The 121,896-nt window shown below is 44.5% G+C and overlaps 1 protein-coding gene and 1 long non-coding RNA gene across 2 annotated transcripts; one reads left to right on the top strand and one right to left on the bottom strand.

Moving 5' to 3' along the window:
- Positions 1-1,485: 1,485 nt before the first annotated feature.
- Positions 1,486-2,192, bottom strand: LOC311530313. The gene is made up of 2 exons (XR_014713959.1): positions 2,039-2,192; positions 1,486-1,738 (listed from the first exon to the last, which is right to left on the bottom strand). It is a non-coding gene; the product is annotated as an uncharacterized lncRNA (long non-coding RNA).
- A 100-nt stretch (positions 2,193-2,292) lies between these two features.
- MAP2K6 (mitogen-activated protein kinase kinase 6) lies at positions 2,293-92,269 on the top strand. Its single transcript, XM_084648007.1, has 12 exons — positions 2,293-2,574; positions 44,718-44,784; positions 47,996-48,044; positions 53,602-53,715; positions 59,051-59,170; positions 60,279-60,395; positions 61,229-61,280; positions 64,081-64,208; positions 65,696-65,773; positions 70,675-70,814; positions 75,375-75,420; positions 81,862-92,269. The coding sequence occupies exons 1-12, from the start codon at positions 2,559-2,561 to the stop codon at positions 81,937-81,939; spliced, it is 1,005 nt and encodes a 334-aa protein (XP_084504133.1). The 5' UTR covers positions 2,293-2,558; the 3' UTR covers positions 81,940-92,269.
- The last annotated feature ends 29,627 nt before the right edge of the window (positions 92,270-121,896 follow it).

Raw genomic sequence — 121,896 nt, 5'->3', positions numbered from 1 at the left:
CTAGGCTAACTTGAGCTAATGTATGTTTGGGCTGTAAGCGGCTTGGAGGAGACACATAGGCCCTGCTGCAGAGCTCACTGGTTTTATTCCTGATTTGTGCCCAATCCTGCACGCACACACACACACACACACACACACACACACACACAATTTAAGCACACGAACAGTTCCACTGACCTCAAATTAAGCATGAAGGGAAATCTTTGCATGATCAGGGCCCTGGCAGAAGCAAGATCACACTCAAAACAGTCTTCAGAGTAGCAGCATCCGATGAAGTGAGCTGTAGCTCACAAAAGCTCATGCTCAAATAAATTGTTTAGTCTCTAAGGTGCCACAAGTCCTCCTATTCAAAACAGTGTTAAACTTCCATATTCACTTACAGCCCCCTAGATAATAGTTTAACCTAGAATGTATTAGGTTCTTCTTCATTATTATCACATCCTAACTTTTATACTGGTGCAGTTTTAAAAAGTATTCTAATGTAGCTAATGCTATTGTCTCATTATTACAAACTATTCTATAAAAATACACTATGCAGCATATGAGTTATTGAAAACTCTTGTTTTTTGGGGAAAAAACAAAACCAAAGCACACATGATCACTCTGAATAAAATTGCAGCAGAAAAGCAGGCTTACTGCTCTTCAAGAAAATACCATAATATTGTTTTGTTTTTTCAGAGTCACATAAAGACATTAAAAAGAGCACCCAGATGGTTAAAGACTGTCTGAATTCAGAGTCTCTCTCCATAAAATAGTTACAATTTTTCAATTACAAAGTTCTCAGAATGAGTATGTCAGACCTTGACACACCACCTGAAAAAATGAATGGAATAGGACTCTAAATAGAGCCATTCATTCCCATGATATGAAGAGGACTTCACAATAAAATTTGACAGCCTGGATACCACATGTTTTGTATGAAGAGAGAGGTCAAGGAAATATAAGGAAACGAGCACAATTAGTTTTTAATACATCAGTGATGCAATAACAGTGACGGGCATGCCTGAATACAGGCCTGATGAAAGGGAAAACGTGTTTGTACCCTTCCTTTTGCTTCTTTATGATGCATAAAGGGAAGATTTGGATCGTTTTCATTCCTCTTTTCAGAATTATTTTTCTCGGTGGTTGATTTTTTTTTTTAATTTCAGATTTTACAGATTTCAGTAAACATCAAGTCTGATTGCCTCTGTATTTGCTGGAGGAATTATTGGAAAACTGGAGTGGGAGATTTTATAGCCTTAACTGAAAGAGGAATCATTGTTGAATCTTTAACAAAGAGAGGATTTCTCCCAATGATGTGTTAGTTAAATGGGTGGAGGTTTTTTTTAAATGAAGTATTTCTATGGCACTGTCTCCTTGAACTGCCTCCAAATGGCTTTATTGAAAACCTGCAGCATATATGCACCAGTGTCTCCCTTCCTCTTACATATTTAAATATTGGAGTAATCTCTTTTTTCCTTCCACAGGAGAAACAGCATAACTAGATTGTAAATTCATGGTGTTTATTTTTGTGGGTGGCAGCGAATCAATGTGCTGTATGCAAACACTAACAGAGCGAAGGCCAAACTGAAGAAATGAGTCCGGCACTTAGTTTTGAAAGCAGTAAATTCCATGGACATTTTTATTTCCTGGGGGAGTTAATTCCATGATCGGGCTCCAGCTCTTGAGCTCAGCAAGCTGCCCCCTACTGACTGATGGTTTCATTGATCCAGTGGAACATGGCTGTCCTTGGAGGCTGCTGGAGGAAGAAGACATGGTTTGTCATTGTCAGGGCGTTAGGACCAAAGCCATCACTGGACTGTGCTACACTGGAAGCCAGTGAATAAGCATTGGCGAGATGTGTTCTAGTCACCCTGTGTTGCTAAGCAGACAGGCTGCTGGATTTTGTACCAACATGCATAACAAGGAAGGACTATTATTAACTACCATAAACAGAAAAATGCACACAATCGCCAAAGGAATATTGTAACTAAGGAGAGAGTAATCTGCATCTCCCCCAGCTTGATCAAAGCCACACAGACTCAAAGGCTGCTGTTACCGTGACACTCCCTGTAAGCACAAGGACGTGCAGTCGTTTGTGGCGAAGCCGATTTCTGCCGTGTGAACGAGACGATTATTTTTTGCAATGCATCCAGATCGACTGTGCTGTGCAATGCACCGCAGCAACTGTCTCCCCCTTAAGGAAGCGTTCCATGGACTTCTCCGGGAAACTACATTACCCAGTGATCACCGCGGTGCTCGTAGGAAGGACGTCTGCGCACTAAGATACTCAGATCCAAGTTTGGAGCTTTTAGCTGCCAGCCCTGGCCCATCATGTAGGTGCAGCAGAGCCTTCCCTTCCATTGCAATTGGGGAAAAAATACTTTGCAATCTGTTTTGCAAGGTGTGCAATTGCACCGCTCCTCTCTGCAAAGAGATCTGCTGCAGCAAGTCAGAAAAACTCCAGTTGCATGAAGATTGAGCGCTTGCAGTTTGCATCTTTGTTGCAAAACTAGCTACAGAAGAGAGGCAAGGCAAAGTCTTTTGTGCTCCCCTCCCCCATCAAAGCAAAGGGGAAAATGTCTCAGCCGAGAGGTAAGGATCCGACTTCTGTTCCTTGCAAAATATGCAAAAAAGCATGCATGCATTTTCAAGTGCATGAATGCAATTTTCGGGATGCAATTGCATTTTGAAGTTTGAGGCTTTCAATTGCTTTCAGTTGCATTTCCTGTTTAGTATGTGCCTTTTTTGTAGACAGACACACACACACACCGTTCCTGTAAGGCAGGGCTTGCAGTTCAGCTGTGCATTGACGTTATTTGCATTCTTCTGCTGGGATTACCGAGCTCTTTTTGCCTTTTGCACAGTCAGGAGAGATAAAGAATGTTGAAGAGCACATGCATGCACTGCTGTATACATTTGCAAAATAGGCAAAATGCATCCAAACTGCGGATACTTTCAAGTGCAGCATTAAGCCAAACTTTTTTTAAAAAGGTCTCTTCAGGGGATGGAAGGTGAAACTTGAGTGGAGTTACTCGGAATTAAATATATACCTATGTTTCCATGAGAAAGTATTGTTCTGGTGCCAGCATTGAGATCATTTTCCACCGACATTCCCCCCCCCCCTTAATATTTGGTAAGTTTTGGTCAGAGGCAGCGAGGGTGACAGCAGATCGCTGGGAGTCTGCAATGGAAGGCTTTTGTTTTATTTCACCATTAAAACAGGCTGGGGGCGGACTGGGGTACTACTCATTTTTTAGAAGCACTGGGGACTTGGAGAGAACGCATCCGATGAAGGGAGCTGTAGCCCACGAAAGCTTACGCTCAAATAAATGGAGTACTTGTGGCACCTTAGAGACTAACCAGTTTATTTGAGCATCAGCTTCCGATGAAGCAGGAAAGCTTATGCTCAAATAAACTGGTTAGTCTCTAAGGTGCCCCAAGTCCTCTTGTTCTTTTTGCGGATACAGACTAACACAGCTGCTACTCTGAAACCTGCTCTCTCTTTGTAAATCTTGGATTGTGCAGGACTCCTACTGCTTTGTAGCCCAAGGGGAGGGGGGGAAGTTGTGGGCGATTTTTTTTTTTTTAATTGTAAAAATGCTGGCGAACTGCAGTAAACGTCTCAGACAGGTCTCGAATGGCATAAGTAGGAGTCACTGCACATATTTGTCAGCAACGAGATTCCTGGGTACACAAGATGCAGCTTTGAGCTGGCTGGTTTGGCTCTCATATGGGGGCTGCTTAGTCTTGCATTTTGCAGCCATCAGGTAGCTTCTGGGGGTGGATTAGAGACATTGCCAGCCGCGGACACTTGGGAAGGTGATCCGAGGACTTTCGGGCAGTCTGTCCCGCAACTTTAGTGGCAATCAATACACTTTGATTAAGTGCAATGGGAAAGGACAGGGTGAGAGGGTAAGTTTATCCTTTAAATCAAGGGGTTGCGCTCATATTTCCCCCACCCCCAGTTTTCCTTTTGTACCAGATTCAGAGGGGTTATGTAATTTATTCCTAATTTGGATTTGCTGCAATCATCTTTCCCAGCCAAGTGGAGAAGTGTAGAAAAGTTTCCAACAGAAGGAGGCAAAGAAGTTTGACCAGATAAAATAGAACAAGAGGATGCTCACAGGACTTGTCACTAATGAGACCCCCAACATGCTGATCTATAGCTCATGCGGGGATCCTGCCTCATGTGCAGGGGGGAATGGAGGGATGGAAGGCGGATGGGGTGGGGTTCTTCCTGAGATTCCCCCAGCCACAGAGTTGGAAAAACTGATCAAGCAGGACCAGATGCCTAGTAGAAAAAGACTTAAGCAAGTATGCCTAGTAAAGGGAAAGCAGCCCATTTCTGGTTTTAACCTAGCTTTTTGCATTTCCCAGCAATAGCCCTGTCAGTTCCCTTCGGTACCAATAAAATGGAGTGGACAAGTAGCCAACCCACAAAACATTATTTCAGTGAATAGGCTCATTCTTGAATCCCTTCTCCGTCCATCCCACTCCATCATATGAGTGCCTTTAAGTTTACATTACTTTTGAATTGAGTCATCAACAGCCTTCCCCTACCTCAAGAAACTATTGAAATAGTCAGTCTTCAGAATGAAATAAAGGCATAACATGTTAGATCATTTAATATTGGATATGAAGTTTTACCTTTCCAGGCTTGTCAAAATAAAAATTTATTGAATAGCTCTTGCCCTTCAACTCTAGAATCCCCCCTCAAGTAATTTCCAACAACTTGTTCTGAAAAGTTGACTAAGATTATATTTAATTTGGTTTTGGTGCCTTTCTTCACAACGGAGATAATGCAGTGAAAAGAGATTGGTCAGTAAGTTTCTCTTGTACATACATATATCAAGTCTTGTCCTTGGTTTAAATGAAAGATCGGTATTTTTAGATACCGCCTTTTAGATGTACGTAACTGGAAATAAAATATTTCTATTCCATCAAAAATGTGTCGCCAACAGATTATTTGAGAGTAGAGACCATCCTCGGTAAAGTTCCTTCGTTAATTGAGAGGTAAGTCTTATGCAGATTTCTTTTCATTATATGTGCTTATAAACATATTAAGGCTCAGAATTCCAGTGCTAGAATTCAAAAGTTTTGTGGCAGGTAAAATACAAGTTAAGAAGGCAGGTCACGAGAAGGTACAGAATTCTAGTATCTCAAACATTAAGCAAATCACATGATTTCCTTATTTTTGTTAGTCAAGAGACTAAAACTACATTCGTATGTATGGAATTATTTCCTACCCTAAAGAAAATGCAGTAAAAATGAACAGAAAGAACTGGAAGGCTAGAATTATATGCAAGTATCATTTCTGTATCCCAGAAGTTAATTCCACCTTGATGTATGCAAAATAGTATGGAAGATTATCTGTTTGAGGAAATTACAGTACAGAAGAATTAGAATCAGTGCCAGATATGGAATACATGGCTGTCACAACTAATAGGATATCACAGAAAAAAAGTGAGGAAATCCCTTATTACATAGATTCCTTGCTAAACACATGAAAGTCAGAGGCTGCAAGTCTGAATAAATGTGTTATATTTACTTTTTAAATCCATATTAAAAAACAAAAACCACCCTGTAGACACTTTCGGTTGTTTTTTTTTTTTTTATGTTAGAGAAGTTCTGATCACAATCCTATACTGAGATCACCATGTGAGATAGTAAATATACTTAGAGCCCAGTTCCTGCATTTCAGTGATTCAAGTTTAAGGGTTTTTTTTTTTTGTTTGTTTTCAAATCAAGTTAAAACTCGATGCAGATAATGTTATGAGAAGCTAGTCACGTGTGACTCACTGACATATGTACTTATGGACTTTGATCAAAGGAAGTGCACATATTGAACGTTACATTTTATTTATATTTCATTGTTCATTTAATTTTTTTCCTGCTCTAAATAGCAACTGAACAGATGTAACACAAAATAGCAACTCCTGTTTATCATCTTTGTGTATAGCACCCCTATGGGTTTCTGCTGGTATAAAATTAACCTCTTCTAAGCTATGTAAAGATTCAGGTTAGTTATGTAATATCCACGTTTTCTCCACTGTGCTATTTCAGAACTTCTTGCCATTAACATATTGTCCTTACAGGCACTTGGCTAGGAGAGAATTTGCAAAAGCAGCGTAAAGTAATGCTTGGTGTAAATCCAGGAGGCTTGAAACTAGCGAGTTTGTCTAGTTGGGCAAATGCTGCAAATGTTAAGTTGCTTGCAGGAATTCTGCCCTTTCAGTTTGTAGGGTTCCCCCCCCATTTTTCAAAGAGGGTTAATTATGGTTCCCCTTGTATGGAACAGTAAAATATATTTTTTATTATGTGATTGGCCCCGCTAACGGAGCTGTGTTAAGAATAGAGAACACATTGTGCATTAAAAAATTGAGTGAATCTCTCAGACGACAAAGGAAGATATTTCAGTTTTCTCACAACTATCAAAAGGAATTTTCCTAGGGTTGAGAAAACAGAATGTGAAACTGAAGATTAAGGAGTGGAAGATTGCTCCTAGGCTATTAATCACTTATAACACAGAACTGACCAGTATTTTGAACAGCTGACTAAGTGGGAGTGGTTATAGCTTAGGGTTCCCCCTCTCTTTTATTAACTTAAGCAGATGCCATTGGCGACACTATACCCGTGCTTTTGATAAAGCAGCTTCCAACATCACTCTCTGTATTACCTATCGGTAGCCTTGGCAGCATTAGATTTTTAATTGGTAAGTGTCGGTAAAAGTTGATTTCACTGCACACGCAAACCGATGAAAAATATTTCCATTGAGGATAATCAAAACGTACATATAGGCAAAGTAAGAAAAAGCTGCTTGAGGACTTTGTAGAGTTAGATTTAAGGATATTTATTTGGTATGTTTTGACATGCAATGTTGACAATTTCTGCTTTAACTTTTTGAATCTCAACGTCTCAAAATCATTGTTTGGCCATCCCCTGCAGTTTCCCACAACTGGAAAATTTAAATAGATAAAAATAGAAAAAAAAAGGGCTTCAAAACAGGGCTGTCAAGAGATTAAAAAAATTAACTGCAATTAATTGCACTGTTAATAACAGAATACCATTTAAATAATTTTGGATGTTTGGATATATTGATTTCAATTACCACACAGAATACAAAGTGTACAGTGCTTACTGTATATTTCTGATTACAAGTATTTGCGCGGTAAAAAGCAAAAATAGTATTTTTCAGTTCACCTAATACAAGTACTGTTGTGCAGTCTCTTTATCATGAAAGTTGAATTTACAAATGTAGAATTACGTACAAAAGAATAACTGCATTCAAAAATAAAACAATCTAAAACTTTAGAGCCTACAAGTCCAATCAGTCCCGTTTCTTGGTCAGATCACTCAGACAAACAAGTGTGTTTATATTTGCAGGAGATAATGCTGCCTGCTTCTTGTTCTCACTTTCAGGTGACATTGCGAACAGGGGTTCACATGGCACTGTTATAGCTAGCATCGCAAGATATTTACATGCCAGATGATCTAAAGATTCACATGTCTCTTCATGCTTCAACCGCCGTTCCAGAGGACATGCATCCATGCTGATGACAGGTTCTGCTTGATAACAATCCAAAGCAGTGCAGACTGACGCATGTTCATTTTCATCCTCTGAGTCAGATGCCACCAGCAGAAGGTTGATTTTGTTTTATGGTGGTTTGGGTTCAGTAGTTTCTGCATTGGAGCGTTGCTCTTTAAGACTTCTGAAAGCATGCTCCACACCTCATCCCTCTCAAATTTTGGAAGGCACTTCAGATTCTTAAACCTTGAGTGCAGTGCTGTAGCTATCTTTGGAAATCTCACATTGGTACCTTGTTTGCGTTTTGTGAAAGTGTTCTTAAAAACGAACAACATGTGCTCACTTATCATCCGAGATTACTATAACATGAAATATATGGCAGAATGGGGGTAAAACAGAGCTGGAGACATACAGTTTTGCCCCAAGGAGTTTAGTCACAAATTTAATTAACGCTTTATTTTTTTAACGAGCATCAGCATGGAAGCATGTCCTCTGGAATGGTGGCCGAAGCACGAAGGGCCTTATGAATATTTAGCATATCTGGCACATAAATACCTTTCAATGCTGGCTACAAAAGTCCCTTGGGAACACCTGTTCTTACTTTCTGGTGACGTAAATAAGAAGTGGGCAGCATTGTCTCCTGTAAATGTAAACAAACATGTTAGTCTTAGAAATTGGCTGAATAAGAAGTAGGTCAGAGTGGACTTGTAGGCTCTGAAGTTTTGCATAGTTTTGTTTTTGAGTGCAGTGACATAACAAAAAAATCGACATTTGTAAGTTGCACTTTCATGATAAAGAGATTGCACTACAGTACTTGTATTAAGTGAATTGAAAAATACTCTCTTTTGTTCACAAATATTTCCACTGTAAAAATGATAATCAAAAATATAAAGTGAAGAGTGTACACTTTGTAGTCTGTGTTGTAACAGAAATCAGTATATTTGAAAATGTAGAAAAACATCCAAAAATATTTAATAAAATTTCAATTGGGATCCTGTTGTTTAACAGTGCGATTAAAACGGCAATTAATTTTTGAGTTAATCTCATGAATTAACTGCAATTAATAGATGACCCTACTGAAAAACAACCATATATAAAATATTAATATTAACTAGAGTGTGTATTCTGCCAAGCCTACTGATCAGGAAAAGAGTGCATACTCTGGGCTCACCCTCTCACACCAGGTCGTCTCTCCAGATGCTGCTACTGGAAAAAGGTGCTGTGGGCGTTTGTCCCACATGTTTTGGAGCTGAAAGTGGTTCTGTGAACACACTCTGTGCTGGTGAGAAGGAGTGGCTCTGGCAGAAGGGCTCCTGAGGGTGCCCCTTGCACTTCTTATATGTTTGATGGGAAGTTTTGTTGCCAGCTGGCTCTGGTTTTAGGAATGAGAGAGTGAGCAGGGTTTGCAAAATGCCAGTTGGATGCTAAAGCGTATAAGGTATCCCATCCTTCGATCTCTGAGCCACTTGTCACTCACTACGCTGTAATAGCATGGGTGGAATGGCCGACATACTTTCTAGGACACCAGCTTTGCACAGTGCGTTGCAGACCACTTGCTGGTTAGGAGTATTTGAGAAAATGGAAGTGGTAAAATAATTTGAGCTATAAAAGTGATAAAGTAAGGAAAGGGAGAGAGTAGGGTAGAGACTAGTGCTCTTTTTGGGTCTCAAATGACTTTAAACCTCACAGCAACCCTGTGATATAGGGGAGGGATATTTTAAGAAGCACATCACTCACCACTGAAATGCAGCCACCTCTGGGGTGAAACAAGACAACTACTTAGCAGCCTCTTGAAATATCTTCAGTTATTTAGGAGAAGGGAGTGAAGATCATCATATTCAATTAAACCGGCTAGAGGGATTTAGAGAGGTAAATATTAATTCTGCCCAAAGACATTGGAGTTAAAGGGATCCAGTCAACATGAAAATTATACTTCTGTCAATAGTACGTACCAATTTTAGTTACAAGTAATATCTATGACAATTGGGGGGGGAAATTCCCCCCCCCAGTATTTTCTTTAATCAGTCAGTTTCTTCCTTGCTGAAAGATTCTTAATAAAAACTTAAAAAAAAAAAGTTCTTGTAAGTTTCTTATTAGAACCATTTTAAAAAAGGATTTCAAAAACCAACTTCAAAACCATACTAACAGAAATTGTTTTAAAGTAGTTTTTTAAAAGTCAAGTTACAGAGGAACACTTTTAAAAGGTAACATGGGACCTGGAATGATCACGAGAGAGACACAGCTGAGGTCCTGATCATGTATCATTGAAGGCACATTGAGCATCGCTGTGTCTATTATCATATTTAACTTTTGTTGCCCCTGTTTGCTCATCGCTGTCTTGTCCCTCCTTCCAAATGCGTTACCTGACTGCGTCCTGTGGATTTGATGGCGGTCCCAGGTTATGGGAGACACACAAATCACCCACCTTGTCTCTCTACTGTAGATTTAGCATTTCCAGCCCCTTGCTTCACTGGATTGTGGATATACAAGAAGAGAGATGTCAGAGCTTGTTTATTTTAACTCCCATGTGGAATGAATTGTACTAATTCTGTGCTACCATTTTGCGGAGAAATGCACATGTTCCATGCTTTCAGACTTGTGAGGCAGGCTTACAATTTGTACAGCAGCTAGTCAAAGTGACTCTAGCATTCCTATTGTCACCGAGGAGAAAAATAATTCAGACCACCTGGAAGGGAAAGCGTGCCTATTTACTGGCTATTGCAGCCTTCTCTTTTTTCCCCCCACAGGCCTCATCACTGGACACTGGGGTTAATATCACACATTCTTCTGTGTGTCAATTTGTCTGTAAAACATCAGCATTTTAAAGACTAGCCATCTACCCGTACAATACTGAGTAGGTGCATACACATTATGCAATACGATGAGTCAGTCTCTAGGGCAGGGGTAGGCAAACTTTTTGGCCTGAGAGTCACATCGGGGTTCCGAAACTGTATGGAGGGCCGGGTAGGGAAGGCTGTGCCTCCCCAAACAGCCTGGCCCCTGCCCCTGCCACTTCCCACCTCCTGACTGCCCCCCTCAGAACCTCCAACCCATCCAATCCCCCCGCTCCTTGTCCCCTGACCACCCCCTCCCAGGACCTCCTACCCCTAACCGCCCCTACCCCCGGGACCCCACCCCCATCCAACCCCCCCGTTCCCTGTCCCCTATCCATGCCTCTGCCCCCTGACAGCCCCCCCTAGGACTCCCATGCCTATCCAACCGCCCCTGTTCCCCATTCCGACCATCCCCACCCCGAACCTCCAACCCATCCAACCGCTCCATGTCCCCTGACTGCCCCCTGGGACCCCCTACCCCTTATCCAACCTCCCTGCCCCCTTGTCATGCCGCTCAGAGTGGCAGGACTGGCAGCTGTGCCGCTGTGTGGCCCGTCAGGAGCTCACAGCCAGCTGTGGGGGAGGAGGGACAGCAGGGGAGGGGCCGGGGCCTAGCCTCCATGGCCAGGCCCTCAAGGACTGGGCAGGACGGGCCCGCAGGCCGTAGTTTGCCCACCTCTGATCTAGTGTCTGGGAAATAGAGGGACTGTTCCTTTAATTCCTAGGCATGGCCAGAGCTATAATTTAAAAAAAGGGTTTCATTTCTTGTAAAAGTGCTTAGAGGCCTGTCTGGAAATGTTTTGAGATTAGAGTTATTGGCTGCAGTGATACTAGAAGCAAATTTAGGAGCCACGATTTACACAGCTTTAAATATTGTGCTGTACAGTAACAGGGCTTATGTAGGTGATTAAGTCTAAGTTTCATATTTTCTTGGATATTGCATTTAAAGACTTTTCTTCTGGCCTCTCATCCCTTCCAAATCTACCTTAGTTTGGACATAAGCAAGTGGGGAGAGAGGAAAATTTGTGATTAGTCATCCTTATTCAATGAGAAGGTGATTTAAATAAATAGTGTTAGGATTTGGGGGACACAGTTGCTCCTTTTGTAGTTTATTTTTTTTTTAAAAAAAGCCAAAATTAAAAATTATTTTTAAACTGAAAATCCAGAGCACTTGGCTGGAGTTTCATACATTTCATCACACCTGTCCTATCAGCATGTGGCCTAACCGGGCCATCCTACTAAAAACCTCTTCTCTTTGCCAAGCTACTTCAGTTAGCTTAGAGTCATCCAGAGCAGATGCTGGACATCCTTGATCAAAATTCCAGCAAGTTACACTCATGCTTTTGCAGATCGTTCTTGTTCAGTTAATGACCTACTTACTGGAAAAGGAGGCTGCTTACTGTGCCAATTTCATCAGTTTGGACTCTACATACAGGAGGGGATTGAGCTTGCATAAATGTGGTGCAAACAGCCATGCAGCTAGAGTCAGGGGGAAAAGCAGCATTTTGGGCGTCTAGTCAGGTATCATGTACAAATGTACATAATGTTAGAGTTGAAGATCCTTTTTCCATGAGGCCTCAGTGGGAAGAAAGGGCACCATTCATTAGGGCTGCTACCTGGCTTAGAGGGGAAGTGAGGGTAGTTATAAAAAATGAAGTAACAAGTAGAATAAAGGAGAAGTTGATAGTAATGAACATAACTCATTGTATTGTAGAAAATTGATAAGGGAAGCAAAGGGACACACGACGATGTCTATGGCCAGCAAAGTTAAGGACAATAAAAAGGAGTTTAAGTATATTAGGAACAAAGAATCCTAACAAGGCTCGTGGTTCATTACTAAATGGAAATGGTAGAATTATCAATACAGAAATATTTCTGTTCTGTCTTTAAGTACAGATGTAGTCCTATCCTAACACTTTCCATTCAGCTACTATCTCAGGAGGATATTAAACAGCAGCTGCTAAGTTAAACATTTTTAAGTTAGTGAGGCCAGATTACTAGCTTTTTTAAAAAACTCTTGGATGCAAGTTGAGGTGCTCATTGGATTATTAATGTTGATTTTCAATAAGTCTTAGACTATGAAGGAAATTCCAAAAGACTGTAGGAAAAATTATAGATGGGACAACTGAGTTAATTATAGGTCTGACAGTCTGTCATTGATCCTGGGCAAGATAGTGATGTGGCTAACGGGGACTCATATAATAAAGAATTAAAGGAGGGAACATAACTAATGGCAATCAACATGGGTTTGTGGAAAAACAGATCCTGTCAAACTAACTTGATTATTTTTGAGGGGGTGGGGGAAGAGATTACAAGTTTGGTTGATAAAAATAATAGTGTTGATGTAAAATACTTAGACTTCTGTAAGTCATTTGACTTGGTACCACATGATATTTTGATTTAAAAAATTAGAAAGATAAAACTAAGCAGGCACACATTAAATAGATTAAAAACTAGCTTACTGATAGGTCTCAAAATGTAATTGTAAACAGGCAGTCATCACTGACTGGATTGGTTTCTTGTGGGTTCCCACAGGGATCAGTTCTTGCCCTACACTATTTATGTAAGAAGTGGAAGGCAAAAAGCAAACAGCTAATGCTTACAGGTGACAAGTTGGGAGAGTGTTGAAATAACGAAGATAGGTCACTGATTCAGAGCAATCCGGATACAAGCAAACAACGTGTGTTTTGCTATGGCAAAATTGTAATGTTTATCTCATGGCAAATCCTGCAGGATGGGGGACTCTATCCTGGGAAGCAGCAACTCTGAAAAAAACTTGGGGATCATCAAGCCAAACATGTCGCACTGGGAGCTCAAGGGCTGATGCAATCCTTGGGTGCATCAACAGCGGAGTCTCACGTAGCAGTCAAGGTGTTTTACCTCTGTATTTGGCACGGATGTGACAGCTACTGCAATCCTGTGTTCGGTTCTGATGTCCACAGTTCAGGAGGGATGCTGATAAATTGGGGAGGGGGTCAGTGAAGAGCCACAGAAACAAGTAAAGAATTAGAAAACCTGCCTTACAGTGATAGATTCTTGGAGCTCTATTTAATTGAACAAAGAAGGTTAAGGGGCGTCTGTAAGTATCTACCTGTGGAACAAAGATTTAATAGTGGGCTCTTCAGGTATAACACAGGCCAATGGCTGGAAGTTGAAGCTAGACATGTTCAGACTGGAAATAAGGTATAAATTTAAACAATGAGTGTAATTAACCATTGGAACCACTCCTCAAGGGTTATGGTGGGTTCTCCAGCACTGATTTTTAAAAACAAAAATCCAATCTTGATTTAACATCTGCTCTAGGAATTATTTGTGAGGAAGTTCTGTAGCCTGTGTTCTATAGGAGCTCAGACTAGTTGAGCATTCCGATGACGTGAGCTGTAGCTCACGAAAGCTTATGCTCAGATAAACTGGTTAGTCTCTAAGGTGCCACAAGTACTCCTTTTCTTTATACTTTCTACAGTTACTGAAAGTAGGTGCAATTTACGAGGGCAGCGTACATTTAGATTTTATAACTCGTTTTGTAGGAGGCGTCTCAGTATAAAAACTTAACTCCAGCAAAAGAAACACACAAGCAGAATGTTCATTAGTCATGAGTGACCTTAGAACATCACGAAGATCACAATTGGCTTAGCTTCTCTGTGTTAATTACAAACAATATTTACAGGTGGAAGTTACACTTAAGTCAAAGGTGCAGAATCAATTAATTAATTGTGTCTTGGAGAATAAAGTCCCAATCCTGCTAGTAGTTCTTTCCATGCACATGCTCACTCTGTCATATAGTCTCAGGTGGTAGTACATGCAGGAGTTACTGTTTGCCTGATCAGATGCTAAGGCAATTACTTCTTTATCAGACTATAAATTAAATCTGTGATTAGATGCCTCGATCTGAATCGCCCCTCTCTTAACTGCTTCTCTAGAAAACAATATATTTAGAAGATCAAGACCAGTTATTGTAGAAGGGGACTTTGATCCTTTATTGACAAATCTAAAGTTTGATTAAAGTAAATGGATTTAAAAAAAAAAAAGTTACTTTGCGGAAAAGAGCAGTTCCCCAACCAATAAGGGATTTGTGAAAGGGGTAGGTTTTATATAAGAATTGTCCCATCCTTACAAAAAGACTTTTTTTAGCAGGTCAAAACAGTCCAGAAGCGATTATCAAGTCAAATTTCCCTAAATGGTCCACTCATTTGTTTTCTCTCTAGAGTCTCTTGATTATTCGATCACATGTGACTTAACACTAGCAAGTATCTCATAATTCCCAGTGCACAAGGCAGATGACAGCATAATAGAGTTACTAAATGTTCCACAAATTCCAAGAAAATCAGAACCAACAAGTCTCTGTGGCACAAGCACCGAAAGAGAGCTGGCCATACCATCCTATGGATGCTTTCCAGCCCTCCAAACAAGAGAGCGAGTTCACTTTTATTCCCTCGGGGGAGGGGAGACAACAAATCTAAAGCTCACCCAGAGTTCAGGAACTGGACTCAAAATTATTTAGAAAAATCTTAAAACATGAAGATTTGATACATCCCTGAGGGGGGACAGACAGGGAGGGAAGTGGATTAAGAGAGAAGGTCAGTGGTATCCTCATGTATCAGAGGGGTAGCCGTGTTAGTCTGTATCCACAAAAACAATGAGGACTGAAAGCTTATGCCCAAATAAATCTGTTAGCTTTTAAGGTGCCACCGGACTCCTAGTTGTTTTAATGGTATCCTCAGGAAGACAAGTTACTGAAGCAGTTGCTCAACGTCTGTTCAGGCTGAGATCCTTAGTGAAGCTTTTAGCAAAAGGGTGGGTGCAAATTACCTTTTCCCTAAGGGATTGGATCGCCATCTCTGGTGGCCTGCATGTAGGTTCCCCCTAGCCTTATAATACAGCCGTGCATGCCCAAATAAGGATGCTTGGAAATTTTACTAGGCATCTTTTCCTACAAACACACACCTTTCACGTCTCCATTTAATCCTTACCGTGAATTAAAATGCGATCCTCCTTGATGCCTGGTGCCCTGCTGGCTATGGTCAGTGGGCAGCCAGTTCCCATTGTCCAACATAGGACTAGGGCATTGTTTGCATCATTTGCCACCACCTGTAGTCACCAGTCCATTCTCTCATCATATGGAAGCCTTTCTTTAGTCCACTAGCAGATGCCATACTGTCTACTTAGGGCTTCCATTAGTCATGGCTCGGACAAATGGGGGGCAAGTCATAGAATCATAGAATATCAGGGTTGGAAGGGACCCCAGAAGGTCATCTAGTCCAACCCCCTGCTCAAAGCAGGGCCAATTCCCAGTTAAATCATCCCAGCCAGGGCTTTGTCAAGCCTGACCTTAAAAACCTCTAAGGAAGGAGATTCTACCACCTCCCTAGGTAACGCATTCCAGTGTTTCACCAACCTCTTAGTGAAAAAGTTTTTCCTAATATCCAATCTAAACCTCCCCCACTGCAACTTGAGACCATTACTCCTCGTTCTGTCATCTGCTACCATTGAGAACAGTCTAGAGCCATCCTCTTTGGAACCCCCTTTCAGGTAGTTGAAAGCAGCTATCAAATCCCCCCTCATTCTTCTCTTCTGCAGGCTAAACAAGCCCAGCTCCCTCAGCCTCTCCTCATAACTCATGTGTTCCAGTCCCCTAATCATTTTTGTTGCCCTTCGCTGGACTCTCTCCAATTTATCCACATCCTTCTTGAAGTGTGGGGCCCAAAACTGGACACAGTACTCCAGATGAGGCCTCACCAGTGTCGAATAGAGGGGAACGATCACATCCCTCGATCTGAGTAACTCAAGCCTTTTTATTTACCACGTGTATTGAAACAGGGTAGCAGTGCAGTGCCCCACAAATACATTTATGTGGAAGCAGCTATAGGATTAATAGAGGCCTAAAGGCCACCCTGACAGAAATTGGCTCCTATGCAGTCCACAGAGGTTGGTCAGCTGTATTCAAAATAGCTGCCATAGGGTGGCGGTTGACCGTTCTAATATTTAGCGGGCTAATTGCTGATAGGACCAATTGTGAACATGCAACATGTCCTGTACAAAAGAAGCAGTCTGGAATTCACAGCCAAAGAGGATCAGCCTTTAGGTAAATCTAGAATAGCAGCCAAATGAGTTTCCAGGCACCTGACAGTCAGGGCGTGGGCTCGGTTCCTTGTATGCCTTTGACACAGCCCTAGCTACCTTGAGAGGAGGCACGTTAAGTAGAGAAATCGAGCCTTAGAAGGTTAAACCCAGTGGAAGAGCCATCCCAGATCTAGGGGTTAGTGAGATGTCGGAACCAGGCAATGAGAATCTCTGGAAAAGCTACCTGAAAAAACAAACAAACCATCAACAAAGTCTATGGCGGGTGATGTGTCCCCTTTCAGATCAGTTTTCTGTGTTTTTTTGAGACTGTAAGCTGTGGGGCAGGGACTCTTGTGTTTGAACACCACCTAGCATAGTGGGGTCCTGTTCCATGCCTGGGGGCTCTTACATAATAAATAATGATAATGCTGCTGCTAACTGGAGGGGAGTAAAGGACCGGCTTTCTCTTCTGAGCGAGGCACAGCGCTTTCATTTGAATGCGACCTTGGTGTTTCTTTTTATTAGCGGACAGCTGTGGGATCTCCCATATTCTTTGTACTGACAGAATATCAATGAGAAATAAGTAGAGTTTGAGGTTTGGAAGGGCCGAGTTTGATTTTGTAACCTGGTGCTGTTACAGGCTTCTTCCTTTTTAAAAGGGGAGGGGTTTCGTGTAATCCCTCTCCTTTGAAACTGGCGGGGAGAGAGAATGTGTGTGTGTAGGTTTCAGAGTAACAGCCGTGTTAGTCTGTATCTGCAAAAAGAAAAGGAGGACTTGTGGCACCTTAGAGACTACCCAATTTATTTGAGCATAAGCTTTCGTGAGCTACAGCTCTATTGGTTAGTCTCTAAGGTGCCACAAGTACTCCTTTTCTCTTTGTGTGTGTGTAGTGATGTTACAAACCCTTCTGAGTAAAGATTAAAAACCCCCAATACACCATATAAGAAAACAAACATGTTTTAAATTGCAGTGTTCTGCAGAAAGCTGGAATAACTTCCAGTTCTGGAAACTTTAATGGCTATCTCCTGTGGGTGTATCATAAAATAATTTATATTCTGACAGGAGCTGTCACAATTACACCTTCATTAGGTAAGGATCGCCACTGGCCACAGCTGTACCTTAGAACATAGATTTAAAGCGCAGTTCTCCTCCAAGGAGTGTCTGTTGGTGGGGTTTTTGCTCTTTTTGTTTTTAAGTAAAGTCTCCTGTTTCCACAACCCTGTCCTTGTTCATATGCAAACTCATAAATCACTGACTATGGGGACACATTTTTATTGCTCTTTGGTCCTGTTAGCCCTGCAGCAGGAAAGAGCTAACAGAAGCTTGGATTCTGGTCCTTCTTCTGCAGCACCAAGATCGCTTCCTAAAATCCAGTCAGTGGCACCTGTGCAATCCCACTGCCTCTGGTGGGGTTACACAGGGGGCACAGAGGCATAATTTGAAAGTGATGGGATTCCACAGGTCTAGAGCGAGGACAGGATCTGGTCTGTATGAAACTTTGCTACTGGTGGGCTGCTCAGGTAGGAAAGAGCCTCGTCTGATTTACACAATCCAGGCTGAGTTTTTAGGGCTGGCAGCTGGGAAGAGGGCACCCCCAGTTTGATAGTAAAATTGGGCACTCTTGGTGTTGGAGAGAGAAGTTTAGACACCCCACAGGGTAGAGTCACTTTTCTGAATAGCTGATCTGTGCACTGGAATTAGAATTCCAAACAAACCTTAATGCGTTAATGTTTTCAAAGCCCAGAAGACTGACCCTCACAGCATACCCGCAGCAGGGGGGTCATTTGTTGTGCGGCAAGGGGGATAGCTGCCCCCTGCAAACCTTGGCTTGCCCCCCAGATTCTTCACAGGTCTATGCACTCCACTCCCCCTGCACTACTGTGCAGGGTAATATACAGTATTCTTTGTACTGACAACTTCCCCCCGCCACAGATTTTCCTCAGTTATCTAAAATGCATAAGGTTGATAGAGTAACATATTGCAAAGAAATTAAATGCAAACCCGTGGTTCGGAACATTTTCCTCACTGGGAATCCCGTCCCATTTATCAGTAGGAGACTGTCCTAGTGTTTGTAATCTCCTAATACCTAATCTGTTAGCTTCCAAACCCCTGATGTAGACAGTAAGATTTGGGATAAATTACTACCTGATAAATCTCAACACACGAGTCTCCAACTTACTTAGACAGCTATAAAGAAAGCTAAGATGAGCAGTTATATACACTGGAAGTGCAGAAATAGAGCTAATCCAAGTGTTACAGAATTGTCCTTTGAAATATTTCTTCCCAGAAGGAGTAAGGAGAATCCGTGCAGACTGACCACCTTGCTATTCTGAAAGACCATATATTAGACATCAGTAACATGCCCAAAACATACATACACACACAATTTCTACTGAAGACTTGAGTTGTTGTCCAGAGTCTAGGTTGATAAATGGACTAGAGAACAGAATTTCAGGCATCAGACATGGAACAAAGTGACCTCACACTATTACAATTTACAAAATAACATTTCAGCTGAATGAAGACACAGAAAGACACACTACCAAGGTCTGTAGGATTAAACCTACTAGGGTTATAGGTACATACCACTAGATCATCAGATCCCACTGTCTTGTTTTTGTGTCATGTAAGAGACTAAAAACATAGCTGGGATCTTTTAGCCTTGTTCTGAATCTGCAGCCCTTTGCATGGCAATGGGGCACACACCATTTGTGATACAAATGCGTTTACTCCTGCTAATACCAGCATAGGCTAGACAACCCAGCCAACCTTTCTTCCTTATCGTGCAAAGGGAGTTTTATTCTTGTTGTTAGGCTACATCCTTTAAAACCTAGCAGGGGATTTCTCAAATGCTGTTTGGGAGTGCCCCTCACAAGAAGGCAAGAGCTGGAACAGCTTTCTGTATTAGGAGAACTCTACAAGCCCTACATGTATTTTAAAGCAAGGCTAATTGTTCTAAGCTTTAAATAAGTATTTACACTGTGTGCATATTTGTGAAGATACTCACCAGTTTGGGCCCGTTGTTAGATAATTGCTTTGCTATCAGCATTTTTTCTTCCTCTAAAGCAGGTTTCCTTTCAGAACAGCTTGTTTTAAAGAGACTACATGATGGCTGATTGGGAGAGCTCTAACCACAGGGTATCCTGGGATATTTAACTCCAACTTCACAACTCAGTGGGGGGGAACCATCCAGATTTTGTGGGTTCTGGGAATTATTTTCTTGATAAGAGGCGTGGGAGTTGGGATTGATCTTTAAGGTTCTGATTTTACAAATTCTTATGTATATGTTTAACAATAAGCATGTGAGTAGATCTTCAAGTTAAGCACATGTTAAGCATTTGCAGTGTTAGGGATAGATCTTCTCTAGATTGCTAAGTGGAGCAGTTAGAGGATGGGCTGCAGTGTGTAAATGGAAAAGGAGTACTTGTGTATCTTAGAGACTAACCAATTTATTTGAGCATAAGCTTTCATGAGCTATAGCTCACTTCATCGGATGCATAAAGTGGAAAGTGTGTAAATGCTGTATGTGTGCCTGGCTGCACTTGTTTTTCTGTTTGTCAAATATTGACTGCTTATGCTATCAGTTCTAGTGACTTATAAATACAAAAATCACTTAACACCCCCCCCCCCCCACACACACACACTATGGTCTCAAAACACCAGTCTTGCACAGGGAGCTCCAGAGAGACAGTGGCAGGAATATTGCTGTGGGGAGATACACTTGAAGCTCCTGAATGAAAAATCCTATTCCTAATTGAAAAGCTGGAACTTTCCCAGGGGGCGTTTGTTACACCTGGTCTCACTTGGCCTGGAAGAGTCATTAGGAGGATAGAACTGAGGTACTCAAGCAGATCTGAGTGTGGGCACGCTACTGAAAACAAAAAAGCACTCTAGTCTCTTGTGTGTTATTGCTATGCTGTAGTACACTCATTCAACTTGCTTTTCAAATTGAAGATAAAGCTACACAGTAGGTAAACAGATGTTTGTTTTGTACACTGTGTACTTTGTCATGAGATACAAACCCACTTAGATGTCTAAAACGATGGCTAGAAATTTACACTTGTTGCTCCAATTTGGTTGAAGAGAGTTTATCTATTGGCTAAGATTCACTGTAATTATCAGTGGATATGGCATCTATTGGAAGGCTCAGGAAATCTTATTCTGGGAACCCAGTCCTGCAAACATATAAACTTATGCTCTGTGGGACTACCTGCATGTGACAGGTTTCAGAGTAACAGCCGTGTTAGTCTGTATTCGCAAAAAGAAAAGGAGGACTTGTGGTGCCTTAGAGACTAACCAATGTATTTGAGCATAAGCTTTCGTGAGCTACAGCTCACTTCATCGGATGCACTCCAATGAGGTGACCTGTAGCTCACGACAGCTTATGCTCAAATACATTGGTTAGTCTCTAAGGCGCCACAAGGACTCCTTTTCTACCTGCATGTGTAAAGTTATGCATATATTTAAGTGTTTGCAGAATTAGGCCTATAGTTGTTGCATGAGAAATTCATTGCCCTCAGAGGGCTTCCCTCTAATACGTTTGAGCTTTTACTTGCTGCTAATCTCTGTTCCTTGTTTTTAACAGCTATTTGTTTTGCTAAAATGTTAAGGTTGCAAAAATGGCAAGAACCATTCTTCTTTTAGCATCTTCCCTTTCCTTCTCTAAGTTCTAATATATCAGTTAGAGGGTTCAGTAGTTGATGCTCAAGTTTTGGAAATCTGATGAGGATTGTGTTCTGGTTTTCAGGTGTTTTTAAATTTAAATTAATCAGCCTGCCAGTGAGACATTAAGATATCTACCTGTGTAAGTAGGACCTATATGAGTATTTTGTTCTGTTACATTGCCAGCAGAGGGAGTAAGAGTTAGCTCTCAATGTGTGCACCCTGAACAGTTTGATAGCATCATCAATGATACTAAAACCCCCCTCAAAACAGGCCTTATCAAAAGCAAGGGAGGGGTGTTTAAAGCGACAGCACCAGGGTAATTTAGTAAAAAACCAGGCTTTTACAAAATCTAAGACTAATAGAAATGTTGGCTTGAAACTTTAACAACCGTAATGTTGTTAAACAAACAAGCATTCCTCTGCTGTGTTTTTATTAATATATGAAAACCCTGAAAGTGAAATTGATTAGGGTTGTCCCCTGGGAGTAAAGTGCAAAATGTAAATAGTATAAACGGAACAAAGTAAATTAGATCCATATAACTCACAAGTGCTGTTTGAAACACAGGAAAAGAAAGTTCTAACAATTACTTTGACTCTGCCCCGTTTAAAAAAAGGAATAATTGCCAAATTCAGCTAGATGACAGTAGGATGGGGGGAATATTTCAATGTGGAGGGGTCCCTAAAGAACCACTTAAAGCTTTAGCAGGTTGTGGTGATATTAACCTGTAGGGAAAAAAAAATTAAAGTCCCATGCGAAACTGTACTGCAGTCTGCACATTGCAATTCTGCTTATAGTGAAACCTCTGAGAGTGAAGTTTCTTGAAAAAGAAGAGAAAAAGTTACACTCCAGAAAATAAATATTCAGAAGTAAAAGTGAAACATTCTCATTATAGCCATGCTAACAAAAATAAAAAAGACTAATGGTCTCTTGATGGCATTTAGGACTTAATTTTTTCTCATGGATCTTTAAACATGGGTTAGAAGTTCTAAAGAAGTGTAAATGTTGGGGGTTTATATGTAATCTTTCATTCGTGAAAGATGGTTGTAAACAGGGTATAAGCTGCTGATACTACAACGTCTGGAACATGCGGAACCAGTTAAATCTATTCTTGGTAAGATGAGATGCCTGTGGCTGAGTAGGTAAGGCCCTTGGTAAACAAATGAAACTGTAGCTCTGATTGCTATGCAATACCACTCATGGTTTATCCCACTGAAAGCGTGGTGATGCCACAAGTAATAATTATTTGGGAACATTTTATTCAGTGATACTGTTTCTTTACTGGGGTGGGATGTACCAATTTAACATCATTTGGGTGGACTGAAAATTAAAGGGAAGATAGAAAAAAGCAGTTTGAGTTTATTGTGGTTTTTAAGCTGTGATTCTGCAAGGATTTCTGCACATGCTCAATGCGTGAAGAGTCCCATTAAATTTGGTGGGACTTCTCCTAGATGTAAAATAACTCATTGCAGGATTGAGCAAGAGATGCAGACTGTAGGCTCTCATTACAGGCAATAAGGCTGCAATTACAGGCAATAGGCAATAAGGCTATAATTAAGCACTTGCTAAAGTGCTTTGCAGAGGTCCAGTCCTGTTCAGTGAAGCCCTTGAATATATCCTTAGAGTGCAGCCTGGGATTAAGTGCCTTGCTGAATAGGGGAATGCTTTTCTGAATCAGGGCCTAAGGGCAGACTTCCTTTTGAAAAGGAAGGCTTTGAACAACTTAAAGAGGACTCTGAAGTTGTAAGCAGAGAAATGCGGGACAGAGGTTTTTATGGAAATACAGTAGTTTTGAACAGAGAATTAGAAGGTGCCGAGGGTTGAAATACTCATTCGGTTTAGCTGATAGCATGTATATTGATGGCTGATATATCATACCCTCCCCCCCGGTGCTGAAAAGCCTCTTATAACCTGCAGATGTGTCAGGAACATACCAGGTAGCATTCTAACAATCTGGATTCCCTTTGCTTGAGCTGAGAAGTGTAATTATTTTCCTCACAGCTGCTGATTATGGATTTTTCTGGCTTTGACAGTGAACCACCTTTTAAAAGAGCATTTAGGCATTCAGTACCTTTTTAAATAATGAGTGAGGCACCTAAATACCTTTAGAGATCTCATCCTGCGTGTCTAGCATGCTGAGGGGCAGAGCCTCATTTGGTGTAGGTTGTACCCCATTGGCTTCCGTGAGGCGATGATTACCCAGGTTCCCCTAGAAGCCACCTTTTACACTGGAAACAAGTTTGGTTGATGCGGCACCCAGCATGCTACAAGTGCTGAAGGTGCCTTTAGACAACAACAAGAATAGAACCCCCCCTTCCCCCCAAAACCCCCCCACACCTTTTAAAACCCCACTATCCATTTAACTACAAGCCTGAGAATAGAAATAAGTCTGGAGGGCAGCTTTGAACAAAGCCACATTGGCGCTCTGACAGAGAAGAATACTGTACTTAAAAACAAAATAAAAAACCCCTCATACCTTTGCGACTAGACAGAAAATCCTCGAGCAAACTACTGTATGGCAGGCTAAGGAGAATTGCTCAGAAGGCACCGTGCAGCGGGAGCTTGGTTACAACAAAAAGTTGTAAAGACATCGACTAATTAGGAGGAAGAAGAATTGTTCAAGCTGTGTTGTAGGCTTAAACTTAAAAACAGATCTAAGCTCTGGCCATGGCTGAGATCGGAGTGATGTGTGAATTAATTGTGTTGTCGGACTAAATCCAAACTTCCCCGTTAGGGGTTGCCGCAGTCTGGAAAGTGTGCTAGTACGAAGACCGTAAAACAGACATCTGGGGTGGGACTATCAGCTGTTTTGTAGGCTAGTGCCTGGTGCAGGTACAAAATGGTCTTAAAAAAAAATCACACACAAGAGAGAGGTATGAACAACTGGAGGAATAAGACTTTAAAGATCACAGATAACCCAAAACCCCGACTTAATTCAGTGTGAGAGCCCATCCTCATGAGAGGAGCAGATCTGTCTAAAGTTAGACAATCTAATGAGCAGCATGTAAAGTCCTTTAGACCAAAAGAACCTGGAGAAGAATAGCAGAAATCATCCACTCCTAGGCAGGTGTCTTAGGATTTCACTGCTTAAAGCAGGGACGGACAACCAGTCTACACGACAAAGTTTGGTCGTCTTAACTACATCACTCAGGATTGTGAAAAGATTTCATGTGTTGCACCATGTAGTTAAAGTGACCTAAGCCCTGGTGTAGGCACCACAAAGTTGATGGAAAAATTCTTCCATTGAATTAGCTACTGTCTCTCAGACAGGTGGATTTATTACCGCAACAGAAGAACCTCTTTCATCACTGTATAAGTATCTCGGTGCAGCTGTAATGTTTCTAGTGTGTGGACAGTTTTTCAGAGCAGGAAGAGAGAGGGTCAGGTCTCCTGGGTTCAGATTTTCAGTTGATGTAAGTCAGCATACATCCATTGAAATCAAGCTGCTCTCTGATGCAGAGTCCCAGAATTGCCACCACTTTGTAGTGAGACTCAAAGCAAGCCATCCAGCCTGTCTGCAAAATGGACATAAACCTCTTTACTCTTGCACAGGGGTGATATGAAGCATAATTAGAGTTTGTAAAGCACTTTCCATCTGCAGCAGAATTGCTGGTGCATGAGAGATAATGGAATTAATTGTTCAATAAATCCAAACTGGTCTCTGTTAACACACAGGAGAGTCCTTTGAAAGTGAATACAAAAAGAGGGAGCTGAAAACCAAAGCAACTACAGATCTGGAGAAGGGGAAGAGCCAAAGTGCACAAAAATAAACCAAACCCCCGTGTATAGTTCAAGGGGTGACTCTATTGTACTCAGGCAGATTCCCACTGGACGCAAATGACCTAGGGTTTGGCCCAAGGGTTGGAAGACAAAGCAACAATTAAAGAAAAGGTAGCTAATTAAACACCCTTCCCCCCCTCCCCCCATAGGGCTGGAAGCCTCTTGCATGATTTGGAATTCCTGTGGATTTCTTAATTTGAGAGATAAACAGCAAAGAAAACAGTATCTGGGATGGAAGGCAAAGAAGCCAATGGACCTTGGCAGAATGAAAATACAAGCGTGATTGATGTTTCCCTGGGGACTCAGCAGAGCTACCCCCACCCCTGCCGCTCAGGTCACTGGATTTTTATTAGTGTTGTTACGTCCAGAGATAAGTGGGATGATGAGAGGCTGTGGGGGCTTGCAAAACTGTTACTTGACCAGATGCCTCAAACTTCTTGAAATATAAATTCTTTTTTTTTGGTGATACATATGGTGAACTAGGTGCCGTGCCTGTGAGTGATCGGGATCACTTACTTGGACGGGCAGGGTCTCTGCCAACTGTATCCACTGCTGCCCATGCTCTGCCAGTTTATCTCAATCTTCTTCAGTGTTGGATCCCTCCTGTGCAGAGGCTGATGATCATGCACATCACAAACCCACCGCCAGAATGAAGGCAGATGGAGACCACGAAACTTGTCTTGGTTGGACTTGACTGATGATGTGCAGAGACTGAAAAGCGAATGGAGTAAGCCATCACCCCATCTGGCTTATAACTAGTCTTATTTGTTTTACAGCAGCACCTGGAGGTCCCAGTCGAGATCAGGGCCGAGTGCTATACAAACTTAGTGAGGGAGTCCCTGCCATGAAGAGCTCACTGTTTAGACCAGGCAAAGTGAGAGAGGGGAAACTCAGGCAGGGAGAGAGATGAAATGACTTGCCCAGAGTCACACCCAGCAGGCCACTGATAGCTAAGGGGGAAAAAAGGAGTAATCTGTAGCCTCCATTTGCACTCCTGTGAGTTTTCCGTAAATAATTCGTGCCGTTGTAGGCAAAGAGAGATTTTGAAGGAAGAAATATCTCCCTTCTCATCCTTCCTCACCTCTCTCTTCACAGTGTGGGGGCAGCAGATGCATGTCTTGAGCTGCTTTGTCTTAGGGAATGCCAATCAGTGCAGTCAACGACATCATTTAGCTTTTGGAGCATTGGTTTGGAGCACCTCAGTCATTGCTGCAGAGACCTGAGGCTGCAGCTCAAGGGTGTTTGCTATAGCACTTCCAAACTCCACGCCACGTTAGCTTCCACTCGCTCATCTCGATGCGTCCAACAGTGACACGGACAAGGTTCTGCAGCTGTGCCAGCCAGTCAGTGGTACCAATCTGGCGCTGAACAAGCTGTGAAGAGCCAAGTGGGTTAACAGCTAGTTGTGAAGAGCAGGTAACTTCATGTCTTGTTTTGGCCTTTCTTTTGGGGAAAAGTTTACAGGTGAAAATGACCCTGTTAGGTCCTAATTGATCTCTGGTGTAATTTCACTGACGGCAACAAAGTTACTCCTGGGATGAACTTGGCTCTTAGAATACAATAGCTCACCAGCTAGATCTATTATACTGAGCATTAGCTAGATTTGAGGGGATTTGTGGATAGAGGCAAGACATTAGAAGCCTTTTTTGGTTCTGCATAAAGAGAAAAGCCCAGGTTGCTTGCACAGACACCTTATTGCACCTGTACAGAGAGGCTGGGATGAAAGGCTGAGCACTGAAAAAAAATGCATGTTAAACTACTGAGTAAGAAGAACAGTGTAAGGAAAGGAAAATGTTTGGAAAGAGGAACAAGACGCATGAGCGTCGCAGTCCTTGAGCGGATAGTCCTGCTTTTGCCCAGACAATATTTCTATCCGCTGGCAGAACATTGGCACGTTTATGCAAGTCACAGAAATTTGTATTTCGTTGTTAGCGGCATTGTTTTTTTTAATGCCGCTAACTAGGAGCTTCATAAGCTCCCACGAACCTTGGCATGTGGTCCAGCACTTCTTAGCACAACATATCCTTCAGCACAGACAGGTGTCCCTGTCCAGTTTGAAAAAGCAGGTGTATTTTTGTCTTATGCCAGGATCATGGAACGCCTGTGAGCTAGGCACATAGATAAGTGAGGAGGGACATTTCAGTTTAAAAAGCATCATCCCTTTGACCGATCCTCCACTGGTATAAGTTATCAGAGTGCCGGTGAAGCCAGTGGCAGTTTGTGCCAGCTGGGGATTTATGCAACAAAGTGCAAGTCTTTGAGATCAGTGGGGCTCCATTCAGGTTCCAGGGTCTGCCTGTGGGGATAAACATGCAGGATCCAAGCCAATATTTGTGCCTTCAGTTCACCCACAGGAGCTGATCTCGCCACCTAGCGCTCTGAGTGCGAGGCTCAGTTCTTTGCTTCCCTAGCAAGCCTCTAGCAATCTGTGTGTTTATACATCCACAATGTATATCTGCATATTCTGTATAAAAATATCCGAAAAACCCCATTCCACTGCACACACTTCTCCCCCGGGGCAACAAGGAGAGCAGAAGCACAGGGCAGATGTTAGTCATATTCCTTATTGTATTACTGGAAGGCGCTCAGCTATCATGGTGCTGAGTGGTATATAGGAACTGATACAGAACAATCGGAGCACTTGCATTTCTACCTGTCCAATGAAAGTAATAGATAATATCTAGCATATTTGTGGAGATAAGCATCATCAGCCCCATTTTACGGAGAGGGAAACCAAGGTAGAGAGATGAAGTGATTTGCCCAGGGTCACTCAGTAGGCCAGCGGCGGAGCGGGGAATAGAACCCAGGTCTCCTGAGGCCAAGTCCTGTACTCTGATAAGCCACACTGCTCCTTTTGGAAGGAGAGCAGATGCGGGATAGTGATAAAGCCATTCATGTCCCCAGCCTGTTGAGGTGCTTGAGTAGCTGCACAATTAAAATGGTGACAAAAGGTGATAAGTGTTATGAAAACAAGGGTAAGCCAGTAGCACATAATGAACGTTATTAAGGTCCAGTCTCCATCCTTAGAGGTTTTAAAGGCCTGGCTTGACAAAGCCCTGGCTGGGATGATTTAGATGGGGTTGGTCCTGCTTTGAGCAGGGGGTTGGACCAGACGACCTCCTGAGGTCTCTTCCAGCCTTAATCTTCTATGACTCCAATCCTGCGGTTCTTATGGAGGCACAAGTCTCCTCATTATTTCACTTTTCATGTTGTATCCTCTACCGGCGCAGAGCCAGGTCAGGGCCCCATTGTGCAAGTCACTGGCTAAATAAGGACTTTTGCTGATTCAAGGCTGAATAAAGGTCGCAGGACTTTCCCCTGGCCACAGAAACGGACAGTGTTGCTGCATCATGGCTGCAAATATCAGCCCATTTCTGGCACCAGCACCACTGAACAGCAGGCGTATCTTCCCCACCCCCTTTCCAGATCTGCACCATCTGCTTAGAATTCTATTGCTTTGGCATTTCCTTGTTGCACTTCTTGCTCGTCCAGGTACTGTTCAGATAGGCAGCGTCTTCTGGGCCAGGAAAGGGGGAGAGCTGAGCAAGCCACCCGTTTCCTCAGAACTGCGGTAAATGAGAGGGCAGTATGTTGAAGGCAGAGTTTCTTTTCCTGGCCATTGTCCTGTATCCTCTCCTGCATGCTCTGAGGACAATCTGACGAGTAGGCACATAGTCGTGCAGACTGAAACAGGAGGAAGAATATAGACAGACCTCCTAGAGCCAGAGCTACTTATTCAGTTTTTACCCAGCTCTAAGCTAACTGTTGGTCATTGCATGAAAACCTCAGTATACGAAGAGTTCTGTATAAAATGCAGCTGGCTACAGTAAAGAGAAAGGAGGAAATCTTAGCCCTACTGAAGTCAGACGAATAAACAGCCAATAAAATCAACCGTGCTGGAAAGCCTTGCAGATTGCAAATGCAAAGGGGTGGTTGCTGACTGGGGTAGGATTCCCCTGGTGCAGGCACCATGGGGACAGCCATAAGCTCTGGTGTAGGGAGTGGGTCAGGTGCGTGGCCGGAGTAGGAGGGAGGATTCTAGGCAACTAAGATTCAGAGCTGCACAGTACCTCATAGGGCCAGCCCCAGAAGACTGCCGTAATGTAGGCCCCCAGAGCCATCTAAGATATACTGGGGGCCACAGAAAGGCATCTTAAACCCACTTTAGTGTCCCCTCTTCCTGAGCTGCGAGTTCTATGCTGCACCTCTTAGAGCACAGCTGCACAGAATCTCACCTCTTTCCCCTTTAAATCTCTAGTCAGTTTAACACCCAGATGTTTCCAGCTCTTATTAGCTACCTGTACATTCCAAGGAGCAGTCATAGCAGAGTGACAGTCTCTCAGTACGCTTTGCATATGTTTGTTATGTTTTCTAAAGATGAAACCACCATAAGAAGTATAGGGTGAAGACAAAACGGAAATCCGGAGTCTTGTTTCAGACTAGATGAGTGTAACTTTGGATACCGGACCCCGGATCTGCTGGAATATATGTTTAAGGACAAATTTGACAACCAGTGTGAGACTTGACTGAATCAGGAAATTGACTTAAAATTGAATTACCAGCATCTCGAGTCTACTGAAAGGACAGGTAAATAAATGCATGCTGGTCTTTGCACAGCTTAGGGACATTTCCTTGTGCTTCACTCACTGCTAAGAGAGAGCCATTAGCTTACAGGTGTTCTTTGTGCTTGATGCTTCTGAAGAAGGCAAAAAATTCCCCTATTTGTGTAGCATTGTATAGGGAAGGGGGATTTTGTTTTAGATACCGGACCATTTCCTGAGTTTACTGCCAATAAACCTATACAGAGCATTGCTCTAAAGATAATTCATCCATTGTCTCTGTCTTGTCTTAACCGTGGAATTTCATTAAGAAATGTGTAATTGCATTACCAATGTTATTGTCAGTTGTAATAGCATCCTCAGGCCCCTTTTCTTCTCCCATTTACATTAGTGTAAATTCAGAGTCACTCCATCAAAGTAAATGGCATGACTCTGGATTTACATGGTGCTAAAGGAGAGTAGGCCCAATGATGTTGGGAGATGGGAGTAATGTAAATGTGTAACACATGCACATGAAGTTTGTATACACTGGCAAAGGTCATCCGGCTCAGATTGCCTGTGCTTTCCTGCAGCTTTTTATACTCCTGTAAGTATCAGTGACCTGATGACTGCAATGAGAACAAGATTTCAAGGCTCACCCTGCTCATGTTAAATTGGAAGGAGCAGGAAATAATTAGGAACCAGGCGCCCAGTAAGAAGATAGGTAATTAGTTAATGTAACTTGTTACAGACCTAGATGACAAAATGCAGTTTAATTTACGTAAGTGATTTCTGGAGCTGTGAGACAATATTTATGCCATGGAGGATGAAGTAGCTTGATATTTTGGGGCCTACACAGCCTGGCAGTCTGAGCAGCTTGGCCTTCTGCATAGACCTTTCTATATAAGAGTATCCCCACTATGTAGCCCACAGAGCTGGCCTTCCTGCTTGTTTTATTACATCCTGTCTTTATTTACTAGGTTGCTGGTTGTTTTATTAGAATTGGCTTATATTTTGTATTGAATTACTTCATTTGACATAACTTCAAGTTAAGGGGATTTGATCATTTTATTTCATCTTTGTATGTTTGATTCTGGGCCAAGTAACTTGCCAGGAGGCTCCGCAGTCAGGACCTCTGAGCAATGCAGTCCACGTGGAACTGGCTTGATCAGAGCAGAGGCCACATGAGCTTCCCCACAGTTCATCCAGTGCACCTCAATCCTTCTTTTGCAACACCCCTGCTATTTTAGTTTGGGGGCTCTCCTGTGCAGCGTTTATTACAGGTTGCAGGATTGAGTCATAGGAAGGGGTGGAACAATGTGACAATAAAACCCCTGAGAGGCGGCTTGCAATACTGCTAGATCGACAGGGTTCTTTCACCTCTGGAGTAAGCAGCAACAAGTTTGCTCAATCTTTGGCATTACAGTGTAGTTACTAACCGTGTCACCAAACAGTTTGGGAACTATTCACCCACAGTCTCTGCCATAACCATACATCTAAGGGTAGCCTAGAATTCCTTCTGACCTGTAAGGGGTTAAGAAGCTCAAATAATCTGGTTGGCAGCTAACCAAAAGGACCAATGGGGAAAGAAGATACTTTCAAATCTGGATAGGGGGAGGCTTTGTTTGTGCTTTTTGTAGGGTGTTCTCTCTCCTGGGACTGAGAGAGGCCAGGCCGAAATCCATCTCCTCCAACCAATCCTGAACCACTCTCTAATATTACAGAAATAGTAAGTAAAGCCAGGCAAGGCGTGTTAGATTATCTTTTGTTTTAGCTTGTGAATTTTCCCTTTGCTAGAGGGAGGTTTACTCCTGTTTTTTGTAACTTTGAACTAAGCCTAGAGGGAGTTCTTCTGTGTTTGTGAATCTTTTGTTACCCTGTAAAGTTATCTTCCATTCTGATTTTACAGAGGTGATTCTTTTACCTTTTCTTTAAATAAAATTCTTCTTTTAAGAACCTGATTGATTTTCAGTGTCCTAAGACACAGGGGGGGGTTGATCTGTGCTCACTTTGTAACCAATTGGTTAGGATATTATTCTCAAGCGTCCCCAGGAAAGGGAGCTTTGGGGGGACATTTTGGGGGAGATAGGGCTCCAAGTGGCCCTCCCTAAATGTTTGTTTAAATCACTAGGTGGTGGCAGCATACCGTCCAAGGACAAAAGGGATTTGTGCCTTGTGGAATATTTAACCTAAGTTGGTAGAAATAAGGTTAGGGGGTCATTCATGCAGGTCCCCACATCTGTACTCCAGAGTTCAGAGTGGGGAGGGAACCCTGACAGTCCCTGAAAGAATCGCTCCTCAGACCAATTGACTCTGCCTTACCTTGACTACCGAGGTGAGGTGCTTGCTGAATTCGAGTAACAGCAGAATGAAACTTAGGCCTGGGCTATACTAAAGTTAGGTCAATGTAAGCGGCCTTGCATCAACTAACTGTGTAAGCATCTACACTTAAATTTCACTCCTGCCGGCGTAACTGCCTCTCTATGCTGACTCTACGCTGCTTGTGGAAGTGGAGTTGAGTCAAGGTCAGTGTAGGCAGGTCAACTCAGTATCCGTGTAGACACTGCATTGCTTATCTCAACAGTTATTGGCTTTCAGGAGTTGGCCCACAGTGCCCCACACTGACAGTACAATTGACACAAGCGCTCCTAGCAAGGATGTGCACTGCTGACAGAAGAAGCAAAGTGTAGACATGCACAAGTGAAGTAATTACTGCAGCGGATGTATGCCGACGTAAATTAGGCCGACTTAATTTGTAGCGTGGACATGTCCTTAGTTCATCCACATGATGTACCACTGCTTGGCTGTTTTCCCTGGTGTGAAGGTTCCCATATCGAGAGCCCTCTGTCTACTTTGTCTGGACTTAAAGCCAAGTGGAAAATAAAATCTTCTGAATTTTGGATCTGATGCCACTTTCTTCTCACTAAGTATTTGAGAGTGAGACCCTGGCCTCATTGAATTCAGTATGAGTTTTTCCATGGACGTCAGCATGGCCAGGATTTCACAGCCCAGTGTTAGAGGGGCACAGGGATGTGTAAGGGACAGATCCTGAGATGGTGTAAAGCATCTCTGTTAAAGTCTGTGGAGCTCCATTGCGGTCAGCTGAGCGACATGAACCAACACCAGATGAGGACTAGAAATGGAGCAAATGCAGCTGTTCCCTAGACATGTCTGAGCACCAAGGCCTGGCATGTCACCGCCCCTTTGATTTCTTATATATTGGCAAAGTCTATGACATTCTTAAAGCACTCTCCCCTCCCCTGCTTCCCGCCATTAAAGTGTTTTAATGCTGTTTCCTGTAAGGAAAATAAGAGATGATAAGATGGTGTATGTAACCCAGCACTCAAGAGCAAAGCTACAATTCTAAGCCAGTGCATGCAGTCCAGCACTCAAGAGCAACCCTACAATAGCCACCAGCTTGTGCAGGCAAGCACATACCAGCTGCCCCCTGATAAGCCAACGTGCGCAGGCCAGCAACCCTGTGATAACAAAGGAAACTAGTACGAGGAAGCCCAGCATTTGCAAGTAGCCCTGCAATAACACTACGTGCAATGTTCCCTACTCCTCTTTGAACAGCCCTGCAACTATGAGGGAGTTGTTAAGGAAACCAGTTTCAGTTTGCAGCTTCCAAGGTGTTATTGCAGACAGTGAGTAGAGACGTTAATAAAAAGCAGCAGCAGGAAATCCTTTGAATCCCACAGTCTGTTCTGTGTAGCTTCATCACTGTATTGTCCGAGCACCTCCCTCTGATCCACCTCCAGCTTTTTTCATTGTAAAATCCTCCAGGCAGCGCAGGGCTGTGTCACTTGCTGTTACCCCCAAGGAGGTGGGATGTCTTTTGCACAAAACAATCATGAAGATACCCTGCAGGCCCTGGGGATGTGTCTACCCACCAAAGTTGTCCCTTTAACTATATGGGTGTACTTGATGGAGTACAGCTTCTCTCCCATGGGTGCAGTTATAGGGGTATACAATGCTTCTCCTGGTAGTTTATTCCTGCACAGGCTTTATACCAATATAGCTGCATCCACATTAGGGGTAGCTCTGGTATAACCATCAGTTAACCCTGCTCCTCCGCCCAGCCATCGTCATAGCAACGTAAGAGACTCTGTAGACCAGGCTTCAGGGACAGACCTTTCCTAGCTGCACTGTAGTTCATCTGCATCAGTCAAACATGGTCCACTCCTCGGTGAAACTAGGAAGTTACCCATTCTGGCGGAGTTGCTAGTATGCACTTAAGATCTTAGGCGACAGAGCCCATGTCAGCTTGTTCACTTTCAAGGTTGCAAAAGGCTTCTGATATTGATATTGAGCCCTCCTGTCTTCATCCCAATCTGGGTTTCAGTAATGAGCTTTTTGGCTCACCGTTAGCCAACTGGAGTGTTTTTCATTCCAACACTAATACAGAGACAGCCAGGTACTAACACTTGGCAGCTCATATTTATTGACGGAGCTAAGGAGAGAGCGTCTTAGTTATATTTCAGTGGTACAAATAAAATATAGGTTTCAGAGTAGCAGCCGTGTTAGTCTGTTTTCACAAAAAGAAAAGGAGGACTTGTGGCACCTTAGAGACTAACCAAGTCATTTGAGCATAAGCTTTCGTGAGCTACAGCTCCGAAGTGTGCTGTAGCTCACGAAAGCTTAAAACAAAATATAGCTCTCTCTTTGGCTCTTCCCTTGGCTTTCGGCTGAAGCTTTAATGGTGCTTAGAAAGTTCTTGCATTCTGCCTGCTTCGCCTATAGCTTACTGGGGCTATGGCTACACAGTGAGGCTTTTAGCGTCGCGGCTGTGCGACTACTCTTCCTCACAAGTATCAGTGGCTTTGTGGGCAGGAGCGCTCTTCTGCTGACAAAGCGCTGTTCACACCGGCGCTTTTCGTTGGTAAAACTTTCGTCGTTTGGGGGGGAGGGGGGGTTGTTTTTTTTTTTAACACCCCTGAACGACAAAAGTTTTGCCGACAAAGTGCCAGCGTAGACAAAAGTCACTAGTTTTTCCTCCATCTCTGTTCTTTTTGGTTGGGGGCGTGGCTTGCATTTCAGCTGAAAGGGAGCCAGCTTGTGAAAATTCACATGGAGGAGCCAAGCCATCAGGAGCCCAGGAAGTGACATTCCTGTCTGAGGAGGTGCATTTAAAATGTACTTTGCTTAGTTTAAATCTTTAAGTCCAAAGACTTGGCTGGGAAGCAGAAAGGTTCTTTACTTGATGACTATTTAGTCTAAGGGTGGTAAATGTTTAAATTCAGGCAGTGTAACATCCTTTTCCACTCCTCTTAGACTTGGCCGGAGTGTCCTCAGTTGGGGGAATTCCTGGGGGAGAGACATGGGATGAATTAAATGCTTTTCAGCCTGATAGTTGACAAGTGGCTGACGTGCAGCTGCTTGAGGTAAACGTATGTGGATGTACAGAGCAGACAAGTACAGCACCTGCTAAATAACAGCTGAATTCTTGTAGGTTCATAAATAAACTGCTGTCTGTTACCTTGTGTGTGTTAACCTGCAATCATTTGTTTGCATCAGAGGTAAACCTGCAAACTGATCTGTAATAAGTTTCCTTAATTAAAAGCGATACTCATTGCTTCCTGGATCATTCTAAAAGGACAACCATGATATTAATAATGCAACATATGCTTCTGTTAGCACCACTAGGGTGCTATGTTTCTTTGCCGCTGTGCCCCAGCGTAACGGGCAGTGCTACCAAAATATGCAAGTATCCTAATCTGGAAAGCGCCAGGAGAGCAGGATTTCTGCCTGTTCACCCGTTTCGCATGGGCCACATGTACAGCTAGATCTAAGGAGAGGTGGGAGTCTGGGTTTTGGCCTTGATAAAACTGCTTTTGTTAATGGGAGCTTTGCCTGTGTAAGGACTGCGGGAATAGGCCTCTGGAAGTGCATGGTTTGCAGGCTTGGTTGGACACGGTTGCTCTGACTCTGTTGGATAGAATCAAACAGGCCATTGCACTGTGATCTGTTCAGCTCCCATAGGTGATGCTGGGTCAGGCTTGTTTGCAAAGTGTTCAGGGTGGAAGGGGCCACTGGAGACATGTGAGCTGGTTATTAAAAGCCTCTGTGGGTGTGCACTGAGGCACCAGGTGTCTAGATTAGCTGCCAGCATGCTGGTTTTTTAGGTGGTGGATCTGTGGTGGAAGCTGACCCAGCAAACTCACTTGCCTCCTCCCCGGGAAGCTTTTACTGCGCTGTTTACTGAAGTGGGTCCAGTGAAAGGGGCCACATACAGCACACTCGATTCTAATACCCACCAAGGGAATGAATGATTTTCATTACATGAAGATATGCCCCATTCAGTTGTTTAACTCATAATTAGCAATCCACCTCCTGCTTCCGCCCCAAGCTGTTCCGACACCCAGTTGGGTCTGTTGGCGTTAAATTAATATCTGTGTCTGTGCAACTCCCTTCCTTCCCACAGCTAGATCCGGCTCCCTTTTAAGTCAGTGGAAAAACTCCAATTGACTTGATTGGTGCAGGATCAATCCTGCAGGGCACAGGGATGGGAGGAAGGAGACCTGGTTCTGTTCCTGGTTTTGCCACTGACTTCTCTGAGACCATGGGCAAGTCTCTGCACCTCTGTTTCCCTTCTTGCTCTCTGTCTGTCCTGTTTATTTAGCCTGTAAGCAGGGACAGTTTCTCACTAGGTGTTTATACAGCACTCAGCGCAAAGGGGCCCAGATCTCAGGTGGGGCCTCCTGACTCTGCTGTATTGGTTTTCAAACAGTGGGGTGTGATGAGATTATCAGGGGCCCAAGGTGGGGTATAGGTTTGGGCTGGCCAGGTGCCCAGGTCAAAGCATGGCAGCAGCAGGGAAAGCATGCAGGGAGTCCCCAGCAGCCAGGGGAGGAAGGTAGGCCCCCACCTCCCCAGTCCCATTCCAGCAGCAGCCTGACCACTGGGGATTTCCTGTGCGTGCTCCTAGGTGCTGCCCTGCACTGGCCCAGATGCCAGGTCAGCCACAGACCTGCATATTTTAAATCCTCCAGAGCTTGTAGGAGCCTGCTGCTGCCCCTGGGCATGTTATCTGTTCTCTTCAGTGAGTTACTTTCTGCCCCAATGGGTGGGAGTTTTGGGGGGCTGTTATGTTACTCCCATGGAGAAGGGAGGGCACAGTAAACCGTTCGGGAGCCTCCGCTCTATTGTAATACAATTAATAATGAAGGTCGCCTTGGGTCTTGGTCTTAGCTCTGCCACTCCCCCAAGCTCACACTGAGACAGTATCTTCCCCGTTCCATACCTCAGTTTGCCTTCTGTGAAACAAGAGGAACAATAATACATCCCTGCCTCCTGAGAGGCCTACATGAGCAATGTTGGTGAAGTGCTTTCAGAGCCTTGGGTTGAAGACCCTGGACCAGTGCCAAGTATTTATTCTATCTGAAGTTTGTCATTGCCTTGATTTCAGCAGAACACTTTGCACAGTAAAGTACTATTGATCGTGGGAAGGAGAAAATAATTTGTCCCTGAGTGCCTTGAATAAAATCAGAAGCAGAGCCGCATATAGATACCAGCAGCTCTCTTTGCTCCTGGTTATTAGATAACACTCCCTCCAATCCTAATAGGGAGGAGTGAAAACAGACCTTCCTCTTCCTGTGACGTTTTACCAGTGACCCTTAACACTAAATAGCAGAACATTGCCATGTGCCTATTGAATTTGGCTTTAATAATAAATTGTGGCAGAGACAGAACTGGCTAATATCCTCTGAAGGAAACAGGAGCATTTTGGAGTAAGAAACCCTTGACTTTGGATTAGATCAAAAAGAGCTTTTGGCCACGATGAAATGCCTGGAGGCTGGCGTACAGGATTTCTCTTTGGGAGCAGCTGTTTATTTTCTGTCCCAGTATCTGTGGGTAACAGACTCCTCTGTCTTTGCATTCTACACAACTACATTATTCTCTAGTAGGTTTCCTTTATTTTTCTGTGAAATATTAAAGTTCAGTGAATATTAATTTTTTTTTTAAACTTTAAACTTTTTTTAAACTAGCAGCAGTCATCTTCACCAGTGAGCCTATAGCAAATTGCTGGACTCTGGAACCAGATTAGCAAGACTATTGCATGAATGAGGTGGTGTTTTTCTTCCCCCTAGGAATGGTGCTGAAGACTTTCAAAGGAAAGCATTCAATCTGCTTGGGGTTTTTGTTTTGTTTTTTAAGTCAGAGGAAAAATACTAATAATTTTGGTTTTTAGCCCTTACTTCATTCCCAGCCCCAGTTCCTCAGTTTGTGGTTTACGCAATGCCCCTGATTTAAAAGAAAGAAAAAAGCCAAAAGATAAAGCACTAGAGGATTACAGCCCTAAAAGCTAAACAACTTTGCAGTATCTTGGCTTATTACTGGCCACTCCAGTAATTACTGGCCTATTACTGGCCACTGGCAGTGATTTCTCTGCATCTAGACTCCACCCAGGTCTAAATATTTACGCTCCAGCTGAAGTGCATTGTAGGATGAAGATAATTTAAGCACATGCTTAAAGCTAAGCATGTCCTGAAGTGCGTTGCTAAGTAAAAGCCTCAATTCTCTTTATCCCATTGTCTTCCCAGCCTTGGCAGGGCTAACACAAAACCCTGAAAAAAATCTGTTCAGGCCCTTCCTTCAGGACACAATCCAGTCTGCAGTACAAAACATTCACAAAGTTAACACCCAAGCAACCCTATTATCCTGACCAAAGTAGCTGCAGAGGTCCAGAAGGCTGTCTTCTCATGTCTCGCCACTCCGGGATGACCAACAGCAGCCAACTTGCAGCTCTCCTCCAACTGAACTCTCTCAACCCTTTATAGCAGTCTCCTGACCCCTTTCCTCAGCTGGCTGCGATAATCCGACAAAACTGGCTAGTGCCAGTGTCCCCCCACCCCAGCCCTTAAGAAAAGCAGGCCACCCACGTCCCATTCTTGGTACTTCAGAACCAACCTTGTTTCATCCTCTTCTCACCAATGCTGTTCTTAAAGCCCAAGCTCCTGGGGTTACGTGACCGGGTCAGAATCTCAGTGGTCATTTGTAAAAATGAAATAAGATTCTAGCTCTCATGATTGCAGAGAAAAATGTGACCTAAGTGAAGCCTGAATGCTCAGAAACCAGGAGGGAAAGAAAAGGACACACCCCCTTTCTTATTTATTGATTGATTTATTTTAAATCTAATTATTTTTAAGCCAATTTTATGCCTTTTGGCTGTTTGGGGTTGACAATACTCTTGCCCTTAACCAGGGATGCAAGCTGTTTGAGGCAGGGACCATGTTTGCACTCCATCTTTGTACAGTGCAACCACAATGCATTCCAGTCCCTGATTCTAGTTACTACTGTACTGTAAATAGTAATGCTGCAGAACAATTCTTTTTCTTTTGGTGTGTACCAGACTGCGTCAAACTTCATGTTTTAAAATTGCCTGAAAGCCAGATAGCCCTAGATCTTTATCTCCTGTACATACTACTCCTCCCTTCAAACTGTAAGTACAGTAGAATACATCCTTTTTATCGAGTTCCTTTTAGCTGTCTATAAGGAGGAGTCTCATCCTTGCTGCGATCAGCTAACAGAGAGAGGTGATCACAAGCACAGAATTAGTGAATTGCACTCATGTAGAACGGACACCAGTCACTAACTCTGTTGGCTTGCGTCTTTTGCTTCTTTTCATCTAAAGTGCATTTAGTGCTGGGAAAAGGACAATGTGTTTTTTTTATCACAATGTGTGTGTATCTGGGCAAGGTACCTCTTCTTGCTCTCTGAAGAAAGCACCTCAGGGGGTTATCAGTCAGTTTCCCTGGCTCACTCACTTCGTAACTGCTCTCTTGAGACTGATAAAAAGATGCCAGCTAATGTAAGGTGGGTCCTGTCCAGGAGGAACTGGGCTGAGAGCCACCCAATTCCTCCCACACAGTTGGTGGAAACAACTATTGGTGGCTGATAACCTGGGGTAGATTCAAACCCGTGACCTAAAGGCCTTTTATCCTGGATCTGATCTAAAACCTCTTGAACATAACGAAAATAACATGGTTTTGTAGTCTGGGACTCAGGAAACCTAGTTTATATTCCCAGTACTGCCACTCATCGGCTGTTGGACTTTGGGCAAATCTCTTCATCCTTCTGTTTTCCTTCCCACCCTTGGTATATTTAGCTTACAAGCTCGATGGACAGGGACTGTCTCCTGCTGTGTGTCTGTACAGTGCTCAAGTCAACCTTGGCTGAGGGCCCTAGATGCTTCAAGAATACAGTTAGTAATAAAAATCAGTGGGTGGCTTTCCATTGGCTTCCCTGGGCATCGGATCAGGCTCCTTGTTAGCAATCTCTGTGCTATCCAGGCTGCCCCCGCATTGCTGTACCGTCTTGTTTGGTGGTAGCTACTGTGATAAATCAAACATTACACTTTGTATCCGTATAAAAATGATGATTCCTGGGTGCGTCAGAATGAAACGTCATCCGATTCAATCTGAAGGCTGGAAGGCAGATTGTTCATGCTGCACTCTAGACGCCCTGTTGCGGGCACAGAGCTCCGGAGAGCAAGCACTTTGCATGTTGTAACAAAAGGAGTGAAGAAACTTTGTCTAATTCAGCTGAGAGGCATAAAATTGCTGGATTACAGCCAGGGACTTTCATTAAATACCCATGAGGTGAAATGTGGTGCGTGATGTAGTTGTTGTTGTTGTTGTTGTTTGTTTCACACACTAATACTGCGGGGAATTTGCTGGTGCTATGAGGGTGAATTCCTGCTGGTTTAATTCCATCCTGCAGTTCCACTTCTCCCAGTGCCATGGTGAGATCCATATTTTCTTTTGATCATTGTTGATGCTTTAACGTTAAACTAGGTCCATGTCTTGGCAGCTTTGTTAAGGGAACAGATTGTGCTTCAAAAAATGGCAGAGTTTCAAAATATTGTATTCTCTTAAGAAAGACAAGGAAAATAAACTCAAAACATGCAGAATATATTTCAGCAGAAGGCGGAAAGGCTTTTAATATTTATTTGGGTTTGGTATTTTGCTACTTTGTTCTTCCTTTGACACCACTTGTGAACCAAGATAAGATTAAATTCTGTACAGTCTGTTATGGTTCATGCTCAAATTAGGTTGATTTCCAATGGGTTAATTTCCATCCCTTCAGAACTGCCTAAAATATACTATGCTGAGATATTGGTACAGCATGTGTGATTCTGCAAGTAAATTAATGCAGGAAACAAAAAACAAAAATGGGTAAGAATCTGTGCTTGTTTTCACTTTTAGGTAGACCATTTGTGAGTGTTTTTGCAGCAGTAGGGGCTAGGATAGAGTGTTTCTCGATGACCAGTCTGTGAACTGGTGCCAGCCTCTGAGATCTCCCTGACGCAGTTTAGGAAGGCAGCAAGCCAGTCCCTGGTATCAAAAAGCTTGAGAAACACTGGGATAGACGATCAAGATGAAGACGAAGTAGCAAACCAGAAGAGGACAGATGGTCTTATGGTTAGGGCCCTACCAAATTCACGGTCCATTTTGGTCAATTTTATGGTCATAGGATTTAAAAAATAGTAAATTTCATGATTTCAGCTATTTAAATCTGAAATTTCACAGTGTTGTAATTACAGAGGTCCTGACCCCAAAAGGAGTTGGCGGGGAGGGGGGGTCACAAGGTTATTGTAGGGGGCATTGTAGTACTGTTACCCTTTCTTCTGCACTGCTGCTGGCTGGGTGCTGCCTTCAGAGCTGGGCGCCTGGCCACCAGTCGCCACTTTCCAGCCGCCGAGCGCAGAAGCAAGGGTGTCAATACTGCAACCCCTCTAAAATAACCTTGTGGCCCTCCTGCAACTCCCTTTTGGGTCAGGACCCCCAATTTGAGAAACGCTGGTCTCCCCATGAAATCTGTATCCTATGGGATAAAAGCACGCAAAAGACCAGATGTCATGGTGGGGGAGACCAGATTTCACAATCCGTGATGCATTTTTCATGGCCGCGTATTTGGTAGGGCCCTGCTTATGGTTAAGAGGCTGAGATGGGACTGTGGAGTACTGGGTCCAGTTCCTCAGTGTCCCATAGACTCCTTCTATCACCTGGGGCAAATCGCCTCGTTTCAGTTCCCTATCTGTATTACGGGGATGGAAAACTAGGATTCTTATACTCTTTGTCTTTGGAGCCAAGCTTCCTCTTCCCCCACCATTAGCACCTTTCACAATGGAATATTAAGAGGCAGTCCCTGCCCCAAAGAGCTTCCAGTCTAAATGGAGACCATAGACAGTCATGGACCCCATCAAAGTCAATGGGTGTGCCATGCAGGATGCATGGGGTTTCCCTGGTTGCATGCTTAGGGGCTAGGATAGAGGTTGCAGGCTGTGTCAGAGAGCCAGTGAGAGGAATTGTGAGGATGATCTAAGAGGAAGCAGAGAGACAGGGCTTTTTGGGCACTGAGCTCGCTGGAGTGGCAGGCTTGGAGATTTCTGAGGAAGGAAACTGCTGGTTGCTGTTTGTATCTCCTGTGTTCAAGGAAACAGGACTCTATACATTTTTTTTTGGGGTAAATAAACAAGATTACACCAAAAGTATACCTGACTCCTCTTACTGATTCGTCAGCCTAATGGAAACAACCTATAAGAGCCTGAATTTTGGCTAACCACTCCAGCTGACGAGGCAACAATATGTACAGTGCCTAGCACAGCCCCAATCTTAGTTGGACCCTCTAGCTCAGGGGTGGCCAACCTGAGCGTGAGAAGCAGCCAGAATTTACCAATGTACATTGCCAAAGAGCCACAGTAATACGTCAGCAGCCCCGCATCAGCTCCCCCACACCCCGCTCCCAGCGCCTCCCACCCACCGGCAGCCCTGCCGATCATCGCCTCCCCCTCCCTCCCGATCAGCGGTTTCGTGGCACGCAGGAGGCTGTGGGGGAAGGGAGGGGAAGGAGCGAGGGCACCTCGGGCTCAGGGGAGGGGGCGGGAAGGGGTGGAGTGGGGGCAGGGCCTGTGGCAGAGCCAGGGGTTGAGCAGTGAGCACCCCCTGGCACGTTGGAAAGTTGGCACCCGTAGCTCCAGCCCTGGAGCCTATACAAGGAGCCACATATTAACCTCTGAGGAGCCTCATGTGGCTCCGGAGGTTGGCCACCCCTGTGCTAGCTGCTATTATAATACTAAGAAGACCAGAGATGTAATGAGCAGGGGTACTCCGCTAGGGTTACCGTACGTCCATATTTTCCAGGACATGTCCGGCTTTGTGGTTCTTAAATCGCCGTCCGGGAGGAATTTTTAAATATCTAAAAATGTCCGGGATTTTGCCATTATTATTTTTCCCCAAAGATGAGTTGATCAATCACGAAAGAGAGCAGGAGGACTTGTGGCACCTTAGAGACTAACACATTTATTGGAGCATAAGCTTTCGTGAGCTACAGCTCACTTCATCGGATGCATAGAATAGAACATGTAGGAAGAAGATCGATAGATTAGATACATACATACATACATACAGAGAACATGAAAAGGTGGAGTCAGAGGCTAATTAATTAAGATGAGCTATTATGAGCAGGAGGAAAAAAAACTTTTGTAGTGATAGTCAAGATGGCCCATTTAGACAGTTTGACAAGAAGGTGTGAGGATACTTAACATGGGGAAATAGATTCAGTTTGTGTAATGACCCAGCCACTCCCGGTCGAATATCCAGGGCTGCTACTCTGAAACCAGTCTCTGTTCAAACACCTCCCCCTGGCCCCCATGGAGTGTCCTCTTTTTTTTTTTTTTGAATGTTCAAATATGGTAACCCTAACTCTGCTAATCTAATTACAGAAGCGTCTGCCTTTGTTTTTACCATTTTCCGTCTTCCTTATAGACCAACTGATGTCTCTTGGGAAATTTTTGAAAACTATTCATTATTATTCTCAATAATCTCTCTCTCTCTTAAGCTGTTCTGCTGGGTCTTGTCTTCTGTTTGCTTTTTTCTATTTAGACTTGAAGCTCTGTGGAACAGAGAACATGTCCTTTTCAAATGCAAGTTTGTAGTATTGTTTTTTAATTAATAATAATAATAATAAATAATATAAAGCAAGATATGTGCAATAGTTTCCAAGTAAATGTTTTTTCCATGAGGCTGCATTGCAGCCATCTGCCACATGCTGGAATGGCCTGTGGCAAACTGAGCAGGCTTCATCTTGTGTGTTCAAGCTGAGAAGAAAAAGATCTACAGTTAAAAAGTTGACTAGTTGCTTTAAAAGGGTCATTTTCAGTTCTGTGGGCATGCATCGTAACCCAGTGGCCCCTGCAGCCCTGGAATGCACAGATATTTATAGTCCTGCGTGTCAGAGCATGATGGTAGGGTGCGTCATAGGAAAATAAACTGAGACACGTATAAGTAAAAGGCTGAAAGAGAGTGTCGTGAACAGGGAGAGACACAGAGGTTTGAAGAAATACAGTAATTGATGTAAATTGTTAGGTTAAAAAAGTCTAAATTAGGTGGCTGCTTTTTTGGGACCCAGTGTTTTATAACACACCCAAGCTGCATCTGTATGTTTATCCTGGGGGTTTGGTGACATGACTTATGTTCCCAGGTTATTTTGTCCCTGGATTCAGAACCTCGCTCTGAAATGTGACTATATGTTTAGCAATGAAAAGGTTCTCATATTGCCCTAGTCCACTGGACTGTGTCACCCTCTGGTTTGGAACCGAATTACTCTAGGGTGAACTGCTTTAGAACTTGGTTTTAATTCTGTTCATGTTAACTCACTTTAAGAAAGGTTTAGCTAGCCAATGTGAACAAATACCGTTGTATATTTTGAGCCTAATTCTGCTCTCATTTGTGCTGATTTTACATAGCTACATTGACTTCAGTGCTTAATCCTGGTTGACACTCGTGTAAATGGCCCAGACGCTCAAAGGTATTAAGGTGCCTAAGTCCCATTGATTTCAAGGATCTGGGCCTATAAGATCAGAATTTGGCCCTATGTTGTCAAACTCTGTTTAAAAAGATTCTATCCTTGCTTGCACAAGGTAAATAGGTATTTACACCCGGTATATTGGAACTGGTTTCAGTCTGAATTGAATCAGTTCAGGAAACATGGGAGCCTGTGTAGATAGGGCTTAAAAAGATGAGATGCCTTTCCCCTCTGCACTTTCACGAGGGCTTCGGTTGCCTGAGCTGTCGCCTGCATTCTGTGCTTGCGTGGGAGCTAGAACTGCCGGCCTGGTCACAGCTGGCTGAACAAAGGAACTTTATATTTTGAACTCTGTGCCCTGAATCTGCACCACCAGACTGAGCTGGTGTTTCTGTTAAATAAGGTCAGCCATGGTAGACAAACTGTGTTTTACAATTATAACCACAGAGGTTAACACCCCACCACCTCCTTCACCCCCCCACATGGAAATCATCTCTCTTTCCTTCTGCCTCTTTCTTGTTTCACAGGCAAGAAGAGAAACCCTGGGCTGAAAATTCCTAAAGAAGCATTTGAACAGCCACAGACAAGCTCTACGTAAGTCTCAAAAAACTTAGGGTTTATAAACACCCCCCCACACACACACAGTTAATTTTCTCTTTCATGTACTGCTTTGTCGCGTGTCTCAGTCAAAAGAACAAAAGGGGGTCTTATTTTAGCTGATGGTGTCACTTCTTTTGCGTGAATGAGTTAATAGATTCAGAAGGGACCATTGTGACGTGCTGCATAACATGAGCCAGAGAACTTCCCCAAAATAGTTAAGAACAAGCTTTTAAAATAACCCCCCAAATCAACACACTCAGAAGAGAGAGCCCGGTATTATTAGGGTGCCGTTTGCTGCACAGGGCAAGCCCTGCAGCTAAGGGTTCCTTGGCTTTATCAGCCTCCTTGAAGGTTAACGTTGATTATTAAAGCAGCAGCACCCACCATCCTGTATGGCTTGGGTATCTATTTGCATTGGCAGGTCTGCTCAGCTGATAGGCATAAACGGAAACACACAACGTGATCTGATCCCATCCATCAGCCCCTTCCTCGTGCTCATTCTGCTAATCCTCTGAAGGGTGAGCCCCTGGGGGACTGATTTTAGACAAGTCAGAGACACAGATGTTTGGGAAACTACATGGGGGAGGGAAAGGAATAGGTACATGGGGGAGAAAGCCCTGGGCTATAAAGTAGCCAACAGCTGAAGGGATGTCACGTCTCCCTCAGAAATATGAAAATTGTGGCTGATGCTCTTGTGGTCGTTGGGAGAGTAATTTAGATTTAAGTTTCTCTTAAGAGAACCTGTATTGTCTACTTGCTTGGAACTGTTGCTACTATAATATCCCTGGAGCTGTCTCCTGGATGGTTTATATTCAATACATTTGCTGGTATAGTAATGTTGCTTAGAGATATATGTGTGGGATGGTTTATTTTGTTTGGGGAACTGGTAAAAGATAGCCCAGCAAAAGTACTCTTTTACTGGTATGAGCTGCGTCTGTACTAGAAAATGTTTGCTAGTGTACATCTAGACTGGTATAGCTATAGTGGCAAACCTTTTCTAGCGTAGACAAATCCCCAGTCAAATCAGTAGACATCAGATACTGCGACTATGCACTGCCCTGTACTGTGTGCCCTCATATGGGAATAATTTTATGACATTGATGAGATTCCAGAAACAAATTAGTTTAAAAAAAAAAAAAAAGCAAACAATCCAACTGGCTTTTTATTCAGAGCTTAATTCAATTGCCTGATCAAAGGAGCAGCCCTGGTATGCCCGGGGGGGGGGGGGGGCGGGGGGGGGCAGCCTCTCAGCCAATTAGCACCTCATGTAGGCCACAGTGTAAAAAGATGGTATGAAGGCCTTGATTTGCCAGGGCAATTCTACTTGGGCTCCCCAAGCTTATGTACAAGCAGGAAGCCTGACTTTTTAAAGTGTGTGAGCCGTGGTTTTAATAAATTAAAGAAGTTAGACAGCACCAGAAAGGAGAAATTTGAGAAATCTGTCTCTGGGCAGATATACCTGATGCCTTCCCTTCCCCGGAGGAGGAGCATTTTCTGAGAAAGAGAACCATCCCCCACCTTGTCTTAACTATTCCTGGAAAGGATTAGTGTAAGATAAATGACAGGTTTCAGAGTAGCAGCCGTGTTAGTCTGTATTCGCAAAAAGAAATACTAGTGGCACCTTAGAGACTAACCAATTTATTTGAGCATAAGCTTTCGTGAGCATCCGATGAAGTGAGCTGTAGCTCACGAAAGCTTATGCTCAGATAAATTGGCTAGTCTCTAAAGTGCCACAAGTACTCCTTTTCTTTGTAAGATAAATGAAGGCTGCTTCAGGTTCTCTGTAAATTGGATGGGGTAGCTGTTCCTGCAGAGACTGTGGAGGAATCAGAGCTGGGATTCCCTTTTTAGCTGCCTTTATTTGTATTCTCGCTGCCTTGTGGAATCCTAGATGGAGCAGGTTTCCCTTAGCAGGACTGTGGAGAGATGTAGCTTTGCTTAACGATCATTTTAGGGTAAGTGGGACCCTGCTAATTGACCTGCGTGGGGCCTTGGCGTTAATGGGCTGCTGTTTTGTACAGCGTTGGATGTGAACGCTAAATAAAGATGTCAAGGGGGTGACAAGATGTTAACCTTTTTGCCTGGAGGCAGGTAGTAAGCAGTTAGATGGGCTATCAATCCTTATGCTTTAGGACACAGAGTACATCTACACTCCAAAAACCCCCCTTGTCGCAGCAAGTCTCAGAGCCCAGGTCAGCTGACTTAGGCTCATGGGACTTGCTGTATGAGGCTAAAATTCACAGTGTAGACAGTTTCCATGTGGGCTGGATCCCGGTCTCTGAAACGGGAAAGGGGGTGGGTCTCAGAGCCCAGGTTCCAGCCCTTACATTGCTATTTTTAGCCCTGTCATGCAAGCCCCTTGAGCCTGAGTCAGTCGACCCAGCTTCTGCCGCTTGCTGCCCCTAGGTGTTTTTTGCAGTGTAGACGTACTCACACTGATCACCAACTCAGAGGCCAGGGGTATTTCACAGTTTGGTGGATTAGGGCTTACTGCTTTCTTCTGATTTTTGTTTAAAAGCTCTACTGGGGATGTTCCTTCATCAGGGGAAGGGGAGGAACAAAACAACCTGCCAAAAAAATCAGTCATGTCCTACTGAAAAATATTTTCCCTTTCTAAATGGAGAAAAGTCCTGAACAAAAGCATCGGGTCCCAAACTCCTTTTAGCCCCAGGTGCGTTCGGGGACAAATGCTACTTCCGAGACAGAAGTGAAACTGGGCTTGCGTTTTTCCTCTCTGCCTGTTTAATCTGTCCTGTAAACTGGCTAAGGCGGATTTGCTTCTCTCTGCCTCTCTTGTGTGTCCCAGGAAGTGGTTCCAGTCCCAGCCTCTCAAAGGGAGTACTCTGTTTGAATTCCTTGGCGCTGGAATTGGATGCAGGCTTGTGAAATTCCAACTCCAGCAACTTCCTTCCCGACACCTTTTGGGGTGACTTTGTGAACCATGGCAACATCTAATAGCACTGAAAGGCTAGGAAGCCAGCTCGGCTACTCCGGGTGACACTTCTGCATATAATGCATCGGGCTGCTGTCCCGTCAGTTTGAGGGGAACTTACACCCAGACCTCCCATTACTGAGTCCCATATCCACAGGGCAATAGCCCCTGGACTAGGGGCTCTGAAAGGCTTTGTCTCTTTGGAATATTATCTGTGTAAGGTCTCTGTGACTGATGCTTTCTGCATACTATTTTGTTCTTTCTCTTCCACAGGCCCCCTCGAGATTTAGATTCCAAAGCCTGCATCTCTATTGGCGAGAAGGTACAGTTACGAGCTGTGGCAACCAAAGACTTCATATGTGTTTGCGTACACAGGGTCAGGAACTAAGTTAGGGGAGCGTGTTTAGAAAAATAATTCCTGGCTCTTGTGTGGGAGGGGTGCGACAATCTGAACGTGGAGGAGGATTGCAATCGGGTTGAGGGCAGGGCTTCCTGGCCATTTTTAAGCATAAAACCACTGACGTTTTCTGTCAGTACTCCCTAAACTATGTGTTTCTCCATTTCTTAGCATCTTTTGTGCTTTATCAGCTAATTCCGCTCCCCCTCCAAAAAAGAGAGACTGTTCTGGCGCATAATATGTATATTATCTTATGTGCATTGTGCCACTGTGTTAAAAGTTTATGTTCAATGCATAGAAATGGGATCATTACACATTTTAAAAGCCATGTCCAGAAAGTATTGTTTATCCATTCAGACTGAAAGTTTGTGGATTACATACTCTCTAGTGCCGTATCTTCAGTAAAATTGTTAACTGGAGAAATGGGTAGAAATGCATATTACATATTTGTTTATAAGTGTGTGACAAAAAATAGCTCAGATCGTTCAGTGTATTGAAATTATAGCACAAGGGATTATATGCATGTGTGTGAAGGGATATATGTCCATCCTAAATCTGTTTTCTAGGAGCTGTAAAATTTTCTACAGAATGAAAGCTTTCATTATATATCTCTCTGGTTTAGAGGATGGAGGTAGGTTCATGGTGGTGGTTTCCTTACACGTATGTGTTTGGCAAAATGAGAGTAAAATTGTAAAGTCTTTGGGTCAGGGACAGCCTCTTTGTTCTGTATTTTATACAGCGCCTTGCACAATGGGGTCCTGGTTCATGACTTGGGCTCCTAGGCATTATCACAAATTCCCAGTGCAAATCATTATAATTATTATTATAATACAAACCAGGCTGTGCAGTTACAGTGGACACCAGCATGCTTCTAGAGTTTTTTAAGCAGGAGGTCATAAGCCAAGCACCCTCAAGCACCTTTACAATCGGTGTCCCCTTTAGCACTGCAGCCTCTCAGCCGGTTTTAGTTCTTGTCTAAGGTTATTTTCCCCCCTCCTAGGTTTTGATGAAACAGCCCTGCCCCACGGATGCACAGGGATGAGAAGTGTGCTGTCATGCTCATAGCTTGGCTGCTTTAGCTAGGCTGTAGCCAACAGGGACTTGGTCCCAGTCCAGAGCATCCGATGAAGTGAGCTGTAGCTCACGAAAGCTTATGCTCAAATAAATTGGTTAGTCTCTAAGGTGCCACAAGTCCTCCTTTTCTTTTTGCAGATACAGACTAACACGGCTGCTACTCTGAAAACTAAACTGGCTAGTGAGTCTTCTTGACCCAGAATCCCACACAATCAGAACCCAGCCTACTCCCTTCTGGCCAGTGTCAGTGTCGCAGCTGAAACGTTTCCGTATCATTTAGAGAGGGATTAGCCGCAGCTCATCGAACCTGCCTCGGCCTGTATTCACCTAATCCGGAAGTGAGATCAAGGAGTGTGTGAGGGGTCTTTTGTGTCAGCACATCTGTTAAAAAGCAGCCAGGCTCAGAGCTCGCATATGAGACTGTCCAGCTCCTCCTGTGAGCAAAGCAGCTCTGCAAAGCCAGCCCAGGGGAATGGCCTAGCAAGAGGCCATCCATAGGAGCAGATCCTTCTGTGGAGAAGGCCTAAGAGGTGACTCCCATTTGGTGCTCCAGGGAATAACCCAGTTTAATGAGAGTGACCTCATTTCCCTCTGCAACACGTGCAACATCCTTTAACCCTTGCCTGGCTTTTACATAATGCCCCCAACACCCCACGCTTAATGGGATTAATAGTAACATGTAGTCAGGGGCAGGTGCTGATTGCTAAACCCTGGGTAATGTTAGTAGTTTTCTTCCACTTCATTCTCCCACCACCAGGATCAATACAAGCCAAGAGGACGCAACCCAAGAAGTTTACTTTTTAGATGGTCTGTGTGAGCCATGGTGGTCACTTCTAATAACTGGAGTATTTGCCCTAGTTTAGTCCCACCCACCTGCCTGGCCCTGAGCTATTGTTCGGTGTCCTTGCTACGAAAGCAAACTCCTCCTTCAGTGGCAGAGTTAACACTTGTATCCTCAGCTAGTGATCTTAGCACACAGGGCGCTGCCCAGCTCACACAGAGGTGGACATGGAGTTGAGGCAGGGTTTTAAAATTCTCTGGAACTGGATGCAGGCTGAGGGTTTTTCCCAGAAGATTTTTCCTGGATGAGTTTTCTGGGAGCTCAGGCCACTAGCAGTAACGCATGATCTTAACTCTGGTGATCCCAAAGACTTCAGAGCGTTCCTGGACAATGTTCTTGTGACTGGAGTCGATGACAGTAATTGGCTAGGATCGCCTGCTGCTGCTGGTCCTGATGTGGGATACTGAGTCAGGGCATTATGCGGACCTCATGGAGGGACTCTGCTTAGAATGCTGGCAAAGAACTAGATTGTCTGCTAGGAATCTCCATGTGCCTCATAAGTGTGACTGGCCTGTTCATTAGCCTTTCATTTGTGGGGGTGGGGATCCTCCTTATTGGCATCGGATGCCCCCATTTCTCTTACATAGCCTCACCTTTATGGCAGCCCTCCCTGCGTCAAACCACTGAGAACCAAATGGGCTCTTGCTTCTTCAATGGCCAGAAGCTGATTGCTCCTCTGTAAAATGTAATAGCCTCAGAACAGCCCTAGATACTGTTGACCCACGAGGTGGGACATAGGGGAGCTGTGATCAAGTATGTGTGTGTACAGGCGTGCATGAACACCTCAAAACTGAGCTGGGTAACAACTTGACCTGAGGCTCTTGGAAGCGGCCTGATCACCTTGTAAATGGCCATTTTCTCCTAGCTCTAGCTGGAGCAGAAAGTAGGGTTTGTTTTCTTTCCCCATTTTTTCTGCTTCCCCTTGGATACTGACTCATTCCTCAGGAACAATGTCCCTAGCTCCAGCTGAGGTGTGAACTTCCACTGTTTGTTGCTGGACTGTTAACTTCAAAGCCTAGTTCCTCCCCTCTCCCCAGACACTATTAAACAGCTTCCCCAAGTGCTCGGCCTTGGCATTTCAGTGAGGGACACCTCTTCTGGCTTTCACTCTGAAGACACTTGACTGGTAGGCCTAATGGATGAGGGGAGAGAGAGCCCACTCTCCCCTCCTGAAATATAATCAAAGCCAACTCAGTCATCTCCAACAGCTTGCAGGGCTATAGCCTGGATTGTCAACCTGGGGGAGGGAAGAGATCACACAGGCTTCAGCGAGCTCTGACCACCTTCCCTGGCTGTGAGGAGGATCCCAAATCTTTTTTTTGCTGTCAGAACATGGCATCGCTGAAATATTGCATTAAAAGTACGGTGTGGGTGTGTACCTCTACCAGCAGGAGGGCAGAACAGTATGCATCTGATGAAGTGAGCTGTAGCTCACGAAAGCTTATGCTCAAATAAATTGGTTAGTCTCTAAGGTGCCACAAGTACTCCTTTTCTTTTTGAGAATCAGTCTGGTCTACTGCTGACTTAACCTGCCATCTGAAGTTTTTGACTCCTTTCTTACATTGGAGGCTTTTCTTCATCTGTGCTGCTACCATGAATTTATATGTCTAAGATTCTAACCAGCGCAGGTCAGCCTGTCCCCAAATCAGATTCCGAGGAAAACAAGGATAGAGTCCAGTTCCATTTGACATCGTAAATTTTTCCAGGAAAACAAGAACGTGCAACAGCTGTTTTTATTAGAGTAAATGTCCCAGGAGCTTTAATAAGAGCACAATAAATCCAGGCAATAAATCGGTTAGGACTATCTCTTGCCACTGAACATCAGCCAGTTAATTTATTAGGTGATGTATTAGGTCATTAGCATTTTACGATATCTGTCATTGGGCGTTTGTCTCTCTTTCAAGTTTGAATTTTTATTTTCCCTGGCATAGCACTGGGGCTGGGAGATGGAAAGGGGGGTGCGGGATCTGCAGCTCAGGGGCTGGGAGATGGAAAGGGGGTGCGGGATCTGCAGCTCAAGGGCTCAGCGTCAAGTCAAAGAAATACCTGCTGCTAAAGTGATCCCTTGTTCCAAGAAAAGCGGTTCACATCCACAATCCCAAGGAAGAGGGAGAGAATTCCAAAAGGAGCTCTGCATGGAGGCAGAAAGACTGGAAGGCGCAAAGAGGCAAGCGCTCATAAAATACAGAGCTCAAGCTTTTTTTTTTGAATATGGCGTCCCATGGAGGAGGGGGACTTGATTGGCTAGCAGTCAGTACCCTGGTAGGAATTAGCTGTCTCTGTCCCAGAATGCATTTGTCCTGCAAGGTTCCTTTAGGACATGATATCATCATGCTCCTGTTCCACAGGCTGTATTGTGTTCCCTAGAGTAGGCTACTTGTCCCTTTCCCTTTAACTTTGCTGCTAAATTTCAGAACGCTGCCTGAAAAAGAGACAAAGGGCTCGTTTTGGAAGAGTTTTGCATTAAACAGCAGGCACGGTGTTGGACAGAACAAGATGCTTGGATCCATGTTAACACAAAAAAAGCTCGTGAGGGCTGGTTTTACAGTAAATGTAATTGTGACCAAACAGCCCGCGTCCAAGGTGTGCGGTAACACAGTGCGTGCGCCCAAGCTCTCGGAACCCTCTCCGGGTAGCACTTTGCAGGCGGCAGATTTTCCGCGGCTCAGGTAGAAAGCGGTGTGGGATTATGTGCTGTGAATCAGTTCATTATAACCAGTCGCTTTCAGCAGGACGGTTGACTTCTGCGGTGGGGCATTCAGCCGGCTTGAGCAGCGGAGACCTATTTCAAAACCCAGAAATAATAATGAGCAAAATACAGCCAGTGCACAATAATGCGTCAAAAAGAAGAAGGGGCAGGGCAGAAGGCAGAGCTGAAAACAAAGTCGTCCTTTAGGCAAAGCCAAGAGAAAGCAATCGGTAACGCTAGACAAAATAAATCTACCGAGGTTTAAAGTAGCACTCTCAACTCCGATCTGGCCCCGATACAGGTTTGTAGACACAAGCTTTTCAAACCCTAAGACCATTTGGAAACACTTCTTTGGATTATTTTTTTAAAGACATTCCCATGGGAAGAGTTGTTTCAGCATTTTCCGGCAGCGTTTTCAATGACCATTGCAGCACTGAGAACCTGAAAGTGAAAACTGACTAAATGAAATGGGAACTGGCTTGACTTTCCTTGCCTAAAATTTAGGAAATATAACTGAAAAGATTGGAAAGTCCGTTCTTAAAACTGTTTCAGCTCCATGTGAGGTGCTGTTAGTCACACAGGTGAGGGCTGCACCACTGTAGTGATATACCTCTTCTGGGGCCTAGCTAATCCTCACAGCACTCCTTGGGGGTTAGGGTCAGTATTCTTATCCTCATTTTACAGATAGGGAGACAGGCTAGAGAGGGGAAGGTCATCTGCCCAGTACCACCAGTGGGAGCTGGTATTCAAGCAAGACCTAGATCTTAGGAGTTCCTGACTTCCTTTATCACCCTGTCCATGGTGCCTTCAGTGAGGAAAACCGCTGCACCTGTTCTGTTGCCTTTGGCCTTTTTCACGGTGGTCTTTTCCTCCCACAGAACTTTGAAGTGAAGGCCGATGACCTGGAGCCGATCTCTGAACTGGGCCGAGGTGCTTACGGGGTGGTGGAGAAGATGCGGCACATGCCTAGCGCACAGATCATGGCGGTGAAGGTAGGGTGAGACTCCTAAGGTGTTTTCTATGTGTGTATGTGTGCTGACCCGTCAGGCTGTCCTCAACATAAGCTTCCACTCTTACCTTCACTCGAGTAGGCCTTAGTCTGACAAGGGACTTACTCTTTCCATGTGGAGGTGCTGAGATGGACAGGACATTAAGCCTAATTCAAGCCCAGATCTACACTTGGAAAAAAGGTGTGTTTTTCAAATGTGACCGCTGACGTGTTCAAAAATCCTAGTGTAGACAGGGCAAGTTATTCATCTGCACACCTAGGACTTTAAAATGCCTTAGCTCTGGTGTTTTGAAAGTACACTTCTTTTCTTAGTGGAGATATACACTCTGGCTTACAGGAACTCCTCACTTAAAGTCATCCCGGTTAACGTTGTTTCGTTGTTACATTGCTGATCAATTAGGGAACATGCTCGTTTAAAGTTGTGCATTGCTCCCTTATAATGTTGTTTGGCAGCCTGCTTTGCAGGCTCGTTGCAGCGAGCTGGTTGGGGCTTGGAACCAGGGTGGGCCGGCAGCCCCCCTATCAGCTCCCCACTCCCCTAAGTTCCCTGTGCAGCAGCCGCCCAGCAGGCTATCAAGGGCCTGCAGTTCAGCTGTCCCTCCCCCCTACTGCCCTGTGCTGCTCCTGTCCCCTGCCTTGGAGCTGCTCCCCTAGCCTCCTGCTTGCTGTGTGGGGGTGGGGAAGAGAGGGGCTAATGTCAGGGTGTCCCCCTCCCCCTTGCTCCTGCACCCCGCTTACCCCATCTCCATAGAGCAGGGGGACACAGGACAGGGCTCAGGATGTAAGGAGCTTCCTGGTGGCAGGTGTGGTCTCAGCTTGTTGATTAACTTAACAAGGCAGTGTACTTGAGTGGGTCAGCGTACTTAAAGGGGAAATGCCCATACACACACACACACGGTGTGTGTCTCTGTCTGCCATGCTGTCTCCCCTCCCTCCATTCCTGCTGCCTTGTAGAGTGTGAGGCTACATTAACAACGAGTTAACCCTTGAGGGCTCAGCCAATTGCTAGTTCATCATTTAGCAGTAAGGCATTCCCTGGGAAATATCCCACCCTCTGACTCCACCCCCTCAACCAAGCTTCACAATCATCATTGCTGTGTACAGTATTAAATTGTTTGTTTAAAATTTAGTGTGTGTGTGTGTATATATATATATATATATATATATATATATATATATATATACACATACATAGTGTCTTTTGTCTGGCAAAAAAAAATTTCCCTGGAACCTAACCCCCTCTATTTACATTAATTCTTATGGGGAAATGGGATTCGCTTAACATAGTTTCGCTTAAAGTCGCATTTTTCAGGAACATAACTACAACATTAAGTGAGGAGTTACTGTAGTTTGAAAACCAACTACAGCAGGTGTGAATTTGTCCCATTAAGTCGGGAGGATCCATGTTTTGCACTGCAGGCCACTTAACAGGAGCCTAAGGGTCACATATAATTAAGAGCATCCACTTTTAATAGGCATGTGCAGACCATGGAGATTCCAGAAGACTTGTGGGTGGATGAAGATGCACCACATCACACAAGGAGATGCATTCTCCACAGGCTGTACGTCCCTATTAAGTGTAAGGGCCTTTCCTTTGGCCTCGGCCTCCCCCTGCGTTAGAACTTTAGGAAGAGGTGAATTTCTCTTACTGCAAACAGAATAAAAGGATGCAAGGAGTGTCTGTGTGCACTGTTTATGTATCCCGTCTCCAAATTTAACATGACATTTTTTGGGGGCAAATGGGGTAATCTTTGTTGTAACCCCTCTGACGGAGGCAGTAATTGCAATACACTCTGATCTGAGCCCTGTATTGTGAACTTTACCCATTTCCGTTCATATTAACCTACGTTCATTTTATTTTATCTTCGTCATCATTTCATGGGGTTGCTCCTCTGCATCTTTAGTAATCCATGGGTGGGTATGTATGTATTTATACACCCCCCCCGGCCCCAAGTAAATAGTACCTGTAATAAAAGTACCTTCAGGGACTTTTGGTATTTGACAGCTCTTTAATCTATCAGAAAAAGGCATAACAAGACCCAGTGGTTGGTACCTGAAGTGGGACACGTTCAGATTAGAAATAAAGCCCAATTTTTTAACATTGTGGGGAATTAACCACTGGAATACTTGATGTAGGAATGTGATGGATTCTTCATCACTTTAAAGGCTTTTGATCATGACTGGATCTCATTCATGTAGATATGATCTACCTCAACCAGAAGTTAAGGGCTTGATCTAGAAATTACTCGTTGGCCTGTTATACAGAAGGTCAGACTAGATCATAACAGTCCCTTCTGACATTAAAATCTATAACTCTGAATATACATGCATATGAAGAGTGAGAGGGATACGTAGTATTGGGCAGTGTGTATACCACAATCAGAAGACCTGGGGCCTGATTCTCCTCACACTTACAAAGGGGCAGCAGACCCCCAGACCCTATGCCTCTGACACAGAACATCTGTTTTACAAATGGTGATCGTAGCAGAGCTAATTTGCTGCCACGGTGCCTCCTGCTGGGGATTAGCTCTCTTGGACCACCAGGGCGCCTTTTACTAGTGGTGTCTCACTCGCCATTACTTCCGCTTCCTCCACCGTCTACACCATCAGGACCTGCGTTGCTCCCGGACCACGGTGTCCTCTTGGGACATGGCCCTCCAGCTGTGCCCCAGCCCGCTGTCTCCCCCATTTCGGGGGACAGGCAGTCCTCAGTCCCTCCACTTGCCTCAGCGGCCAACTGCAGTCACTAGTCTAGCCCCTGGCTTCAGGGACAAACTGCAGTCTGGATTTAGGCCACTCTCCTCATTAGCAAGTAGAGGTAAAGGGTGTATGTGTATGGGAAGGAAACCCAGGCCCACCTGCTACTCTGGGTCCCAGTCCAGGGACCCTATAGGTGGCAGCCACTTACTGCCCCTCTTCTTATTCCCGCTGCCTACTTTCCCTGGGCCACTTCCCCCATAGCCCTAGCACCTTCCCTGCCCTTGCTTCAAGGCCTCAGTCTGGCCATGGTCAGCCAAGAGCTCCCCTATTGCTCTGCTACCCTGCCCAGCACTGTAGTATCTTCGGTGCTCCTCAGCAGAACTTCCCCTTTGCTCTCCAGGAAGAGACTGCCCCTTGCTCTGCTGAGCAGCCCTTTATATATGGGCTGCTCCAGCAAACCTTCTCCTGATTGGCTGGGTTCTCTAAGGATGCCTTAACCCTTCTCCTGCCTGTGTGGGCAGCTGCCCCAACACAGTGACTCTTCCAGCTTCGTGCCTTCATGGCCTCTGATAAATACAAGAAGCTCAGCATCTTCATCCAGCTTCTGGACCTGCTAGCTTCAGAAAGGCCCTCTGAATACCAACACTCGGAAGCAAAGAACCCCCTTGTTACCAGCTGTCACGAAGTTGCATTCTTTTCTTAAAGCTCCAGCTCCTGGGCTCATGAGATTATAGGAGAATTGCCACTTTCAAATTTTTATTTTAAAGTAAATTTCTAGCCCTCCTGGCTGTTGAGAAAAGCCTGAAAATGTAACCCCTAAAGGTTCTGGCACCAGAAGAGAAAACCCAGACATTAGTTTAAGAAATCTCATGCTTTTTAATGCAATCTCATGATTTTTGGAAGCCTGATTCATAATTTTTTAATCTTGGGGCTGGCAATACTGGGATCCACTTAGGGCTATTTAGTGCAGGGACCGTGTTAGGGTGACATAATAGCAAGTGTAAAAAGTCAGGAGAGGGAGTGAAGGGTAATAGGTGTCTGTATAAGAAAAAGCCCCCAAAATCAGGACTGCCCCTATAAAATCGGGACCTCTGGTCACCCTAGACCCTGTCAGGTTGATGATTTTGTTAAAGTCCTCTGTAAGAAAATTGTAGATTAAAATGGCAATAATTGTTAAACCATAATTTACTTTTTACTGTGCTCCGTTTTTCTGTGGGTTTCTCTTCGCTGGGACACTGAAAATATTGAAAAGTCAGTTTCACTTTTGTTTCTAGTCTCCTGGGGGCAAAACTGTGTTTTTGTTCTGTGTTTGTACAGCGCCTAGAGTAATGGGGACCTGGTCCATGACTGGAGCCCCTAGGTTCTACCACAATATGAATAAATAATAATAATAGTTAAAAAACAAACAAACCCCAAACTGTCTTGCAATTAAAGAAAAAAAGTGAGAACAGATGTGTTGTACATAAGTTTTCTAAAAGGCTATTTTTACAAAGCCTAAATCTTGGGCCGAATTTGAGCTGATATTTTCCTTTTAAAAAAAAAAAGATGCAAGGCTGAAAGTAATGGGTGAAGTGAAATAAAACTCTTAGCTCATCAATACTGCCAAGAACACAGCAAAGCTTTTCCAGTATCTGTGGGACAAGGACTAGTCTTAAGGTACATCTACAATGCAGCTTGGAGGTGTAATTCCCAGCTTGGTTAGCCATACCCTTAGAGCCTGCATTCTGTACATTTCGTCTGTCCTCTTTGTTCTGGTGTCCACCAGGTTCCAAAAGCCCTCTGAAAATGGGTATGACTGGGGTTAGATAGGATGGTGGGAGCGTACAGATCTGTTACTTATTTTCTTCCTAGCTGCTCCACAGTGCTGAGCCATTTAATTCTATTATTAGGCTCCAGTGCCTTTGTCCAAAGAGCCTAGAATATCTGCATCTGGTCCACGTTTAACTGTGTGAGCTTATAAAGCTACCCTAGCATCACAGGCACTTGCTGGCAGCTGTCACTGGGGCCTTCCCGTGATGGAAGGAGAGAGAGAAAGAAAAAGAGATGAAGAAAGAGATGTTTCAATAACAATAATCCTTTGCCCTTCTATAGCAGCTCTCCTCCGAGGATCTGTCAGGGCTTCACAGACATAAATCCCACCTCACCCCTGTGGGGTAGGTAAGCCTGATTATCCCTGTTTTACCATGGCACAGAGAGGTTTAAAGACCAAATTTTCAAATGTCCCCTGTAGTTTTGGGTGCCTGATTTGAGACATCTGATAGACTTGTTTCAAGCCACAAAAGGAGTCATTGGGCAGGGATAGAACTCGGGAGTCCTGACTCCCAGGACCAAATTCTCTGCCGGTGTAAATTGCTACAGCTCTGCAGTGGTGGCAATTTACACCAGCCTAGAATTTGCCCCCCCCAGTTCCCTGCTCTATCCATATGACCACAATGCCTCTCAGTTGTAAAGAGAGCCAGGAAAAGGGGAAATGATTTAGAATCCGGAGTAAATGCCGGGACTTCAGTGTGTTGCATTGTGTGGCATTTTCCCCTCATGTAGCTGTTGTGAGCACACATATGCGAGTGAAACACGGCATGCGGCTGGGAGAGCCAGTGCTAAAATGCTCTCTCTTCCAGCGGATCCGAGCCACAGTGAATAGCCAGGAGCAGAAGAGGTTACTGATGGACTTGGATATCTCCATGAGGACGGTAGACTGCCACTTCACAGTCACTTTCTATGGTGCGCTCTTTCGAGAGGTACAGCATTCTGGATTCCTGCCTACGTCTTTGCCTTACACTTACTTGGCTTGGAGGCCACTGTGATGGGCACTGTTAAAAAAATGTAATAGAAGTTAGAAGATTAGACTACATTGTAAGCCTTTCCCCCAGCCATCTAGGCACTTATGCTGTGCCCCTCCCTGGGGTGTCTGTTTTAATACACCACCATTTGTGTGCAATCTGCTATGCAGGTAGGTATAAAGACGTGATCCATCCCTAGGGGAATTTACAGTCTGATTCACAAAGGCTTCCTTGATCAGAGGAGACAAAACCCCCAAGGATCCTGGGTGAGGTGGGGAAAGCCATCTCTATGGCACTACCAGTTTCTATAGTGTTTGTTTAGACCCGGACAGTTGCGTGCTGAGAACATCAGCTCATGGCACATTGAGTTGCCTAGAGTTTAAAGCCAGAAGGACCATTAGATTCTCTAAACTGACCTCCCATTTATCACAGGCAGTAAATCTTACCCAGGCACCCCTAACCCATAGTTCTCTTAAACATCCCTCCAATGGTAAATACTGCTCTAGACGTGAATTGAGCCAGGGAACTAGAGAAGAAAATCACCACTGGGGAATTTTTCAAAAGCACCTCATCCCTATTTTCATAAGTGATTTAGGCCAAAGTGACTAGTGATTTTGGGTACCTCAGCTTTTGGGTGCTGAACCTGGGACACCGTAGAGGGGCCTGATTGTTAGAAAGTGCTGAGCACCCATCCTCCGAAAATCTGTCCCCTTTGAGAAGTCCAAGTTGAACAACCAAAAATGGAGGCATCCAGAATCTCTAGTCACTTGTGAAAATCTTGGGGCCTTAGGAACTTAAGTCCCATTGACTTTCAGTGTGGCTTAGACTCCTAAGTCATTTAGGTGCTTTGGAAAATTTTACCCAATATCTGATTTTTAAACCCTTGAGCCATGTAGTGCAGCACCATATATAAATCAGACACATTGCACTTAACCATTGTGTGCTTGGAGGAGAATGGAAAGCCCAGTGCAATCTTCTATGAGACGTTTAAAAAGCCAGCAAAAGCAAGCCAAGGGCGAGCGCTGTAGGAGAGACTGGGCAGATGTTTGCTTTCTCTTTCCCCCAGGGAGATGTGTGGATTTGCATGGAGCTGATGGATACCTCGCTGGACAAATTCTACAAACATGTCATTGACAAAGGCCTGACGATTCCTGAAGACATCTTAGGGAAAATAGCCGTCTCTGTGAGTACAGGCAGGGGTGATGTTTCTATTCTAAACCTAGGCTGTGAGGATCTAGCGTCCCTGCCATCGGAGCCCTGGGATGAACTTGGCCCACAACCCAGCCCACATGCTAATTCTTATTTGGCTTCCAGTATTTGGTCTGCGGTGACGTGTCTGCATTTATGAGCCATAAATGCTCTCAAATCTGCCGATCTGCTTTTCAATTATGAAGCAGAAAACCCGATTGATGTGGAGAGGGCACAGCAGCTGCTTTTCCTTTCCATCAATGTACGGTCATTCCCAGGAGATCTCTGAGCATGCATATTCCCTTAGAGCAGTATGGATCAGAGGAAGGTTAGCTGTTGGTTGTGGGGAGGGGACCAGCCTGCCAGGGAGGGAGGAAAGCTAGAGGGAGAGTCAAGTGGAAATCAGGGAGGTGTCCTTGCCAGTGCAGGAACTCATTTTGCATGCTCACATATCTCACAACTATTGCCATGAATACTAAGTCCAGACGTGGCGGGGGGCAAGAGCCCCCCAGGAATTCCTTCTTTAAAGATCCTGTGTAGCAAGAAAAGTTGAACGTGGCTCGCCTGGGTGAGCTGCATTCTCAGCTCTCCACTAGGAGTCGCTACCGAGGCACACTAGCCCACACCTGCCACTGAGCACGCTGCCTCCCTAGCACGCACGGCTGTGTGCTGCCAAAATGACAAACCAAGATCGTTTCCCCCAAGCGAGGCCGATGGGGCGAGCGCGGGGCAGTCGCTGTCGAGGCAGGAGAGGTGAGCTAGCAAGGTGTGATCAGCCACGTCATGCCGCCGCCAGCTCTGGTTCACTGTAGATTTGTTATGTTTCAGATTGTAAAAGCACTAGAACATCTACATAGCAAGCTCTCCGTAATTCACAGAGGTAAGTGTGACCTGCGTAGGTTCTGGCACTGCTTGTTTCTCACTGAGCCCTGTGTCACGCTCTTAGTCCAGCAGGGCTTATACTCAGAGCCTCGCTTGGTGCACTAAAGATAGCCCAAATACATGAGCTTTGGGAGGCAGGGGAAATCCTGTGGTCCAGCAACCCAGGATAACCCAAAGCCTGCTCAGGAAGAGTGGTGGGTTGTTGAGTTGCTCTTAAAACTCCCATCGACTTGCCAGCATATCTCCCCTGAAGCTGAACACAGAAAACAGCTTCCACCTTCGCTTGGCTAGCAGAAGAAATGGATCATTTGCCTGCTTGCTTCATTGGATTCCTCTTCTGCTTCTGCTTCCCCATTGCATGCTGGGAAGGGCACAGCTGGCTAACTATGGGCCTAACTCAGAGCTCCTTGAAGTCCATGGAAAGACTCCCATTGGCTGCGATGGGCTTGGGATCAAGTTCTGCATATGCAAACTCCTCTCCGGGTGCAGAATGGGGCAGAACTGCCATTTGGTGGCATTTACACTAAGGCCGGTAGCAAGTCTCAGATTATTCACCCTCTCATGCAGGTCAGATCAACAGCTTAGCCTGTGGGAGAGGCATGCAACATACGTTTATAGATGAACTAAGCTTTAAAAAGCCCGACATAGGTACTAAAAAATAAAAATTGGGGCCTACCGTATTTTCCTTTCTGGCAACCACATTTGATCTCCAGATTTGTGATCAAACCTGCAATGTTTTGGTAATATTAGAGACACTGGCAGGGTAAATATCTTCGTATGTGTTTCAACCCCCCCAAATTTCCTGACCGGTATCAGAAATCCAAAATTATTAAAGCTGAAAAAATGTTTGTTGTGTGTTTGTACAGCACAGTGGGGTCTGGTTCATAACTGGGGCTCTCAGGTGCTACTGTAGCTTACCGTAGCGATAATAATTTATTTCCCCATTTGTTTTTGGGTTTTTTGCCCTCCGCTTTAGTGTCAGATCAGTTTCAGGATCTGACCCTAATGCTCTCTTGCAACATTGAAGGGTTTGAGTTGCAAAAGCTGAAGGGGGCATCATTTCTGTGTCATTCGGGCAGGTTTGTTTGGTTTTTTGTTTTTAGCAGAATCTAAATTTGGGGTTTAAACTCTCTTGACAATGTCCCCTTTAAAGCAACAACCCGCATTCAGGCCGATGCCAAGAACTGACATGATAGGAAACTGACTAACTTACTCTTTTATCAGTTGGCGCGTTTATGTAAAGGATTGTTTTCCATTTGTTGTCATGAAAAAAAAAAAGCCCATATCTGCAGCGTGACTGCTGGGGAAAGAGTTGTTTGAAATGATAGATGTTCAAACGTAACAGGGGATCGTGTCTTGTACATAATGTGTGTAATTGAGGTTGAGCTCCTGCCTTTTGGATATTTTATGGTGGGTGGGAAATGCCATTTCGCTTCTGGATTTTTGTTTGTGTGACTGAGTTCAATTGAAAATTCCTTGTTCCGACATCATAAATGAGGGGGGAAGATCTCAGATGCCAGAGGCTTTGACTGCAAAGAGACAAGATGCTAAATACCATGAACCTCTAGGTTCTGATTAGTGGGCTCAAGGGGATGGTGGCACTGCTAGCAACCCTCAGATGCCTTTACAGCTTTGTATTATTCTATAATATGTGTAGATAGAGCAAATGGTTCAGAAGGAATGGTGGGTGCCTCCAGCATGAGGGATGAGCCCATGGTTAGATGAGGGCACTACCCTAGGATATGAATGACCTGGGTTCAAACCCTGCTCTGCCAAAGGCCTCTTTATGTGAGCTTGGGCAAATCTCTTGGGAAACTGAGGCACAGAGACATTATCTGAATAATGGTGTTAATAGCACTGGCCTCCCTCACATATTGAGTGTGGCATGCTCACGTACTATGGTGTTGGAGGCCAGATAAGTATGATAGAACAATAGAATTTCTGACCCCTTGGGCCTGATTTCCAGGAAGTCTGGGTGCTCTCAACTCCAGCTGAAGTCCGTAGGAGTTGCAGGTGCACCCATAGGGGCTGGAACTAGGGGTGCTGGCTTAAAGTGGTTTCCATCATATACAGGGTTTACAGTTTGGTTCAATTCTTCTCAGCATCCCCACTGTACAAATTGTCCCAGCACCTCTGGATGCATCTCTGATTCAGGCCCAAGGTGACTCAAGTTGGGCACCAAAACTAGAGACCACTCTTGGAAACTTTGGCCTCTGTATCTTGTCTTACGATTTTCTCTTTTCCCCAGCTCTCTATTCTCTCCTCCCATCTTTCCCGACTTCCACCCTTCTTCCCCATCTCCTGGCCCCTTCACATCTTATTTCTGGGGATTTCCTTCATGCTGCTGTGAAAGCATCTTCAGTTAACGCATCCTCACCACGCGGTGGATTTTCACTGCGGAGATTTTTGTTATCTGTGCTGCCGATGGTGTGCTCAACGGGCAGCTTCTGGGTGCTGCTCTGTGACATCGCTCGTCTGTGACATCATGATGCTGCGCCCTACCCAAAGTAACAATAACAGGGAAATCTGTTAGTTTCCCTGGGAGCAATGTTTGTAAGATGTGGGAGGGGCTTGTGTAAATGGGGAAAATCTTTTGCATTTGCAACAGCTCCCAATCTTAGTGCAGTGGCTAAAAAAAGCCCTGCAGATGAGCCTGCGTGGATTGATGCAGTCGATATTGCTTGGGTGCCTTCTGGTGGTAGGAAGCTAACCCGCCTTGTTCGCTCCCAGGGATGCTTTAAAACGATGGGGCTAGGCCCAGTTGTGACAGTGACGATGGTGTGTGTTCCTTCTTACAGATGTAAAGCCCTCTAATGTGTTGATCAATACACAGGGGCAGGTGAAAATGTGCGATTTTGGAATTAGCGGTTACCTCGTTGACTCTGTTGCTAAAACCATGGATGCAGGATGCAAGCCCTACATGGCTGTAAGTTGGGAAGATGTGTGGGAAACTGACTGCCCCACTGTAGAGAGGAATGTGGCAATAGATGATCTTAAAACGGGAGACCTAAAACAGAGCAACTTCCAGCATGTGTCTCAATGGCTCGCTTAGTGAAACATGCCTCTATAGTTATTTATTGTCTAATTATTTGTAAACATAAAGAGGAGGCTCTTACAGCTAAAGCTCAAAGCTGGGAATCAGGACTCCTGGGTTCTGTTCCCAGCTGACACTGACTCGCTGTGTGATCATAAGGAAGCCCCGGTAACCTCACTTTGCTTCAATTTCCCTATTTGCACAGTGGGGGCAATAACACTTTTAGCAACATCCAGGCTCCTCTGTGAAAAGTCAGCAAGAGGCACCTGTGAGCACCACGGAGGGGTCAATTTAGAAGGGTCAGGTACATTAGGGCCCATCAGGTTTGACATCCTGTGGGCCCCAGGACAGCTGCTGCTTCAGGTTCACTTAGCAGCCAATGCGTGCAGCCTCTTTTGGCTCTTTAAAGAGATGGTTTGCAATTCCCCTTTCAGTGCCATTGCCCAGCGCGGGAGAGGGTTCACAGTGCTACGCTATTCAGGGGTGCTGTGAACACCGCCTTTTGGCCCATGTTTCCCCCCCACGTTCATAGAATCATAGAATATCAGGGTTGGAAGGGACCTCAGGAGATCATCTAGTCCAACCCCCTGCTCAAAGCAGGACCAATTCCCAACTAAATTATCCCAGCCAGGGCTTTGTCAAGCCTGACCTTAAAAACCTCTAAGGAAGGAGATTCCACCACCTCCCTAGGTGATCTGTTCGTGTAGCAGCAGCTTTGTTATAGCTTCTAAGTCAGGATGGATCTCACCTGCCTTGCACTTTTCTATGCCTATGCGAGAGTGGGTGTGAAACACTAACCCGGGGGGTGGGGAATCCTTCGCCCACAACCCCCGGTGGAGCATTTTACTTTGCTGAGGGGCAAATGCCTACGTGGGGCTTAAGGAACTAGTGAATTGTGGCCTCCAGTCTCCTGGATAAATCCGGGCCAGACCATGTTTCGAATTGGGAACTGGGGAAACAGGAATTCAGCTTTTACTATCTAGATCTCAGAATGCAAATGCCATCCGCTTCCGGTCCCCAGTCTTGTTGCCTGTCCTTGCAGAGACCGTAGGCCAGATCCAGTCAAGAGATAATAGGGGAGTGGAGTTTCAATAAAGAAATGGCCCTATGGGTTTCCTCTCAAAGACTCCCCTCGCGATTGGGGATTGGTCCTGTGCATTCAGCATGGTTAGTGCTGCAGTGGGGATTGCCTGCTGGAAAGCATTCAGAGATGGTGCAGACTTGCTCTGGGGATATTTGCTGAAACATAGGGAATAGTTGCTCAGTATGGGGAGCTCACATCAGTCTTAACAGGCACTCCAAGGGGATGGAGAGGGGCCGAACGATGTAGGGATTGAACCTGTATGTCTATTTCAAACTGTTCTCGTCTCTCTTTCCAGCCTGAAAGAATCAACCCAGAGCTAAACCAGAAAGGATACAGTGTCAAATCGGATATCTGGAGTCTGGGAATCACTATGGTAGAGTATGGAGCCCTGAAAGGGCAGATCTGAAAGGGCTTGGGGTTTAAGGGAACACTCAGCAGGGCTGACAGTCCTCTCTGGTTCTGTTTTGTTTTGGACCTCTCCCTCAGATCACTGACACAGTTCCAGAGCCGGGGGATATTCAGCTCTCTCTGCACCAGTAGCCCAGAGCATATCTCAGTTTAAAGGGGAAGGAGCCTAGTGCTAATTCACTAAGCCACGTAATCTGAGATCCTAGTGATTGTCACTAATCGTACTAGGCAGTCAGCACCTAGAAACTACAGCAATGAACACACTTGCAAAACAGTCAGTCACAGGAGACGCAGCACGCGGGGAGATTCCTGAATCCGAGTCACATGTCATTGAACAGAAACCAAGAGTGCGACTCCTCTGAACACCCAAGACAATGTGTAATAAGCTAACCAATAAGCAGGAGAGGACCCTGATTTCTCGAACATCCAAAGATCTCTTTCAGTCTCCCCTCTGAACACCCTTGCAACTCAGCTGCCCACATCCAAGTGATGCACTTAGAGACAGCAGGCCTTATAGCTACAGCAGTCAACCCATAATACTTTTATTATTTAAAGGCACAGTGTTGTATTCTCACATTGAGCTCATAACATAAGAACATAAGAATGGCCATACTGGGTCAGACCAAAGGTCCATCCAGCCCAGTATCCTGTCTACTGACAGTGGCCAATGCCAGGTGCCCCAGAGGGAGTGAACCTAACAGGTAATGTTCAAGTGATCTCTCTCCTACCATCCATCTCCATCCTCTGACAACAGAGGCTAGGGACACCATTCCTTACCCATCCTAGTTAATATCCATTAATGGACTTAAGCGCCATGAATTTATCTAGTTCTCTTTTAAACTCTGTTATAGTCCTATAGTCACAACCTCCTCAGGCAAGGAGTTCCACAGGTTGACTGTGTGCTGAGTGAAGAAGAACTTCCTTTTATTTGTTTTAAGCCTGCTGCCCATTAATTTCATTTGGTGACCCCTAGTTCTTATATTATGGGAACAAGTAAATAACTTTTCCTTATTCACTTTCTCCACACCACTCATGATTTTATATATCTCTATCAGATCCCCCCTGAAACTCCTCTTTTCCAAGCTGAAAAGTCCTAGTCTCTTTAATCTCTCCTCATATGGGACCCGTTCCAAACCCCTAATCATTTTAGTTGCCCTTCTCTGAACCTTTTCTAATGCCAGTATATCTTTTTTGAGATGAGGAGACCACATCTGTACGCAGTACTCAAGATGTGGGCGTTTCATGGATTTATATAAGGGCAAGAAGATATTCTCCGTCTTATTCTCTATCCCTTTTTTAATGATTCCTAACATCCCGTTTGCTTTTTTGACTGCCGCTGCACACTGCGTGGACGTCTTCAGAGAACTATCCACGATGACTCCAAGATCTTCCTCCTGATTAGTTGTAGCTAAATTAGCCACCATCATATTGTATGTATGGTTGGGGTTATTATTTCCAATGTGCATTACTTTACATTTATCCACATTAAATTTCATTTGCCATTTTGTTGCCCAGTCACTTAGTTTAGTGAGATCTTTTTGAAGTTCTTCACAGTCCATTTTGGTTTTAACTGTCTTGAGCAGGTTAGTATCATCTGCCGACTTCGTATCAGTTTAGTATCATCTGCTCCTGAGATTCTCCCACCAGGACAACAGGAGGGTTGTCTTTCACTGTGCAGAGCTAAAAACAGGAAGAAGGGGGTTGGCAGCCACTAAAGAAAAGAACAACATTGACTTGTGCATGCCCGGTGCATGGTTGGGCAATGTAAGTCATCTCTAGGAAGTGACATGGAGGAAAAGAAGGGGGTGCCTCTTTCTGGGACCCTTACATAAAAACCCAGTGGCTTTCACTCCTGCCATGAATGTGGTAGTTCTCAGCCCAAAGATCTCCATCTAAGGCTGCTCCCCCCAATATTTTCTTCCATAATTTTTGGGCAGATGTGGTGAGGGGAAGGATCAGGTAAGAGAAATTACCTCCATGTAATTTCACTTATGGAAACACATTTCTTTTCTGGTGCCAAATGGTTTTCAAAACTGAGCCTTCTCTAGACCAGTGGTTCTCAACCTTTTTGGGCTCAGGACCCATTTGTAAATGTTTATGGCATGTCGCGACCCAGTAAATAGTCTGGGGGTGGAGGCCCTGGGGTGGTTTAGGTCGGATCCTGCCCCCATGGGGGTTGGGTTCTTCCCGGCACTTACCCCATAGTGGCCGCTCCTGTGCTGTGGGGCTGGCTGGGCCTGGCTCCCTGCTCTGGGGGTTGCAACCTCCGGGGGTTGCAACACTACTCAGGTTTGGCCCCGCCCCTCCTCACTGGATCAAATTTGCGGGAGTGGAGTTGTGACCTGGCTCACAGGGTTGCAGTTCCACTCATTCAGATTTGGCCTACCCGGACTTCCATCATTATGATGGAAGGACCAAACCTGAGTAGTGCTGGGACCCCAGAGGCTGCTGTGCCTGGAACGGGGAGGCGAGACCCACCAGCCACATGAGACAGGAACCACGGGAGCTGCCTTGCGACCCTTTGAAACATTCTGGTGACCCAATTTTGGGTCCTGACCCACGGGTTTAGAAACCCTGCTCTAGAGGAAGTACAGCCCATCTCTTTAAATATCTTCTGAATTCCATGTGAATTCCATTGAATTAAGTGAAAAATGACTGACATTCCTTCCGGGCAGGGTGGGAGCAATTTTAAAGGGCAAGAACTGTCTGTGGAACCTCCCTCAGCCAATTCCTGTCTTTTGGACTCCTGCAGTCGCACTGTGTGCCTTCCTCATCCTCTCTAGAGAGGCAGGAGGGTCTGGTGCTTAGGGTGTGCACTTGAGAGGCACAAGTTCAATCCCCCTTCTCTGTGTGAGCTGAGGTAAGTCACGAGGGGACATTTTTAAAAGGGCTGAAATGTCTTAGGCAGTGAGAGTGAAGCTCCTAAGTCCCTTCCAAAAATGGGACTTTAGAGTCCTGTAGAGACTTTACCCTCAGCCCCCGTGCCTCAGTGTCCCATCTGTACAATAGTTAATAGCACTGTGTCCCTCGCAGGGGCGCTGTAAGTCTGAATACATTAATGATTGTGAGGCGCTCAGACATGAAGGTAATGAGGACCTTAGCTAGGGAGTGGTTTAAAGCCCCCTTTAAGGGTACGTCTGCACGGCAGCTTGAGGTGTACTAGACGTGCACATGCTAGCTTTGACCTAGCTAGCACCCAAAATAACAGCATGGCCGTGGTGGCACAGACAGCGGCTTGGGCTAGCTGCCCAATACAGTCCCCTCCTAAGTCCTAGGTCGGTACTCGCTTAGGCTTGATCAAAGCTAGTGCCTGTATGCCCACCTCCAGCTGCGGCATGGAGGTACCCTGTGCGGTGGCTTTTCCCAAGAATAGCTGGCTGCAGTGTTGTGAACTGCGGGGAACCCACTGACCTAGCAGGATAATTCCACCCATGCTCTGCTGGTGGGGCAGTGAGGGTAGGCTGTGACCCTAGGTTGCTGCAGCCTTGTCCTTGGATAACTTGTGTGCTCAGGGTGTGCACAGTCTACTTCTTGTGCCATCGCCCTGCCTCACTCAGCACAAACCAGCAGAACTGGCCTCTTCTGCTGCACCCTGCACTTCCCCTGAGGCACAAAGAATCCTGGGACTCTCCTGGTTGGTGCCTTAGAGACACAACTGAGCCCAGTGTTCCTAAGTTAAATTGCTTTAGGGTTCGACTGCACTGCTTAAAACTGAAAAGCAACTTGAGTGTAACTTCAGCTGGCCAGCTGATGGCAGTACAAGCCAACACTAGCAAAGGGCCTGAAATGCTGATCGGGAAGCATCCATCCCTACTCGGAGAGTCTGTCGTTTCGGAGTCTCTTTGATTTCAAAAAGATAAAAATAAACTCGGTGGTTATTAGCAAAATCTCTCTTTAAACTCAGAATTGGAAGATCTGCCCTGAAATCCAGGAAAACTGGAGTTAAAGGGACTCCACCAACTTAACTTGTCACAGCAATAGGTCAAAGATTGATTTTTAACACCTGAGAGTAGGGTAATGGAGAGAGATAAGAGGGAGAAAAGGTTTTATCTCAGATTTGTTCACTTTGTGCATTTAACTTACTTGCTATATAGTCCATTTCCCCTGTAATTTGAGTGGGTCTTTCACACAGAATAATACATATTAAAAGAAAATTAGGAAATTATCATTGTACTTAGATTGTAAGATCTTTGTGGCCAGGAACTGACCTTTATGATCGGTATGTACAGTACCTAGCATCGTGGGTCTCCAGTCTTGGTTGGGCCTCTAGGCACTCTCAGAATACAAATAATAGTAAAGCTACAAGCTGACAGAGTGGATGCAGTACAGATACCATGAATCCACCTCTCCCTTCTTCCAGGTGGTGATGATACAGACTCGCTTTGCAGGGGTGTGAATGACGGCATAGGGGGTAGGGCAGTGGGGATCGAGTCCTGGAAGCATGAGATGAAGAGAAGTGGAAAAAGTTGTTCACTGATTTATCTGGTATGGGAGAAGAAAAATCAGTGCACCCCCTTGACTGTGTTTTAAAACTGGTTCCACTAGTGTCCCTTGCAAAGTAGGGACCTGCTCCTATGCTCCGTTCTGGCAGAGGAGGATTTAAGCTGAGTGCTAAGTAATGGGGTATGTCTTGGTCTCTCCCATCCCCAGCCCCTCCAGAGAGCAGTGCTGCGGGAAAGAGTGCGCATTGTGTTCAGACAGGGTAGGTGGTGAAAGGTGCCTTGGAAACTGACAGAGCCAGTGATTGAGACCCTTCATTACTGCCGGTGTCACTCGAGCTCTTCGTGGGGCTTTAAAGCCACGAGGCTGCGGGGGGGAGGGGTGTCTTCCGTGCTGATGCCTGCCCCTCTCTCCCCCCCCCCCCAGATCGAGCTGGCGATCCTGCGGTTTCCATATGACTCTTGGGGGACGCCATTCCAGCAGCTCAAACAGGTGGTGGAGGAGCCGTCGCCGCAGCTTCCGGCGGACAAGTTCTCAGCGGAGTTCGTCGACTTTACCTCACAGTGGTAAGCGGATCCCTCCTGAGCTCTGGCTGTGGAAACCCAGGAAGGACCCCCCTCCCGCCCCCACGCATCCAGGAAGCTCAGTCCAAGGCTGAGCCCTGTCTGCTTGGAGTCTGTAGCTCTGATATGTTTTCCTTGCATTCGGTAAAGAGCAAGAGGCTTGAATGCTGGCTGCGTCACTTAGAACAAAGTAAAACTGAAGCCTCCTGCCCCAGCATGCCCTGGGCCTGGAACCAGAATTGTCTGTCACTGGTCAGGGGTGTGAAAGAGGTCCTGGGGGGATATTGTGCTATCAGCGCCAATCTTAAGCCTAATTCTGCTGGTATAAACTCCCCGTTGAGTGTGTGCGATGGCTCCCATCTTGGCCGACACGAGGGATTGAACCGGGGATCTCCAGCATGGCTCTTTACAAGTCACAGCCCCAGGTAGCGAGCCTGGCTTTTTAGGCAAAGACTCAAATGTTGTGTGTATGGGGCATATAACACACACTGTCCAGAGACTCTCACACGTCTTAGACATGAGGGAGAAATGCGAGAGAGAACAATGGCAAATCATTTCATCTTTAAAGGGGACACTAGCTAAGTAGTGTGGGTCCCAAACTGGAACTACTTCAAAGTAGTTGTGCTGACCTGGGGGATGTTTCCCCAGAGGTGAGATGGAGGAAGAGAATTTTTCAAGCCACTATATTCTTTGCTGAATAACTAAACAACCCAAGTCATTCCTCGTGCCGCTGTCGACGGGGAGCCATGACCCGGGCCCTGGAATTGGCTCCTCTCTTTCCACAACAGGTGGCTTCCCCCAAGAGAAGATTCAGAAATGCACGTACCCCTGGCCCTGCACATCAGCAGCCTCGCACTGCTTTCCTGTGCACGGACACGTGAGCCTGAGTGAACCTTCCGTAAGGCATCCAGGGTGGAACGTGTTTGGGCCTGAGAATGGCTGTTTCCTGTGGCTTTCAGGAAATGTAGCGCTGACCCTGAACGACCCCCCCACCGCCTCAGAGCCCCGGGAAGCTGTGCCACAGAGTGTCTAGCTGAGGGTAGTGGAAGTTCAGAGTTTACTCAGAGCTCGGTCACATCTTCCTTTCGATCAGTGCAGGGGGCAGGCTCTGTTGTGGCTTACAGCAGGGCATCTGCGTCGATTTCAGTGGGGCAGGGTGGGCCCGGAGGCGCAGAAAGAGGAGGTGAGCACGGGGAGAGGTAAAGGATCCATGTTACAGCCTGGGGCACACTAGCGCTGTCAGCAGGTTTGGAAGGCTGCATGAAAGAACAGATCCTTCCTGCCCCCTAAAATAGACTGGCATTTGTCCTTGTCCTGAGGTGCATTGTTTAGTAGCTTCTAGCAACAGCCCTACAGCATTTGAATGCTCCTCCCTTCAGCCTCCCTGGAAACTACTCTGGAGGCCTCCCCCCCTTTCTTTTTTCCATTTGCTGTTTTGCCACTTGCTGTTTGCCAAGTTGGCAGATGGATGGCTGTTTGCATGGTAGCCAGGGAAGTGCTACAGGCTGACAAATGCAGAAATATGAGACTGTTCCTGATCTCCCAGTGTCAGGGCTCACAGCCCTGCCAGCTCCGCTTGTGCCCCAGGAAGGAGTTTATCACACCAGCCCAGTGGACCTTAAGAAACAGTACTTGGGATTCTGCTTTGGGGCCCTGTTTAAATCGGCCACGTGCTCAAGGTTCCTGGAATTTATTTCCTCCTCTTACTATGCAGAATCAATCCCATTTTCCCCACTTCTGCTCTACACACACACACACACAGAGCAGGACTGATGCCCCCCCCCCGGGTAGGGGGAAGTGACACCCCCCGTTTTGGAAGCCAAACACTGAAATTCTCCTTTCTAGACAACCTTCCTTTCCTCCATCTTGCCTGCTTGCCGCTTTGTTATTGTAGGGTTGTTTGAGCAAGCTGGGCAGCTTGTTGTTTTCCAAAGAACGCTGAGCTATTTGCTTTTCCAAGCCCCGTTGCTTGTTGCAGGTCACATGGACTTCACCAGCAGGTTTAAGAAGAGGAAATCCAGACTGTTTGCGATGGTTATAATGATAATATCCTATCTTTTAGGACTTGCAAGAAAGTGTGTGTGCATCTCAGAGGGCCTGATTTAGCATCCACAATCACACTTGATGTCTGTGGGAGCTGCTGGTGCTCAGGACCTCTGAAAACCAGGCCCTTGGTGTCTTTGGCCTGGTTCAACATCACTGAACTCAATGGAAGCAGATTTGGACCCTTAATTTCTGGCCAGGATTGGATCTGGGGGTGTTGGGATGCTGATCTTAAACAAGAAATGTAGGAGGTGTTAAAGAAGCTCAGGGAACTGAAAAGAGAATTTGGCAGAACCAGAGGTTCCATATTGCTGTGAACTCTATGGTCAGTGATGATCAGTAGTGGGTTTTGAAAGGCTTCTTAAAGATTAACGTTAAATTCCTTCAGTAATAACCTGCCGCTGTATGCCGTGGGATTGGTAATCCAAAAATGAGTCTTTTCCATGAAGTCTAAATTAACAAGAGCACAGACCAAACGCTGGATGAGAACACATCCAAGCTTTGAAGCTCACCTTCAGCTTGACTTGAAGCTTGACTCATTGCAGACTTGAAGGATATGATGCATCTCTTCCCAGTCACTTACCACAGTTAGCAGTTTTGACATGCATTATACCAATGCACTGCGGTTACAGTAAACGTGAGCTAACCATGTGCAGCAAGAGACAGGAAATATCTACTCAGCGGGCATCCATCACTTCCCTTGGGCCTGGCAAATCCCACAGTGGAGTGGCTTATCATAGCTGAGGCTCACACTTTTGTTTTGCTCAGCATGACACCTTTCCCCATGGACGTGTCAAGATCTTTTAAAATCACTCCAAGCTTCTTCCCATAAATACACCATCAGGAAGTGAGTAGCGATTACGTCCTGTGATTAGAAGCTATTTTCTGCTGGAGGGAAGCAAAAATAACCTCCCAGCCACCAGCCTCCCGAGCCATCTGTTGTAGTGGAGGAGACTAAAGGATGTTCCGTGTAACTGTCCCCATGCCATAACTGAAGTGCAGAGATAAATAATAGCCAGGCATGGGTTTCCAAGCCATTCAGTTCTCCACTCCCTTGCTGGAGCATTGAGGAGCTGCCAACTTCTGCAAGCCCTGATTTTGCCCTGAATATATTCAGAGGGTCCCTTCAGAGCTCACCAGATGTGCAATGTATTGGCTAGCATGTATGCTGTCTAGGGATGTACCTGCAGGAGTCAGAGCTCCTGGGTTCCTTTTCTGCCACTGACTTGCAGTTTGATGTCTGTCCCCAAATCCCTTCACCTCTCTGCCCCTGGTACTTACTTAGCTCTCAGGGGTTATGGGAAGGTTAATTGGAGAATGCCGGCTGCAGTGAGCTCATATGAACAATGCTGTAGATGGTCTAATTATTATGACAGTGTGTGTATCACTCTCCCTTCATGATTGGCCTTCCACGAGATAATCCTTCTATCGCCACCACTAGAGCTGGGGCAACTGTTTGTTTTTGCAGCTGATGGCCCTGGCATTATTCAATGACTCTGTGGACCACAAGTGAGTGGTGTAGCTTGTCACCGTTATCTGTATGTTTGTTGACCACCAGAGTCCATATCTAGCTCGAGAGGATTTTACTGAAACACAAAGTGCAGTAATTTCCCCTACCACCATGCAGTCCTTGCCCTGGAACTGAGCTGCTCTGGCTGAGGGACTGAGAAACCAAGACTCAAAACCACAGTGGCGGAGTGAGGGTACATGCCATTGGGCTGTCGTGGGGTCATGAACTGAGTGTGCTGAGCCTGCAAGTTCTTGGGGCTCTGTGGCGGGCCACTTGGGGAATAAACCTTGGCAGACAGAGCCACAAATAATGAATAGATAATGGAAAAGGAAGTAACAGAGGGGATAATTTAGAGAGGCCCATGGCTGCAGATGGATGTTATCTTGAAAGTTTTAAAATGCAAAGGATCTGATGGGTGAGATGTGATCGCTAGAAGGCACAGGCTGCCAGCTTTCTCCCAGGATGTCGGTGGGGGTCTGCATGCACAGACTGCAATCGGAGCATGGCCCTAAATTTGTAGCATGTCTTTTTCTAGATAGTGGAGTTTTGAATAAACCCAAACTTGTGAAGTAAGAACACAAATGGGGAAAACAGGACTGCCGGGGAGGTCTGATCCAAATCCCATTTGCAGTCAATAGAAAGACTCTGGTTGACTTTTTAATGAGCTGTAGGCCAGCTCATTATTTGATTCCTGATGAGACTGAATGAATCCGAGGAAGGAGTACATGCTTCAGAGATGTGCCATGGAACGTGGTCTTCAGGAAATGGCATCAGCTGTTCAGAGCCGTGGAAAGGCCAGAGTCACAGTGACGCAAAACAAACTAACTGCTGGGAAATCTACAGTGTTCATACTCCAGTCACTGGAAGGTCCTGAAATCTGAGGGCTGTTGATCGAAAATATGGATGCAGGACTTAAATCTTTGGGTATTTGCGTGGTGTATTTTTATGGCTTTGCTTAAATTACATACAAGATATATAATTCTCTTTTTATTTCCTTTCCTTCCTTTAAGCTTGAAGAAGAATTCCAAAGAACGGCCAACATACCCAGAGCTTATGGTGAGTGTGGCAAGGCTAAAGGTACATGGTAGCCAGACTTAAAGCTTAGGTTTTCAAAAGTGACTAGGTTTTCACAGGGGACTAGTGATTTTGGATGCCTTCTTTCATGTGTCTGGAGTTGAGCACCCAAATCACTACTCGTTCTAGGAAATCTTGGCCTAAGTACCAAATTTGGTTCTTTGTTACTCAGGTGCATTTCCCATTCAGATCAAAGGAAAGTGTACTGGTATAACTAAGAGCAATATGTTTCCCTAACGGTGTAATGGACCAAGGGTGTATGGGGAGTACTGCCAGGATGGATGAGGATGGGTTGGCAAAGGCAAAACTCTCCACTAGGATCTGCATGAGGGCCTTCTACACCCATCCTGAGCAGAGTTTTCATTGCTGTTCCACATGGGCAGCAGGAGCAGAACGTGCAACAGAGATTCATTGCCATGGCAACTTGGAGAGGAGGCTTTTGAACCGAATGATTTCCAGATGTTATTGGCCAGGATCAGCATGTGACCAAAACAAGCATTCACGTACTGAATTTCTTCTGCTGCTTGGAATATATTTGCTTTGGGCAGGGCTGGGGGAAGCAACTGTGGAAAAAGATTAATGATAGGAGGGCAATGCAAGGTAATTTGTGGGCAGTGCTGAAAGGGGCTCAGAGGTCAAGTGTGCTTAGCTACAGGTGAACTCCCAGCTGTTCAGACACTGCTCTAAACTCAGCCAGAGCTGTAGGAACTGATTTGGCAAGAACAGGCTATGCAATGGGGTGTCTTGTACCTCCAGACTGCACTTTGGTCAGAACCTCTCTCCTGATCTTCTGGAGCTACTTCTGCTCCTATTTCTGGTTAGAATCTGGAATTGCCGAGTCCTGATGAAAACACGAGAGAGAGAAATAACAGAGCTGAATAGCTGCTTGTGAAGTTAACATCCCACTCTCCTAGACATTCTGCTTGGTTTCTATTTTAGCCCAGTGCTTTGTCCATCCCCAGGTGCATGTCCCACTCCCTCCCTGCCATTTCCAACACCTCTTCCATTTGCTGGGACGCAGGAAGGAAGTTAGTCAGAAAGTATGAAAGTATCCTCCCTCGTCGCTTCCTCCCGGCTCACTTTACGGGTCTTTGCGATACCTGCTGTAAGAGAGCTTTGAGGTTCCTAACACTCTATAGGTGTTCTCTGCACTGGAAGGTCATGCACCTTTTAAAAATTACTTGTAAGCAGTGAGTAATTCCTGTGGCATTTTTGCTGGGGTCTGTAATGCGATTAGACTATGTAGAGATCTACTTTACACACAGCTTTGCTTGCACACCGACTTTCAGACAAAGGGAAGACCAAATGTTTTTATTTATGATTGAATAGATAGATGTAGAGAGAAAGCAAATCTCAGACCTTTGCCAAATGGCCTTTTATCAAAAAGGCTCACCAGGGCAGATTTGTCTGTTGCAGCATAATACCCATTGGTAGCTGTGCTCACGTCTATTGAATTAGGCCCTTGGATCACCTTTCCAACATATCTCAACACTGTGGTATTTTACGGCAGATGTTAATGTTGTGAGGTCCTGTGGTTTTGGGGTGGTTTTTCTTTTTCTCTCCTGTTCTCTAATGGCATTACGAGTTGCGGTACTGGAACGGACTTGCCTTTTTAGAACACGGCTGCTCTTTGCTTTCCTGTGGAATTGGGGTTTCTCATGGAAAATGTGACTCTGTGTTCTCTGACTTGAGTAGTGGGAAAACAGATACCGGTGGTCTGTGCTTAATTCTTTTTTAAAACCTGTTTCCCCAGGTGAAATGGAGCATGAAACAACAAAAGGAATCCCTCTCCCACAGCTTACAGGCTGTAAAATACAGCCTAGGTCATGTGGAGGTGGCTGGGCAATTAGCTTTGCGCACTGTTCTCTTCCAGCCAGTGGCTGAGGTTGAGATCCTGCAGGGATCAGCATGTGACCAAAACAATAATGGGAATTGCTGTGAGAATTGTTCACGGGGCACTTGTGAAAAGTGACTCAGGTCACTTAGTGCATCTTTCCCTAGCCTCTACTCATATAATGGCATGGTTTGCGTCAAGTGACTATCTCTGATCAGCAGAAATGATCTCCGGGCTCTTATCTCCTGTCTCATACCTGCTTGAGCCCTGTTCTCTGCTTAAAACCTATGCCTCTCTCAGATGTTCCTCCTCCTCCTTGCAGTTGTGTCTCTGAACCTTTTTTACATGCTGCTCCCTATGCTTGGAGTAGCCTCTAGTGCATCAAGCTACATCACTCTCCTTTTTCAAATCCACCCTAAGACAGCTCACTTCTTCCCTCGTCCAACCACCCTCTCCTGTCTCCACTCGGTCAATGCAACAGACAAAAAGTAATTTTGATCTGCATTAACAAACAAAGCTTATAATGCAGGTGCCAAGCCTAAACCATAACCGCTCCCATGACATCTTCACGTGCGCTGTCCATCCAATGTCTGATTTAGGTTGTAAGATTATTGGCAAAGGGACTTTGTATTGACTTTACTGACAGATGCAAGACAACAAATTACATTTAGCAGCAGGGCTCTTGGATCTGGATTGAGACGCATTGGCAGGATGGTACTTGGAACCTGAACTGGAGTAGAAGGTGTTGCAGGTCTCAGTTGAGGGGCATCAGGAGAGCTGCGACGAAGCCCTGAACTGAAGTATGGGTATTGCAGGGTTGGACTTAAGGTGCACTGGCAGAGCCGGGCAGGGGCGTGGGGCTACAGCAGGTGTTGCAGGTCAGGACTGATGTTCTTTGGCAGAGCTGGGTACACTTTAGACATTGTCATGTAGTCAGGCTGTGATCCATGCTCTTCATTCCTCCGTTTTATGAGCTGCACGTTAGTGTTTTAAAGAAAGCCAGGTGAAGGGCCTTTTTCTCTCCAAGAGGTGACACATCTGCTGTTTTTCCCATGGCTTGGCAGGGCATTTCTGCAACACAAGCAGAAAAGCAAAACCCCACCCATGCCCAGCCTCAAGAGAGCTGCGGGAGGGACTTCTTCCATCCAGCAGCTCACCGTCTTGTGCGTCAGAAGCTGAAGGGAGTAGCAGGACCCCTGTGCCAGGAATCGTCAATGTAGCCGACTCCAGTTAAATTGGTCCCATATCATCAGTGAGACGTTTTGAAGGATTTTGACAAAGTCTTTAAATGTCAGACGAATTCAGATTTGAGGTGTGGTGGGGGGTTCTTGAAATGCGATGAGCAGTTAAGATTGCCCAGCAGGAGTGTTGGAGGATTGTTTACACAGAGTGAGTAGGTCGTCTGGGTATGATCCTTGCATTACTGTTAGGGTGCCACAGGGAGCTTTTATTTTTGCTGAGAAAGGGTGAAGGAAATGATCTGAAAAGTAGATTCTTTGAAATCCTCAGCCTAGCATCCAATGCCAGTAGCTCAGGTAAGCACTGGGGAGATGGGCAAGGGCCAGGTCTCCTTCCCCCGCACTCAGGCAGTGATTGCCACGCCCTGCTGTTTATGTAGGGGGACTGAGGGATCCGTGCAGTGGCATCTCTCTCCTGAGCTGGATTTGCCTATTGCGGTTCCATATAACTCCCACTGCACACAGATGCCTGCACGCAACAGCAAGGAATATTCAGCAAAAACTTGGTAACACATGCCGGTGACTGGAAGGCCCAGTGTAGGTCACTGAGCACAGGGAATCATGGCTACTCGCTCCGAAACTAACACCCGCTGGATTGGGTGTAACCCAGGACAGAACATAGCCTGCAGTGAGAAAACGAGCAAACAGGATTTGTGAAAAATTCACAGCCAAAATAGCCTTTGCTCTTTCATTTTGAAGGTGGGGGGGAGAAAGTGGGAGATAGAGGGAAGAGTGGAGGGTGGGTATTACAATACAGCAAAATGTCCAGGAAAACGTTCTAAAATGGATGAAAGTTTAGAAGCATGAAGCCTCGTTGCAGTCCTGGTCTCTCAAATCTGCTGAGGTGTCAGAGATTTTATTGCTCCCTGCAATGGCACGTCTAATACATTGCACCTTGAGCCAGATTGATTAGCTGTCGTCCCAGCTGTGCCCTGGCATTTGGACGAGCGCACAAATGGCCCTTTTGGTGCCTAACTAGCCCTTGTATGTGAACGCACCTGGCTTCCCCTCAGCAATTTCATGTGCAAATTACAGGCACTAAGAGTTACACAAGTGTGTGGGCATTATGCATGTGAACCTCTGCCCATAATCTTTAAAAATCTAGCTGTTTCCCACTGGATTACCAAATGCTGGGATTGGACAACAGGGTGGATCACTTGATGATTATCCTGTTCTGTTCATTCCCTCTGAAGCACCTGGCATTGGCCACTGTCGGCAGACAGGATACTGGGCTAGATGAATGGACCATTGATCTGACCCAGTATGGCCACTCTTATGTTCTCATGAACCAATAGTAAACCAGCCTGGATGTAAGTTAGAGATACCTGCAGTGAGGTGTATGGGACCTTTGTGTGCAATCCCTCTCATTCTCAATACTGCTGTGCCATACAGGCAAGAGTAGGCAATGGACAGCTGTGTTTTTAGGTCTGTGCAGAATGAACCGACACAGATCATGGTGGAGCATTGCATGCCGGGACTTTTGGTCTCCATGGGTCACACCTCCTAGCTTAAGGTGGAGATTGCCTGCTGGGACCTGGGTCATGCACCCATGTTGACCTGTCTGTGAGGGGTGCTTATATGGTTCCAATCAGAGTAGTGTCTGAGCACCCCAATTTATCTTCCCAACACCCCTGTGAGGTTGGGGAGTAATATGATCTCCACGTTACACCTGAGGAGCTGAGACACAGAGAGATTGGCCCAAGCAAGACTTTCTCAGAACCAAGAATTGAATCCAGCACCCCCGTGCGTTAACCACAGCCCCATCCTGCATGAAGATGAGGGCCATAGCAGTTTGCTCCATTTTACGCACATTGGTGTTTGGACTGTAAGCTCTGCAAGGATTGTCTTTTGGGTTCTATGCACAGTGGGGTCCTTGTCCCTGACTGGGCTCCTAGGCTCTCCTTTCAATCAAATAAATAATAACAATAACTGATCGTTAGATAAGCCTCACCCTGCTTCTGGCAAATTGCAGTGGTGGTGCTGCTGTGTTGCTCAAAGCCTTGGTGATTTCTGGTTTAAGTGAATTGATCTCACCCACTGAGATGCAGCCGTCAGTAGCACATGTTAGTTTCTGGTCGAAGTAGGGTTTGGGATTGTTTTGTTTTTTGTTTTGCTTTTTGCACATATTTTTCCATTTACAGAAATGTAGACAGAACCTCCGGCTGGATGCCTTAATATGTTAGTTACAATTAAGTGTTTAAATAGATAGCTATTTATCATTTTCCAGCCAGCATAGCTGGCCTCTCTGCAGAGTGGTTAAGAATGAAGTAGCCTTAACAGTTGCTGATGGGAAGGAACAAGACACAGAACTGAGCAGAGGGAAAGGGATAAAGAAATAAAATTGGAAGCTTGGTAAATATTCACTGAGGATGCGGTTTCCCTGAGAGGCTTTTCCGTGGAAACGTTTACACGTTTGTGGAACTATATTCATGCTGTTAGTCCCATTTCTGTGAATTCAGTGGGAGCATGCTCTTTGACTGCACACCCCTAACAAACGCATGAGTATCTTCCCTGAGGATGGGAATGCAAATTCAACTGAGAGATGTCTCTGCCTACTAAAATAAGAGATAACACCTTTCTTTCTTTCTTTCTTTCTTTCTTTTCTTTCACAGTTCAATGATCCAATGCCTTTGATTTATAATATATAAATCAAATATATTTGAAGGAGACAAATTCAAGGCTAATGTGCCCAGCATTTGTCTGACCTTCCTTGTTTTGCCTTGGGCCCAAAGCATCTGTGTAAACCTATATCTACTGTGATCTTCTCGTGTGCCATGTTGTTTACATCTTGGACTGCTTTGTTCTCTTTGTTGTGGGCTTGTCAGGACGTTTCCATCTATTCCTACCCACATGGGGTTCACGTGCCCCAATGGTCACTTTGTAATTCTTAGATGAAAGGTGCTGACAAAGTGTTATAATTATTATTTTCATCTGGGAAGAGAGGAGGAGCCTTTCCACTCTTGGACCAATAGAAGTTCTACGTTATACACCCACCAACACCCACGTAGAGTTGAGTGAGCAGTCCATTCCAATATTGCTAATCTCTGCCAGGACTGAGGGACAGTAGACAGCAGAGGATACTGGAGCTAGAGAGCCAGAGAAAACTGCGGGGTCCATTTGGGTCCAGATATAGAGAATCCACATATCATTCATTTACCAGCCCAGACACGATATGTACTTACCCACCTGAATGACACCATTATGGTGCTAGTAGGGGAAACAATATTGTTTTACTAGGAAGACTTTCCCCAACTGAGTAGAATTTTGCCAGGCTGACACTGAGAATGTCATCTTGGTGGTTATGGTTTGAATAATACATTTTAATATGTTCTCTTTTCTTTTCTTTCCCAGCAACACCCTTTCTTCACCCAGCACGAATCCAAAGAGACAGGCGTGGCTTCTTTTGTAAAACTCATCCTGGGAGACTGAGAAACGGACTTGTACACGATTTGCCTTTCTGTGGACTGGTGGGTTTAGGGGAAAAGGGGTGTGCGGCGGGGCTTGGTCACGAAAGCACCAATAGAAAGTCGCCTTTTAAAAAAAATTTTAAATCCCCGCCTCACCAATGTTTTTAAAGGGTTCTTTGGTATCCATAGTGACATAGAGTGAACTGGTTAGTGAAATGAATTTTAATAAGGTTGGCACCCTTCAAACAAACAAAATAATTTTTAACAAGGGTGATTGAAATATTTAATGACTGTCAAAATGCCATTCCCCTCCATGCCCCAACCTTCTCCTCAACCCTCTTCCCTTGTTTCTGTCAAATTGCTTTTGTCATGGTAATAGGTGCTATGGTAGTCATGAAGTTGTATGTAGATTTATATTTTGTCCCTTCCATTATTTTAATATTTATGTTAAGTGCTGGATTGAATAGATTTCTGTTTTATATGAGAATGAACGTGTGATGATGATGACGAAAATGAGGCTACAGCAAGCAATATTTATAGGGCTTTGCTGTGGAAAGGGTTAAAAGGAGAAAAGGAAAGAAAAAAAAAAAGAGAGAAGAAGCCTGTATGTTGTGGAAAACTATTTAATGTGCATTGTTAAAGAATTTTTAACAAGGATCTTGGTTCAAATGCCGGGGCTACCTCGGAAAACACGCTGAGGGGATTGATAGGATCTCACATGATGTGGGACGCGGTCGGGCACAGGAGAGATTGCTCTGATGACACGTAAAGAGGAAACGCAGCTTGGTTCTCATGGTGTTTGCGGTGCATTCCCAGCGCACGGCGTTGCTAAAGCCTCTGGTTCCAGCGGTTTAGACGCGTGTCTGACAGGCAGTGATGTCCTGAGGCAGAAACGTAGTGACTGGGACTAATGCAGGGAGGAAAGGTTCGTTTTAAAGTGCGTGGCAATGTGAAGAGGCAATAGCTGATCCCTCACCTGGCTATGAATTCGGGAGCGTTTCATGGAGAACCTTGCGCTGATGTTAGAGTTCAGATTTTGTGGTGGTTTTGGCCTCGGAAGGGAGTTTTCCTGTCCTCCCTGAACAGAAAGGAACATTATGGATGGCTGGATATCTGCAAAGGGGGAAGCAGGGTCAGAGGATTACGTCCCAGGGTGGGTTTCCAAATTTCCAAGCACTACACAGACAGAAATCCCCTGAACTTACCCACAGTCATTTGAAACGCTAACGAGCTCCGCAGGAACTCCTGCTGGAGTGCAGTTTGATTCACATCCAGGGCCGGTCAGGATGATCGATGCAGCTGTGTGTGTTAGGCTATTGCACACACTGCAGGTGCCCCTCGGAGGGCTTCAGTCCAGGAAAACCCGCAAGGAAACCACAGCTACACCGATCCCAGGAGCTTGTTGCCATTGGACGTGGTCCACAAAGAAAACTGCTAGCCAAGGGAGAAGAACATTGGGGATGTCAGGATGGGAGGGAAAGACAGCATAAGAATGCTGCTCTCGTGTTAACACAGTAACTAGTGCTCTGTAGGGTGAGCAGATGGACCTTAGCTCTGCTCTCGGTGACTCCACTGACTACGGATTCACTCTGGTGTCACCGAGCAGAACGTGGCCTGATCAGCTTTCCTGACTTGGCTCTTTCACTGCAATCCGGTCTTTGCGCCTTGTCTCCCTTGATCTCTTCCCTCTCACCCTCCCGGCAAGGCAGAATGCATGTGTGCAATGTCTGTCTCCCCGTTCTGTCTTTTAAAAGACACCCGCTCAGCACTATGCCTCTCTGCTGGGAGGGTCACAGACAGAAGCTCCAGATTTGCCGATTTGGGAGCCGAGCCCCATGTCGCTCCAGAACAGCCGGGAAAATTGGTGCTATGCCAGTTAAGAGAGCTCCTCTTCTCCAGCTTATGTGCTGAGGGCAGCCTTTTCTATTGCATTACGGGAAACAGAAAGCTCCCGCTCTGACCCAGTCTTAGGCCTACCCCACCTTTTTTTGCCTTTCTCACCTGTATCAGGGGAACGAAGATCCACTGAGGCAGAGCTAGGGTGGGGAGAGGGAAAGTAATACGAAAATCCACAGCAGCCCTAGCTGAAATCCCTCGAAATCCATTCAGGCCCAGAAAGGAACTGCCCGAAGAGTAGCTCTCACTGCGGCACAAGACTCAGGGCCAAGTTGTGCCTTGTTTCACACACTCCACCAGATCGTCAGCTGGTGGAAATGGGCGTAACTCTGTGGACGAGCCCAAAGCATCCATTTGTGAAGTGATCCAATTCCCCAAGGCTGCATTGTTCCTTTGCAAGGTCAGAGGGGGAGGATGGTAATTTGCATTGCATCTGTCCAGGGCGGAGGTCATTAGTAATTGAAGTGCTTATGGGAGTTCTACCATCTCGTTCACCAGGATCCCATCATTTTGCACCACATACTTGCTACGTCCGTTGTTTGAGGAGACTCTGGAGAGTTCAGAGTTTGGATTGTGGGATAGTTCCCTGGGGGCACAGGGTCCTGAAGAATTAAACTGGTTACAAAGAATTTGGGTATATCTGTGCTATAATCACAGGGGCTGCCGTTTGAGCAGACGTACCCAAGCAAAGCTAGCTTGGGTCCTGGAGACGTGAAGTGGCAGCAGTGTGAGCTGCAGATTGGGCTAGCCCAATGAATAATTTCCCAGGGTTCCAGGCTGGCTTGCACAGCCTGCTCTGAAAGTCATGCTGCCTCGGTTTCCCTGTCCTAAGCGCTGAGCTAGCTAAATTAGAGCTAGCTTGGGTCTGTCTGCTCGAGCTGCAGTCATGCCTAGTGATTACAGCATAGCATTACCCTTTGTGTGAAGAGGTTCCTTGCTCTCCTGCGTCAGCACCCCTTTGTAAGTTTTACCTCTCTCTCACATGATCCCATGGGGAACTTCCAAGGAGATGTTTTGTTGCAGATGAAACACAAGGTTCTTTTACATTTCAGTGTAATTTTAAAGGCCACTGGGGGGCTCATAATCTGCGCCCTGGTTTTCAGCTTTGTGTGTGTCTGTCTTTTCTCTCTCACACTTTCACATAGACTCCGAGCTGTTTTGATTGATTGTCTTCAGATGCAGCAAAAGTCCAGCCAGCCAGCCAGCTTATAGAGTTGGTTCCAGCGTCAATTCTCACTTGAAAAACATAACGTTTAAAAACAGCCTTTGGTTTTCCTGCATATGGATCTGATGCTTTCGTTAAAGATCGGTTTTGCCTTTTTTCTCTTGGAATATAAATCTCATTTGGACACTAAATTCCCTTGACCTCAGAGCACCTTTATTCCAGTGCCATGGTAACTGACGGGTTGAATTTATGGGATACCGTCAAAGATCAGTATTAACAGCAGATATTAATATCCCCAGCGTTTTCCAACAGAAAACTGTCAGTGTTGTATGCAGTTAGTAACCCTATAAACGGAATTGTGCATGGCTCAACACTACAGGTCGAATGTTTTCTTTTGTGCTTTTTACTCTTGTGATGTCTGGCTCATCCAAAATCTTCTTGGTTTAATTGCATTATAACAAAACAAGAAAGAAGGACTATTGAAAAGAAACGGTCACCCCATTCCTCTATCTGATGTTCAAAAGCCTGATTCTCTGCTGCCTTTCACCTTGGGTAGGCCCTTGAATCATTGCAGAGTAAGTGTAATTTGCCACTGGTGATGTGAGTGGAAAATTCAGATTGAGCAGCATTACACACCCACTTTGCCCAGTATAAATGACCATGCTAGGTGTGGGTCAGTGGAGAAATTCGAGATTTGCTCCGTATCTCAGCATCCATCTTGGGCAAATATCAAAACAAAGCTTGTAACATCTGGGGATCATTTGAAACCTTTTGAAAGTAGTGTGCCACAGGTCGTCTTGGGGGAAGCATGGCCTAGTGGTCTGAGCACAAGATTGGGAGCCAGGATTCCTTAAACGCTTAGATTACCATTGTGGTGGCTCTTTTACTAACACTGTGGTAGTGGGCAGGTGTGTAATCTCTGCCTCGGTTTCCCCATCTGTAAAAATAGAGATAACACCACCTACCAGGACGGGTGTATTGAGGGTTAATTTTCTGGCTCATGCAGTGAAGGTGAAAAGTGTTCTGTCAGTGGCTTCCCAAGACTCTATTTCTGGACATCACAAGAGTTCCCTCACTCCATCACACACTCAGAAGGAAGGCTGGGGCTGGGGTGGATTTGTTGCTGCTGTTTGTATGGTAGGATTTTGTTTTTTCTGGAGAAGATTTTTCCCACGCATCACACAAGACTTTAAACAGAGATCCGTCCTTTCTTTTACCGTGTTCTGCTGGTTATTGAGGAGTTGTTCCTAACTCACGCCCACAGGGGCTGGGTTTGTGGTGGTGGAGTGGCTGTGTCTGGAGGCAGGGGGAGCTAGAGAGGGCCTTGCTCAGAAATGGCTCTTTAAATGGGGAAGCACGCACTCCCCCATGTGCCCCGTTGCACATCGGCAGGTGAGGGGGAGGGGCGTAGCCATGCCAGTCCGCCCAGTCGTGCTCTCTTTGGGGTGTACAGTGCTGCTGCCCTACACCTTGTGCTTAAGAAGCTCTGGCTCAGCTAGCTGGTGGCCTTCTGCATGTGGGCACTGGTAACGAAGGAGCTCCCTGCACCCCTTTCCCTCCCCACCTCGCACAGCCATCAAGGGGCAGCCAGAATATGGCCCCAGGCTCTTTGTATTTCACAAGGGCCGCCTATGCTTGCTCCTTCGGCAAAGGTGTCATGCCAACACCACCCTTGTTCCCTTCAGCCCCAGATGATAGGTGGTGTGAAACGGGGATTGTGTCTACACTGTAGATTCCAGCAGAAGGAGGCAGTGGGTGGAGCGGGAGGATCTCCTTGATATGCAGAGGGAGCACACAACAAAGGCATTTACACACACGCAAACATGGCCAGTATTTCTTGCTGTTCGCTTCAGTAGAAGAGTCTGCCTCAAACCTTTCGTAGAAATTGTAGATGGGAAAGACCTGCTAGGCCATCTTATCCATTTCCCTACCAATGCAGCATGGATCCTTGCAGCCCATTCACTAGAGCTTGGTCCAGTGTAGTTATAAAAGTCTCAAGCAGAATGGCTTCTATCACTTCTTGTCCCTGCTGCAAAAAACACGTCAAAATGCTCCTTGTCCTCTCTTCCATCTCATTGATGTCCATCCTCCGTGGACCATGCTTGGTGCTTACACACTTTCAGATGGAGATCATTATCACATCCCTCCTAGGTTAGCGTGCCCCCAAACCAGCTCAAAAATCAGCCCCTTCCAGCCTCTTAATTACATATTTTTGCTTTTCATTGAATTTCCTCCTATTTATTGATATCTTTCAGTTACCGAGCAATTAGTTATATTCAGTTTTGCTGATGGGAGCAGGATCAAGACAAACAGTTGCCTTCACTGGTCTGCTTTTATTGGTGCATGGGGGGAATATTGCAGAATGTTTATTGCTATTAATGGAGTAAAATCTCCTGACCCTAAAAATGGGAAAGAGACTTGTTAGGGCTATAGATTCTCAGCTGGCATAAATTGGTGTCGCTCCATTGATTTAGCTAGAGTGACGCTGATTTACTCCGGCTGAGACTCTGGCCCCTTTTGTATAAACAGCTATTCTACAATAATAAAGTTTAATGAATGGAAATTTCCCCTGGATTCACATAAAGTAGCAAGTTCCACTCATTAATCTTTATTGCCGCATTATGGCTGTTTATGTCTAAGGAATCTTGTCTCCCTGTTGTGCATATGTATTTATATAGTGGGAGGGCTGGGGTGAGAAGTGTATATAAAAGAGACATAACTGACCTGATGTCCACATATTTTATAGTCTGTAACTTCCTCCCCTAGTTGATTGTTTCCTTGAAAGCAGCAAAGGAGGTGTTACAGAGCTTTGTCTGCACAGTTGGCCTTTTTGCTCCACTATGAAATCCAGATTGTTTCTTGTGAAAAAAGATGAGATCTCCAAATTAATACTTCAGCTCAGCCTTTAGTGGAGCAGGTGGATAATATGGAATATGACGAGTTTTGGCAGGCAAGCGCTCTTGCTCCCCCACACCTCGATGGGAAGAAACAGCTGCTGTTGAGGTCTCCCCAGGAGACAGATGTGTTTCTCTAGTTGAAAGAGCATTTACTAACCCCCTGCGATGCCACGCATTAAAGTCAGTTGATTTCACTTAGGAGAGTGTCTGCCCCTTCCCAGTGGGGTTTTTTTTTAATTCCCAAACCTGTTGCCTTTGCATGTTGTCGACTGAGTTTTTATTGTGGGCATGGCAAGGACACCGTTGTATAGGAACTATGGGCAGATGACTGCTGTGCAATGCTTGGTTGCACAAACCCTCTCTAGTAAAAAATATTTCAAGTAGTGGCACAGGAGAAAGAAATCTTCCAGGAAAGTCAAGCAGCAGAATGACCTTCAGCACTGGCAGTCTGAGAAGCGAGAGCTCAGTTATAGTCCTGATGCCTTCCCTTTGCCCATCTCAGATGCTGATGTTGATGCTTTCCTTTGAACACAGGAGAGACAAAGTGGCGTTGCGAAATGTGAGCATGTTGAGCAAAGGATTGTTCCTTAGTAGATTTCCCATGGACCTCTGGCTGCTGGGCTGCATAAATGGAATGTAATCTAACAGTGGAAGATGTGTGGGGAGGAGCACAGTCCCTGTATGGCAGCAGGCAGAGGAAATACCAAGGAACTGGCCACAGTGCTGATCCTCCTATTTCCCTTCTGCTCCTGGTGGGAAGCAGAGCATAAGAGCTCACTGAGTATGCCCGTGTAGTACATCCCATATACCATAGGCTGCTACAGGCACTAAGCAGCCCGGGAGGGAAGATAGCTCCTTTCCCGTGTCTGGTGCATCTGCTTAGCACATGGCCCAACTACACAAGTCGTCCCTTTGCAACATCAAAATGTTTTTTATCAAATACCGATTCCTACTGTAGCCCCCTCTTATCTCCCCAAGGCAGTCCCAGTGCAGGCCTTCAAGCAAAGAGCAGCAGAACCTTAAGATCAACTAAAATCCATTCTGATAAATGTGGCTAGGGAGTAGATATGCATAAGAACACGTATTAGCTGGTAAGGATAAATTATCTGGCAGTGTGTTTCTAGGACATGACTTTGGCAGCAGTACAAAGACAAGAGAGCAAAGGGAAGTTCTACAAAGCCAAGAAATGAGAGGAGACACCTTTTAGGATTGTCTTTGAATATCCTATTACAAGGAATAGATGACTTAAGGTCTATTAGGGAAAGTTCATTCCTCATTGAAGCCAGTGGTGGTCCACCAGAGATGAATTTGACTGTGTGTTATTTTACACCTAGCTGTTATACCTTTACAGTTCTCATCCCAAAGCTGCATGGAAACTATTGGCTACCAATGTCCTCATCTCATTTTTTTGGCCATCCTTTAAGGCTTGCCCTGTGTTCCTGGGATTTCCGCAGCTTTTTGGGAGGCGGGGGCGTCGCCTGCTGTTGTTTTTAGGATCCTTTTTATTTATTGATTTATTGTTTGTCCAGTGACTTATGATACGGCAGTGAGCCACATTAAATCATGCATGGGCGCATACCTCCGATGGGAGGCTACCACCAGCTGAGAGGTGTACCTGGGGCCCACTAATGCATGCCCCAGCTTGGCTTGTTGCTTGTATCAGAGTGTTGCTCGATAAAATCTTTTCCAGAAATGGAGCAAGTCTGGATTTACACCAACGGAACAGAGATCTGAATCTGTCACATCCACAGCCATGCTGCAATGTGGACTGTGTTTACTTCCCAGAGGGATTTACAGGTTCCCTAAAGCAATGAGGCAAAACTCCAGGGGTTGAGTGGTTCTATGAGGATAAACAGGCAGAAGCTCAGAAGCTTCTAAAGTCCTCTGGAAGTAGTGATGGAAATCTCACAAGATCAGATGTCATTTGAAGATTTCCAATACATTGTGGGTTTGGCCGGAGCAGAACAACCTTCTTATAGCTTCTCTGATGATATTTTGATATGTTACTTCCACTTCTGGGCCCAGCCAAACCCAATAAGGACAGAATTGTGGAATTTTTAAATAGAAGGGGGGGAAAGTGAACCAAGTTTTTTTTTAACTTGGTTGTAAAATGTCTTTTTGGTGTGCACTATAGGAAAGATTCAGGCCAGTTCTGATTATATCTCCTCCCTAATTCTTCACCTTTAGAAGGTGATAGTGGTCTTGAGTCTCACTTACACTAAGGTGCCTCCGCTTTGCCAGAACAGTGTAAAGGAGCTTTAAGGTAAATGCGATTTGGGCATTCAATCCTTTTGAAACTGGGTGGCCCCTGATTTAGTTCAGTCTCAGTGCTAGATTCTGTGATATGACTGTCCAGGTGTATTCTCTGCTCGCGTGTACGCAGAAGTGACACACACCAATTTGTGCCAGAAGTCAACGTGAGATAAGGACTAGAGTACAACTTTTGGCCACGGTGTGGTGGTGAGAGCAGCCATCTTAGAATTAGGTTGGGAAATTCTTTGACCTGTCCTATGCAGGAGAGCAGACTAAATGATCACAGTGGTCCCTTCTGGCCTAGTGATCTATGAGCAACTGGGCCCTGCAGCCTCAGGGTGAAATGACTTGTCCCATCTCATTCTTCATACTGAATCCATGAGGAAAAGCCCAGGTTTCTGCCGAGTGCTTCACTCCTTCCAATGACTGAGAGAGGAACAGGAGCATTGACTGCACTTTTGAAGTACAGATGTGCCGTATAACTAACACTTGGCCCGTCGCTTGTATCGCACAGAGTATTAATGAAGGATAAGCTGCTACAGATTCAGGTTGTTGTACATATAGGTATATTTGTGAGGAAGGAGGGTGAGGAATTAGTCCTAACTGAAAGGAAGAGGTTTTGAAACAGACTCTCAGAACAGCGGGCAGATGGGCTGTTGTCTAAGGCTCAGAACCTCAGCTGATGTACATCACCATTGCTCTGTTGATTTCAGTGACGCTACAATGTCTGAGGTCAGCGGAAGATCTGGGCACTGGACTGTCGTTTGGTTTTTGTGCGGTAGTTCTGCCTCAGTAGAGTGCATTTTCCTTGACTTAGCCAGTCCAGCCTTTTACTTACACATTTTTCTGTTACACTGGCAGATGAATTTTGAAGTATTGTAAATACCAAAGGATGGGAACATTACGTTTCTTTCCTCAGGTAAGAGTGGTATTTTTTTCAACTAAAAGAACATTCAGCCATCCCTGAATTTGCAGGAACAGTCTCTTAAAGTTTTTAGTCCTTCTCAGTCCAGTCGTGTATTTTGTTTAAGAAGAATACTGTGAAAAGATAGGAAGTACTAGATGTGAGAGGTGTATTAAGGAGGTACATTAAGGGTCTACTATGAGCTGGCAGAGGGCAGCAGAAGAGTTAAGAAGTTACCTGCTGCTCATGGGGTAAACTGAAATAAACTGCAGTCAGAATCATAGCTATTTAATCAGGATGTAATTCTGCTGTAATGTACTCTGGTGTAAATGCAGAACTCTCCATCCAACACAGAGCACTCACTCCAGATTTAGACCCTAATTCTATCAGAGTACATTAATGTCAATGGCAGTAGAATGTGGCACAAATTGTTTTGGATATATCCTACCATAGCTAATGAATTTTCAAAGCTATGTCACCTTTTCATTATCTCTGAAGCTGTGAATCATGTGAATGGTCTTTGCGGTGACAACTGCCATTGTACTGATCAAGGTTGGCTGAAATATTCACAGCAACATCTTGAAAATCTTGAAACTTTGCATTTCACTTCCGTTTGGTGAAATTAAATTAACTTTGACAAAAAGCTGCTAAATTTTGTTTCTTGCAAGTTAGGAATAAACATGAACCCTTATCAAGGGGGAAAAAACCTAGAAATGACTGAAACTTTGAAATCAAGTGGTTTAAAAAAATTGGCCAAGATTGATTGATTGATTGATTGATTTTTTTTGGCATCGAAACAAATGAAGTTTCCAAATTTGCAGCATTACAATCTTCTCTTTCCTGGGGTAGTGGGAATTTTTGTAAAAAGCAAAAATGTCTTGCGATGAAATTTCTAGAATCAGATAGTAGAAAAACCAGTGGAACACCAGTTGCATTGCAAATGGGCACATGTAAAGCAGCGTCTCCTGCTTTTCCATACGTTGAAGTGGAAACTACTCTCTCTTATTATTTATTCATTTGTGGTAGCACCCAAAATGTACTAAAGAAAGCCATTGTCCCTGTTCCCTTATGCTTACCTACCTTGTCTTTCTTTGTTATCCTCTGAGTGTTGAAATGGCAAATGTCTATTGCTGGCTAATTAGTATTTTATGTTATATTTCAGAGTAGCAGCCGTGTTAGTCTGTATTTGCAAAAAGAAAAGGAGTATTTGTGGCACCTTAGAGACTAACAAATTTATTTGAGCATAAGCTTTCGTGAGCTACAGCTCACTTCATCAGATGCATGTAGCTCACGAAAGCTTATGCTCAAATAAATTTGTTAGTCTCTAAGGTGCCACAAGTCCTCCTTTTCTTTATTATATTTGTTACAGTTTGAAATTTAACTTGTTCCGCCCTGTAATTAGACGTAGGAATAAGAATCTTTTTTTTTTTAACACCTTTTAGTTGAAGGTCCTGGAAGTTTCTAATTAGATCTTGTAGCCAAAATTAAAACAATGGTAACACTAGATGAGGGAGAGTTCCAATTTGGGTGTAACAGTGACTTCAAAAACAGATTGACTGAGTTTAAGGTTCATGGAGTCAGTAAATTCTGAGAGTATCGCAGTGTGATTAACCAAAACGGCCACTGGCAATTGCAAGGAAAGACCTTTTACATTTTTTTTAAATGCCTGTAATTCTCCACCTGAAAAATAAAATCTGTGATTTGCCATGGATTAAAGACGTTTGGTTGTCTAAGTCTTTGCTTGACTTGGTCGCTCCATCCCTTTATATGTCAAATTTGCATGGAGCATTTCAGTCTTTCTTTAACTCTTGGCCAGTCAGATAGTCACTGGATGTCAATCAAAGGTTATGATTATTGTGTTATGAGGTCATAGATCACCCATGGACTTGGAGGGCCAAATTCTGCCCTTGGATATGCATGACCCAACTTCCATTGATATCAGCAGACATAGCACACACATTCCAAAGGCAGAATATAGCCACCAACACCTCTTGCACCGTGTCCTTGGAATACTCCGTGGCAAGGATCTGCTGCTAGAACCAGGCTGTGATAGTTAATCCTATTCTGAATTGAGAGGTAGTGGGTGACTTTTTCGGGCTTGATTCTGCAAGCCGTCCCAGGAGTAGACCCACTGCAATCAGCAGCTATTAAATCAGTAAGCCCTGTGGCCTGGTAGGGTCAAACATGCACCTGCTTACATTCCTCATTTGTTATACAGAGGACAGAACAGGTATGCGGTCTTTGGATGATGAAATGGTAGAGTAAATAATGGAGGGCTCATTCCTGCTCTTCAACAAAATTCCCTGTGAAGTCAGAGCAAGTCTTGTTCTTTATATTTCCCTCCTGCCATTTGTAAAGGTGCCTTTCTCTTTTGCTGGTATGAAAACGTCACTGGCCCTTCTGCCAAGAGAAGTCTCTGCATCTCTCTTTTAATTTTTTGTGTTGGTTTTTCTGTGAACAAATGTTGGGAAGTGGGTTGCAGAATATGGAACTCATTAGAAGTAAGGATCGCAGAAGGACGTGGGTCTAAATGTTTTCATGCATCTGAAGCGAATTTTAAGGAAATGTCTGTCCACAATTTACTTTCTGCTTTTCCAATACCGTTTGGGAGAAAATGGAGTTATCAAAGCAGGTAATAAGCTTTGCAGCTTTCTGCTTCAAAATGCACAAGTAACCTGTCTTGAAAGTGAATACAATAGCTGCACTAAGCCAGAAGAGAGTGTGTGTATGTGGATAGGGGAGGTTAAATCTGCCATTTAGGAGATTTTTAAAACAGTACGAGAGATTAAAAATAAATGTAAAATATTTATTTATCGGCGAAAGTACATCAAACTGCATTTTCATCAATCTTTTCATTGCTTTATGTTTGTTTTATTTAACAAGTCTTTGCCCACCTGTTTCCCCTGCAATGTGTTTTCCCACTGCTGCTCACCAGTTCCTAACCTCAGAGGCCCTTATAAGAATACATGAGCTGGTAAGATAGGCTATATGACGAAGACATAAATTCTGTGGCTGATCCAAAGCTCTTATGTCAAGATAGATGAAAATGGTTGAAAATGACATTGAAATGTATTGAAAAGCTGGGCAATTTGGCTAGGAAAGCTTTTGTTTCACTTCCTTGCATCGGCTAGGTAGCTCTTCCCTCCTGAAAAACAAAACAACCCAAACCATAATGTAGGGCCCTGATCTAATTGCTGTTGTCTTTTGTGGGAGTTGGATTAGACTGAGATATTGCAAGTGTTCAAGTGTTTTCCAGGCAATCATGTACATCTTCATGCCGTATTGTATTTCTCTTCTGTGTATGATCTGCCACAGCCAGTTACTGTGAACAAGTGTTAGAGATATGGTTTGCAAAAAAAAAGCTGCCAGATTTGGGCCATGTGCCTGTTAATGAGAATTCACCCCGTCATAAAGATTCCTCCAAACTTCTGCTTTAAGAGTATTTTAAAGTAAAAGTCCTCCTAGCGCGTGCATGTTTGTTTCATCCCAAACTGTGGGGTTCCTTGAATTAGGAAGATGATCAACAGTCAGAAGCTGACATTAGAGCCAGCTGTGTGACAATGTGTGTGCTGTAATTTAATATTGTGTATGTGTGTGGTTTTTTTTTTTTAATTAAACAATTTACGAATCAGCGTTCTATTGGATTGAGGACATGGGTGAAATATTGGAACAGGTGTTCTTTACATCACTACTGTCTGTCCTTCCCCCCCATCCCTATCCCGACACTTCAACAAATTAAAATGGGAGATTATATTTTTACTTGAAAAAAAACTGGTAGCAGGAGAGGAACTCTACTACCCTCTGGTCTTATTTCTCAGGATATTCATAGGGTTAATACTGCTGCTGAGAGAAGTGGGGAATAAATACCTTTTTGAAACTTCAACCACTGTAACCATTGTCCAGCCATGTGTTTGCTAAACTTGGCACTGTGTGTACGTGTTCTGCTCAGTGTTGTGTTCAACCATCAAATGATTCAGACAACTGCTTGGAAGGAAAAAACAAAACAACAATAACCTCTTTGCTGAGACTTTTCATAACCACGCGTGAACTGGTGGTATGGGATTAAATATTCAAAGAACCGGGCTTCTTTATAACAATGGTATGTCAGTCGAGTTCAGAAAATGTACAAAAGAATAAAGGAAATTTTTAAAAGGTGCTGTCTATATGTATTAATCGGGGGGAAAACACCTGTAGGGCATACTTACAGTAGCTATTGTGGACATTTTCAGTATTGCTTTTGTCATATATACCGGATAGTGACAGGATCCGGATAGTGACAGGATCCTAGGGAGGTGGTAGAATCTCCTTCCTTAGAGGTTTTTAAGGTCAGGCTTGACAAAGCCCTGGCTGGGATGATTTAACTGGGAATTGGTCCTGCTTTGAGCAGGGGGTTGGACTAGATGACCTTCTGGGGTCCCTTCCAACCCTGATATTCTATGATTCTATGATCCACTTGGGTCAAAAATCATATTACAAGTTACTCCTAATAATTTATTATAGATTATTAAAATCCCCAGAAGAATGTTAAAACTCTAATATATTTGTTCACCGATTCTGCTGTTCATTTTCACTATTCAAGCTGAGTGAAGTTTAGAAAGGAAAGGGACAACTCGGATTCCCTTCCGATTCAAGTCTGTTTGCAATCAGCCCCACTTTCTGACTCTCACATGCTACCCCACCGTTGTAATGTTTAACTGAGAGGCTTTTGGGTTAGCAGACGGGGGCACTGGATTAGCAGTCAGGAGACCTGTAGTAAATCCCACTCCTAACACAGCTGCATAGCACCATTGAATTTCCTAGGGTTTAGGAAAAGAAAGAAGAAACAGCTACTTCCTAGAGGCATTTGGGACAGGGACTGTCTTTCTGTGAAGTGTCTATACTGCACCTAGCATAATGGAGTCCTGGTCCATGACTGGAGCTTTTAGGTGCTACTGCGCTTATAGCTACAACTACTAATAGTAAATATCAGTGACTGCAATGCACCTCCACCCCCTAGAAACAGCTGGAGAATGGAACTTCTAGGAACTTCTGGCCACATACCCAGAGCCATTTAAATTACTTTGCTCCACACCCTCGTGATTGATCGCTGAGAACTTTCAGGATCCAAAATGTCCTTCCGATTGTGAGGTGGTCAAGCTGCCACTAGTTGTATAGCTGTTTGCAGACTGGTGAGACTTGAATGAGATGAATAAAATAAAAGGCCTCTCCGTCGCAAAGGGGTCAAGAAACAAACACATTGGCAATGAGTGGAAGTTATTAAAATGAATGGAGAGATGTGCTGGGCATGTTTTCTCACTAGATTACCAAGTTCTGTCTCACAAAGCTAGAAAACTTCTTCAGATTCCAATATTCAGAAAGACACCACTCTGTGATATGAGCAATGGAAAATACCATTCATCAAAAAGAGGTCCCCCACTGTCACAGAATTCAGAGCAGGATGTAACTTCCATTCTTCTTTGAATGCTGGCCCTTATGTGTATTCCACAAGTGGCTATGCATGCACACCGTGCGCCTGAGTTCAGCCATTTCTGGCAAGTCATGTCCGTTGGTCCGCATGTGCTCAGGTCTCCTCATGCTCCAAAACGAGGTCACAAGGGGTGGAGAGGACCGGCACCTCTCCAGTTCCATCTTACTGCTGCATGGCACCATGTAGTTCCCATTATTAAATGGGGATTGCATTCATCTTTTTAACTCTCTATATTATTTTAACTCTATTTCCTCCATGAATGCCTGGCAGTTTGCATAAGCTGAGGATCTGGTCCTATGGATTTATAATATGGGGTAACAGAACCACAGTTCTTTCTTAGAGCTCTCATGTATTCTTCTTCCCTCCAAAAACTTCTCAAGCAAACTCATACCACAGTTAGCCCCAGCTCCAGCAGCTTCTAATCCCTTTTAGCAGTTTTTCTTTTCTTTTCCCATTTAGGTTTACTAATCATGGGATAAGAGTAATATTTTCCTCCAAAATGCAAACATTCCAAATAAAACATCCAAAAATTCCGCTTTCACTGCATCATGCCACAGGATATGCTGCAGGCTAACTTTGCTTCTTCCAACAATCCTTCAGTGGCCTTTGGAAAATTTAGCAATGACAACTTGAATTTGTGAACTAATTTATATTGACTCGTTTGAATGTTACTGCCTACATTGCCAAAAAAAGACCCTCTCAAAGTTGGCTCCAGTTGTTTATGCTCCCTACAATTACCTCGAACATTTTCAGTAATAAAGCTGAAACTGTTATTTTTTTAAAACAAATTCACCACACTTTTGGGTCAAATTCATACTCGCTAGTTTTTGATTAGAGCTGCATAACTTACAATGAAAGCAACGAAGTGCTGTGTTTCATAGAAACACGTTGCAGTCTCTATAGATGGCATTTGTTCATTTCACGAATGACAGAGATCTGTTTTTGGTTTGATATGCATGCAAAATTCCCACGAGTGTTAGGAGACTAGACAGACTCTAATTTCTTTCATAAGAGATCATGCATAGCTACAGGTTGTTTTAAATACAAATTATTACTTTTAATAGGCTTGCAACTTTTTTTCAAAAATCAAACAAAATAAGCCTTAGAAAATTACCATGTGTTAACAAATTATTAACAGGAAGCAGTTTCAAGAGAGCTTTCTAATTGTTTAAATACAGCCCTACACATCAAAGTGTTATTGTGAACTCAGTAAAAAATCCCGCTTGAAGGAATCATTACTAAAGCATTTTGTATACAGATTACTTCAGACTTCATCATTCTGATTCTCAGCTAAGGTTATGAGATGAAAGCCAAGATTCCTTGATTAAGATCAGATGGCTTGTGGCGAGAAGGAATCTAGATGACTTAACTGAAGGGATTAAACCCAAGTCTTTTGGCTTCCATTTGGCTGTTTTATAAACTGAACTACTAGGCCAACTAGTTGGGCTGTGTTTCCCCCTGGTCATGAACGTGTGATGTTAGAGTCTTGGGTTTGCAATATCAGACAGGTGATCAGTATTAACAATCCAGATGTCCTGGGTGAGAAGAATAACAACAGTATTACTATAGGCTAAAATTAGGTCCCTAAGCTCCTTTTAGTGGACCTACCTGCTTAGTGACTGACTTACTGCTTGGCTCTGTTGAGTGTTTACTAGTATACTTATGTCTTTGAAGGGTTTGGCTTTTTTTAAAACTGACTGAAAATGTTGCCATCAGGCAGACATGCTATATCTCTGCCTATGGAAGCTCAAGTACAATCTGCACTTTCAAAATCTCAGCCCATTTTCAAATGATGGCTGTCCAAGAAAGTCAGCAAATTCAGAGAGAGGCAGGGCTTTCCATCATCTCAAGATCACAAATGCTTTGACCCAGCGCCATCAAATCTGGACTTTGCACATACCAAACTCAACTTTGTTTTCCCTTCTTGGCTCGCTGGGAGGCGGACCCTAATGCTGATTCTGGTACTTTCTCTCTCTTTATACTTTAGTTGCAGATAGATGAGCAATTTAGAAACACCAGGATAAGGATTGTGTGACTGGCATTTTATATTTAAAACCACACCCTTTAAACACACCCACACAGGCGCAGCTAAAGGGCTGATCTTTTATAGCCCTGACATTTAATTTTATAATCTCAGTTGAAATCAGGCATGAAAATAAAAGTCACAGGTTTAGCCTGTCTGGGTTTTTATACCTCACGGCCATTATCATCTTCCCCCTTCCATCCTCATTTTAGTTCTTTCTCCCTCATTTTTCCTTACTGATTCTTCCTCTCAGATTGTATTCTCTTTATCATATATACATCTGTTCAGCCTGCCCATATTCCTTCTTTACATGAACATTATTTGCCTCTTGCCTTTTAAGATGTCCTCACTTCCCTTTCCAAACTCCTCTATTCCAACCATGTTACCCTGCAAGAGATAAGATGTGGTATGTGTAGTAATGAGAAGTATGATCTAATAATCCGAGCAGGACGCTGGGGTTCTAGTCACAGCTCTACTGCCATTGATTCACTCTGGAAACCTAGGCAAGTCATTTGACCTCTCTCTGCTTCAGTGTGCCTATCAGTAAAACGGGCATAAAAATCCTTCTCTCCTCCTTCGTGAAACTTTGGCAATGAACATTTGCAAAATGCTCTCTCAGCTGAAAAGCTCTACTGGAGTGCAAATTATTATTAGAGACCAGGGAATGTTACTAGACTGCTATCAAGTCATTGTCGACAACTTCTCTGCAGAGAAAAACTTAGGCATAGCCAACAAGAACATGCTGCATGTTTTGAAATTGTGCATTTGATTATTTTGGCTTTCATCTTTTGGTAAATGGATCCAGTGTCACGTGAACTGCGTGGTCTCAGAAAGCCCAAATCATTCAGTCAGCTTGGATGGAAATAAATCTCTGAAGACAAAAAATAAAATAGCCACCTGAGATCACCAGGAGATCGGTGATGAAAATGATTTCCTATCCCTTGCTATTTCACTCTTCAAACACTGGCCTTTTCCCAGGGGAGAGCCTGAGTGCTTAGGAGAAACATGTGATGTGTAAATTACATATGTATCATCATACGTGAATTTCTAAGGGTTCCACGTATTGCAGAGAGCAGTGAGGGTTTGCCTAGAAGAAATAAGCCTAATAAAAATAATACATAACTATTGGACAATGAAATTAGTGCCACAGAAAGGAGGTGTACTGATAGCCCAGGGGATACTGCTTATCACTTTCTCCATCTGTAAAATGGGGATAATGATATCAACCTCCTTTGTAAAGTGCTTTGAGCTCTGCTGATGAAATGTGCTATATCAAAGCTAGGCATTATTGTTATTATTCTTGGGTAACATATGGCATAGAAAGCTGAAAGGCAGGCTTCCGCCACGCTCCTTTGCCAATGTATCCCAGCCTGACTGACCTGGAGGGGTCATTTCTAAGGAAGTGCCATCTCCGTGGCCATTGAGGGTCTTCTACAAAGCTCATTGGCTTCTTTGCTCAGATCGCCAACAGGGATGCACTTTCGTGCGTTGGCCTTGGTGGCATGCACACACTTTTAACGTAGTCTGCCAAAACCTCTTTCACGTGGGCATGACATCATCAAGCTCAACATGGAGCGAAGATGACTCAGAATTAGTGGCTTAGAAGCTCTGTGTCGTATATCAATCCTCATGGGCCATCCAGTCCCCAGAGTGCACAACGGGATATCTGCAACCAGTGTACTTCGGCACTAGGAGTTTCCTAGTGCATGTTACCATAGTATGTTAATGCACATTAGGGAGCTTTTAGTGAATGGGCCAGTTAGTTGTGTAACATGGGGTGCTTTAGAAATCACTCCCCTCCAGAGTGCACGGCTGTGCCATATGGACAAGCCATGAGGCACAGATAATCTATGGGCACAGAATCTCTGCAACTGCCTTTACTTCCACATGAGGCATGGCTTTTGTATGTCCAAGAATATGTTGAATCCAACATGCCTTCCCGCTGATACCTTAAAGAGAATGGCTGCCTTAAACAGGGCATTTCCCCACCATCCTTTATCAGGCAGGCCCGTCAATTACATTTGCCTGGTGCTAGCAAATAGAAGGGAAGATAGCTGGAGGCTAGACTGCATTAGTGAGTATATAAAGACGACACTACCAATTTGAACACACAAGCAGAATATGTACTACAAACGGGGTTATTCTCATAAGGTCCAAGTTTTGTGCAACAGTGACTTGTCATTAGGGATTGCCTGGTTTTACTTAGCAAGCTTTTTTTAACACTCACAGTGCTACTCCAGGTAATACATAATTTTCCAATGCTACGCCAGGTAATACAGGATTTGCATCTTTTGATGAGAAATCAGACATTTCACAAAAAAATTGTAAAAAACACACACACACACACACACACACACACACCCCAATTGGTTACAGCATGGGCCATGATTAAATGTACTAATATTTTAAATAAAATTTTATGAACTGTTGGCAATTTCATACAATACTGCTTAAAATATGTGTGAAGTCTGTGCTTCTCCTCGTTAACTATGCGTACTTGTCCCATGTCCATGTAGGTATATGTTTATGAAATAGAGATATTATATGTAAAGCATTTGTAAATATATTGACGAGAGCTGGTTGAAACAAGGGCGGAGATTTTCTATTTAAATAGTTCTCCCCTTTTTTTCAAAATACAATGTTGGTCAAAAAACGCTGAAAAAATTCATCAAAACTTCCCTGTTTCCCCCCCAAATTTTGAAATTTGAAAAATTTCAACCAACTCTGTTATTTAATAACTGATGAATTTTGACCAGGTGAAGCACTTTTGTCCCTCATGATGGCACCAAACTCTCTTCAGTTGTCTGCTGGACAAAGATCAATTTCCAAAATTCTTAATAATAGTAGAGTCTTCAATTTATGGAATAACAAAGAACATTCATTAGTCAATCGTCCTGTGTGGAACCCTTTCTTCTTAAAGAGCATCTACAACCACAGCTGGACACCTCCAATTATGGAGATTATAACTTTTGGGCCTGAAACTGCCAACACTTGCATGAGTAGATCTCACTCACCTGAGAAATCCATTGATTGTTGGAGTAAACATTTGCAGGGTAAGGGCCACAGCCTGCAAGATAGTATCTCCTTAACAATACAGTCTCTTATGATCTGTCTGACTTTTCTGAGGAGGGCTACAGCTAATGGAAATTTGTATTCTCCTCTGAGAACATCAAGCCATCAACTCAGCCTTCTCTGTGGGGATCAGACAGGAGAATGTTGGCCTAAAAGAATAACACATCAGACTTGGAAGCATTTTGAGCATCAGTGCAGGGAATATTTCAGAAGGCGATCGAAAGGGTGGTCTTTTGGCAGCAGCTCTCATAAGTTCCAAGCTTCCAGTTCTAAAGGCACCTGCTGGGGGGCTTCTACGTCCTCTCAGTCATTTCACAATAGCAGGCCTTCTTGAAATGTGCAGTTATATGTGGACAGGAAATCTCCTTGGGGAGAAAACGTTGCACATTGGAACATCTTGGAACAAATATGTTGAAGTGATGTATCTTTAATTCTTATCTACAACATTCCATGAGCCTGGAGTGACATTCTATTCCCATCAAGAACACAGCCACCACAATAGCCCTCCCCTATTTTGTACTTAAACAAAAACGAAACTACAACATTAACCAGAGTGAAGCCTGAGGGTCAATTTAGTTAATATGTTCAAAGTGCTTGGAAGGTGGAAAACTTTATAATTGCTAAGGGTTACATCAAACCTCTAGGTCTATCACAAAGTGTAGGAGCAAGAGGAGCTGGATGAGGTGCAGATTCCTAGGTTTTGCTAATTGACATTGGTAGAATATGTTTAATGTTGGAGTCAAATAGTAGCCAGAAGAGGCAGCTTGACAGGCAGAGCTAGTCTTCTCCCTGAAAATGAAGGGGCAAAAAGAGAGGAAGTATAGTTTGATGGGTGGGCAGCTTTTCCAGGGGAGTGCTCGCAGCTTCGGCAGTGGGCTTATGCCACTGATATTACAGCTAAGCATTAACTAGACCACATAACATTGGGCTGTCTTATTTAAGCCACATACTGCGTTTAGCTAGATGCAAATAGTGGATTATTTTAAACTTTGAGTCACCCTTGACTCAGCAGTTCCTCAGGCTAACAAAACGAATATTGTTCTCCATCGTTTTCAATAGCTCAGTATTTTTAATTTCTATTAAGTGCATAGATTGGAAAGAGCCCCCCCCCACTTGAAAAAAAACGAGGACAATTGTTGTGTGAGCACGTAGAGTAACTGCTTTAAAATAGTGCTATTGAGCCGTCACCATGCTTCAGCTCAATTATTCTAATAGAAGTTGATCCGTGACCATGCAAATGATGTCACTGTTAGTTAACAAAGCAGAGAATATGTAAAAAGCAATTGTGACAGAGAGGGCAAGTTCCTGCAATTGCCCAGATAAAATTCGCCGTGTAGGCAGGGAGCTGTGCGGCCCGAAAATACTCTCGCCGGGAGGGAGAGAGACGTGTTTCCACCCCAGAGAGGTGACAGCTGCGAGCCTGAGAGTGAGCGCCCTGGCTGGACCATAGAAGGGAAATACAGATGCAGGTGCCTTGAACTGTGACAACAACTCTATGTAAACTTCATCTAGCAACAATGTATCCCCAGACTACAAGTATGCCTGTATTTTGGTTTAAGCATCCTCCACTAAATAGATTCCCAATGTGACTACATCTGAATCAAAGGAGTTACACCAGGGCTGTTGTTGGCCCTATTTCTTACTAAGTGTGTCATTTCAAATATAAATAAATATTAATGTTCCTAATTTCCACTGAATTTGACTTACGTCATCAATAGCAATCTTGTATGAGTCAGCATTTTGCTGAATAGGTGTTACATGAATAACATAATTCTCTAACTCATATGGCTTGTTAGCTCTTGTGTGTTAAATGAATAAAAAATCCTGCCTAAGTTATTCCTGACTGACGCCTGTCCACTTCCTTCTTGCAAACTGGAGCTCCTGCGCACTTAGGTCTGCAGTAGAAGTGCAGTGTGCTTTCTCCCACTGCGCTCTATGCCTCTATCTATTCCAATAACACCATTGATTTCCTCATCTCTTTCCCCTCTCTGCATTTTTCATGGAGCCCCCTATGAGAGGAATGACCTTTATAGCCAGTCTCCCACACTCCTCATTCATATCCATGCATAAAGTCAACAAGCAGTGAATGTGTAATATATGAGTATATAATATTTATTTTCATTTATACATTCATTTAAAACCACTAAACTACCTCTGCATTCCCTAGCAGGTGTGTATATTGTCAAGATGCATACTCTTGGAGGTACGATAAAGAAGCATATCAATAGAGTTAAAAGTTCTTTCAGCAAATACCATGGGTTCTTTCTCCACTGAAAGAAGTCAATTTACCTCCTGCAACACCCCACTCGGGGCTAAACAGCCCATGCCATGTGCTTGGTGTCAGTCTCTAAATGGTTGACAATACCTAAATCAAAAGATCTATCTGCTCCTTTAAACTAATGAAAAAACCCAAACAGTAACTGCTTAGTGGCACTGTTTAAGCAGAGGCCCTCACCTGGGCCTAGTTCTAGGCTAGTAACAAGGAGTTCCTCTCCTGCCTTATCCTCACCCAGCACTGTCTCCAAAGGCCACAGGCAAGCCTTCTTAAATGGCCTGCTGGCTCTCTATTGGTCAGTGTCACTTCCTGGCCCTTCTAGGCCTCTGGAGGAGTAAGTCTTGTTGGTAGCCTGACCCAAACAGATTTTCCTTAAGCAGAGGGTGCCAATGCAGAGGTGGCCTGGGAGACCCTGTCACTGTTCCATTCTTTCTTTCCATTCCTTTACAAACAGTAGACCCTTCTGTTTCCCTTAACAATGGCATAAGAGTCACATTTTAGCAATGAAAGGGGCCTTGGTTATAACTGAGAATTGAGGTTTCTGTGGTAATAGGCATGGTGCAAAGCAGCTCTTAGTATCTTTATTATGTGTATTGCAGGAGTGCTGAAAAGGCCCCAATCAGAAATTGGGAAACTATTGTACTAGGAGCTGTACACGTATAAGGAAAAGACAGTCCCTGGCTCAAAGGATTTACATAGATGCTTTAAAGGTAAACTATGCAGAGGTAAAGACATCTAGATTTGAAGCCATTCACCATGAGATTGCAGGTTCAAATAAAACCTGGATTGAAAGTGGCTTAAAGCTGTTATCAGATAGGTAGCTGGTAGTCTTAGTCTACAAAAAATCAGCACTGGAGCTAGTAGAAATTCAAACCATGGATTAGGCAGTCCCAGGAGAAAGGCCCAGGAAGAAGAGGCATGAATAATTAATTACCCTCTCACCACTAGATATAGTCCTACTGGCTCATAGATGGAGGACACTGATTTGAGAGAGTGGAGAAGTTCTCACTCGATTGAACCTATTGAATGGATAAAAAGAGAACATCTGCAGAATTATAATGCACTGCATCATCCCCATGTCCATACCCAGTCTCTACCATGATTGGCAAGGGGTAAGAGAGCTAATGAGAAGAGAGGAAGAGCAAAGACTGAAGGTTGCAGGATGGATGGCTATGAAGAAAAATATTTACCGTAACAAGAAAAAGTGACGACTATGCAAGGACTACGGGGGCAGCTGGAGAGAGCAATATGACTGGGTTTGGTCCACATTTTATCCCAATTTTGTGTGATGTTACTTATGCAGATGCTGGTACACTGAGTGTCAATACCTTTGTCTTATCAAGGACTGACTAAATCGATACCAAACATTTAAGCTGGTCGGGAAAAGTCTCTCCATCAAAAGAGTCTAAATTTACCATTGTGTTAACAATTCTGTAAGACTTTTTTGGCAGCTCCTAATGGAAATTTCAGAAGCAGGTGGAAAAATTTGGAGACATATCGGACACATGAGCCTGCAACATCCATTTTTATTTTCTCAGTGGGAGGGGAGGCTGTGGTTTTGTGATGCCTTTAATTTTTTTCCCCTTTCTTTTAGATTCTAGGAAAAGCAAGAGAGAAAATGGACACATTATACACACAGGAGTTTTCAGTGGATATTGCCCTCATGTGGTCTGTCTGTCTGGACTCTCCATAGAATTCAAAAGAAAGCTTCATCCAAGGCAAGGAAGGTGTGTGCTGTGGTGGTTAGATCAGGGGAACAGCAAGAATTGTAGGATATTTCCTCGACTCTGGCTCTGTAACGTTGTGGAAGGGGCAGTGGCTTGAGCTAACCACTTGAGCTCGGACCCAAAGTATTGGGCAGGTTTGGACTTGGGTGGCTAGCCCGAGCCGCTGAGCTGCCATCAGCTATTTTTAGCCTGCTAGCTCAAGCAAAGCTAGTACGTATGTCTGCCCACATTGAGAAGCACACTGCCAGTTGCAGTGTAGACACACCCTCAGTGGCCTAGCCAAAGCCTTTAAGTATAATGGACATTCCTGGGCCTGCTGGTGGCAACAGCTATCCTGGCTGGGGGGCGGGGGGAAGCATCTTTTATTACAGCAGCAGTGAGTGAGTGCTGTGTGAAAAGCAATTATAGTTCAGAATGGGGAGATATTCCTTTCACTGTAGGAGCTCCCAGGATGCTGCCCTGGGAAAAACGGGTGCTGTTTTCCCTTAAAGAACATGCAAGCTGCAGGAAGACGATTTGAGTGAATGGGATGTCTTGCCCCTCAACTACCTGATTAGATAATGGGAAAAAGTAGGCCATGAGTCACTCATTGTCTCTGTAGATTGGCAACAGCATAAGAAGCCTTTCCATGGCATGACACCAGATCAAATACGGCCCAGTTTAAACACAGCCACCATTCGTGATGGCTACCGTCACCAGTTCATGAAAGAAAAGGGCTTTCAGTTATTGGATCATGGAAACCATGTGTATCATCGAAGTTCTAAACTTCCTGATGGCCTGGGTGTTAGCCTACATTTACTCAGTCGAGTCACATTTTCCCAGACATCCTTTGTATACCATCTGTAAGACACCGTCTGTAAGAGGTGATGTGCTGGTGCTGAATGGACAGCTCCAGATAACCTTTGGACCCCCATTTTCCAATTTTGCATTAGTGTAATGGAAATAAATAGCCGGAAGTGTAATATTCTGTCATTTTTTTGGCTATGTGAATTGTGTCTATTCTTGCTACTGAAAAACACCATGGAACAGACTTCTCCCTTAATGAGGTTAGTACAAGGGGATCACATTACTTTTTTCAAGGTTGTCCTAGCAGGTGCGGCATACAGGCCCAGATTCAGCAAGGTACATATGTACACACCTAACTTTAAGCACATGAATAGTCTCACTGAAGTTACCGCAGTGCCTGGTGTTAAACCAAAGAGCAAAGGGCTTGGTCCTGAGAAGCAGTGTACCTGCAACCCATAGCAAAGCCCTTCGCTACATGGTTACATGTTTTCCTCTTCATCTTTTGGTAAGTGGATCATGTCCTAGGAGGTGCCACAAGCAGTTGAGAGACAAAAGCCCATATCATTAAACATACTGAGCAATTGTTTGGAAGAAGAACTGTCATGCACCATTGCACAAACAGGACATCTCAGTGCAAGCAGAAGCTCATCACACTGCATTCATGAAACACCTGTATAGAATCAGTAGCCCGTGGTAGTCTACCCCTTGAACATCTGTATGGAACAAGAAGCCCACAGTGTTACATCTACTGTATAAAAATGAAATGCTTTAATTTATTAACATTTTTCTCAGAATCCTCTAGAGTGTTAGAAGTAATATAGACGCAGAAACATGTTCAATGTTGTGAGTTCAATCCTTGAGGGGGCCATTTAGGGATCTGGGCCAAAAATTGGGGATTGGTCCTGCTTTGAGCAGGGGTTGGACTAGATGACCTCCTGAGGTCCCTTCCAACCCTGATATTCTATGATTCTATTCTATGTTTGTCTATAGCTTGTGATTCATAAATTGACAAGGCCCCCTGTCTTTCAGTCACACTCATGTTCCAGGGAATGAGTTTTTGCCCCAGGCCCATACAGTCCTGGAGTTACATACTAAGATTATTCTCGTGACCTCAACACAGGGTTTACAAAGTGAAGGATATGAGCAGGTGGGGTTCTTCTGCGTTCCCCCCCCCCCACACACACTTATATTTCTCACGTTGCCTTAAAATTTCCCTCGATACATGCCTGAGCCAACTTCTTTCTAAAATTCTGTCTGTGCCAGTGTCTCCCGTTCTTGTTATCTTGAAGAGCATTGCTTGGTAACTGTCCCTTCCCTTGGGAATTTAACACCACCCCCAACAGCCTGCTGGCTCGGGGAGACATCCTCTCAGCTGTGAACAATCCACAGAAAATTCAGAACCCAGCTGGGATCCTTGCAGTTCTATTGCGGGTACAGTAGCAGCTGCGGGCTGACTGCAGATTCCCCATGCCTTGGATCTGGGCTTATTTTTTACAGTGTGTTATACAAGGGGATGAGAATTTCAGTCTAAAGGGCAAAGTCTCCCCGTCAGCCTCAAACACGGTTTGTGTCTTCAATAGCATATTGTGTTCAGAACCAGGCCTACATTGTTGCTTTCCTTTATGTGGATAGCATAAATATCCTCTTGCCATTTAGCTGGATGATTCTACCTTCTCTGGCCTCAACAGCATCTTCTAATGAAGCAGAGGCCAGCCCTTGGTTCCAAAGGAAGTGGTTGTCAGCATGGGATTTGGAATAACTGGAAGTGCCACCTTAACTTCTACAAAGACCCCACTACCCTGAACCTTGGGAAATCCATGAATGTGCACCTGGAAACTGCTCAGGGTGGCTTCTAAATTAGTCTAAAGATCCTCACTGAGACAGTCAGAGTTTTCGGGAAGACAATTATGAGTCATTTGCAGGCTGCAAAGCTCCTTGAAAGGAGCAGCACCTCCCAAACATGGGTTTTGGTGTGCCGCAGTCACCGGAACGTGGTGATATGTTTGTGGCCTGCTGCTGAAATTATGTTGCTGTATCATTTGGGGGCAGAGCCAGATATGGTTCCACAGAAAGTGTCTGGCCTTGTTACAACTATAAAATAAATAAAGGATACGTTATTGAGATGAGCCTGGCAAAGAGTCAAGCACTTGCATGAGGCTGGCCATGGCATTATTGATACAGCCTTTATAAAACCTCTGGTGCATTTACACTATGGTGGCAGAGATGGTGAATTATTTTTTAAGGGATTCACACAGGACTCTGTCCTCTGCCACGTGCTGAACTCCCACTGATGCCCGTGGGAGCTGCATACTTGGCTGGGCATGGGGATCTAAAAACCCCTGCAGACATGCTCACCATAAGGGCCCACTGACTTCAATAGGGACCGAATTTCACCTCAGAAAGGGAAGATCCCAACAGTTCTAACAGTGAGATTCCAGCACTTTGTGGCCACATGGCCCGTTTAGGCTCATCCACCTTTCTAATAGCCATGCCTTAGGTTGTTGTTTTCTTGTGCTCTAACTCTTTTAAAAAATATACTCAGAGTAGCAGGGTCTATTGCTGCCTTTGAAAGCCCATTTCATGCCATACCTCCTGTGTTGTTGTACTTCTTCAGTCCTGCATATAACCCTTGTTGTTATAGCCCCTTGCCCCTTCGTATAACTTTCCGTATAGTTATAGCCCTTCAGCCCTGTTTCATCTCAGTTCTACTCTTCTCTGTCCCTTTTCCAAGCCTTCAGTACCCTCTTTGTAGTCCAGTGAAGGGCAATCCAACAACTACACTAAATCTAACATTACATCCCCTAGGGAAGGATCTTATTTTCAGTCAACCATGTGTGAGTTTTTTAAAGCAAGCAACCAAGGGAGCTGTTGTTTCCCTCCACTACACAGTGTGGAGGGGGACATGGACATGGACAGGAAGATGGAGTAGCCATGTGGCACACTCTATCCTGTCCCCAAGGTTGTGGCCACGCCTATGGATAAACAATATGTATTAGGGGCTCTGTGGGGTGATGAAGTTTGGGCTCCCTGGCTGTAGATGGCATGTTCATCTAAGAAGCTCACAATGAGTGAAATCCTGGCCCTGCAAAGGATGAAATAATGGCAAAACTCCCAATGGCTTCCAAGATTTGTGTGAGGAGGGATAGCTCAGTGGTTTGAGCATTGGTCTGCTAAACCTAGGGTTGTGAGTTCAATCCTTGAGGGGGCCATTTATGGATCTGGGACAAAAATTGGGGATTGGTCCTGCTTTGAGCAGGGAGTTAGACTAGATGACCTTCGGAGGTCCCTTCCAGCCCTGATATTCTATGATTTCACCCAAAGTTTCCAATGGAAATCCCAGAACAGCATTACAGACATCCAGCATCTTGTTTCTACTCGTCTCTCTCCCACTTCAGGGGAAGACCTATCCACGGAAACAAATGGCAACATAGCCACCAACTATCCATGCTGCTAGACAGAGGGTTTGAAAGGACCACACAGGGACAAGTTGGGTCTCCCAAAATCCCAATTCTTCACGGGTCTCCAGAGTTCACAGGTCCATGCCTCATCACTGCAACTCATCCCAGTCTGCAAGAGAATGAGAATCCCATTGTTTTTCATGGGTGAGGGTTTCACATTTGTTTTTCTCCATCTCTGCATTTTGGCTCAGACAGGAATGCTCTGACCTAACGCATAAAGCTACCGATAGTTTGGTTTAAATATAATTTAATGTTACAAAATGCATTCCGCATGGGGACTGTTGGCCTGCACATGGGCGCTGGTGGCAGTAGCTCAGAGTTTTGCTTCCAGAAAGGTTGTCAACTGACCTTTGCAAAGTGCTACTGAAAACCAGGCTAAAGGAATAGAACAGAAGGAACGGTGCCAAAAAGTCATGATTTTAAAGTGCCCACGTGGGGGCAGCATAGACATATGTCCTCAGCATGTGTTGCAAGGTAACTAGACAAAAGGATTCTTTTAAAGAGCACTTTACAAGCATAGACATGTCCCATCAAAATCCCTCTAGGACATAAAGTCACGTGAGCCTCCCAACACTTGGCAAAAGGGTAGGTTGGTGCTCAATGCCTGCAAGAGGCTAGTTAGTTACACCAAATTGGTCCCTCTTCATCATTCAAAATCACCCTTCCCCTCTCCTCCTGAAACATAAGGAGATAAAAGGAAAACGGAGAGGACAAAGACAGCTTGGATGGGCAGTGGATTCTCTTCAATGGAGCACTGATGACTTTCTCACCTCCTCAAGACAGGCTAAGGAACATAATGCTCAGTAATCTGCTGTCTGCTTGTCTTTGCTAACTAGCCCGGTTGTAAGGAGGAAACGCAACAGGGACTTGTGAATCCATCCCCCTGCAAGACAATTCTGTGACTGTGGCAAAGAGCCCTGTGGCACCTTATAGACTAACAGACATACTGGAGCATGAGCTTTCATGGGTGAATACCCACTTTGTCGAATGCATGTCCTTCTAATCACCTGACCTCCAGCTGACCCCCCCCCCCCGGGCCTTTCTACTCAACTGTGGAAGGTTGGAGGGAGATAATAAAAATCAGGGGCAAGCTCATTCTGTGAGACTCCTTTGCGCCAAACTCAACCCTGTCTTTAGCAACCCTAAGCAAAGCTGTGGTGACTAAATACGCCTCCTTCAATCAACTACGCTGTACAGGGGACCTTTAACCTTAAAAGCCTCTGCCTATGGGAGGCTTTCTGAAGTGCAGGTTTCATAATTCAACGGCACGTGTTCAGTCTTAAGCAAGAATGGACTTGCTGGTGCTAATGCTAAGACAACTAATCTTCCAGTGTTTGGGTCCAGTCTATACCTCACCTGCTCCCAGTTTCATGATACCCAGGCTTTCCTAGGAGTATTTACAAAGACTTAGAGTATTTATGGAAGAGACTTGATGACACCTGATTTCTAGGTTCCCCCTGTCCCAGCAGGAAGCAGTCAATGTTCTAACCAAGGATGAGAAAAGCTCCCAAGATTAAAATCATTCTGGCTTCTTGGCTCCTCTAGAATATTTTCCCTTTAACCTGAGATTTAGAATCATTCGGATTAAAGACTTGAATAATTGAGGCTTAGGTGGTAACGTGGCACAATGCTCCCAGATGCACTCTAAAGAGCCCTGGAGGCAAAACTCTGGGAAATGCTGTGCGCTAATACCTTGCAGAATGACTGCTGAATATCAGTGCAGATGACTGAAAGTTCACAGTACGCTTTCTTCCAGCCAGCAAAAAGTGCCTTGTCTGAAACAAAAAAAATCATTATCTTTTTATAGAATTGTTTAATGGTCCTATGGAATGTAATAATCATTTAATAATTTATCATCACAGTAGTGTCCGGAGGCCCCAGTCTGGCATCAGGGCGTCAGTTTGCTTGGCATTGTACAGACACATAATAAAAATAAAAGACAGTCTCTATCCCAAATAATTTACAATCCAAATCGAGAATTATATCCCAGCCATAGCATTCCACAGGATATTAACAAAACAAAACATAGAGAGGATTTTACCCTTTAATAGATTCCATAGGTTTTTTGGAGTCATTCCTATAGAAACCTATGACATTTGTATAGAAGCATACAGGATTCGTACACATTACATTCTGTAGCCATTTCCATGAAGGCAGGAAGTGAGATACCCCAAATCACCAGTCACTTTTGAAAATCTTGGCCTTATTGGAAAAGTGCTTTGCAAGCATCGCAACACTCCTGAGAAGTAGGAAATTTTACTACCTCTCATTATTACTTCCCCTTTTAAAGATGAGGCAGACAGGCCCTGGGGAAAGTGTCAAAGCTGGGAGTCCAGAAGTTTTGGAACCATCAGTCCACACCCCTCTCTATTCTAGTGAAGGAATTTTGGAATTTGTTGTCTGGTGTCATGTGATGTTGGGGTTGGAGTCAACCACCTGTCACCAACGCTCCCCCCTGTAGAGACAGATTTTTAGCCTTAAAACAGATTAAACAACAAACAGTGTAGAACTTGATCCAAATCTTGTTGAAATCCTTGGGTCTCTTTCCATTGGCTTCTCTGGGGCAGGCCCTTAAAGCATTCTGAGGTAACTCTGGAAACACCAGTATGAGGAAGAGACTCACTCCCATCCTGCAATCCCATCAGCAATGAAAACAGTCCTGCCTAGAGCAAGGAATGTCGGGGGTGGTAGCACAGGAGGGCATCACAGATTTCGGAGAATGCCAGAGTCAATGATGGGAACGTTTGTATGTGCTGCATAAGAGAGGAGCATGTTCTTCTTTGCGCAACATGACAGTCCCAGCTCCAATGACTGTTTGTTTATTCCTGGAGACATTGCTTCACTAGCCTTTGTTTCTTAGGAGAGAGACTTCCTATAGCCAGGGAATGTCCATTTAACCAGATGCCAGATGCCATCCCCACTTTTACCCTTACCATAATCAAACATTTTAATTTTCTCCAGATTTCATAGAAACTTCCAAATAACACCAAAATCATCAAGACAGGAAGTATGGTCCTGTGGCTCAAGCACCATGACTCAGCAGAGCTGGGTTCAATTTCCTGCTTTGCCGTGAGCTCCCTGTGTAACTTTGGCAAGTCATCCCATCTGTAAAATGGGCTTATAATGCTCTCCCAGTCTGTCTTGTCTAATTAGACTATAATTTCTTTGGAGCAAGGGCTGTCTTTTACTGTGTGTTCATACAGCACCTAGCACAATGGGGCACCAAGGTTGCCTGGGGACTCTAGACGCTACTACAATCTTTAAAATAAGGCATATTTTCTAGGGTCTGTAGTATCTATGTATATATGCTGTAGGTGGAGATTTAAAACATCTCTGTTTCTGTCTAGCTCGTGCCAGGCAACGTGAATGGAGTACAATGGAATATGCTGAGTAGATTTTCCATTGTCCAGAATAATTCAAGCTGGCATGAAGGAATTCTTTAAGAAAACACAGGCAATCAGCTTTAAGCAAACATGCAAGCCCTTGTAGGTGGTGAATCGGCAGAGTTCATGCCAGCAAAACAAAACTGATCTAGTCAGCTTCTTAGCTGTGACTTATTAAAAACGACATAACTTAAAACACTGTCTGGAAAGGTTTATAAGCAATACTGATTTCCCCGGTTTGGAATGATCTTCAAGAAGGATAAAAAAAATTAAGGTGCTCCACAGCAAGAAATAGTTTGGGCTTTTGCAACCCAGTATCCCCAGCGGAAGGATTAAAGCTTAAAAGATGGAAAAGGAGAATTCCGGGAGGAATAATATCATGAAAGCCATCACTCAGATTGCTTACTCTGGGGAAATGTTTGGGACTGGTTTAAAAAGGATGCAACAGGCAGTATAATAATTGCCAGATTGTGATGGAATGCACCCCTGTAGTCACACCGTACACACTGTTGTAATAGTCTTTGTATAAGGCATGCCAGGTGAGGTATCGTTTGAAAACTCATAGCTTGTTGATCAGTAATATCACGGTAGAATGCATGGAGCAACATTATTTGTAAAGTTATGAACATAAACTAAAATCTTGTCTGAAGTGTGTTTCCCAGATAAATCTGGGGAGTGGCTAAATCAGTTTCTCAGATTAAAAAGGGCAAGCTGATGCCCCAGCCAGGTGTCAACAAAGCTGATGGGCCATCACCTATGGCCTTTGGCAAGAAAGGGGGGCAGGGACAAAGAGATCAGCATCTTAGCAAAGAAACAGCATGAGGTCTCCTTCCTCCACCAGAACCAATGTCTCTTGGTTCTTAGCTGGAAATACTTCTCAAACAGGGACTGAAACTGTAAAAGGATGAGCAACCCCCCCCTCCCCAAGACATCCCACCCCTCCTGTCTCTCCCTATCCATCTCACTCTTTGCACCTGAGAAGACAAAAGAAGCAGCTGTTGGACTCTTGGGGAGGGGTCCTGATCTGAATTTGGTCAGCAATTCTGCTGGATGCACGTGGTGAGAAACTTTGCTTTAAATCTCATATAGTTTGTTAAAGTAGGCATTAGAAAGTGTTTTATCTTTATTAACTACAAAGAGATCGATTTTTAAAGGAGTACTAGCAATGAGGTATATGGGTCAGAAATGGTTACAAGAAAAATAGACTTGTTTTATTTTTGTACCCAATCCAGTGTGTTTAGGTTAAAGTGTCTGGGTAACTCCGATGAAGTGAGCTGTATCTCACAAAAGCTTATGCGCAAATAAATTTGTTAGTCTCTAAGGTGCCACAGGTACTCCTTTTCTTTTTGCGAATTCAGACTAACACGGCTGCTACTCTGAAACCTGTCCATTTAAAGTGGTGAGCTAGTGTTTTATTTCCTTTAAGGAATAACAAAGTTAATGTCCAGGAGAAGGCTGGGCAGTACAGGACATACATTTCTGGGAGAAAATCTGAGACTGGGGGTGTTTTGGGGTCACCCTGCAGTATAACCAAGGCTGGTGAGAGCCAGAGTGTAACACAAGTGTGGCTGGCAGGCTGCAGTTATACAGAGACACTCAGGGTGTGACTTGCATGCTAGAAGGCTGCTTGTGAGCAGCCCAGGGGGAGCTATTACCAGCAAGGTATTTTAAGGCACCCAAGGTTGCAGGGCAGGGGTGACACAGCCCCTCACTGGTTTGGATTGCACCCTGGCATGTTACACAGATCACGGACTCCTGTTGCACAAATTGACAATAGAAAGCATCTGACAGGGAGCTGCCACCTGGCAGTCAGATGCTACGCTTGCTCAAACAGCAGTCTCCTGTCCAGTGCTTGGGCATTACTTGCATTCTGTGCATTGCCTGCAGCTGGGAGTCCAAACAGGACCTCCATGGTTCCAGGCAGCAGATCTAATGAGGGCTCCATCCTGTTCTCATAGTGGGAACTGTGTTAAGCTTGGAAGTTTCTCGTTTCACATCTTAACAGAAATCTTATAAAGTTAGGGCCCAATCCTGGAAGCCTTTACTCCCCTAGAATGATTTCAATGGACTTCAGAGCTAGTTAGTAGATTTTTTAAAAAAGAAGACCACAGTGTTAAAACATGGTTGTTTGCATACACATACAAGCATGTGTTTGTCCTTTACAGAGTCAGAGAGAGAATATATCACCCATATAAGCAGAACTAACCAAATAACTCACAAAGGGGCTTAAGGTCAAATGTTCAGCTCTTATAAGCTGACACAGCTACTTGACTTCAGTGTAGCTATGCAGATACACACCATTAATGATCTGGCCTGATAGCCCCTTTTCTATGTGTAGATTATTCAAGAGCAGATTACAATTTCTTTGAATTTTCTAGATTGTTTGACAAATACATTGTTTTTAACTCTATTGACTGATTGCAACTATTCAAAATTTCAGCCGGGGATCTTAAGAGTGATTGGTCAGATAAGTTCAATGGTATTTTTTTTCTTTTGTACCTTGAATGGATGAATGTTCAAGAGCCCGTCATAAATATTTGTTGGCATGAAATTAAAAGTAATTTTTTTTTCTAGAAAGATGTGCTGCCAAAACTGAACACAAATGAAGCATGAACATGGAGGTAGCGAGTTCGGTTAAAGGTCTGAATGAATAACTACGGAAAACATTTTGTATTATTCACTCAGCCCCAGCTATACATGATGAAATATGTCTGCCAATTATGTGCAGCCTAAAAATATCTCCCCCAAAATATCTCTCATACCAATCACAGCTGGTAAGTCTTAATTTAGGTCTCTCATTGGCCTTGGACAGTGTCCCCTTTGACCTGCATTATTATTTGCAAGGACCTGGTAGCACGTTATACATTAAGGTAAATATGGTTTCTGACACATTTTATACAAAACAAGCCTCAGGATGGCCCTAAGCATGGGACTGCCTGGATCAGAAATAGACGCTTTTGAAGTTGTTTTGGGATTTGCCCTTCCCCTTCATCTACAATTGAAAGAAACTCTCAATTTGAGCCGCGCTGGGAAATCTCAGCCCACCCGCAAAATACCCTAGAACTAAAAGCAAAGCTGACTCACAGCATATGCCCCATGTCTATTTTGAAGCTGCCAAAGCTAAAAAAAAAGTCGTCAAGGCCCCTGTGCTATTTGGCACCTGGAGAGGGAACGCTTGACCCTCCCACACACTTGTGAGCTCACATGCAGCTTGTGGTGAAAAAAAGTTTGACTGAGACCCAATCTTGTTTATACTTCTCTTTCTGTTCCACCCGGGTTTCTTTGAGCACCTGCTTCCAGAACTCAGTCTCCCTATTGTCAATAAACGGTGGTTGTGGACACCTGTTCAGGATGACGCAGATTGGCCCCTACGCACATCCTTGCCTTGTTGCTGTCTTCTGGCATCAATGTCTATCTTGCTACACCCAAAAAATAGAAAGATATTTTTAGCTTTTATCTCCCAGTGTTGTTGTGATTTTTTTCTCCCCACCACCTCTTGACCTGGGAGCTGGAAATAAGGTCTGACTTCTATAAAGCTGAGAAAGTTCTCAGCATCTTCCTTCCTTCCTGCTGACATGACAAGCTAAGTGTAGGCTTGAATGTGAAGTGACATTTTACATCACTCTAGCTTTTGATCCTTTAAGCTTATTAAATACAAGTCCTCTTCCTCTCAATATCTGTCTGCTTGGGTGTCTGCATTGCTGTAAAGTTTCTCAGGAAAGGGTGTCATTTATAAACTGATTGTCTGTCTATAATTTTTCAGCCATTATTTATTTATTTTTGTAACACACCTGCCAACATTTAGAGAAGAAATGATTCGCTATGCTGAAGGGGAACGAGAGAGAGAAATCTGTGTGTAACATTAACTCACCAAAGAACAGAGCTGACTTACGGGCTGTAGAAAAGTCAGAGCTACAGTACCCTGGGACAAGAAGGGCTTTCAGCACTTCGCTTCAGCCTGGCACTCCAGGTAAAGCCACTGTGCCAACCTGCCATCATTACCACACAGTCGCAGCCACGGAGTTGCAAGGCCTTCCCGTTATGAGCGAGCACTGGATGGCGTATGTCGCATTCCGCCCTAACGGTGGAAGTTTTCACTTGTAAAATATTGACATGCCTTCCCCCGCAAATAATAATTTTATGAAAAGTTTCTTCTTTTCAAAATGATTCTGGTGAAAGAGGCCCAACCTGAGAGCCCTGAAAGGTGAGATTCCCTGTTCGGCTTAGGTAATGATATGGCCCCCATTACCACGGTCTCTAAGCACCTCACCATTTGTTATTTATTCTCAGATCATCCCTCTGAGGTAGGGAACAGCTCTCAACATATTTTACAGAGGGCACCTGAGGCAGAAAGGGTTTATCTACACTGCAGCTGCAAGGGGTGATTCCCAGTGTGGGTGGACGGACCCATGCTAGCTCTGCTCAGGTTAGCATGGGTCTGAATTTGTGTGGCTAGCCCATGGCGTTGTCTGTGCCACAACATGCAGATTGCTATTTTCAACACACTAGCTTGAGCTGAGCTGACACAAGTCCATCTACCTGCACTGGGAACCACACCTCCCAGCTGCAGTGTAGACATACCCAGAGAGACTAAAGTGACCTGCCCAAGGCCACACAGGAGCAAAGAATTGAACCTGAGGTTCCTGAGTCCCTGGCTAGACCCCTAACAACTGGACGATACATCTTTCTCCAAGCTACAAAAAAAGTGCAATACATGCTAATCCTTTCAATGCACCTCAACCCTAGCACAGGTGGGAGGACGATGACTCATAACTCATTGAAATGGTGGCATCTTCTGAGATGGCCAATAAAGGAGTTAATAAATTCAAATTACAATAGCTGTTTTGCTGGTGTGGACACCTGCCCACTAATTAGTGGAATGGGGCCGCCTACTCATGTCACACTTGCGACCAAACTAACTTCACATGGCAATGACTTTTGGTCACTTGCTACTGTAGCAGTGCAAGACTCACCACCATGGCGCCTCCTCCAGTGGTGTCTCACTTGTCGTTACTCCCGCTTTACTGTCTCCACCATTCTGAGACCCGTGTTGCTCCCCGGATCATGGTATTCTCTTCTGGGTACAGCCCTCTAGTTGTGCCCTGTTCCGCTGTCTTCCCTGCTTTTTGGTGGAACCGGCAATCTATAGTCCAGCCATGGTGCTCCTAGGCAGCCAGTCCTTCTCCCTAGCAAGCCAGGACAGACCACTCTGCTCTGTTGAGTAACCATTTATATATGGCCCCTGCTGGCCCTGATTGGCTGCTGCAACAAGACACCTCCCAATTGGCTTGCTTAGTGAGCCCTCTTCTAATTGGAGGGTTCTGTGCAGGCTCCCTCTGGCCTGCTTTAACCCTTCCTTTTCCTGGAGTGGGGCAACCGCCTCACTACATTACCAACCTGGGCTGGATAGAAACTGGGCCTGCAGTTCCATATCCAACCACAGCCCAAATTTTGCCTTCAGTTACTCATCTGCAAGCCTGCTGACTTTACAAGACTTGTTCCCCTTGTCTTTAATTTAGTGCTGTCTGGTACTTTGGCCCATGGAAAGTTTTACTACTGTGTTTTGGCAGGGACCACTTCCTCTCAACTTTTTATCGGCTAAATTGCATGCACACCGTTTTAAGTGTTATACTTTGAATGAAGGAGCCTTGCCTCTGTTGCTTTCTTGCTCCTTAGCCACAGTGATTGATTCCTGGTGGAGAAAAAAACAAACCAACCTCTGTTTCAGCAGTCTCTAGCTATGTTGCAAGTCAATTTCTCAACAGATAAAAAAACCCTGGATGCATCAATAGCAGCAGAAAAAAAATGTAGAAACATATGGTGTGTTATCCTGACCTTTCCAAGCTTTATTATTACTCCCTTTCTCTGCTACTATCAATCATTCTGTTCAAGTGTTAGCCAGTTAGCCAATGCAGAGCAATTACAGCCCGAACCCTTTGAGATGTTTCCAAAGAAGGCAAATGTACTGGAAAGATAATATGTAAAGACCAGTGCAAGCCCAACTGGAGAACTCTATGTGCAAATGTCAACTTTTTCCATTTCATGATTGTCTGAAATGTCAAAATTCTTGCCATCTGCTTCTGATCTCACTCACCCCGACTACCTCCACTCAGGTCAGTGGATTACTGAGGTGTAAAACTATGTACATGAGTGCAGGATCTGGCACACAGCACTCACCCTAAAGATTACAACTTGTCACCCTGAAGATTACAACTCCCAACAACGTTACAGTGCGTTGGGCCACTTCATATAGAATACTGAGATTGACACAACGTACAGCTGGATGATGTGATAGAAATGGCAGCTTCTGGCTCTCCTTCTCTTCTTGCAGTTGGGTAAATTAGGGGAAGCTTGGCCAGGGACTTTCATACTGTGCATGTGTGTGAAGCGCCTAGCCCAGTGGGGTCCTAATCTTGGTGGGGGCTTGTAGAATCTCTTGTAAAAGAACTGAACCCCTAGGAGTTAGACCAGTGTATAACCAGTATGTGTTAAAGGAGAATGACACCTAATATTACCAGCAAAGGGGGATGGAGTCTGAGTAGCAAGTCAAGGAATGTGTTCGGCATAGATTCAAAGATTTTAAGACCATTTTACGTAACACAGGTCAGTGAAACCTTACCCAGTAACTCCTGCATCAAACCTGCATTAGAATCTGTTCAAAGGGAGTTTGTTTCTGAAGATGGGGGATAAAAGACTCGGTGCCCACTGTAGGGAGGTAGGAAGGTGGAAAAAGAGATAAAGTCTAGTAATTGAGGGAAATAAGGTTTGGAATGTAGCATGGATGCTCAGATATTTTCATAGCATGGCTCACATCCCCTGGGATGTCAGGTGGGCCACCTCCTGCTACATTTGTAATCATGCCGACCACTTCCCCCCTAACATCCTTGTGGCCACTGCAGCACTTGCTCACATGGCCAAGTAATATTAGAGAAGTATTTATATTCTTAGCTGCTTTTGAATGTACTTTAGCAGCAGGAAACAGGAGAACCTGCACCATGTGACCAGCCAGCTTTTCACAGATCAACAAGTGCTCCACAGACTGGCAGAGGTCCCTGCACCCCAGCTCAGAACCTCTGGCCTAGTGAACACAAAGTGATACGATCAGAGAGTTTGGTAATGAGGATGACAGGTTCTGACGATAAGGTGGGGGAATTTCTGCTGGACAGGACGTTATTGAAGACTGGTTACAGCAGCTGGCATCGTGATGACCTGATGGGCAGGGTTTTCAAATGCATGTGCGCTCAAATTTGGTTCCCAGCAGAGCGAGAAGCTATGCACTGGCTTGTAATAATAATAATTAATGCACAGTAATGCAGTAACACAGTAATGCAGTAATAATAATAATTAATGCACAGTGCATTTCCATAATGTCTTTCATGCAGACACTTTACAAAGCTCTGTTAAACCTCATCACATAACACGACACAGTAGCTGGCCAGCCTTGGCTGGGGAAGGACGGCATTGCGCCCCATAAGCTTGCATGGTGGCAACAACCTAATCTAACTTTTCTGAAGTTCAGGCAATTGTTTGAATGCCGAAGATTTCAATGATCTACCACCAGGACTATGAACAAAAGGAGTGGGAGTGTGCAGGCCATTCCAGTGTCTTCCTGCTTGTGCCCAGTGGATACAGGATATTATTTAAAGGCAGCCTTTAAATTTAATGTATTTTTAAGTCACTGATAGCTTTCTAAGTGACCTTGCTTTACATAAACATCAGCCAAAAAGCTGTTATTTTCCGGCCCTTGGACGTCAGATTGCTTCCTTTGACACCTCTGAGAGACCAAGAAAAAGGAAAAAATTGGGGGCATTCTCTTCCCAAGGTGACTGTTCCTCCCCTCCCCCAGTGATATTACTGCAGGGTTTCAATCAGATTCTGTATATTGTAATTTTAGACTTAAAGGTCAGTTTTTCAAACTCATTTACAACCGAACACAATGAAATAAACACGACCGTGGCATAGCAAATGCTGAGGGTCCAGAGGAGAATGTTCAGATTAGTACAAACGGGCTCTCAAAGGTCAGAAGAACTTTGAGTTAGATAAGTCTCTCCAGAGTTCAGGTGCTAATGGGTACAGGGAGAGAATGTGAGGCAAGGCCCAAAATGTCTACCCCTGAGATGCTGAGCTTTTAAGTGACTTGCTTTGGACACCCTACAACTGAAAACTTTGGTCAGGATTCCTGGGTTCTGCTCCCAGCCCTGCCCCCGCCTCATGGCGTGACCGTGAAGAAGTCAGTTGCCTTCTCTGTGCCTCAATTTACCCATCTTCAGAATGAGTTAATTACTTCTCTATCTCACATGGGGGTTGTCAAGCTTAATGAATGTTTGCAAAGAGCTTTGCACTTGTATAACACCTTTCAGCTGAGGAGCTTGTGTCATTATTGTTATCTGAACCTCTCGGTGTTGGGAATTTGGCTGTAAATTGTGCCAAAATAGGCACTCCCCTGAGACTTTCAGACTCTGGATGAATTGAAAACACTGCAGCAATAGCCTGAATGTGGATATGCTTCAAGCTAACACCACCGGGTTGAGACAGAATGTGTGTTCTTTAATATTTTATTTTAATGAGTTCAGCTTGAGGCTTAGGTAAAAACCCAGGTTGATTCTGGTTTTATCTAAATTCCTTTACCAGGCCGATGAACTACTCCAGAGTCCACTGAAGTCAATGAAAAGA

Source organism: Lepidochelys olivacea (assembly GCF_965140295.1).
Source record: "Lepidochelys olivacea isolate rLepOli2 genome assembly, chromosome: 14".
Lineage (NCBI taxonomy): Eukaryota > Metazoa > Chordata > Testudines > Cheloniidae > Lepidochelys > Lepidochelys olivacea.
The sequence above is the reverse complement of the archived record's forward strand: the minus strand, read 5'-3'. Positions and strand labels throughout refer to the sequence as shown.

Bases quoted from the DNA above. Each gene is read 5' to 3' on its own strand.
- MAP2K6 (XM_084648007.1), top strand. The intron at 53,716-59,050 runs GTAGGGTGAGAC...TCTCTCTTCCAG, and splicing joins CACAGATCATGGCGGTGAAG to CGGATCCGAGCCACAGTGAA. The intron at 75,421-81,861 runs GTGAGTGTGGCA...TTTCTTTCCCAG, and splicing joins CAACATACCCAGAGCTTATG to CAACACCCTTTCTTCACCCA.